The sequence below is a fragment of the Mustela putorius genome, unplaced genomic scaffold, assembly GCF_011764305.1.
Source record: "Mustela putorius furo isolate JIRA1106 unplaced genomic scaffold, ASM1176430v1.1 tig00003859_pilon_pilon_pilon, whole genome shotgun sequence".
Lineage (NCBI taxonomy): Eukaryota > Metazoa > Chordata > Mammalia > Carnivora > Mustelidae > Mustela > Mustela putorius.
This window is the reverse complement of record NW_025422011.1, coordinates 28997069-29141247: the sequence shown is the minus strand read 5'-3', so window position 1 is coordinate 29141247 and position 144179 is coordinate 28997069. Positions and strand designations below refer to the sequence as shown.

Below are 144179 nucleotides of genomic sequence, written 5' to 3'. Positions count from 1 at the left end.
ATTTAAAAAAAAGCAACCTGCCTGAAAACATGCTTTTCATATACAAACCAACAAATCCCAAGTTTATATCCCAGTCACCTCCTAGTTATCTAACTCCCCCACATCAATTCAATATTCTTCACCCAGGGCCAGGTACCACACAACAAGCGGCCACCCCTATAGCTCAGAGCCTACCAAATTATTCACACCAACCAGTCCTAAGCAGTTTCCCTTGTCCTGCCTTTGCCTTTCCCATGGAGAATAATAAAGACTCTGGGCCAGGCTTCCCTCTCACTGCTTTCTCCATGTTTCTCCAGGTAGCTCTATGAATTGTTGAAAACTTGTGGGGTATGGCATAGACTGTAGGATTTGTTATATCTTCACATCTGGGGAATACATAAGTAATAAAAACATTTCGATGGCATTAGCCTTCCCATGTTTTTACTTAGTCATCTCCATAACTTAAAATCCCATGAGTATAACTGAAATAGAAGCCATTCTAAGTATTTTGTATAGGCAATCTTTTTTTTTTTTTAAGATTTTATTTATTTATTTGACAGAGAGAGATCACAAGTAGGCAGAGAGGCAGGCAGAGAGAGAGGAGGAAGCAGGCTCCCTGCTGAGCAGAGAGCCTGATGTGGGACTTGATCCCAGGACCCTGAGATCATGACCTGAGCTGAAGGCAGCGGCTCAACCCACTGAGCCACCCAGGCGCCCTAGGCAATTTTATTTAATCCTTCATAAGGCTCTATATCTTCTCTAATGTATATACTACTATTATCCTCATCCTAACAAGGAGAACATCAGGGTAAGTAACTTGCTTAAGACTTGCTTAAAATTCTGCAAGTAAATGGCAGAGCTGGGACACCAACCCAGGCAGGCTCTTGTCAGCATTATGTTGCCTGAGGAAGTCAGGGTGTTCCACCTACTCAAGATAGAAATCCCTGGCATTCTCTTTATCACTGTAGTCCTCCTGCAAGGGCTGCCTTTCTTGTTTGACAACCTGCCTTAAATTAGTTATCAGAATGAGGAACAGACTTGGGGTGCCTGGGTGGCTCAGTGGGTTAAGCCACTGCCTTCAGCTCGGGTCATGATCTCAGGGTCCTGAGATCGAGCCCCACATCGGGCTCTCATCGGGCTCTCTGCTCAGCAGGGATCTTGCTTCCCCTTCTCTCTCTGCTTGTCTCTCTGCCTACTTGTGATCTCTCTGTCAAATAAGTGATTTTTTTTTAATGTGAAAAAAAAAAAAAAAGAATGAGGAACAGACTCATCTGAGGCCTGAAAAGCAACTGCTAGGTGGTTGACTTGGGGTGAATAGAAGAAAAAAAAACTAGTCAAAATTGTATAAAACTCAGATGCTACAAAAATGACAATCCATACTCTTTGTCTCTTGGATCTGTTTTTTGCTAAGAGTAAAACATCAGTACTGAACACATAAGCACACAATCTAGTGAACAATTCTAAGACATCCAAAGTTTTCAGGGCATAAAGTACAAAAGGGCATCAGTAGATGAGGCTAGAGAGATCCACAGGAACCAGGCCAGGAATGGCTCATATGATTTGCAAAAATGCAAGTAGGTGATAGAAAGCCAACATTTCTCCTTCGTTCATGCTTGAGAAACGGGACCCTCTGACTGATTCCCCCAGAGGCTACCACATAAATGGTTAGGCTGTGTGATATTGATATGTAGAGTAAAACTTCTATTAATGACACTATTAAAACTTAACATCAACATTTGACAAGCATTATGACTTCTTCTCTTCTTTTTTTTTTTTTTTTTTTTTCCAATTACTGCCTTGGGTAATTTCCCAAAGTAAAATTGAGTAAAAAAAAATAAAATAAAACAAAAACTACTGTTGTTCTCATTACTCTTATCTTTCAAACTTTCTTTCAAACTCCAGATTGCTTTTACTAGCTTCAAGCATTGTATATGTTGTACAAATACTTGGCCCGCATTCAATTATATCCTGTGTATTTACCTGAAGTCATCATCCTCCTTCACTCTCCAGAAATCTGTAATTTTCTTCTCCCTTCACATCTCAAATATCCTCTTCCCTTAATCCTCAACCAATAATCTTGTTTCTTTTAAAGACAATCAGAGGGCACTCTGGTGGTGCAGTTGGTTAAGACTCCAACTCTTTGTTTTGGCTCAGGTCATGATCTCAGTTGGCTAAGACTCCAACTCTTGGTTTCCATTCAGGTCTTGATCTCAAGGTTGTATCTCAGTCATGAGATGGAGCTCTGAGTTCTGCGCCATGCTCAATGTGGAATCTGCTTCCTCTCCCTTTCCCCTCCCCCTCTTCTCTCAAATAAATAAGTCTTTAAAAAAAAATTAAAAGAAAGAAATATAAATTAGCCTGGGGTGACTCTCAGTAGATAGCCCAGGAACAGAAGCATCAGTTGCTCCTTTGAGGCTAGGTGCAGGATGGAAATCAGGATGTCATTTAGTAAGTAGTTCAATACTAACCTCCATTCTATATCCCTTCTCATCCCGACCTTAGAAGATAAAATCATCATGAATCGTTGAAACCTTCTGGGGTGTGACATACACTGAAGGATCCAAATAGATCTGGAAAGTCATCTTCTCTTGGTGGTCTCTCATCCTTGGATATTGCTTTTGAACATTAAAGTTCCACCTTTGTGAAAACCTGAACCCCTCTGAGTCAGTTTGCTACATTAGGGATATGTGGGAGTGGGCCCTTGCATCACAATCAGGACTGATTGGAAGAACTGATTGAAAGAACTGTTGCTTACAGTATTTCATTTTTCTAAAGGTAACAGAGCTCTCCTAGTTGGATTGCTTACAAATATGACAAACTCCTACATAAATTCATATCTATAATGTCCCAGAGAGAATGAGTCTCTGGCTTTAAGTAGAGGTGTTAACTTTCATTTCTTCGTAAGTTAACCAAAACTTTGTAAGCACCTATTTCATGCCAGATATTGAGATTACAATGAACAAAACCAACACATTTTGTTTTGTTTTGCTTTACATTGTGCTGCGTATGGGCATTTAGCCCCTGAGAATATAGCCATAATCCCAGGAGAATAGACTCTTCCATGACCAACACTGAGGATTCAGTGAACTTTTCCCTGACTATAACCAGACACAAAGGGAAAACATTCTCAGTGGGTAAAGATCAGCTGCTTGGAATGGAGTCCATGACAAGCTCTACCTGGGCTTTCTAGTAGTATCTACCATCTTCAACACATTTAGTAGATGTCTGTAGGAAATACGGACAAGTGCTCAAGTGATTTTTTTTCTGAGTGTTTTTTTTTTTTTTTTTCATGGGAAATGTTAACAGATACAATGTTCATCAACAAAAGTTCTTTGGGATCCTTAACAGTTTTTAAGAGAATACTCAGATCCTGAGACCAAAAAGTTTGAGAACTGCTGTGCTAAGAAGCATAACTAGAAATAAGTGTGCCTGGGTGGCTCAGTTGGCTAAGCATCTGCCTTCAGCTTAGGTCATGAACCCAGAGTCCCTGGATCAAGACCTGAGTCTGATTCCCTGCTCAGTGGGGAGTCTGCTTCTCCCTCACTCTCTACCTCTCCCTTCCTGCTTGTGTTCTCTAACAGCTAAATAAAATCTTAAAAAAATAGCACCAAATTTCTGGCCCAATAGGGTATGATTTATATCATATAAGGTGTGATTTATATTTAATAGATGATGTCAGATTATTTTTCAAGGTACTTATACTAATTTATAATCTCATCAGCAATGAAGTGCTTTAGTTAAAGGATTTGGTAATTTCTGTAATTTCTGATTTTTATTTGATTTGTAAGAAGCTCCACACTATTGCAAAAGTAACTTAAATTTTCGGAAGGGAGTAGGGGTCTAGTAGTTTAGTCTCTACCATTTAGTAGCAGGGTGGTTTTGGATAAATTATTTAATGTCACTTTCCCCATAGTTTTTATGGTTTTTATGATCACATGAAATCATACACATAAAGTTTGAGAACTGGGCCTAGTACATAGTAGATGTTGTACATATTTGTGTTTAATAAATGTTGGCTATCATCATAGTCATTGTCATCATATTTATGGAAATATAGAGTGCCAACCTGGGAATGTGTGATCAGTGCTGTGATTGTAGCTATGCTAATGAAATAGGTATTCTGTTTATGTTTCAACTTACTTTTAGTGAGAGCAGGGAGCGGAGGGATGTCTGAGAACATGGAATATATGAATTTATAGAAATTAAAAAATCACACATCCTGGGGTGGGAGAATGGGGAGTTTGTGTTTTTAATTTAAGCGAGTGAAATTCTGTTGTGCCTGAGTTTTCGCATCCGAGAGACTACGAAGGAGCCAACACCGATGTAAACACATGAGGGTTTATTTAGCAAGCTTAAGCTTGGGCCCAAGTATACCTGACACTGCGGAGTAGGGACTTGGACCCCGAACCAGATTACAGTCAGAGTTTTTAAAGACAGATAGGGGTGGATTTGGCAGTAGGTGATTGGGCCATGATCTCATCCCTATGTTCTTGTGATCAGTGTTCAGCTATCCTATTTCTGACGTGATTTATTACAACATCAAGCTATTCTACTCCTGACATGACTTATTACCTCGTTAAGTTATCCTATTCCTAATTGGGTTTTGGTATGGTGTTTTGTTTTCAAAAGCTCTTCCTGTCTTCCTGGAGCCAGGGGTCATTTACCGGTTATGGAGGCCTAAGATGCCTGCCAGGGCCAAGGCTAGACTTGAGGTGGGTATGATGAAGTTCTAGAACCTAGGTGAGATTCGGTGGGCTGAGGTCCGGAGCTGATGACCAAGAAAGAATTCTTGAGACATTTTTGGTGCAAAATGGTGGTTTATTAAAGCATGGGGACAGGACCCGTGGGCAGGAAGAGCTGCTGCCCCGGGTTGTGAGGGTAGGCATGTTATATACCTTGCAGTTGGGGGAAGGTGAGAAGGGAGGTTTCAACGGGAGTTTTCATATGCTAAAGAGGGCCTACAAGGTGCCAGGATATTCGAGGCCTACCGGAGGCCTTGCCCTTGCAGCTTGATCAATGTTCTCTTGAGACCAGCCATTAACATTAAGATAGTTGGGAGACTTTTTGGTGGGATGTCACAATCCTGCTATGAATCATCTTTGTTAGTGAGATTTAGGACATTTGCAAGCCAAGGGAGACTCCTGTCTAGCAGGATTGTGAGCTCTGCAAGTTAACTATTTGCTTATTGTTCATGGCAGTCAGGGCTGCCTGAGGGATGCTACACATAGGACTGAGGGGGAGCGGATGGGGGGGGGTACAAGGTGCCATCTTTTGCTTTGTCCTCAGCCAGCCTCTTGCTCCCTCATCAGGTACAGCCTTGTTTTTCTTGGCCTCCACAAGCCCACACGCTGTTTTCATCCAATTGGGATGAGGACTTTCTTTAGTCTAGATCCAGAAAGGACTCATTTATGTTCCACATGAGTCAGGAAGGTAGAGGACTGATAAACAGCAAAAACCTGTCATATATTGAGTGCTTAATATGTGCTAGACACTACTCTAAGAAACTTTTTTTTTTCATTTTACTGCATAACAGTTCTATATATTAGGTATTTTTCATAACCCATTTTAATGAGACATAGAGAAAACGAGTAATTTTTCCAAGCCCACATATTTGTTAAGGTGTGGCGCTCAGCTTTAAGCCAAGGCAATCTGACCCTGGAACCCTCATCTTTATTCCAGTGTTGCCTCACTTGAATGCATGATTCTCAAAAACACACAGGTTGAGTGGATAGGAGAAACTAACGGATATTTTCGTTAAGTCAACAAATCTGTTAGATAGAAATGAAATGATGGAAATTATTTAGCTAGTAATTTTTTTAAAAAGATTTTATTTATTTATTGGACAGAGGGAAAAATCACAAGGAGGCAGAGAAGCAGGCAGAGAGAGAGAGGAGGAAGCAGGCTCCCCACTGAGCAGAAAGCCCTAGGCGGGGCTCGATTCCAGCACCCTGGGACCATGACCTGAGCCGAAGGCAGAGGCTTAACCCATTGAGCCACCCAGGCGCCCCTAGCTGGTAATTTAAGAGTATTTCCTGAAATGATGATGGGGAAACAGAGGCATAATATGAAGCCAATGTGTATTACTAGGCACAGGATAAAGAATAAAGATGTACTTGGGAAAGAGGACTCTCTCTGGCCAGTTTGTCCCAAGTCTTTTGGCAGCTCTTCATTCCCTAAGGATTTTACATTATTGAGTCTTTTGAACTTTTTTTACCTTGTTAGTACATCTCCTTTTACAATGCCTCAGCAACCCAGTGAGGTAAGCAGGTAGGTATTCTTACTCTCATTTTACAGATGCCTGCGGTCACACTAGATAGTGGGTGAGGTCTCAATTAGCCAAAGTTATTGTTTCCAGTTCAGAATCTTTACCTTCTGCCACAATCAGTGTTCTAGAATATCTTCCCCTCCTTTTTTTCTGCCATTTTTTGCTTTTCCATTTGTCTTTTTCTCCCCTCCAACAGTCAGTTGCACAGAATAAATACATGGAGGAACAATAGGCCTTTTTCAGTGTCCATGTCACTCTTATCAAGAGATCTTGATGACCCACTTCAAGTGTTTCTTGAGAGATGAGTTGGAGATACGGTTCCTTACTGATGAAGTCTCAGGTTTTAGATGTTTGAAAAATATTTTCTTTATATGTCTAAATAATTGATTCAAGTCATTTAAAAAATACCTAAAATTCGCCTGACTTTCATTTTGGCAGAGTAAAGTGAGAAGTTAGTCTGAAGGTTTTCCTTGCCCTCTTATAGTCTCCCCTAACCAGGGAAGACAAGGATAAAAATCAAAGCTTTCTTTCAACCAAGTCACATTGATGAGCTCAAAGGAGCGAGACCGATACAAAGAGAAGGTCAAGCAAAGCTTTATTTCGCACCAAGCATCAAGAATCAAACTGGCCGGCCAGGGCCGCACCTCTTACAGAGGGCGACCCCTCCCTGCTTTCCAGACTAACTTTTATAGAGCAAAGGCCACGTGGTTGGGCCTGGCCACACACAGGTCGCTAATTTAATTACAATTCACCCCACAGTAGCCATGGAAACTAGCCCATCACCTTGGTAGCTAGGAGACAGTATTCGCTCCCCATTGACCTGAAGTCTCCACCTGGCCTGACCCACTCTTGTGTTTGAGCTTTGTTACCTGAGGCTGGTTTCCGGGACTTGTTTTAAGTCAGTCTGCCAGGGTCGGGGAGCAGGGACAGTTTAAGGGTTAAACAACAAAGTTATTGTTTAACCTCAATGGAAGCCTTTGACTAAAATAAAAATATAAAATAGGTCCTTACAGGGACCATGCTCTGAGCCAAAGACAGGCACTTAACCAACTAAGCCACCCAGGCACCCCTTTCTTGTTTTATTATTAATATCATCCCTGCATGGAAAAATATTTTAGAAAAGGTTAAAATCCTTTTTTTTTTTTTTTTTTACTGCTTTCAACAATCTAGATCTATCTCCTTCCACTGTAGGTAACCACTGACAGCACTTTTGTTTTTGTCTTGCCAAAGTTTTTATTTCTCCACACCCACTGGCTTCTTATTTTTGCACTTAGAAACAATGCTGCAACAAATACCCTTGCTTCCTTGTACACCTCTACTGATTATTTCTTTAGGGTAAATATGCAGAAGTAGAATTGCTGAGTCACAGAGTGGGTATGTTTTAAAATTGTAATACTTTGTTGCCAAATTGCCTTCCAAAACAATTGCAATTTAAACTACTCTTAGCCTTGCATGAGATGATCTCTTTTTCCAACTCTTAGCCACCCTGGGTATTTTCAAACTCTTCTAATTTTGCAAATCCATTAAGTAAAAAAGCTAGCTCATTGTTATAATTAGCATTCGGGGGGGTGTTTTCTAGTGAGGTCCAGTGTCTTCACATATCTTTATAGCTGTTATTGTTTTTTTTTAAGATTTTATTTATTTAACAGAGAAACAGAGAGCACAAGCAGGGAGAGAGGCAGAGGGAGAGGGAGAAGCAGGCTCCCTACACAGCAGGGGAAGCCGCTAATGGGACTCAATCCCAGTGATGAGGGAACAGGAGGCTGGCAGAAGACAAAGCAAAAGCTGGCACCTTGCACACCCTCTCCACCCACTCCCCTCAGTAAAGTGTGTGACATTCCTCAGGCACCCCTGACTCTCATAAGCGAGAAGCAAATAGTTAACTTGCAGAGATCACAATCCTACGAGACAGGCGTCTCCCTCGGTTTACAAAAGTCCTAGAGATCTACAAACAAAGAATTTACCTTATCAATAGCACAATTTCCAGAGGCAAATAACTCAGTTCCTCAAACCCTAATGTCACCCTCCCCTCCATAAACAAAACTGAAGGAGGCTGAGGTAGAAGGAAATGTAAATATAGTTAAATCTCTTCTGAACCTAAATCTCACTAACAAAGACGCTTGATAGCAGGATTGTGACATCCTACCAAGAATCTCCCAACTATCTTGATGTTAATGGCCAAAAGACAACATTGATCTAGCCTCAAGGTCCGTGGTATCCCGGCACCTAGCAGACCCTCTTTAGCATATGAAAGTTCCGTTGAAACCTCCCTTCCCCTCACCTTCCAACAGCAAAGTATATAACCTGCCATCTCTCACAACCCGGGCAGCCCCTCTTTCTACCCACGGGTCCTGTTCCTATGCTTTAATATACTACCATTTTGCAACAAAGATGTCTCAAGAAATTCTTTCTTGGTCGTCAGCTCCGGACCTCAGCCCACCAAACCTCACCTAGGTTCTAAAACTTCATCATCAGGACTTCGGGATCATGACCCAAGCCAAAGGCAGTGGCTTAACCCACTGAGCCACCCAGGCATCTGCTGTTTTTCTATCTTGTGTGAGCTGTCTGTTTATATCATTTATGCTTTTTCTATAGAGGTGGTCTTTTTCTCACCATTAATGTTATTTTTGGTGAAAATAAGTTTTGTGTGTTTATGAAGCCAATTTATAACTTTTGATTTTTTTAAATTGAGGTGAAACACATTAACAGAAAAGTCACCATTTTAACTTTTAAAGTATACAATTCAGTTATTTTAGTACACTCACAGTGTGGTGCAATCATCACCACTCTCTAATTCTAAAACCCAGTACCCATTAGGGATTCATGCCACACACACCCTCCCTCACCAAGCCCCTGGTAAGCACTAAACAGCTTTACATCTCTATGAACATGCCTATGCTGAACATTTTATACAAATGGAATTGTGTAGTATGTGGTCTTTTGTATTCAGTTTCTCATTTAGTATGATGTTTTCATGGGTCATCTGTGTTGTCGTAATATGTCAGTACTAAATTTCTTTTTCTTGCCAAACAATGCAAATCATATAATTTCATTATATGAATGTATCACATTTTATTTTTTCATCCATAAGTCATGGTCATTTTGAGTTTATTTCATTTTTTGGCTCTTCTGAATAATTCCACTATGCACATACCTGTTTAAGTTTTTGCCTTATCAACTATTTTCAATTCTCTTGTGTATATACCGGAAGTAGCTGAGTCTTATGCTAAGTCTATCTTTAGTATTTCAAGGAATGGCTAAACTGTTTTCCAAAATAGCTGTAACATTTTACATTCCCACCAGCAATTTATGAGCATTTGAATTGTTCCATGCCCATGTCAACATTTGTTCTTTTCCTATTTTTAAATTATACCCACCCTAGTGGATATGAAGTGGTCCCTCATTGTGGTTCTGAATCGCATTTCCTTAATGATTAATGTTGAATATCTTTTCATATGCTTATTAGTCATTTGTATATCTTCTTTGGAGGAATATCTTTTGCCCATTTTTAAATTAGGGTGCTTGTCTTTTGTTGTAAGAGGATTGTTTTTGTTTTTATTATGGAGCTAGATCCTTATCAGATGTAAATATTTCCTCCCATTTTGTGGGTGGTCTTTTAACATTCTTGATTTCTTGATAGTGTCCTTTATTTTAATGAAGCCTAACATTTATTTTCTTTTTTATTTCTAACATAGTTTTTGCTTGTGGTTTGATGTGTCTAAAAATCTATTGCCAAATCCAAGAAATGGAATTTGCCTTTGTGTTTTTCTCTAATAGTTTGTCTTTAGCTCTTCTATTTGGATATTGATTTATTTTTTTTTTTAAGTATGATGTGAGATAAGGGTCCAAGTTCATTTTTAAAAATATATTATTTATCTATTTATTTTAAAGATTCAATTTATTTGAGAGACAGAGAACACATGTAGACAGAGAGGGGGAAGCAGGCTCCATGTGGAGCAGAGCCCAATGCGGGGGCTCATTCCAGGACCCTGAGATCATGACATGAGCCAAAGAAAGAGGCTTTAACACACTGAGCCACCCAGGTGCCCCTATTTATTTGATAGAGCATAAACATGGGGAGCAGTGGAGAGAGAGGGAGAAGCAGGCTCCCCACTGAGCAGGGAGTCCAATGTGGGGCTTGATCCCAGGACCCTGGGATCATGACCTGAGCTGAAGACAAACGCTTAAGCAAGTGAGCCACCCAGATGCTCCCCAACTTCATTCTTTTGCAAACAGATAACCAGTTGTCCTAGCACTATTTGTTGAAAAGACTGTTCTTGGCCTGTTGAATGGTTTTGGTACTCTTGTTAATCATCAATTGACCATGAATGTGAGGGCTTCATTCTGGAACCTCAATTCTATTCCATTTATTTATATGTCTATACTCATAATTTCACATTATTCTGATTACTGTGGCTTTGTAATAAGTTCTGAAGTTAAGAATTATAAATCCTCCAACTTTGTTCTTTTGTAAGATTGTGGTGGTTCTTCTGTGTCTCTTGCTAGTCCATATGAATTTTAGAACCAGCTTGCCCATTTCTGCAAAGCAGACAATGGAAAATTTGGTAAGGATGACAATGAGTCTGTAAAGCTGGGGAATATTGCCATCTTAATATTAAGTCTTACAATCCATGAACGCATAACACTTTCAATTTATTCCATTTTTCTTTTATTTCTTTCAGTAGTGTTTTATAGTGTATGAGTCTTGCATTTTCTGGGTTAAATTTATTCTTAAGTATTTTATTTTTAATATTAGAATTGGTTTTTTTTTAAGATTTTATTTATTTATTTGACAGAGATCACAATTAGGCAGAGAGGCAGGCAGCGAGAGAGAGGAGGAAGCAGGCTCCCTGCTGAGCAGAGAGCCCGATGCGGAACTCGATTCCAGGACCCTGAGATCATGACCTGAGCCGAGGGCAGCGGCTTAACCCACTGAGCCACCCAGGCGCCCTAGAATTGTTTTCTTAATTTCATTTTCAGATTGTTCATTGCTAGAGTATTAGGAATACAACTGATTTTTCTGTGTGATCTTGTGTCCTACAACTCTGCTGAAATCATTTTATCAGCCTTAATAGTTTTAATAGATTCTTTAGTGTTTTCTGTACATAAAATGTCATCTGTGAATCGAAATAGCTTTACTTCTTCCTTTACAATTTGGATAAATTTTTTTTTCTTGCCTAATTGCCCTGCCTAGGATGTCTTACACAATGTTGAATAGAAATGGTGAAAGCAGATATCCATGTCTTGTCCTAATTATAATAGAAAAACTTTTAAGTATAATACTAGCTGTGATTTATTATTTTTTTTCATAGATCCCTTTATCAGGTTGAGGAAGTTTCCTTCTGTTACTGGTTTGTAGAGTGTTTTCTTTCTTTTTTTTTTTTCTTTAATGTTTGTTTTTAAATTAAATTGTTTTAGAATTTGCCAAATGCTTTTCCTGCATCTATTGAGATAATCATGATTTTTCCCCCTTTCATTCTCATATGCTGCATTACACTGACTGATTTTCATATTTTGAACCACTCTTACATTGCTGAAATAAATCCCAAGTAGTTATGGTGTGTAATCCCTTTGATGTGTTACTGGATTCGGTTTGCTAGTATTTTGTTGAGGAATTTTACATTATTTTCATAAGAGACATTGGTCTGTATTTTTCTTTTATTGTGATTTTTTCCCCTGACTTTGGTATCAAGGTAATACCAGAAGATAAAAGTTTTATCTTCTCTTCCATTTTTGGGAGAGAATTTGAGAAGGTTTGGTCTTAAATATTCTTTAAATATTTGATAAAATTCAGTGGTGAAACCATCTGGTTCTGGACTTTTCTTTGTTGGAAGTTTTCAGATAACTGATTCAATTTCTTTCCTTGCTATGGATCTAGTCAATTTATCTATTTATATTTTAGTTAATTTTAGTAGTTTATTTCTAGAAATTTGTCCATTTCATCTACGTTATCCAATTTATTGGCATACAATTATTCATAATATTCTGTCATAAGCCTTTTTATTTATGTAAGATTGAAAGTAATGTCCCCATTTTCATACTGATTTTATTAGTTTGAGTCTTTTCTCTTTTTTGCTTAGTCATTCTAACCATAAATTTTCTTGATCTTCAGGCACCTGGGTGGCTCAGTGGGTTAAAGCCTCTGCCTTCGGCTCAGGTCTTGATCTCAGGTTCCTGGGATCAACCCCCCCATCGGGCTCTCTGCTCAGCAGGGAGCCTGCTTCCCACCCCTTCTTTCTCTCAAAAAAAAAAAATTTTTTTTTTTCTGGATCTTCTCAAAGGATGAGCTTTTGGTGTTATTGATTCTATTTCTTTGTATTTTCTATTTTGTTTATCTCTCCTCTAATCTTTATTGTCTCCTTCCTTCTAGTTGCTTTAGGTTTGGTTTACTATTTTTTTTTTCCTGGTTCCTTAATGCAGCATGTTGGGCTGTTGATTTAAGATCTTCTCTTTTTTAATGTAAATATTTACATCTATAAGTTCCCCTTGGAGCATGGTTTTGTTTCATAAGTTTTGGCATGTTGTGTTTTTGTTTTAAATCATCTCAAAGTACTCTCTAATTTCCCTTGTGATTTCTTCTTTGACCTATTGGTTATTTAAAAGTGTGCTGTTTAATTTCCACATGTTTGTGAATTTCCCAGATTTTCTCTTTTACTGACTTCTGATTCCACTCCATTGTTGTCAGAGAAGATAGTTTGTATGATTTCAATACTTTTAACTATATCAATTTTTGTTCAGTGGTCTAACATGTGTTCCACACTAAAGAATGTTCCATACGCACTTGAAAATAATGTGTGTTCTAAACTGATGGTTATCAGAGGGGAGGTGGGTGGGGGGGGTTGGGGATTAAGGAATTCACTTGTGAGGATCTCTGGGAGTTTAAGTGTAGAATTGATTATATTGTATATTTGAAAATAATATTACATTGCATGTTAACTGACTGGAATTTATTTTTTACGATTTTATTTATTTTTTGAGAAAGAGAGAGCACACAAGCTGGGGGAGCAGCAAGAAGAGACAGAGGGAGAAGAAGGCTCTCTGCTGAGCATGGATTCCAATGTAGCCTTGATTCCAGGACCCTGGGATCATGACCTGAGCCAAAGGCAGAAGTTTAACCAACTGAGCCACTAATGTATCCCAACTGACTGAAATTTAAATTAAAAAGAAAGAAAGAATGAATGAAATCTGCTTTCTGCCATTGTTGGCTGAAGCATTCTATATATGTCTGTCTGGTCTAGCTATTTTATAGTTTATTCAAGTCTTATATTTCTTGTTTATCTTTTCTCGGGTTGTTCTACACGTTTTGTTTAACTATTTCTCCCTTCAATTCTGTTTTTGCTTCATATGTTTTAAGGCTCTGTTATTTGCATATAAGTTTGTAATTGTTGTATCTTCCTGATAAATTAATTTTCTCACCATGTGATGTCTGTTTCATGTGACAATTTTTGTCTTAAAGTCTATTTTATCTGATATTAGAATAGCCATTCCAGGGGCACCTATGTGTCACAGTCATTAAGATCTGCTTTTGGCTCAGGTCATGATCCCAGGGTCCTGGGATCAAGCCCCACATTGTGCTCCCTGCTCTGTGGGAAGCCTGCTTCTCTCTCTCCCACTCCCTCTGATTGTGTTCCCTCTCTAACTGTGTCTATCTGCCAAATAAATAAGTAAATAAAATCTTTTTAAAAAAATAGAATAGCCATGCCAGTTCTCTTTTGGTTACCATTTGTTCTTTTTTGACTGTTGAAATACCTTTTTCCATTCTTTCATTCTCAATCTATTTGTGATTGGAGCTAAAGTGAGTCTCCTTCAAGCTCTATCATAAAGCTATTGTCATCAAGATAGTATAGTACTGGCACAGAAACAGACACAAAGATCAATGGAACAGAATAGAGAACCCAGAAATGGACCCTCAACTCTATAGTCAACTAATATTCAACAAAGCAGGAAAGAATGTCCAATGGAAAAACAAAACAACATAAAACAATTGGACAGCCACGTGCAGAAGAATAAAACTGGACCATTTCCTTACACCATACACAAAAACAGACTCAAAATGGATGAAAGACCTCAATGTGAGACAGGAATCTAATCAAAATCCTAGAGGAGAACACAGGCAGCAATCTCTTTGATCCTGGCCACAGCTCTTTCTTGCTAGATACATATCCAAAGACAAAAATGGAGTATTGAGACTTCATCAAGATTAAAACCTTTTGCATAGCAAAGGAAACAGTCAACAAAATCAAAAGACAACCGACAGAATGGGAGAAAGTATCAGCAAATGACATATCAGATCAAAGGGCTAGTATCTAAAATCTATAAAGAACTTATCAGACTCCACACCCAAAGAACAAATAATCCAGTCAAGAAATGGGCAGAAGACAGGAACAGACATTTTGGCAAAGAAGACATTCAAATGGCCAACAGACCCATGAAAACTTGGCATCATGGAAATATAAATCAAAACCACAATGAGATACCAGTTCACACCAGTCAGAAATTAACAAATCAGGAAATGACAGATGTTGGTGTGAATGCAGAGAAAGGGGAGCCCTCCTGCAGTGTTGGTGGGAATGCAAGCTGGTGCAGCCACTCTGGAAAACAGTATGGAGGTTCCTCAAAACATTGAAAATAGAGCTACCTATGACCCATCAATTGCGCTACTGGGTATTTACCCCAAAGATAACCAATGTAGTGATCTGAAGGGGCACCTGCACCCTAATATTTATAGTGGCAAAGTCCACAATAGCCAAACTATGGGAAGAGCCTAGATGTCCATCAACAGATGAATAGATAAAGAAGATGTGGTATATATATATACAACAGAGTATTACACAGCCATAAAAAATTAAATCTTGACATTTTCAATGACATGGATGGAACTAGAGAGGGTATTATGCTAAGGAAAGTAAGTCAATCAGAGAAAGACAATTATCATGTTTAGATTAAGTTATCCATTCTGTAATCTCTGCCTTAAATGTGAGTTTAATCCATTTATATTTAATACAGTAACTGATAGAGAAGGATTTACTTTTGTGATTTGTCTATTATCTATATGTTTTATGTCTTTTTTGTTCTTCAGTTACTCCATTGCTGTTTTCTCTTGTGTTATACTGATATTTACTAGGATACCATTTTTTCCTTTCTCAATTCTTTGACTATTTTTAAGTTTTTTTCTTAGTGATTGCCCTGGAGATTATAATTAACATATTAATTTATGACAAAATTGTTCAGATAATACCAGTCTAGCTTCAATAGTATGTGAAAACTTTTTCCTATATAGCTCCTATCCCTGCTATTATCTCAAATTACATTTTAAACATTTGTGCCCATTAACATGGATTTATAATTAATGTTTTATGTAGTTGCCTTTTAAATCAAATAGACTAAAAAGGGAAGTTACAATAAAAATACATTAGGATGGGACACCTGGGTGGCTCAGTTGGTTAAGCAGTTGCCTTTGGCTCAGGTCATGATCCCAGGGTCCTGGAACTGAGTCCCATATTGGACTCCTTTATCAGTAGGGAGCCTACCTCTCCATCTGTCTGCCTCTCCCCTGCTTGTGCATGTGCGCTCTGTCTGACAAATAAATAAAAATATTTTTTTAAAGATATTATTTATTTATTTGACAGACAGCAGTCACAAGTAGACAGAGACGCAGGCAGAGAGGGGAGGAAGCGGGCTCCCTGCTGAGTAGAGAGCCTGATGCGGGGCTCGATCCCAGGACCCTGAGATCATGACCTGAATCGAAGGCAGAGGCTTAACCCACTGAGCCACCCAGGCGACCCAATAAATAAAAATCTTTTTTAAAAAAATAAAAATACATTAGGAAGGCCTTTTATATTTATTTGTGTAGTTACCCTTACCAGTGTTCTTGATTTCTTTGTATGTGTTTGAGGTACTGTCTAATGTCCTTTTATTTCAGCCTGAAGGACTCCTTTTAGCATTTTTTGTGGGGATAGGTCTACTTGAAACAATCTTTCAGTTTTTATGTGGTAAAGTCTATATTTCTCTTTTTGGAGGGAGTTGTTTTTGGTTTTGGTTGTTAAAAAAAAACACATAATAGGGCACCTGGATGGCTCAGTTCATTGGGCATCTGCCTTAGGCTCAGGTCATGATCCCAGGGTCCCCGGGATTAAACTATGCATCTGCTTCTTTTTCTCCTCCCCACTCATGCTCTCTTTCACTAGCTCTGTGTGTGCGTATGTTTCTCTCTCAAATAAATGTATAAAATCTTCAAAAAGAAAGTTTAAAAACCCCACATAAAATAAATTTACCATCTTAACGTTTAATTGTACATTATAGTATTTTTAAGTATATGCACGTTGTTGCACAACAGCTCTCTAGAACTCTTTCATCTTGCATGACTAAAACTCTATACTCATTGAACACCAACTTCCCATGTTCTGCTCCCCTAGGTCCCTGGCAACTACTACTCTACTTTGTTTCTATGAATTTGATTAGATATCTTGTATAAGTGGAATCAGGCAGTATTTGTCTTTCTGTGATTGGCTTATTGTACTTAGCATAATGTTTTCAAGGTTCATCTATATTGTGTATAACAGAATTACCTTTTTTTAATTTAAGACTTTATTTATTTATTTATTTATTTATTTATTTGACAGAGATCACAAGTGAGAGGGAGGAGGAAGCAGACGCCCTGCTGAGCAGAGAGCCCGATGCGGTGCTCCATCCAAGGACCCCAGGATTACAACCAGAGCTGAATGCAGAGGCTTTAACCCACTGAGCCACCCAGGTGCCCCTGCCTTCTTTTTTAAGACTGAATAATATTCTATTGTAGCTACATTATAAATTTATTTTATCCATTCATCTGTTAATAGATATTTAGGTTACTTCCCCATCTTGGCTATTGTGAATAATACTACCAGTAAACATTTCTCCTTCATTTATGAAGGATTATTTTGCCAGATACAGAATTCTTGGTTGCCAGGTTTTTTTCTTTTAACATTTTTAATGTGTTGTCCTAAACCTTCTGATTTCTATAGTTTCTGATAAGCAATCAACAATTAATCTTACTGACGTTTACTTGTTCAGGACATCACTTCTCTTGCTGTTTTCAGGATTCCCTTTGTCTTTGATTTTTTACAATTTGATTATAATGTCTGATGTGTATCTTTTTAATTTTATCCTACTTGAAGTTAATTGAGTTTCTGGGATATGAAGACTTACATCTTATATCAAATATGGGAGGTATAGCTATTATTTTTCCAAACATTCTTTCTCTTTTCTTTTTCTAAGATTCCTATTAGGTGTGTGTTGGTACACTCACAATTCTTTGAGTCTCCTTATTTTTCTTTATTCTCACTTTTTTCATGATCCTCAGAGTAGGTAATCTCAAATCACCTATCTTCAAATTCACAGTTTCTTTCTTCAGGCTGCTTAAATACACTGTTGAACCTCTTAAGTATATATTCTTAATTTCAGTTATTGCATTTTTCAAATGTAGACTATTTAGTTTTTTTTCACACTTTGTGTCTCTTCATTGATACTCTCTCTTTGAAGAAACTTCATTCTCTTGGTTTCCTTTATTTCTATGTACAAAGAACATTTGAACATCACAAGGCAGCAACTCCAGAAATTATATTCTTCCCTCCCCGGGATTTGTTGTAGTTGTTGTTTGTTTATTGAGTTTTCTCAACTAATATTGTAAACTTTTGTTGTTGTTGCTATAGCTTAGGGCCACTGAAGTCTCTTTTCCATTAGTTTAGTGGTCAGCTAATGATTTGACAGAGCTTTCTTTAAATGCCCAAAGCAATGATAACGGAAAATCTTCCAATTTTCCAAGGGGCTCTGCATGCATGTTGGGCACACCTTCAACACTTAGGTGTTGAAAAACACTGAGTGTTGAACAACTTTGCCTTAGTCTTCTTCCCTGCTTGAGCAGAACCTGAAGGCCCACTAGAGGTGACAGTTCAGGGTCTTCTCAGGTCTTTTCTGAGCATACACTAGTCCTAAACATGTATCCAGTCTTCAAGAGACTCAGGAATATGTGGAAGCTTTCCAAAGGCTTTATTCTCCAAAGCAACTCGTTTCTCATCCTTTTCCTGCTAAGCTTTTCATTTTTCTATTGCTTCCCCTAACTGTTATCTTTTACCCCAGGCATCAGTAGCTGATTCATTTGCCTTTCAATACGTTTAATAAACACTCCTCCTTGCTCCGCTTCCCCACTCCCAAGTAGTAGCTTCAGACTTAGGAGAGATTTAAGGTGAAATAAAGGCAAGGCCTTTGGTCTGGTCTTTCAGGGAACCATTAGACAAGTCAACTAAACCACCACAATTCTTTTTTTTAAGATTTTATTTATTTATTGGACAGAGAGATAGAGAGCACAACTAGGCAGAGCAGCAGGCAGAGAGAGAGAGAAAAGCAGGCCCTCTGCTGAGCAGGGAGCCCAATGTGGGACTTGATTCCAGGATCCTGGTATCATGACCTGAGCTGAAAGCAGTCGCTTAACCAGCTGAGCCACCCAAGCACCCCTACACAATTCTTTGAGAATAAAATTTCTTCTGCTCCCTCTTGTACTAGAAACCTATACGTAGACTAGAAGCTGTTGTCTCACAGGGTACTGCTAAACCAGGTAGTAGGGGATGGAGGATAGGAAGCAAATAAGTTAAAATGCCACAAAACTTACTAAGATTTGGCTATTTTTAAATTTTGGGGTTTTTTCCTGATTAAGCTTTTGCGTGGTTGGTATAAAATTTTAATTAGTTTTGGGTGTTCTGATAAAGTTGGTATTGATAATTTTTACTAATTTACTTACTGCTTTTGTGGAGGGACAGAACTTTGGATCTCCATAATTTTCTATTTTACTGATTCACTCTGATTTTAAAAACCCATTTTAAGACTCTCTACTTCCAAAGTTATAAATATCTTCCCCTAAATTTTCTATTATTTTTTGAAAGATAATTTTTTTTTAACACATGGGTCTGTAACCCATCAAAATTTATTTCTGTGAACAATGTGAACAACAATTTTTGTGAAATTTTGTGAAAAATCAACATTTTTTGTGAAAAATCACAATTTTTGTGAACAAAAAAAGATTGGAGTCAGTTGAATAGTGTCCCCCCCAAAACTTGTTCATGCTACCTTATATGGCAGAAAGAACTTGGAAGATGTGATTAAAGGTTTGAAATGGGAAGATTATCTTGTATTATCTGGATGGGTCTGATATAATCACAAGATCCTTGTGAGGAGAAGGCAGGAGATTAGAGTGAGTAGTAGGAGGAAATAGGAAATGCAAGCAAGAGGTTAGTGTGTTACAAAAAATGGCCATGAGGCAAGAAATGTACGCAGCTTTTAGAGGCTTACAAATGCAAGGATTCGTCCCTGAAACCTTCCCAAAGAACACAGGCCTGCTGATAATATAATTTTAGAATTCTTTGACTTCCAGAATGATAAGAGAATAAATGATTGGTTTTTGTTTTTGCTTTTGTTTTTTTGTTTTTGTGAGTAAAGCGACAGAAGTTTATTAAGCAAGTATACAGAAAAAGCTCTCAGGAGTAAGAGGGGTCCTGACAGCATTGCCCATAAATTGTTGTTTTAAGGCACTGTTTTTTGTGTGGTTTTTTTTTTTTTTAGGATTTTATTTATTCATTTGAGAGAGAGAAAGAGAGAGAGCACAAACAGGGTGAGGGGCAGAGGGAGAAGCAGACTTTCCACTGAGTGGGAAGCCTGATCTGGGGCTTAATCCCAGATAAGGGATTAATGACCTGGGATCATGACCTGAGCTGAAGGCAAATGCTTAACTGATGGAGTCACCCTGTTGCCCCTTTAATAAAGCCACTGTTTGTGGTAAGTTGTTAAGCAGCAATAGGGAACTAATACAGTAATTTTGGTCTGAGTAACTGATAGAATGGAATTTCCATTTGTTTTATTTTTTAATGATTTTATTTATTTATTTTAGAGGTGGGAGGGGCAGAGAGACAGAGAGAGAGTCTTAAGAAGACTTCAGCCTGAGTGCAGAGCCAGTGTAGGGCTTGATTTCACTACCCTGAGATTATGACCTGAGCCAAAATCAAGAGTTGGTCACTTAACTGACTACATCACCCAGGCATCCCTGGAGTTTCCATTTAATAAAATAAGAAAAACTGCAGGAGAAGCAGGCTTAGGGAAGAAGATGACATTGGAAATTAACCTTTATACTCTCTAAGTGGAGTTAGAAAGAAGGAGTTGAAAAAGTTACTGACTTGTGAGTAGGGTCGAGGTTAGGACTAGATATAAGAATTTGGGGGGTGATTAGCATATAGATGCCATTTAAACCAATGAGCCTGGCTGAGATAACCTAGGGAAGGTAGATAGAAAAGAGGGCATTAAACCTTGGTGGACTCCAATAAATCCTTCTTCTGAGAAAGAAGGATCAACAATGGAGACCACATGAGTTATAATGGAAGACAATCAGAAATTTTTGTAGTGAAATGTCTAACCAATGGCATGGTAGTGCCAGAGACACTGAGTTAAATCTGCCACCTAAATTCTGAACAAGTGAAAAATGGCATAGTGGTATCATGCAGGAAAAAGTTGTTCCTTAAGGAAAGAAAGACAAATATTTGTGAAATGACAGAATTGCAAAGAAAACTGGAGTTTTTCAAGTATTTAACAAAAGAGTATGAGCATAAAGATAAAAAAAATTTTTGTCTAAGCAATGTATAACTGTTATCTAGTCATAATCTGAAATGATGCAAAAGAAAAATACAGTTAAGAACAAAATGGGTCAGGGGTGCCTGGGTGGCTCAGTGGGTTAAGCCGCTGCCCTCGGCTCAGGTCATGATCTCAGGGTCCTGGGATCGAGTCCCGCATCGGGCTCTCTGCTCAGCAGGGAGCCTGCTTCCCTCTCTCTCTCTCTGCCTGCCTCTCCATCTACTTGTGATTTCTGTCAAAAAAAAAAAAAATTAAAAAAAAAAAAAAGAACAAAATGGGTCAGAATTTGAATTTTACCTCTGCTTCCTATCCATTAGGTGACCTTAGACTATAGGCTACTCAACTTCCTCGAATTTCATTCTGTCTCATCTGTAGAAATAATGGCACTTAACAACAATGAGCTGTTGTGTGGATCAAATGACAAGTATTACATATACTTGCCTAGAACACAGTATATACTCAATAAATGGTAGGTTTTCTCATTCCATGCTCCCATGGGAATCTAAGCGTTGAATATAAACTACTTGATAAGATTTTCTGGGAGATCTGGTCCTGAACTTGCATTTTGAGCAGACCTGTCAGGCTTACCAAGTTCTGGACAAAGAAGTGAAGTGAGTTGGAGAGGTGATCCCCAGATTTTGTAAAACTACAGTCTTCACAAAGCCTTATACTATCTGTGGCAATATAAGACACAAGCCCCCTCCTCCCCATGCTCAAGGTAAAATTGGAAAATTTATAAAGGTCTTTTTAAAAAGTGGGAATTTCCCCCCAAAGCATAGCAGGAGACAGATAAGGAAGCCACTACTTCAGAGGAAAGAAAGTGGAAAAAAAAAAAACCAACCCAAACCCCCTCTCCCACAAAAAATCTTCCTGAAGGTAGAGGCAAAAGGAAAGGACGGCGAAATCCAGCCTCTGGCTCTTGTCTATTATTATCTATTCAAACTTAAAAACAAAACAAGTGAAATAAAATGTAAAATAATGTCCTGTTGAATGTGGTTCTAAGCTACAGGTGTCCGTAGAGCAATTGGTCCCACTTTCTTCTTCTTCTGCACAAAGGAAACTCCAAGAATCAAAGAAAGGGTTTTATTGTTAGCGCTAGCAAATCGGTCACCTCACTCCCACCAAATGAGGGAACATCTCAACAGCTCTCTCACTATTCAGGGAATTTCTTCTTTCACCTCCTCTGTCCTGCTCTTTGGACACTCACTCTTCCTTTAGCTACTCTGTAGAAGTAGAAACCCCAAAGAGGAACTTGGGCTGCTGCTTGTACCACTATTTATGGAGGGGTAGGGAGAAGTCCTTCCCCAACTCTTAGAACATGGTTATGCTCTGTATCTGCTCCACCAAGCTCCCTTATTGTGGCTGAAACTTACTTGTGAGGTTGAATACAAGAAATAGTATTTGAAATATTGCCATGATCTGAGCTTCATCCATGAGCCATGCTGACTGAGTAACCCTGTTTCCTATCATGTGTCCACTTCCCCCTGTACTCCATGGCCACCGCTGATTGGAGTCAGTTAGACCCCTAAATGACAACCAACCAACACATAGTCTGGCCCGTGACCTGTGTGGTGAAATGGTGTGAAATGCTTTGCCTTAACTAAGTATTTGCTGACTAAAGACTGAATCTTAAAAATATGTGTAGGAAAATTTTTATTTTGTATATTGCAAGTACTTCCTGCCATCCAGGATGGGAAAACAGCTTGCTTTTGGAAGCAGACCCTCTCTGATGTGCTGGGAAGTACTATTTTTGTATAATTTTGTAGTTTTATGGACAGACGTCAAATATCAACTTTCCTTGGGAGATTCAGTGAAAATACTCAAAAATAGAGGATGTAAGTTAAAAATGGAGTGTCTTATTTAGAGAAGTAAATTGGCATATATTTTTTAGCAGAACCCTGTCCTTGAAAACAATATTAAAAACATTTCCTCCCCTCATCTGGAATGAGAAAAGCCTATACCTAAAATTCACTATTTGAAGAAATAGATGTAAGTTTGTCCAAGTAATTAAAAGTAGAAGGTTAGAACTAGAGACAAACCACAATTATCCAGATGAACTCTAATGTTTGGTCATAAGACTATATGTAGTATTATAAAAAACAAGTTGTATATATTTTGGAAAATGTACTGCCTATTATTTTCAGAGGAACCTTCTAGCGAGAGCCTAAGTAAGGGGAGGACAGCGCCAAAGGCGAGGGTTGAAGAGAATGTGTGCTTCTGCCTTCAATCACCCTGGAAAAAAGTAAATTCTGGAGCATAAAATGAGGACTCTTTAAGAAACAAAAGCAACCCCCACCCCCAGCCTTGGGAATGTGAGGAGTGAAACTTTAGGGAGGAGAAATTTATTCAAGGGTACTTGAGCAAGAATTAGACTGCCCTTACGTCGGGGTAGGACAATGCATAGCTTCTAAACACTGTGCCAAGGCAGCCCAAAGCCATTACTAGAGTGAAGTAAGCAAGGCGACCAGGGAGCAACCTTTCAGGAGGTGCTCCCTCTCGGGGTTGTGCAAGTACCACAGGGCTGGTGTCACAGAGTTGAGCACCTTCTGAAATTTTATGTCCTTGGCACTCTGCTGGCTTCACCCTTGTCTTGGCTCTGTGTGGCACTCTGGGCTATTAGGTAATAAGCTGTGGCAAAGAGATTCACAGTTACAGGAGTTTAGTGGCAGAATATGGAAAGATTCAGCAAGTTAAAGATGAGAGCAGATGCTCAGAATTCTGACCTCTGAGGGGAGGGGATCAGAACAGGACAATCCCAAATACATCACTTTTGCATATTGATTATTTTTGAGCTGAAGGCACCAGAGAAAAGGCAGATTCAGGAAGGGCTCTCTGACCTCCCTCCTTCCTACCCAAAAGCAGATTATGAAATTTCCCTTTAGAAAGGAACTCTAGGGGCACCTGGGTGGCGCGATAGGTTAAGCCTCTGCCTTCGGCTCAGGTCATGATCTCTGGGTCCTGGGATCTAGTCCTGCATTGGGCTCCCTGCTCTGCAGGAGGCCTGTTTACCCCTCTCTCTCTGCCTACTAGTGATTTCTTGTTCTCTGTTTTCTTAAAAAAGAAAGAAAGAGAGAGAGAGAGAGAGAGAGAAAGAAAGAAAGAAAGAAAGAAAAGAACGAACTCTACTGGGAAGAGGAGTATCATCATCAGAGATAAGGATCAAGGACAAAATGGATCTGTACAAACCAGCCCACTAAAGTAACCTTTAGCTTCTATTAGTTCTTTCATATATCCTGGTCACTTCCTCACAATTTACCACTCATAAAAGCTTAAACTCTCTTTGCCTTGTCACTTCATAAATTTATCATTCTTTTATTGTTTGTTTTTAAAAATATATAAGGTCTTGGTCCTAAAACTGCTTCTTTGGGTATTTAGTTTTCCTATAAAGGCTCCAAGAGCACGTAAAAATACTTTTTTTTTTAACTTTTCTCCTATTAATCTATCTTATGTCAGTTTAATTCTCAGATCCAGATAAACAGCCTAAGAGGATGAATGAAAGGATCTTCTTTCCCTAGTAGGGGCCATGAGTATGTTGAAGAGAAAAATGAAAGTTTGAGTAACCAGGAAACACAAGCTGGAAAAAAGAGAAAGGGTGAGGAGGTCAATGGGTAGTAGAGATAGAAATAGATGCATGGCATAGTTAGTGATGTCACATTGTACAGATAACTCTTGAATTTCTACTGCTGAGAATCCTAGAGCTGTTTTGGATTGTGCATGAGCACCTAGTCCCAAGAAACCCCCCCTACCATGGCTTCTGCCATTCATGAGTGAATCTTTCTATGGCAAGCTGCAGAAAAGGCTCTAATTTAGGCATAAGGGAATTTATTCAAGAGACATTAGGGATATCACCAAATTGACAGGAGGTGGCAGATTCATGCCTGAGAAGAGGTGGGAACTCAGAAGCCTTGGAGACAACAGTGTCTCAGTGACAGGAAAGTTCTGGTTAGGATGTGTAATACCCAGTCAAATTTGATCACTGATATTTAGTCTGCTTTCCCCTGTGCTAGAGATTCAAATTCCAGGGTGGAGGAGAAAATGAAAAGCCCTAGCTTTGCTGAGGTCAAGGGCCTGCCCTCTACCCTTCTAGTTTATATCACAAGCCAAAATTGTCCTATCAAATTAGATGGAAGAGGCAATTGGGGGAAAAGGAAATTGGGGCACGTAGAAGGTGAAAAGATGACTATTGGGACACCAAAACAAGAACTGTCCACTGCCCAGCAACATGGCTTTTGTCCTTTCAGGAGCTCCCATAGACCTTCCCACATGCCTGAGATTCGTGTCTTTATTCCTGTGAATACCATTCTCTCGGGCATCCCATAAATGTTACTCGACTGATCTTTAGTCCTTTGCAATCAAAACAGCTCAGACCTATTGCTGAGGAAGACGGTGCTATTCTGTTTCTTGTCTGCCTCTTACAGCAATTATATTAAAACCTCTCAAAAGACTCTAAACTTCCTTCTGGGGGTGTTTGGTTCTGCTAGACGCTTTGGTAATTTCTGTCAGCTTTCTCTTGGGGCATTGTCCACATGGGAAGGTGTGATTTGTTTTTCTAAGTTGTTACCTAGACATTCTGGAGTAGGATAACCTTACTCACATTGAGTCTGAACATTTAGATAAGGACCCGAGTTTAGGATTCCCACCATAAATTCCCATTTGGTTGTTCCCAGGGTATTCTTTAAGAGAACTGCTTGGAGGGGCGCCTGGGTGGCTCAGTGGGTTGGGCCGCTGCCTTCGGCTCAGGTCATGGTCTCGGGGTCCTGGGATCGAGTCCCGCGTTGGGCTCTCTGCTCAGCAGGGAGCCTGCTTCCTCCTCTCCTCTCTCTGCCTGCCTCTCTGCCTACTTGTGATTTCTCTCTGTCAAATAAATAAATAAATAATCTTTAAAAAAAAAAAAAAAAAAGAGAACTGCTTGGAAAAAAATCAAATCAAATAACTACTTAGAATTCAGGTTGTGAAAAGTTAGTGACCTCTGCTCCAGCCACACTGAAGAATAGGTGCATGCTATCCTGTTCTCTGCTTCCTGATTCTTCATGACCTGGCCCAGAGGACTGCTCTTCCTCCAGCTCACTGCACACTCACTCCTCTTTCCAGGGTTTGTAAATAATGCATTTTAAGACCTCGTTAACGAGAGTGTACGGAAACTGCCCCTTCAATGAAAACTTCCTAGTTTTTACTTTCTCAAACTAGAAGCTGTAATGCTTGCAGGAGGTACATGCAGGCTTAACGTGGGTGGATGGTGCTCCCTCATTCAGCAGATCACTATCAACACATTCTTTATTCCATACGCCAACTCCAGTTTCCCAACACAGCAGGGAAAAGGGTCATAATGTGACAGCTTTCTCCTTTCTCAATTAATGCTTTACCCTGGTACAGCTCAGAGATCAGCCCAAACAGGGGCAATACATGCACCCTCACACTCCGTTATTCTTTTTTAAAATTGAGATACACATTCACATGTCATAAAAGTCACCCTTTGGGGCACCTGGGTGGCTTAGGCGTTAAGCATCTGCCTTCTCGTCTGCCTTTGGTTCAGGTCATGATCCCAGGGTCCTGGGATCAAGCCCCGCATTAGACTGCCTGCTCAGCAGACAGCCTGCTTCTCCCTCTCCCACTCCCCCTGCTTGTGTTTCTTCTCTAGCTGTCTCTCTGTGTCAAATAAATAAATAAAATCTTAAAAAAAAAAAAAAAGTCACCCTTTCAAGGAATATAGTTCTGTGGTTGTTTTATATTCACAAACTTGTGCAACTATCACTATTATATAATTCCAGAATATTTTCACCAGTTACTTCTCATTATCCCCTGGTCTCAACCCTTGGTATTTACTAATCTAACTTTCTATCTCTATGAATTTGCTTATTCTAGACATTTCATACAAATGGGACCATAGAATATGTGACATGGTGCGCCTGGCTTCTTTCACTTAGTATATATCTTTTTGAGGTTCATCCATGTTGTAACAGGTATCAATACCTGTTTCTTTTTATGGTTAAATAATGTATCATCATATGGATACATCAGTTTGTCCATTCATAATTGATAGATATTTGCACTGTTTCCACTTTTTGACTTATGAATATTGCTGCTATACAAATCATGTACCGGGACACCTGTCTGGCTCAGCTGGTAGATGTGCTACTCTAGATCTCAGGGTTGTGAGTTCAAGCCCCACAATGGGTGTGGAACCTACCTAAAAGAAAAGAAAAGAAAAGAAAAGGAAAGAAAAAATCATGTACAAATTTTTGCATCAGCATATTTTCAATTCCATTCTGTATCTAAGGCATATAATTACTGGGTCAAACAGTAATTCTATGGATAACATTTTGAGAAACTGACACAGTGTTTTCCAGAGTGGCTGTACCATCTGCAAAATATGAGGGTTCCATTCCACGTTCTCAACACTTGTCCATTATTTTTATTTTAACCATTCTAGTGAGTGTGAAATGGTATCTCATTGTCATTGCTGCATTTCCCTAATGGATGATGATGTTGAAATTCTTTTCATGTGCTTACTGGCCATTTGTGTAACTTCTCAGAAGAAATGTCTGTTCAAATCATTTGCCTGCATCTAATTGGATTATCTGTTTTTTGTTCAGTTGAAAGTCTTCTTTATGTATTTTCAGCTTTTACATTTATGTCTTTGATCCATTTTGAATTAAATTTTGTATGTGGTGTGAGGTGGAGGTCAAAATTCACTCTTTTTCATGAAGATATTTAGTTGTCCCAGCATCATTTGTAAAAAAGATTATTTTTTCTTCATTGCCTTGTTTTGGTAGCCTTGTTAAAAATCAAATAACACGGAGGACATGGGGAGGTGGAGAGGAGAAGGGAGTTGGGGGAAATTGGAGGAGGAGAAAAACCATGAAAGACTGTGGACTCTGAGGAACTAACTGAGAGTTTTGGAGAGGAGGGGTGTGGGAGGTTGGGTGAGCCTGGTGGATATGGTGGAGGGCACATACTGTGTAGAGCACTGGGTGTGGTGCATAAACAGTGAATTCTGGAACACTTAAATTAAAAAAATAAATAAAAATTTTAAAAATCAAATGACTAAATATAATGGTTTACTTTTGGACTCTCAATTCAATTTCATTAACACATATTGCTACCTTTATGCCAGATTTGTAGTGTTTGTCCTCCAACTTTGGCCTTTTTCAAAGTTGATTTTGCTGTTCTGGGTCTCTTGCCATTCACGTGCTATTCCATGCGAATTATAGGTTAAGTTGTCAAGTTCTACAAAAGAAAAGCTGCTGGGATTTTGATAGGGATTGCATTGAATCTGTAGATCAATTTGAGGAGTACTGTCATCTTAACAATATTAAATTTTCCAATCTGTGAACACATCTTTGCATTTATCAAGTCTTCTCTAGGTTCTTTCAAAAATTTAATAATTAACAAGTTATTTCTAAGTAATAGAATGCTATTGTAAACAAATTTTTCCTTAATTTTATTTTATTTTCTGACTATACTGATGTATAGAGTAGATTTGATATTTGTGCATTGATCAAATATTATGTAACTTTAGTGAACTAATTCATTTATTAGTTTTAATGGATTCCTTAGGATTTTCTATATATAGGATTATGTTCCCTGAAAATATAAGTAGTATTACTTCTTCCTTTCCAATCTGGATGCCTTTTTTAATTTTTATTTTTTTGCTTAATTGCCCTGACTAGATAGACTCTCCAGCACAATGTTGAGTAGAAGTGGCAAGAGCAAACAGCTTTGTCTTGTTCCTAATCTCAGGAGAAAGCTTTAAGTCTTTCACTATTAAGTACAATCTTGGTCTTATCGAATTGAGAAAATTTCCTTCTATTCTTAGTTTGTTGAATGTGTTATCAGAAATATAGAAATGATCATATCTTCTTTAACTTTATTCTATTAATGTGTTATATCACATGGATTTTTTTTTTTTAAAGATTTTATTTATTTGTCAGAGAGAGGGAGAGAGAGTGAACACAGGCAGACGCAGAGGGAGAAGCAGACTCCCTGCCGAGCAAGGAGCCCGATGTGGGACTCGATCCCAGAACGCTGGGATCATGACCTGCGCCAAAGGCAGCTGCTCAACCAACTGAGCCACCCAGGCGTCCCTCACATGGATTTTTATATGTTAAACCAACCTTGAATTTTTGAGATAAGTCCACTTGCTCATGGTATATAATCCTCTTTATATGCTACTGGATTTGCTTGCAAATGCACAAATATGTAGTTAATATTTTACTGAGGATTTTTGTGACTATATCCATGGGCTATTAGTCTGTTCTTTTTTTTTTTTCCCCCTTGTGATGTGTTTGGTTTTGGTATTAGAGCAATATTGGTCTCATAGAGTGAGTGGGGAAGTCTTCCTTCCTCTTCTATTTCTTCAAAGAGTTTGGAAAAACCCTAGTGATACAACGAAGGCCAAGAAAATGAAAGACTTCTTTGTGCTAAATAATTCTACCTTTCTGTGATGATAATATAAGATAATATGTACAAAGATGGACTCTAATGGATAAAGTAATAAATATTTAAAAGACAAAAATCAAGCCAACAAGTTTAGTCCCAGATGAAGTTTACCTACACATAAATTTTTTTTAGAAATAATTTACTTAAGCTATATCACAAATTTATTTTGGACTAGTGATTATCATGTTTCTAAAATGGAAATATAGCACATTCTTTGAAAAGCATTTAAGAAACAAAGCAACATTAATAAGGTAAAAAAATAAAATCCTATCACCTAGAAATAATCATTAGGATATTTTGTGAACACCATTTTAGATTATGTTAGATATCACAGCCATTTAATTCTGTATTTAAATATACTCATTGTTTACCTCCAGTCTCTTTATGTTACCTTTGCTAAAATTTAATGGATATATGAATTGTATTGAAAGTCATTTTGTTCTAGGATTCCTGGGTACTGTGCTTCCTAAGTTGTTTTATGCTTAAGAATATAAATGTGCTTCCTTATATGCAAACAACTTTACTGTGTAGTATTTTTTTTTTATTTCAATTTTCTAGATAGGGTTCTATCATCTAGCATTGAATATTGCTGTGAAGGAATGAGAGCACAATTCAATTTTACCCTGTTACAGGTGATCTTCTTTTTCTGTGTGGAGGCCTAAAGAACATTCTCTAATCCTTGAAATTGAACTTAATTTGACAAGTTTCATCTCAGGTCAATTACTCATATCACTTTTTCAAAAACAAGATGGCCCTTTAATTTGCAGATTCATTTTCTTTAAATCTTTTTTTTTTTTTTCCTGCTGCATTTTTAGGCTCACTGTTTTAGGAATATAAATTAGTCTTCTGGTGGACAATATCCTATACAATGACTAACCTCGCTCTAACCGCTTTAACATTTGTTTTCTTTTCCTCTAACATTGTAGTGATTAATTAGGCATTCTTTTGTGTTATAAATCTCATTTTTGTGTGTCTGTTCGGTTTCTTGCTATTTCATATTAATTTGTTAGATGAAAGTTGGTGTTATTTCAGCCCTTGAGTTGCTTTCTTAACTCTGCAATCTTCTTTTCCATCTCCTATTGTCATTTAATCTGGTGTTCAAGCTCTTGTTTTATTAAGTTAATTTTCTTATTAAATTTTTTCTTTTCTGTCTTTTTTCTTCTTTTATTTTCTTTTTAAAGATCTTGTTCATTCATTTGACAGAGAAAGAGAGAGAGCACAAGCACGGGGAGCAGCAGGCAGAGAGAGAAGGAGAAGCAGGCTCTTCAGGTAGGGAGCCTGACATGGGGCTCGATCCCAGGACTCTGGGATCGTGACCTGGGCCTAAGGTAGACACTTAACCAGCTGAGCCACCCAGGCATCCCTCTTACTAAGTTTTCTTTAGGTGCAGAGTATCATGAACATTTTTATTGTTCCTTAGTACTGAATATGCATAGTATTTTAAATAGTCATGGATGTTTCTTCTTAAACATTCCCCCTTCCCTCTAAACTTTTTGCTGGGACCAATGAAAGCAGGTGGCCTCTCAAAACCAGAAAAGGCAAGGAAATAGATTCTCCCCCAGAGCCTTCAGAAGTATCATAGTTCTTGTGACACCCACTTTAGACTTAATCTCCAGAACTATAAAATAATAAATGTGTGTTTATTTATTATTAATGCCACTAAGTTTGTCATTATTTGTTACGGTACCAATAGAACACCCAAGTGCAGATGGACATAAAATAAGAACATCATGAGACACTGCAAAGAAAATCTACAGGTTTTAGCAAATGCAAAAACAAGAGGAATCAGAACGGGATCAAAACAAGCAATAGTAACTAAATACTAAGTAAGTGGGGCGCCTGGGTGGCTCAGTGGGTTAAAGCCTCTGCCTTTGGCTCAGGTCATGATCCCAGGGTCCTGGGATGGAACCCCGCATTGGGCTCTCTGCTCAGTGGGAAGCCTGCTTCTCCCTCTCTCTGCCTGCCTCTCTGCCTACTTGTGATCCCTGTCTGTCAAATAAATAAACAAATCTTTTAAACAAAATTACTAAATAAGAGTTTTAATCATTTCTCATAGTAAGAAGGGAACTGGACATGTCTATGGAAATTCACTGTGTATTTGTTATACACTCGACTTTAAAGAAATGGGGAGGGTAGCTTTTTTTCAAAAGATTTTATTTATTTGAGAGAGAGAGAGAAATCGTAAGGGATCAGTGTAAAGGCAGAGGGAGAGGGAGAGAGAATCTCAAGCAGACTCTGCCCTGAGTGCAAGCCTGATGCAGGCTCCGTCTTACAACCTTGAGATCATGACCCTGAGATCATGACCCTGGGATCATGAACTGAGACAAAATCAAGAATCAGATGCTCGGGCGCCTGGGTGGCTCAGTGGGTTAAGCTGCTGCCTTCGGCTCAGGTCATGATCTCAGGGTCCTGGGATCGAGTCCCGCATCGGGCTCTCTGCTCAGCAGGGAGCCTGCTTCCTTCTCTCTCTCTCTCTGCCTGCCTCTCAGTGTACTTGTGATTTCTCTCTGTCAAATAAATAAATAAAATCTTTAAAAAAAAAAAAAAAAAAGAATCAGATGCTTAACTGATTAAGCCACCCAGATGCGGCACCTGGGTGGCTTAGTCCTTAAGTGTCTGCCTTCCTCTCAGGTCATGATCCCAGAAGCCTGGGATTGAGTCCCCCATTGGGCTCCTTGCTCAGCAGGGAGCCTACTTCTCCCTCTCCCACTCCCAGTGTTCCCTCTCTCACTTTGTCTCTGTCAAAAAAATAAGTAAAATCTTAAAAAAAAAAAAAAAGCTACCCAGGTGTCCCTAAAATTTTACTTATTTGAGAGAGAGTGTGTGCAGGGTGGGGGCGAGGCAGTAAGAAGGAAAGGGAGAGAGTGCCTTAAGGAGACTCCATGCTAAGTGGAGAACCCATCTCAGGACTTGACCTTACAACCCCAAGATCACGACCTAAGCTGAAACCAAGAGTCGGTGCTTAATCGACTGCACTACCCAGGCATCCTGGGAATGGTAATTTTTGACTGACAAAATTTTTGTCTTATTACTACAGATGATCCTGGATTTAGAAATGGCTCACTGTGTGTATTCTTTCCCAGGATCAGGTAGAGAGTGGGATAGTTCCTTCCCTTTACACTGTGGATGAGCAGTTAACCTCTCCTTGTTCTCCTCTTCTCTGGAAGCTGATCCTAGTGAGAGTTTCAAGGCCTCAACTTTCCCTTTCCATTCGGTCCTCATTTCTGTGCTGTACCCATAGTAGTGAGAGAATATTGGCTTGAATTTTGTTATTTGCAAAATTCATACTCTTTGCATCCTTTCAATATAATCATATATTTCCACCCAAAGACACTCAGTAGACAAAGTTCAGGGGAGAAGATGAGCCTGAATGTTTAAATTTGGGAGTTGTCAGCATACATATGACATCTGATATACACACTAAATGAAGGCGCCAGCTTCAATCCTTATACTAAATCAAAATGAGTAAAGCTCAATTTCTTTTTCATTTCTGTATAAATACATTAAAAAATACATGTAATTAGAAGCTCGCCTAGGGTGCTCTAATTTGCTTTATAAAGCACTGTGCAGGAACACAGAAATCCAAAGGCTGAGTTCTATGAAATATATATTTTCAATTTGATTATAACTGCCAATTGCTTTTCAAAATGCAATGTACTAATTTATGAGCAGCTGATGAAAGAGTTCCTGTTTCTTCACATCCTTTCCTAAACTTTATTATTATCAGACTTCATACCTGTCACTCAGTGAGCTGGCCTCTCCCTTCAGGGATCAGATTCCTGCTCTAACTGGCTAGATGAGAAAACCCTTACTCTCACTTTAGCATAAGACTTCCGACTGTTTTAAGGTCACTGAGAATAAGATATAGTTCCAGAGAAATAAAATTCATTAGTGCGGCAATACACATATGCGAGTTTAGTAAGTTATTCTTTTCTGATCCCTAGCAAATGTTTTAAACATAATCACATTGTAAGGACCTATATAGAAACTGTCCCTGCTCCCCTTCCCCAAGGGGATTTACTTGAAGACAAGTCCCGGAAACCAGCTTCAGGTAACAAAGCCCAGATACAAAGGTGGGTCAGGACAAGTGGAGACATCAATCAGTGGGGGGGTGGGGGTGGGGATGCATACTATCTCCCTAGTTACCAAGGAGTATGGGCCCCACCCTTTGGGAGCCTTTTTGGCGCCAATCCCGATCAAGGTGTAATAGGCTGGTTCAGATGTCTACTAGGGTGAATTGTAACTCAATTGGTCACCTGCAACACCTTGGAGTTTCCTGTGGATGTTATAATCTCATTGGCCACCTGTGCATGGCCAGGCCTGACCGCACGGCGTTTGCTCTTAAAAGCTAGTCTGTGGAACAGGGGCCGCTCTCTCTCTTGTAAGAGGTGCGGCTTCTAAGGTTTGGTTAGATTCTTGATGCTTGGCGCGAAATAAAGCTTTGATTGACCTTCGCTTTGTATCAGTCTCGCTCCTTTAATCACGGACCCATTATAGGGGCATAACATATGGGGGCTCTGTCCGGGATTAAATGACGAGAACTGAGCCAGCATCTGAATTTCTGGGAAAAGCCTCAAGGTAAGATCTCACAGATTTTACTCTGTGGGATCCGCCGATCTCTAGGTGCTCTGTGAGATCGGTTGGTCTGTCTGGGTGGAGCTCCAGGTATAGCCCACCGGGGTGAAGCCAAACGCGGCCATGCTCCCCAGGGCTGGAGAGGATGCGGGGATGCCCCTTCCCTCCACTGGTAGATGGCCAGGGGGTTCGAGTCCCCTGGACGTCCAGAAGATCAAAAAGTCCCCACCGGTGGCAGGTTCTGGGTAAGATCTGCTGGGCCTGCGGTTCTCTTTGTCTTGTCTTTTTGTTGTCTGCTGTGCTGTTTGTTGTGTTAGAAGGAATGGGGCAAACAGAGTAAGGGAACTCTTTCAAATGGCTATAACTGGAGCCAACTGGGGTTAGTCTAACTCGAGACAGAGAATTTAAAGAATGTTCCCAAGCAGCTGCTGAAACAACTTTGTTTCAGGGACATTCCTTGCCCTCTCTGGCCCGACGGAGACTGCCTAGCCCCTCCCCCTTGCTGGCGGGAAAGCATTTTGTGTGCTCCTCTCGGAGCTGATAAGCCCTAGTCTGTGAACCCTTTCTCTGCCTTCTGGTGGTACTTTGTTCTGTTCTTCACTGTCGGGGAAACAGGAGCGCCCCTGGACCTAACACCCCCACTCCGGATCTTCCCACCTGGGTCTCAGGTAAACGATCGAAGTGGAGTGGGCCCAGGTGGAATGTAAATCGGGATTTGAACTAAGTTAAGTTTGTTGAGTTAATTAGGATAAACATGTCTTTTGAGTTAACAGTAGTAAATGTGAAACTTCAGAGTTTTTACTTAAGGTCAAAAAATCTGTGTTAAAATCTGTTGAAATCTTATAGCAAAAAGATGACTAAACTGATGGTTGTCTGTCTCAGAGTTTCAATGGGTAATTGTTAAAGTAGCTTTCAAAGTCTTTGCTAACCTGAAACTTCAACCAAATGTTATAAAATGCTAGAGCGCCGGTTGCTGGAACTAGGTTTGTGCTTTTGAAATCTGTTGGTAAGCATGTTTTGTTCTTTAACTAATTGATAAATTTGCCATTTAAAGAATTCTGTTGTAACAGTTAACAATTGGTTTATATTTAATCTTCAGTAGAGGTTAAGGTATTTCTAAGAGTACAAAATTCTGCTAAGTGTAATTAAGACTGATAAGGGAAACAACTCTGTAGAAAAGTAGGAAATAGGTAAAAAAGAGAGAAAAATACCAGATGCCTGAACCTATTTGAGTAAGAAAGGAAAACAGGCCTGGGGCCACCGTTTGACCTAGATCCATTCCTACAGAATGGATGGGGAGACCTGGTGGGGGGAGGTATCCAACCTGTTTCAATCTAAAGAGTGCCTGACTGTGTAAATGTGTGTGGCTCCACCACTTCGGCTACGGAGTCTGAGTGGGCTGCACCCTGAGTCTCGCGGGGCGTCATACGGCATAACGGTCATCTACTCCACGGAGTAGCCTGGTCCGGGGTTTCCACAGACAGACCTTAGCTAAGACACTCCTAAGTTCCCGAGAGGGATGCGAGCAGGACAGCATCTGAAAAATCCCCCTCCCTTTGTCTGCAGCAACATTCATAATGGAAGGGAAACCCAGAAAACTCAGATCTTAAGGATGCGCACTTAAAAAAAAAAAAAGGAAAGACACTGGCATAGAAAAGCTGGTTTTCTCTCTGCTTAAAAAGGCAAAGTTTTCTTCAGTTAATTGAAACGTAAATGGTTTTCCCTTTGCCTGCCCAGAGTTGTAAATGAGATCTCTTTGGCTCAGAAGGCTTCCTTGATATGCTAAGTTATTGATAAACCTTGGGTTGCATTTGGGTAAATGCTTTAATTATTCTAAAGGTTCTATACATTTCCTAAAATTTTAATGTTTTGATAAGGGTCATCACTTGATATTTAACTATATCTGTTCTGAGTTTTTTAATTTGTAATTGTTTTAGTTCTCTTGTAAGATGAGTCCCGCCTTAAAGGAAATTCATACTTGAAGACTCTCGGGACAAACACAGGTCTTTGATATGTTAAAATCCTGGGAACCGAAAGGGTTAAAGATTTACTGAAGTAAGGGCTTCATTCAGACTAAACCAGAATTAGTAACATGGACTAGATAAACTGAAAGGTGGTAATGTTGTGTCTCTTCATGTTTTAGAAACCTTACTAGTTCTGTAATGTTTGCTCCTCTAGACCAGGAAAACTTTTTCTTTTTTTTTTTTTTTTAAAGATTTTATTTATTTATTTGACAGAGATCACAAGTAGGCAGAGAGGCAAGCAGAGAGAGAGAGAGGAGGAAGCAGGCTCCCAGCAGGGAGCCTGATGCGGGACTCGATCCCAGGACCCTGAGATCACGACCTGAGCCTAAGGCAGCGGCTTAACCCACTGAGCCACCCAGGCGCCCAGGAAAACTTTTTCTTAAGTTACCTGTAACTTAAAGAGATGTAAACGTGTTCATTTGTAAATGAATCAAGGCATTCAACTTTTCTCTATCTGAACCCTCTGAAAACAAAAGGGCTCAATAAGTTCCTCCTTGGCAGTCAGTCATTTGCATAAGTTCAGTAAGAATCTGTTCTAGTAACAGGACAGCTTTGGACACTGGTTATTTTACCAAGGCTTTGACTGGAACGTCCTATTTGAAAAGACTCAGATATGGCCAGCTTAAAGGAACTAAGGTTAACTTTGTAAAACCTGGAGCTGTAAAGCCCTTTGGAACTGTTGGCCTGATACCTTCCTTAGAGAGTTCCCAGCAGCCTCACCAGGTGAGTAAAGGTCACTCCCTGGTAGGAGCAGGGCCCTCAAGATACCTTGGGTACCTCAGGTGTTTGCTCAAGTTGACAGGTATTGCAGGCATGTCTGATGGCAAGTACGTCATGGCTTGGCTTCTGGCCCGGAGAGGCTACTAAAAGTTCAACCTAGAGATTCTTCATAAAAAGTTCCAGCAAAGCAGATTCTGAAAGATCTATGTGATTACTTACTGTTCTTGCTGAGCTTATGTAAACAATTAGGCCAAGTTTGTTAAAACTGGACTTGTTTTTCAAACGAGTTAGTCCTGATTTGGCTATCTCTGGAAATGGTTATTTTAGAGAGAAAAATTATATTTTAATAACATGGCTTTATGGGTGTTAAGTTCTAGATTAGATTGTTAATAAATGTTTGCTTACCTGAGCTAGACAACTTAAGGTAAACTTCAGAGAAGTTGGATGATAATTCGTGTACGCGATCTTGCCTTTGCCAGTTAGTCAGCCCCAGCTATAAGGGAGAAACTTCAGAAAATTGAGGAATTTGAAAAGAAGAATCTGACTTGAGTTAGTGGGAATAGTAGAAATAGCTGCTGAGGACTATGGGTCTTGCTTGCAGGGGATGAGAGCTCTCTTACAGATTCTGCAGGTAAAAGGTATTGGGTGTCAGCAATGAAAACACAGCTTTGTAAGAGCCACACCACTTACTTAGGCTTTGGTCTCCATGAGGGAGTTTCTTGGGACGTTGGGCTGTGGATACCGTGGTTGGTGGAGATGGCGCGACCTCTATGAACTGACTAAGGGAGGACTCACTATGGTAGATGGACTAAATTAGACTATAAAGTAGATGGGACTAAGACTAGAAGAAAATTAGTAAGCCAAATACATCAGGGCACGCATTTGGGGACACGCAAGTTTAAAGAGCTTATGGGCAAGCAGTTATAGGTTTCTAAATTAGGGCATATGGCTCAAGATCATGGTTGATAGATGTGTTCAATGTCAGGCGGTAAATGCGGAAAGAACTAGAATGGGAAGAGGGAAAAGAGAAAGAGGTTGCTATAGCAGAAATGACTGCTCAGTCTGTACTCCAGTCACTGCAGGCATTACACTCTGTCTCAAAAGAGCCCATACAGGGATCTGGACTGCCCACACTGGGACAGAATCGGAGGTGGAGCCACATCCTCACCAACGCAGGGACTTAGTTTGGATGCGCTGCTGCCAAGCGGGAGGCTTGGAGCCTCGCTGGAAGGGACCGCTGGAAGGGACCGTTTACTGTCATCCTGACCACACCCCCATGCAATAAAAGTAGATGACGTCAGGACCTGGATTCATGTGGGTCACGTCAAACGAGAACACTGCCCAGAGGTGGATGCCGCTGCCAATGGACCCTGCCAATCATGGACTAAAACTAAGACTCAGAAAAACCAATGAGTTCATTAAATTCATTGTTGGCCCTGTTGTTAAGATATAGGCGGGAGGTATAAGCAATTATGAATAAAAAAGGGGGGCTTAACCTACTGTTTCTGATAAAAGGAGGAGGGGGGCTCTGCATAACCTTAGTAGAGAAATACTGCTTTTGGGTAAATCACACTGGAGTCATTAAAACAGTCAAGCAGCTCTTAAAAGGAGGGTATAGAACTAGCTAAAAAGTTTTGATTTGACTAGTCTCCAAAGAAAAGGGGGGCATGTAAGGACCTATTTAGAAACTGTTCTTGTTCCCCTTCCCCCAGAGGATTTACTTGGAGACAAGTCCTGGAAACCAGCTTCAGGTAACAAAGCCCAGATACAAAGGTAGGTCAGGACAAGTGGAGACATCAGTGGGGTGGGGGGGGGGGAGATGCATACTGTCTCCCTGGTAACCAAGGAGTATGGGCCCCGCCCTTTGGGAGCCTTTTTGGTGCCAATCCCGATCAAGGTGTAATAGGCTGGTTCAGATGTCTACTAGGGTGAATTGTAACTCAATTGGTCACCTAGCATCACTGTGGAGTTTCCTGTGTGTGTTAACAATCTCATTGGCCTTTGCTGACCGCATGGCCTTTGCTCTTAAAACCTAGTCTGTGAAACAGAGAGGGGTCGCTCTCTTGTAAGAGGTGCAGCCCCGAACGTTTGGTTAGATTCTTGATGCTTGGGGCGAAATAAAGCTTTGTTTGACCTTTGCTTTGTATCAGTCTCTCTCCTTTAATCACGGACCCATTATTGGGGCATAACACACACAAAAGTTCAGACATTGTCACCAGGAACCCATTAAGCTCTACTACCTATTATCTGGCACATAAGTAGCATTTCAATTATTTGTTGAATGAGCAGAAGGAAATGCCATTCTATAGCCATGAACAAACCCAACCGGGTGCCTCTCATGATCCCTATTTTCTTTGCTTCCCTGACGTATTAGGTCTCATCAGTTCTGAGATGGCCCTGTCCACCTTTTGCGACCCTGCTCTACTTGAAATTCCTACTACCATTGCTCAGATTATCACCACCAAAATCTATTTTTCATTTCCTATGTTCCCTATTTCAAGTGCTTTTCCTACTTTGGGCCAACTTCCATGTGGCCATGAGAGTTCTCTTTCTACGCTCAAATAAAATCCTATCAGTCGTCTTCATCAAAAATTTCAATAGTGGGGGCAACAGGGTCCTGGGATCAAGCCCTGCATCAGGCTCCCTGCTCTTCAGGAAACCTGCTTCTACCTTCCTTCTGCCTGCCACTCCTCCTGCCTGTGTGTTCTGTGTGTGTGTCAAATAAGTAAAATATTTTTAAGAAATTTCAGTAGTGTATGGCATGCAAGGCTTTTCATAATCTTTCTTTAATCTATCTTCCGACTGCATCTCCTACTACTTCTCATCAAGCACTCCTACCCTCAATCCCACACTTGAGAAAAGTCAAGCTGTTTATCATATTTCAACTTGTTGGTTACTCTGACCTGTTTATGCGACATTCTGCATGCTCATCTTCTTCCTGGAAAACACTCATCTGGCAGTAATCCTTACTCACCCTTTGGAATTCAAGCCAAATGTTACCTCCTCTGTAAAGCTGCCTTTGAATCCCTAAGCCAGGTTCTCCTCTGTGCTCTCATAGAATATTTTGTTGACTCTTCTCATAGCATTTATATTTTATCGTGTTTATCTTTTTTGTCATCTTGACCAACGCTGTTCAGTTAAAACCTAACACAAACCACATGTAATTTTAACTTTTCTAGTAGCCACATTAAAAAGCGTAAAAATAGTGATGCCTGGGCAGCTCAGTTGGTTAAGTGTCTGCCTTTGGCTTAGGTCATGATCCCAGGGTCCTGGGATGGAATCCTGTGTTGGGCTCCTTGCTCAGCAGGGAGCCTGCTTTGCTCTCTGCCTCTGCCTGCCGGTCCCCCTGCTTGTGCACACTCTCTGACAAATAAATGAATAAAATCTTTAAAACGTAAAGTGTGAACAAAAAAAATGACCAGAGAAGACACTTTGCATATTTTTATTATACCCAGTATATCCCAGATACTTTCATTTCAACATGTAACTGATATAAAATTTATTGAGATGTTTTAGCTTATTTTTTGGTACTAAATCTTCAAAATCCTGTATGTTTTTTTAACTTAACAGCATATTGCAATCCAGACTGGCCACATTTGAAATGCTCCATAGCCACATATATCTAGTGGCTCCCAGATGGGACAGCTAGTGTGAACTTCAAAAAGGATCTGATCTTGTTCATTTTTTTTACTCCAAGGTGCTTGATTTGTATGAAATGCCTAATAAATACTTGTTAAAGGAATGAATGAATAGATGGACAATGGTAAAAATAGCTAAGGTCGACTGCTTACTATGTGAAAAGGCACCGCCATAAGCAATGTACATCACTCTCATCAGCAAATGTTTGGTTGGCGTTTGGTTGGCATTTGATGGCTATTTTACAGCCATTAAATAATTACAGTCTTGCGAAGGCACTTAACTTCTTAGTCTCAATTTACCTATTTGTGAAAGGACAGAGTATGGGCAAAGTGACTCAGGAGACCAGATAGGATATAAACATGTAGGGAATGGGTAAGAAGTTGTAAAGAACAATGCTGCACCATAGAAGGGCAAATGATTTGGAGTTAGACACACTGGGTTAGAATTCCCAGCTCCACTGCCCTTAATCTTTTCCTTACCTGTAAAATGGAGACAGTAACACCCACCTTGTTAACGAGGTTTGCAAATAGCATCTTCAAAATGTTGGACTAGAAGATAGGCATCATTATTGGTTCTAGGAGGTCTTTCACACTTTCCCCCCCCCCCCCCCCCCCCCCGCCTTTTTTTTTTTAAGAGACTGAGCAGTTTTGGCCCGCGGGCCGCTGGGGTCTTGAGTCGCTGCATCTGTTGCGCCTCCGTCCGCGGGAGCCAGTGGCAGATCCGGGTCTCGTGGCTTAGAGCGACCGGGTCAGTGGAATCAAAACCGAGGATGGGAGGAAGCCAGCGGCCAGGAGCCACTGCGGCCGCGCGCCCGAAGCGCCAGAAGTGCCAGACGGTCTTTCTTTCGAGCCTTGCTCCCGGCCCCCATCCTCTCCGCCTGGTCTGTTGTCTGGACGGCTTCAAACAGTCCAGTTAAATCAAGCTGGGCAATCATGGCAGAAGGAGGATTCGATCCCTGGGAATGTGTTTCCTCTCATGAACATGCAGTGAGAAGGCTGATCAATCTGTTGAGACAGTCCCAGTCCTACTGCACAGACACAGAATGTCTTCAGGAATTACCAGGCCTCTCTGGTGATAATGGTATCAGTATCATCTTGATCTTCATGGCCTGGATGGTTATTGCAGTGATCTCGGGTTCCTACTGAGACCTACTCACCTAAGAGGATCCAACCTAACTGGCAAGCCAACCAGTCCTCATAATGGACAAGATCCACCAGCCCCTCCTGTGGACTAACTTTGTGATATGGGAAGTGAAAATAGTTAACACCTTGCACGACCAGAGCACTCTTAACCCCATTAGACTGTTTCTCCTTTTGAATCTGCAATCTGGGATGGTATTGTTTTCATGAGCTTCTGGAAATTTCACTCGCGAGCTTATTTTTGCTTCCTGTGTTATCATCATTCCTTTTTACAGTATATTTGAGTAAATGATTATATTGAAAAAGTTACATGGGCTTTTTGGTTGTCCTAAGCTTAAACATTCCACTCATTCTATTTGTAACTGTGATCAGAATTTTTTTGTGATGATTTCTGGCCTGATGGAAGGAAATTTGAGATCCTGCCTTTAAGTATTTTTTAAAGTTTTGATAGGTTTTTAAAATGGCCTTTTTCCCCCGTAAGGTATTTATAAAGTTACCTGGTGTTCTCCAAGATTGTATGAAAAAGAATTAGAACCACACTGTATTTACATTTACCTTAATAGTTTATTAGTGGGTGGCAGTTTTTTCTAGTTCTTGGGACTGTGGCAGCCTTTGGAATATTTTCCAGATCTGTGCCCTCCACTGCAACTGGCTTATGTGGCTAGAAAAAGAGGGGAGAAGAAATGAAATAGTTGTTTACTAAGTTTTTCATTCCTACAAAAATGTCTATCTAATATTATGAGAACTTTAAATAAGCATTATTTAATATGGTGGGTGATTTACAGTCCATTATAGCCTTATAAGACTCATGAAAGGAGGAAAAAGATTAACGCTTTCTGCCTTTGCCAGGTCTATTCTATACAGTAATAATTAAAGCTATAATTTATTTGTTAAATGGGTGCCTCTCAGGAACCTTTCCGGTTCTAACACTTCCCTGTTAATGGAACTCTCTTAAAGCTGTATTGGGGACCTATTTGGTTACCGACATTTGAATGTTGTTTACTTATTTAGCCTATTTTTTTCTGTGAAGAAAAAATTGAGTCTTTTGTTTGCCATCTGACTTCAGAAATACTTGATGGTTTACTCCAAGGGAAAAAGAGGAAAATGAAAAAGCAATCAAGGATCTTTTTCTCATCCCTTATTTCATTCTTTTTTAGTGATAAGATAGATTGGGGTGGGGAGGAACATTATTATTATAAGTAGAATTTTGAAATGTATGAAAAGTAAAAGTTTGCATTGTTTTGCTCAGTTTGAAAGAAAAAAAAGAATACAAATGGCACAAAAACAAGTCTGTGTGACCTATGTGGTTATGGAATTTTTTTCTTAGCAAGTGATTACAGATGGCTTATGGGGGTTAGAAGATATTTTGCTATCGATGTAAGGACTGTATCGATCTGAGAAATTACTTGTATGAATTAATAAACTTCTATATTATTGTACTGTTTAATAGAGTCTCTGATACAATTGTGTGACGCTCCTAGGGTATTTTTCCCCCCTTTATTATGATTACATTTTAGGCCATAAACTTTTTTTTTTTTTTTTTTAATTTATTTGACAGAGATCACAAGTAGGCAGAGAGGCAGGCAGAGAGAGAGGAAGGAAAGCAGGATGCGGGACTCGATTCCAGGACCCTGGGATCATGACCTGAGCCGAAAACAGAGGCTTTAACCCACTAAGCCACCTGGGCGCCCCTAGGCCATAAACTTTTTAAGGGCTTCATTTCATTGTATAATCCAATATTGACTGCTTGCATTCCTTCTGTGGATCTTAGCTTTGAGCTCAACTTCTTGACATAGTTTCATCTACTCTTAATTACTTGTGCTAATTGAGGGGCATCATAACAGGTTAAGTCAAATCTTGCATAAGTGAGCACCATAGATTTCAATCTTCCTCTTGCTGTGGCCTACTGGAAGCATTCCCAGCTTTACAGCTGTTAAAGTATTCATTGTGGAAAGGGCAGGGGTGGCATAGAATGGAGTTAAATCTCTATAAACATTCCTTTTTCTGCCCTTGGCCCCTGGACTTTGAAGGCTTGCACATACATCCTAGCAGTCTGTTCTCTAAGCTGCTGGAAAGCCAACCTCTGGCAGAGATGCTGATGCATTCACTCAATCTGTGGCTCACAAATAATTGAGAATTGGCTTTGGTTGAAGCCAGTTGGCCTTGATGTGGAAATAGAATGTCCAGTGTTAGTTAGCTAGAGACCTACAAATCTAGATTCTTATTCCTGGTTCTTCATTTCTGTCACATACATTTAACTTGACAATACATCTAGTATATTACACTTTTCTATATGGACCGTCTATTTAATTAGCAACAAAAGTTCTTAGAGAAATACTTAAGGTTTTGTTGTTGTTGTTGTTGTTTTTTCTTGTAAAATTTCTCTGCATTCCTGAGAAGGGCCACATACCCTGCTTATACTTATAAAGTATTCCTGTTAACCTAACTAGCAATTTATATTACGCTATTTAATCTTTTTTTTTTTTTTTTTAAAGATTTTATTTATTTATTTGTCAGAGAGAGCGAGCGAGCACAGGCAGAGTCAGAGGGAGAAGCAGGCTCCTTGCGGAGCAAGGAGCCTGATGTGGGATTTGATCCCAGGACGCCGGGACCATGACCTGAGCTGAAGGCAGCTGCTTAACCAACAGAGCCACCCAGGCATCCCTACTCTATTTAATCTTGAAGTTTCTACATGTGGCCTTTATAGTTGAGTACAATCTTACTCATTACTTGGCTTACAAACATTCACTGGAACGGTGGCTTCATTCATTTTTAAATAATCCAGAAAAAGGAAAGATAGAGGTTCATATTTTAATCACTTTTGGCTCTTAAATATTCCACAAATAACATTAAGTTTATTTTGTTTTAGAGTCATGTAATGTCCCTTAAGCAAAATAATGTTTTCTTGCTTTCCCTATGGAAAATGTTAATATTGGAACTGTGTATAGTAAAAGATTTTGTCATGTATCCATCCAAGCACTATCCCTTGACCAGCAAGTCACATTTTAAATAAACTTGCAGAGGGGCGCCTGGGTGGCTCAGTGGGTTAAGCCGCTGCCTTCGGCTCAGGTCATGATCTCAGAGTCCTGGGATCGAGTCCCGCATCGGGCTCTCTGCTCAGCGGAGAGCCTGCTTCCCTCTCTCTCTCTCTGCCTGCCTCTCCATCTACTTGTGATTTCTCTCTGTCAAATAAATAAATAAAATCTTAAATAAATAAATAAATAAATAAATAAATAAATAAACTTGCAGAGATTTTCTAAGGTAACTATTAGGTTCAGTTATTCCATGGTTACTTTTAGTGTCACTGTGGTATGTGATGTGATAGTGTTTGTAGAATGACTGAATTCTTTTATTTTTCAAGGAACCTTGGAAGTGTATCACTCTGAATTAAAGCCTCTCACTCTAAATAAACCTGCTAAAATTTGACCGGCTCATCAGCTTAAGACACAAAACAGCAACGTGAAGGAGAAACGAAGAGTTTACACATAAATTTTTGTTGTTGCAATAGTAGAGTTAGTCTTAACATAATATTTCTTTTTTTTTTTTTTTTTTTTTTTTTTTTTTTTTTTTTTTTTATTCATTTGACAGAGAGAGATCACAAGTAGGCAGAGAGGCAGGCAGAGAGTGAGAGAGGGAAGCAGGCTCCCCGCTGAGCAGAGAGCCTGATGCGGGACTCGATCCCAGGACCCTGAGATCATGACCTGAGCCGAAGGCAGCGGCTTAATCCACTGAGCCACCCAGGTGCCCCTTAACATAATATTTCTAAATAAAAAAGCATATGTATTTGTTACCATGTCTGATGATTACTTTGTTAAAGCAAAAGTGGTCATGTGATGTACTAAACATGAACTACTGTTTTTCAATGTTTAAATCATGCCAAAGAAATCATGTCTGTGCCATCCAGGGTTTAATGTAATCTTTTACTGAGTACTTGGACTGGGATAAAGGGCTTGTACTATACACTTTTTAATTAACAAATAAATTGAAAACAGTAAAAAAAAAAGGCTTAACAATTTTAAAGATTGTACTTAATCATTTTAGAAAGAGAGAGAACTTGTGTGCAAGTGGGGGTGGGGAGGATTAGAGGGGAAGGGAGAGGGAGGGGGAAAATCTCCAGCAGACCCCACACTGAGCACATAGTCCAATGCAGGACTCGATCTCACCACCCTGAGGTCATAACCTCAGCCAAAACCAACAGGCGCTTAATGGACTGAGCCACCCAGGTGTCCCAAGTTTTAACAATTTTAAAGGTAAGCATTTAGATAAGGCTTACCATGTGTCAGAAACTGTGCTAAGTGCTTTAAAGTATTAACGCATTCAGCTTCATAACACCCCCAATGAGACAGATGCTATTATTGTCATTTCCACTTTACCCCTGGGAAACTGAGGCACAGAGGGGCAATCATTTACCCAAGGTCACTTAATAAGTGGTGACACTAGGATTCTACACCTAGAAGTTCAGTTCTGGTTTCAGGACTCTTAATCACTATGGTTTCTTATTCTCAAGCCCACCATTGCCTAATTCATGAGACACACACACACACACACACACATACACATACACCCCTGCAATTGTCTGCTCTAACAAAGTGGTTTTGTTCATAGAGAAACTAATCTGTGCACTCTGCTCTGGAGAATAAGAGATTAGAGACTATGTCAAATGTAAGTCTTATTTTCTTAAGAGGCACACCTTTGTATTTATTGACAAATTTTTACACATAGGTGTGGTTTGCTGCATGAGGTTCTTCCCAGCTTGGAGCTTTTGTTTGCAAGTATTTCTGGGAATAGGCCCCTCCCTAGAAGCTCAAAGATGTACAAGTACTGATCTTAGAGACTTTATGCAGAGTTCTCAAAAAACACCACCCACAAAGCAGGAAATAGGTGAGTCAGAGTCTATAGCTTTCCCCTTGGACACACAGTGATGTTCGAACACAGATGATGATCTAGTGATCCCCATTTCTAGGCAGCTGTAGCAGCTCTGCTCTGGTGTACGTACAAAGGGAAGTAAATCTCCAAAAATGAAAGAAAAAGGTTAAAAGAGAGAGGGGGTAGAAAAAGTAAAGAGTAGTCTTCAGGTCTCAGGGTTCTATTGATTTACTACTGCCCCAAAATAAGGTCTAAACATTGACAATGCCACTGACCAAAAAAAGGGCAAAATGACCACCTAATCAGATGAGAGGAAAGAAACTGGCCAGCAAGATGGTTTCTTTTCTTTTTTTTTCCCCACAATGATGCTTAGAAAACAGACAAGATGATATTTTAAGAAATATTACAAATACTGTTTCTCTTCTTCCCAACACTTGTGAGCCAGGACCCTTTTAATCAATAGGGGAGATAGTGAGAATGTAGGGGAGGCAAAATATTACCTCTACTTTCTTAGGGTTTTTGAGCCAGGCCTGAGAATCAAACTGCTATAAAACAGATTAATAGGAGAAAAGTATACAAACCTTTCAGTTTTATATAACATGGGAGCTCTCACAACAAAAGAAAGATCCAAAGAAATGGTAAACCTACCAGCTTTTACATTAGGTTGGACAAAAAGGCAATTGTCGAAAAGTAAATGAGCTATATGGGGAAGCTACAGGAAGATAAGTATTATTTTAACATGGTCTATTTATACAGGATTCTCTTGGCTTTCATTCCCCATTGAAGAATGTTCTTTTTCCCCTGATACAGGGAGGGCATCATTCACAAGGGAGTGTTCATCGCCTGTTTTCAGGAAGAACAGGGAGATTAGAATGCCCTTCTATGCATCTGCTGTTTAAGTGCCTCTTGCTCAAAATAGAACTTATGTCAAAGTGGCGTATTATACATCCTTTCATTCTTCCTCTTCGAAGATTCCCCCAAAAGATCCATGGTCCAGAATCTGAGTTGGCAGATTATTCTGTTTCTCAGTGAATTACTCTCTTAGTCTTGAGAACAGGTCCATTCATTTAAATAGCTCTGTCTCAGCTCAGGATATGGTGATGGAGGTGAGGGTAGTTCTAAGTTAGGCCACCAAATGATATGAGCAATGAGGCATTTACTGACGAGTACTTTTTATAGAGGTTAAAGAGAAATGAATATTAATAGTTGGAAACTTGATTTCTGAGTTCAGAGGATAGCCAGTTGAGAAGAGGTCTAGATTTTTCAAAAAGATTTCTTTATTTTTAGAGGGAGAGAGAGAGCACACATGTGCATGTGCCTGAATAGGGGGGTGGGAAGAAGGAGAGGGAAAACAAATCCTCAAGCCGACTCCACGCTGAGCACAGGGCACACACGGGGCTTGATTCCAGAACCATGAGGTCATGACCTCAGTCAAAACCAAGAGTGTGATACTTAAGAGACTGACCCACCCAGGCGCCCCACGATTTCTAGATTTAAGAAGAAGCTTCGTCATGTGGTAGAGTAAGGATGGAAGTTGTAATCTGACAAATTTCCTTATTTGTAGTTTGAAGGTCTCTCATTGCACCAGGTGTTCCAAGTGAATTTTCTGAGTGGCCTACACAAGCAGCCATGAAGTTCATTTATCTCTGATCCATTGTGGTGATTTTCTGGTTTATCTCAGGTCGTCCAATCATCACATATAGGACCTCAGGAAAATGAGAGTTTTGATTCTTTGTGAGTGAAGGTTGGAAGGAAAATAGGAGATGTTAGTTTGGAGAGTTGTGGCCATATACTGGAGGAAACTAGAAGAATTCAGGATCTAGACTAGTTTCTAGGTAGATAACAAAACCTCAAAGACAATGAAAAGGGCTGGAATCTTAATTATAAACCCCTGTTACAGGTTTTCACTGAAATGCAATTTTCTCTCCCCATATTTCTTAAATATAATTATAGTAAGACTATTTAAAAAAACATATCTTATTTACTTATTTGAGAAAGAGAGAAACAGAGAGATAGCAAGGGACGGTACAAGCTGGGAGCAAAGGGAGAAGCAGGCTCCTGCTGAGCGAGGAGCCAGACACGGGGCTCCATCCCAGAACCCTGGGATCATGACCTGAGCCAAAGGCAGATGCTTAACCAACTGAGCCACCCAGGTGCCCTTACAGTAAGACTATTTTGTTTGTAAAATAAGTTTAGTCTCATTAAACTTGACCTGATTATTTACATAAGTGAGCAACAATAGAGATGTAACACATGGGCTCTTTGTAAGTCTGTTTTGTTGGAACTTTTAATAAGGAATCCTAGCTTGAACCTTTTTTTTTTTTAAGATTTTATTTATTTATCTGACAGAAAGATCACAAGTAGGCAGAGGCAGGCAGAGAGAGAGGGGTAAGCAGGCTCCCTGCCAAGCAGAGAGCCTAATGTGGGGCTAGATTCCAGGACCCTGAGATCAAGACCTGAGCCGAAGGCAGAGGCTTAACCCACTGAGCCACCCAGGCACCCCCTAGATTGAACCTTGAAAGCCATTTGAGGCTAAGAAATCAAGCCAAGAATTTGCCATCAAACTTTGCCTGTAGCATCCATATATTTGGGTGAATTCCTCTATTTTCAAGGTCAAGACTTGAGCCTGCTGGGGCGCCTGGATGGCTCAGTGGGTTAAAGCCTCTGCCTTTGGTCATGATCCCAGGGTCTTGGGATCGAGCCCCGCATCGGGCTGTCTGCTCCGCAGAAAAGCCTGCTTCCTCCTCTCTCTCTTTCTGCCTGCCTCTCTGCCTACTTGTGATCTCTGTCTGTCAAATAAATAAATAAATAAAATCTTTAAAAAAAAAAAAAAAAGACCTGAGCCTGCTAAGAAGTAATCTTGCTTAGTCACCTGTAGGGCTGGGAATCCTGTAAGCAAAATTAATTGGACTGGTATTTCAAGAAGTGTTAGAAATATTGGCTCCGTATAGTCAAACTTAGTTCCTTAAATGCATCTGGTCACATTATTTTTTTAAGATTTTATTTATTTACTTATTTATTTGAGAGAGAAAGAAAGAGAGAGAGAAAAGGAGGAGGTGCAGTGGGGGAAAGAATCCCAAGCGGACTCTGCACTGAGTGTGGAGCCCAACTCCAGCTCGATCCCATGACCCCAAGACCATGACCTGAGCAAAAACCCAGAGCTGGATGTCCAAACGACAGAGCCACCCAGGTATCCCTCCGTCTGGTCACATTTAAGTCTATGTACTGCATTGTCAAATATGACATTACAGTCAAAGTCTTGATAATATACCCAATGTTTCCAATTGTAAAGAGAACAGAGTCTTACTGAACCTATGTAAACAACTATATTATCATGAATAAGAATGTTTATTAAGAACTTCCAAATTCGGGGCGGGGTGGGGGGAACTTGGATGGTTCAGGCAGTTAAGCGCCTGCCTTCAGCTCAGGTCATGATCCCCAGGGTCCTGGAATCAAGCGCCGTGTCAGGTTCCCTCCTCAGCAGGGTAGTCTGCATCTCCCCCCTCCTCTGCCCCTGTTGTGTGCTTTCTCTCTCTCTTGCTCTCTCTCTTTCAAATAAATACATAAAATCTTTAAAAAAAAAAGTTTGCAAATTCTGGAGGCATCAGGTAGGAAGAAAAAGATAAATATTTTAATTTTTTAAAAAAGATTTTATTTATTTGAGAAAGAGAGAGAGAGAAGGAGAACATAGAGGGAGAAGCAGATTCACCATTGAGCCCAGGACCCGAGATCACGACCTAAGCTGAAGGCAGCAGACATCCAACTGACTGAGACAGCACCCCGATAAATATTTTAATTTTTGCTTACAAAGTATAGTCTATCAAATCAAGATAATTTATAGATAGCTTAAGAAAAAGAGAAAAAGGGCTTTCTTTCTTTAAAAAGATTTTGTTTATTTATTTACAGAAAACCTGTGCCAGCAGGGGAGGAGCGGGGCAGGTGGGGGGTAGAATCCCAAGCAGACTGACTCCATGCTGAACATGGAGCCTGATGCGGGGCTCGATCCTACAATCCCAACATCATGACCTGAGCTGAAATCAAGAGTTGGATGCTTGACCAACTGAGCCCCCCAAGCACCCCACAAAAAGGGTTTTCTCAAATCTCAAAAATAAAACATTAAAGATCTAACAATGTTTTAAACAAAAAGCCGTAAAATTATAACCATCCTTATCAATTCATTCAATCTCATGTACTTGCTTTTTCTTTGCTTGAGCTTGGGTTAGCAGTTTTATGAATCAATCAGTTTTTCCATTAGAATTCTAGGAATTCTTAAAGTTTTTTTCTTTTTTTAAGATTCTATTTATTTATTTGAAAAAGAGAGTGAGCACAGGGTGGGGGGTGGCAGGGCAGAGGGAGGAGAAACAGACTCCCTGCTGAGCACAGAGCCTAATGTGGGGCTCAATCCCAGGACACTGAGATCACAACTTGAACCAAAGGCAGCCACTCTACCAACCGAGGTATCCAGGTGCCCCCCCCCCTTTTTTTTGAGAAAGAGAGAGGGAATGTGGCACACCAGAGGGGATGAGAGAAGGAATCTTAAGCAGGCTCCAGGCTTAGCATAGAGCTCAACCTGGACTCTATCTCACAACCCTGAGATCACGACCTGAGCTGAGATCAAAAGTCGGACACAGGGGTGCCTGGGTGGCTCAGTGGGTTGGGGCCTCTGCCTTCGGCTCAGGTCATGATCTCATGGTCCTGGGATTGAGCCCTACATCGGGCTCTCTGCTAAGCAGGAAGTCTGCTTCCCCCTGCCTCTCTGCCTACTTGTGATCTCTCTCTCTCTGTCAAATAAATAAATAAAATCTTAAAAAAAAAAAAAAAGTCGGACACAAGTGACTGAGCCACCTAGGTGCCCCAGAATTCTAGAAATTCTTATCTAGCTTAATATTATGATCTGCAGTTATCAGAAACCTGTATTCTAGAGTGCTTGTCAGGGTCTTTTCAACAGATCTCCTTAGAGATGAAGCATATTTGCCTGCAGTTGATGGAAAATGCTCTTAGAGAATAATTAAGAGTAAGAAAATGGTTTATGAGTGACAAAAAAAACCCTTAAAAATAGCCATGGTTACAGATCTGGTGAGAGGTCACTATTAAAAATATGATACAATTTATAAGAACATTTGGTTATTTTTGTAAAATGAAATGTTTTCAAGTAATAATTGGAATTCTGACTGATTATATAGGTGGTAAGGGCAGTGACAGATTTCTAGGAATTCTGTACAATTTTAAAAATTGGTAACATCTAGTCATACAAATATAACCTAAAGAAAGTTAATTATCACTTTTATTTGACAACGTTTCCCATGTAATTTCACATCTCAAACAAGCTATTAGTGTAATCTTTTTGTAAGGACAGAGAACAAATCTTTAAGATCATTTAGGGACTCTCTGAGAAATTCCAAAGTTAGCTGAAGGTCAAGAGACTCATTTTGAATTTGATTTTGGGAAATTTGTCAAAAATGTCTAAAGGTTTGGATCTCCCCTTGACATGGCACTGAGGTGGCAGCCAGCGCTCTGGGTCTGTGGCCAGTTCTTGAGCTCTGTGCTCGGCTGCCCTACTTCTTCCTGTTACTGCTTTCCAGGGATAAGAAAACTAAGACCTAAGTCAAATCTCCTTTCCAAGATTGCATTCCAAATTTATTTGTTTATTTTTATTTATTTTTTCTTTTTTTTCTATTGTGTTATGTTAGTCACCATATAGTACACCATTACTTTTTGATGTAGTGTTCCATGATTCATTGTTCACCTATAACACCCAGTGCTCCAAGGAATCCATGCCCTTCTTAATACCCATTACCAGGCTCACCCATCCCTCAACCCCCTTCCCTCTAAAACCCTCAGTTTGTTTCCCGGAGTGCATAGTCTCTCATGGTTGGTCTCCCACTCTGATTTCCTCCCCTTCATTTTTACCTTTCTTAATGTCCTCCATGTATTTCTTTATGTTCCACAAATAAGTGAAACCATATGATAATTGTCTTTCTCTGTTTGACTTGTTTCACTCAGCATCATCTCCTCTAGTCCCACCCATGTTGATATAAAAGTTGGGTATTCATCTTTTCTGATGGCTGAGTAATATTCAATTGTGTATCTGGACCACATCTTCTTTATCCAGTCTGCTGAAGGGCATTTTGGCTCTTTCCACATTTTGGCTATTGTGGACATTGGTGCTATGAACACTGGGGTGCATATGGCCCTTCTTTTCACTGTATCTGCATCTGTTTATTTTTAGAGACAAAGTGCAAGTCGGGGAGGGGTGAGGGAGAAGTAGTGGAAGAGAATCTCAAGTAGGCTCCCCGCTGAGTGCAGAGTCCAAGGTGGGACTCAATCTCTCCACACTGAGATCATGACCTGGGCTGAAATCAAGAGTCAGAGGCATAACTGACTGAGCCACCCAGATGCCCTGAAGGAAAGTCTTAGTTACCATTGTTATTTTTATAGACAATATTACAAATTTAGGGCGCCTGGGTGGCTCAGTTGGTTGAGCAACTGCCTTCAGCTCAGGTCACGGTCCTGGAGTCCCGGGATCGAGTCCCGCATCGGGCTCCCAGCTCCATGGGGAGTCTGCTTCTCCCTCTGACCTTCTCGCCTCTCATGTTCTCTCTCACTGTCTCTCTCAAATAAATAAATAAAATCTTTAAAAAAAAATATTACAAATTTATTGGCATATAATGAGGTCATCCAAAACCCTAAGATGCAGGAATAATTGTAAAGTACTAAGGAGTTAATGAAAATTTTGTTATATGTTTAGATTTTGTGATATTTATGTGGCCATCTTTTAAAATTTATAATTTTTTTGTGATTTTTATTCTCATTTTTAATAAATAGTCACTTATTACCTAAAAAAACAAAAAGCCTAAAGGTTTAATATACTTGATTAAGAACTATCCCAGTGACAAAATACTTAGTTATCCATCTAATTAAAGTGACCATTAAAAGGTTTTAAAGGTAAATATAGAAAGTCACATAACTGTAAACAAACAAACAAACAAACAAAAACTCCTCAGCTTCTTTAAGATTGAAGACTCAGTTTTCCTAAGTAATCAAAGATCTAATAAAGACAATGTGAAGCACAGGAAATTACTTTGATAAGACATAGAATCTTTATCTCCTTGGCAGATGATATAAAAGGTAAAGAAAAACCTTTTATAATCTCTTATTAAAAGCAGACCAATAATCTAAGAAATTTTCATTTTAATGGAGAGAAAATTAAACTTATTTTGTATTAGTATATTATTGAGCTCACTTTTTTTTTTTTTTTTTTTTAAAGATTTTATTTGTTTATTTGACAGAGAGAAATCACAAGTAGATGGAGAGGCAGGCAGAGAGAGAGAGGGAAGCAGGCTCCCTGCTGAGCAGAGAGCCCGATGCGGGACTCGATCCCAGGACTCTGAGATCATGACCTGAGCCGAAGGCAGCGGCTTAACCCACTGAGCCACCCAGGCGCCCCTTGAGCTCACTTTTTAAAACTCTGATAAATTATCCATTTAATTTTGGCCAGCTTTGACCTTGCAACATAAAATTTCTTTTCCACAAACCTGCAATTTTCTACACCCGTTTGATTTCGTATTATTCCTTTCCTCTTTCTTATTCTGGAACATTTAATCATTTTGCTGAAGGACAAAATTACTTCCTTTTTGCTTAACAAAAACACATCATCGTATACTCTTTATATAATAACACATCCCATTCTTCTTTTATACTTCATACACAGTTTCTTTTTCTAGACCATTTTTAAGTTTTATTTTCATACATAGATTGTAAATATTATTATTATTCTAAATATTTTATTTATTTATTTGACAGACAGAGATCACGAGTAGGCAGAGAGGCAGGCAGAGAGAAGGGAAGCAGGCTCCCTACTGAGCAGAGAGCCCCATGCAGGGCTTGATGTGGGACTTGATCCTGGGACCCTGGGATCATGACCTGAGCCTGACCTGAGCCAAAGGCAGAGAGGCTTAACCCATTGAGCCACTCAGGTGTCCCTGTTATTGATTATAAATTTTAACCACTTAGTAATCTCTATTTTCTAGTGAAAATTAGGAAGCAGGCAATTGTGAACTATTATATATGTTAGCATCTTCTACTAGGTTAGTGAATTTCTGACTACATAATTATAAATGTTTATAATTTTTGAAGACTTAGACTTTTTCATAGTACAGTTTCTTCTTCCTCTTTTTTTTTTTTTTTAAAGATTTTATTTATTTATTCGACAGGCAGAGATCACAAGTAGGTAGAGAGGCAGGCAGAGAGAGAGAGAGAGGAGGAAGCAGGCTCCCCGCCGAGCAGAGATTCGGGGCTCGATCCCAGGACCCTGGGATCATGTCCTGAGCCGAAGGCAGAGGCCCCAACCCACTGAGCCACCCAGGAGCCCCCATAGTACAGTTTCTTAATGTGGTAAAAGATATGCTTACTAACAGAACCAAATATCTTTTTTCTCTCTATAAGAATTGAAAGTCCAAAAGCAGATAAATTTATAGTTAGCAATTAATGTTTTAGTGTATTATCTTATTTAAATATTCAGTGAATATCCATCATTTAATTTAACTTAATATAACTTTAAGGTTTCAAGTTTCCTAAAAGATTTTGGAAACTATTTTTAAGTAGACATAATACTTTGTTTAATGAAACAAAGGTAGCATAATCTTAAGTTACTCTTCTTTAGATAATCACAGGGGGGAAAACATATGGCTCTCTCCAACTTTTATTTTTATATTGCTGTATTTTACATACATGAGGCAATTTATTTTTATTGTACATCTTGTTTTTAAACTGAATTTTATTTAAACTCAGTAATAGTCTTAAGCATCTAGTTGAGATAAACTCATTTAATTAGTAAACCTAAGAAGAAAAAGTTGTATCTCTTCATTATGTTTAATGTTTACAACTCTGAAGACATGATTGTTTTTATTAAACCAACAAACTTTAAGCTAGCTTTAATTTACCAAAGATTGTCCTAGATCTTGTGAACTTGAAAAACATTTAGGTTAACTTCTACACTTCTGAGAGTTTTAGGAATACTTAATTTATGTAAGTGCTTATTTTTTTAAACTGGTTAAATAGAGCTCTTTTGCAAAGTAATTATGGCAATATCATATGAAAGTAGAAAGATAACACATTACAAAATATGTATACCTAGATGTATACAGACATACAAAAAGGGAACTTAGAGTTTTCATTTTAAATCTCATTTATGAGTTAGATATAAATTCAGAAACACAAAATTTACTAACTTATGTAAGAATGATCTTTGCCTTATTATTTTTCATTATAATTTGATCTTCTTACAGGTAACGATAGGACATTTGTTTAAGATGAGAACTCTCTAAAAAAATCCTTTTAAATAGGGGTGCCTGGGTGGTTCAGTTGGTTAAGCATCCAACTCTTCATTTCAGCTTAGGTCATGATCTCAGGGTCCTGGGATCAAGCTCTGCAAGTGAGGCTCTGCTGGGCATGGAGCCTCCTTGGGATTCTGTTTCCCTCTCCCTCCAGCCACCCACCCCCACAGCTTGCACATGCAAGCACTCTCTCTCTCTCAAAAAGAAATCCTTTTAATTATAAAGTCCAAATATTCAAAAGTATACCTTCTTTTTAAAATGAAAATGAACATATAATGTTATATTAGTTACATTGATTCAACAATTCTACACATTATGCAGTACTCCCCATGATATATGTAGTTACCATCTGTCATATAATGTTATTACAAAATCCCCTATGCTGAGCAGAGAGCCCGATGCGGGACTCGATCCCAGCATCCCGAGATCATGACCTGAGCCGAAGGCAGCGGCTCAACCCACTGAGCCACCCAGGCGCCCCATAGGAGTTATTTTAACATGGTCTACTTATACAGGATTCTCTTGGTTTTGATTCCCCATTGAAGAATGTTCCTTTTCCCCTGGTACAGGAGGGGCATCTTTCACAAGGGAGTGTTTGTTTCCTGTTTTCAGTAAGATTAAGGGAGATTAGAATACCTTTTTTTTTTTTTTTTTAAGATTTTATTTATTTATTTGACAGGCAGAGAGGCAGGCAGAGGGTTGGAGGAGGCAGGTTCCCCGCCGAGCAGAGAGCTGGATGCGGGGCCCGATCCAAAGACCCTGAGATCACGACCTGAGCCGAAAGCAGAGGCTTTAACCCACTGAGCCACCCAGGCGCCCCTAGAATACCCTTTTTTTGCATCGGCGGTTTTTTAAGTGCTTTTCACTCAAAAATAGTCCTAATGACAAAGTGGCATGTTTGGGGCTGGCGTATCCTGTCGCCCTTCAAGAATCAAAAAGTCGGGCGCCTGGGTGGCTCAGTGGTTAAGCCGCTGCCTTCGGCTCAGGTCATGATCTCAGGGTCCTGGGATCCAGTCCCGCATCGGGCTCTCTGCTCAGCAGGGAGCCTGCTTCCTCCTCTCTCTCTGCCTGCCTCTCTGCCTACTTGTGATTTCTCTCTGTCAAATAAATAAATAAATGAATCTTTAAAAAAAAAAAAAAAAGAATCAAAAAGTCAAGAGTAGGATACGGGAATGATTTAGAAGGGCCATGAACATATCAGCTACATTTTTGTTTCACCTAGATTGAAGTTGTTGAATAACTGAGGGTAGGATGATTCACTTCCATGTAAAAACCAAACTTATCTCACAGATTTCTTAAAGACTCAGAACAAACACTTAGCATTGTTTCAAACACCTTTTATAGATGGGGAAATGAAGCTACAAGGACCTGTGTGTACTTGTTCAGACTGGCAATAGAGGAATAGTGGAAATGTTAGAAAACCTGGTAAAATTGTCCCTCCCCCCTTAATAACAGGCTTTAAAAATATGTTTAAAGTAGACGGATTCTGGATGTCATAATGGAGTACAGGCCAAGGTAGAGATGACCAAATGATTTGCAGAGAATAACTGCCCTCACTAGAAATTTGTCTCTCTTGAGAACAGGGGCCTAAAACTCTTTCCAGGCTATGCAAGTGAGCATCTCTGATGCATTCTAGATGGCTGTGATGGGTTCTCCACCTTAAATAGAAAGGAAGTTGTGTTCAACTTTAGTTTTGTCAACATCAGTATTTTTAATGCGAAAGAGTTACTACTCTTAAATAGTTCACATTCTCCCTTGTCATGAAATCTGTAAAGATAAAGCATGGTAAAAATAATTACTAATTCTAGGAGTCCCATGAGAGATGTATGTAAGATTCCATGCTACTCATTGTGGGGGACACAAAGATGATTAAGGACAAGGTAGAATGACTTGATCTTATTTTGGAGATGGCAAATGTTGGCTTGGTAAAAAGACTATAAGGTTTGCCATCAAACAGATTTAGATTTCTATCCCACTTTTGTCACCTAACAGCTGTGTGAAATATATACTTGTCTCACAGAGCTTCAATTTTCCCATCTATGAAATTCAGATGAATAGATGAATACTTGCACAGGGTTGTTGGGAAGATGAGAGTGAAGAATGTCATCAGAACCATTTAATAATGGGATGCCTGCGTGGCTCAGTTGGTTAAGCATCTGCCTTTGGTTCAGGTCATGATCCCAGGCTCCTGGGATCGAGTACCACATCAGGCTCCTTGCTTGGCAGAAGGCTGTTTCTCCCTCTGCCTGCTGCTCCCCTGCTTATGCCCCCGACCCCATAAATAAATAAATAAAACCGTAAAAAAAAAAAAAAAACCTGTTTATTTAGTAAGACATTGGCAGAAAAGCATGTAAGTTAAAAAATGACACGCGCCTTAATATAAACGTTTCCTCAGAGCAGGAAGAAGGAGTGTGTACATAAAAAAATTGATGCTTGACCTTGTTTTTTGTTTTTAAAATAGTTACAAAATTCCAAGGGGTTCATAATAGCTATAACAACATTATGTATAGCCTATGTGTTTCTGGTATTTATTCCTATATATGTTTTCTTAGAAATATGTGGTATTTCTCTAAGTTGTCAACTATCTATGAATAGATGCAAATTATTTTTGCTTGGTGGAGTTTACCTTCATTTACAGAACTGTGTTCTATAGCAAGGATCAAAAGCACATGCAGGTATATCATATTTGATTACAATGCAGTTGATATGCAGCCCAATTTTCAGGGCTCTTGCTGCAAGATGTAGAAAGCATTTGAATGAATGCTTTCTTTGGTATTGTAACACTACTATGTATAGGTTTTTTAGACTCTGGGCAAAATCCTTCATTGCCTTTTAAGGAGACTATTATTCACTTTTTGTAGATATAGGAATTCTTTGAATTCACTTAAGAATGATGGTACACTAAGCCTGGGTGGCTCAGTGGATTAAGCCTCTGCCTTGGGCTCAGGTCATGGTCTCAGGGTCCTGCGATCGAGCCCCTGCATTGGGCTCTGCTCAGCAGGGAGCCTTCTTCCCCCTCTCTCTCTGCCTGCCTGACTACTTGTGATCTCTCTCTCTCTCTCTGTCAAATAAATAAGATCTTAAAAAAAAAAAAAAAAGAATGATGGTACACTGAGGGACACTGGTCAATAAAACAGCATGCCTTCCCCATGAGTTTTTACCATCTTGGAGAGTGAACCACTGTTTTAATTTTAGGTCCTCCTCCAGAAAGCCCATCTTAGTCGGAGCAGGGAGCAGGGGGTGGGGGGTGGGTTATGGAGAGGTGTCTCTGCTGGAGGTGCATGTTACATACACATTGACTTAAATCAAATGAGATGTCTTTATGCTCTCAATCCTAACGTTGTTTTAGAAAATCATAACATACTCATTAAGCAATTACTTAATTTTTTCATGTGGTTTCCTAAGAACTAAGTAATAGTATATTTTTTATATAACTATTTGAAAAAAATAATGTTTGCAGAAAAATGTAAAAATCTGCAATGGAAGTATTCTCCAGAAATAATGTCTAATTGTGCATGCTGATAAATTTCAGCAGTGGTTTACTTAGTTCTGGTCTCCTGAGAATATGCCTCTAAATTACCTAAGCATTTAGGTCATTATATAGCTGGAATTTAAATCATTATTGTTTTTATATGTATTTCCTCATCCTGAATTACATTGGAATGATCCATTTATGTTTGTCTTCCTATTACACCTTATGCTCTTTGGAAAAAATACTCTTACCTAGTTATATGCCTCGTTCAGGACAAGTACTTTAAACAAAGGCATTTATCTGAACTGAACAACTTAATGACTAAATTAACAAATATGAATCATGTAGTCTACATTTTTATGAAATTTTTTTATTTTTTAAAGATTTTATTTATTTGACAGAGAGAGCACAAGTAGGCAAATCGGCAGACAGAGGGAGAGGGAGAAGCAAGTTCTTCACTGAGCAGGAAGCCCCATGCAGGGCTGGATCCCAGGATCCTGGGATCATGACCTGAGTCAAAGGCTTAAGGGACTGAGCCACCCAGATGCCCCTGAATTATGTAATTGTCAATTCTTTTGCTGCTGGTGCTCTTTCACAGGCTAGAATTTGACGCAGAGTTCTTATGTTTGTTTTGCAAAGGTTACGACTGACCCATTAATAACAAGTGTTTCACCTGGCCTTGGCTATTTCAGAATTCTGCTTTTGGACTGGATTCCAAGCAGGAATGACTGTGCATGGTGCTGGACTGTCAGCTCCACCAGGGCAGAAGCTATGATATATCTATATATATCTCTCTATTTATCTTTATCTATATATTTATTATTTATATATTATTATTTTATGCTATTATATCACATTTATATTTTATTATATTTATATGTATTATTTATTTATTTATTATTTTTAGAAGCTATGGTATTTAAATTAAAGTTTCCTGGGTTCAGAACTTAGGAGAACTTAGGTCAGCCACGAGGTAGGCAGCTCACTAGATTTCTGTAGTTTCCAAATGGGTGCAGTGCCACTAAGAGGGCCAGGCACTGAAACAAGCTCTAAATCCTCAAAAAAAAAAAAAAAAAAAAAAAAATCGGTCTGAATTATCTTAGCTGGTCTTTGAATATCAACCCCTGTGCGCTAATCAGTGTGCCAAGAGCTTTCACTGGGTTCAATTCTCACAATCTTTTCCTTTTTCTTCCTATGCTTTGCAGTTTTTGAATGACAGGTAGCTAAATCCTAGTGAGAGTGTTTGTACCACGGGAGTCTCACAGAGCCTAAGGTTACAGTAATGTTATTACAAAGTTATTCTTACAATCCTTTTAGTTTAAAAACTGAGATACTATTCAATATCATATATTAAAGTGCCTTGAGTGCACTAATTTTGACTGTATGCTTGATAAATTTTTACAGATGGATACCAACCAGATCAAGAGACAGAGCTTTTCCAGCTCCCAGTAGGTTCCCTCGTGCCCCTTCTTGCATCCCCGAGGTAACCATTATTCTAACTTTTGTCACCATCGGTAAGTTTTGTTCGAAATTATTGTGGCACGACTGGTCCGCGGCGGTGGACGAGGCGCACGCTCGGCTTCCTTCCTAAAAAGCATCCCGCCGCGGTCCTGGAGTACAGAGCCCGGGATCCCCTCTCACCGACCCAGCGCCGGACTCCACGTAGGCGCTGCAGGAGCACGCCACAATGGCTGCCCGCGCTCGCCCGCGCCGCCTCGCCGCATTCTCCCACCTTTCCAGTGGGTACCCCTCCCGCGCGACGAGCCAGCCGGGTGTGGCCCTGGGCGCCACCCGCCGGAACCCCAATGGCCAAGCCGGCGCTCCTGAGCCCGGGATGTGGGGCGCGCGCCCATTGGTTGAACTTGCCCCCGTGAACCGGCCGGCCGCAGAGCCCGCCTCCCAGCCCTCTCTCGGCGCTCCCATTGGCAGTTCGCGTTCCCCCCTCCCGCCCCCTGCGCCTGCTCCCGCCCCCAGCCAGCCGCGATGGAAACGGGGTTGGGGAGGGTGGGAGGCCGAAGCGAGGAGGAGGGGGTGAGCTTTCCTCCCGGTAAGGGGGCGCGAGAGACAAGACAGGCCAATCAGGACAGGACGTGGAAAAGAGGCGCCGCGCCAGCCAGTCACATCGCGAGGTCCGGGTCGGGAAGGCTGACGCGAGTGGCACAGCCAATGGGCGTGCCACTACCCGTCCGCTCTTCAGCAGCCGGTCGGGGGTGGTGGAAGAGCGAGTGAGGAGAGCGCGACGGCGGCGGCGGAGCCATCGCTGGACGGCCAGGGGGAAAGCGAGGCCCGAGCCTCTGCGTCTCGGTGAGAGGCGGCGACTGCCGGGCGAAGGGAGGCCGGGATGCGGGCCGCTTCTCGCCTGGTCCCGGCCGCGGCTGCGGGAGCTGGGGCGGCAGGCCGCCCGAGGCGGAGGCGACACCCGCCGCCCCGCCCCCGCCCCCACCCTGGGCCGCCCGGACCCGGGGGCGCCTGCCTCTGCCCGGGTGGTCTGTGCGCCGCTGGGCTCGGGCCGCCGCCCTCCGGAGTGCCGGGCGGGCGAGCGGGGACGCAGGGAGGGGCCTGGTTTGCAGCCGCGGAGCCTTGGGGGCTCCGCCTGGTGTGGGGAGGCCGCGGGGAGGTGGTGAAGGTGGGGCGGGGTACTTAACGGAGGAGCGGGCTCGTGTGCCCCGGGGCGGCTGTCGGAGGGGGCGTGTGATTGAAAGAATTTCTGGTCTTTCTGAGGGAGAAGAAAGTGATGGGGGAAAGGGTGATGCTCTGAAAAGGGTGCCCGGGGTGAAGGTGCGGAGCCGGGGAATGTGGCTGGCCTTTGGGAAGTAGGCACTGAGGGAGTGGAGGGGCAGATCAGCCGGGAGGGTTTTGAAGGTTAAGATCCCTGGACGAATGAGGACGAGTGGATTTGGAGTGAGAGGGACCTACTCCCGGAAGGTGACAGAGAGAAGATTTAGATGAGGTGTGGCTGGAAGCTGGCTGACTAGAAGGCGTTAGGAGACCAGTTAGGAGAAAGTGTGCAAGTTGCTGACCGTCGGCTGCAGAAGGGTGTGGATCTTTTATGACTAAGTGAGCAAGAATAACTGTTCCTTTTGGGAGAGGCTGGAGAGCCGAGTGTTGCAGGTAGGAAGGACTCAGTCAGCCAGGTTCATAGGTTCGTACACTACTCATGAGGGCCAAGCCCTCAAAGTTAACTCTCTCTACTGAGGCTGGCTGTGTCTCCCTTCTCCACCCCGTTAGTTCATCTAATTGTTTTGCCACAGCAGCACGCACACCCTCTCAAAAAGCAGATATTGTTTGTTTTTTCATGGATGGCAATGAGGAATCCCTTAATTCTTTGTCTTAAAAAAATTAGAATCTGTTGGTTTAAAGGCAGCATCAGAAGGTAGGTTCAGAAAATCTGCGCTGTAGGGGAATGTCTCACCTATTTTGTTGGACATAGCATAAAAATGATGCAAGATCTCTGAGAGTAACACAGTGAAAATTAACGTGGAAGTACAGTTCTGTTACTGTAAGATCGACCACTTTGATGCAGTGGAATTTGATTATGTATCCTATTGTTGGGAAGTTTTTTAGCCTTGGGAAGAGCGTTATAGCTAAATAGGTTCAAGGTTCTTTTCACTTAGAGGAATCAAAGACATAATGTGTGTATTATCTCTGCTGTTACTTCTCTGTTTAAATCTTTAGGAGTTCTTAGGAAGGAGGAGAGGGTCTGGACTGGGAGTGTGTGGCATAAGGAGGAACTGTTTGTGGAGACCATTGCAAAAGATGCAAAAAAAAAAAGTTTTTATTTGTGGGGTGTGGGCAGAGGTTGAGAACAGAGAAGTAGTAGTAGAAACAAAAGTGGCCCACTATACATTTTCAGTGGATTTAAATTGGAGGTGCTGATAGGCGTCGAGATGTAATTTTTGCTTGACTGTAGTACAAAGGGCTTGTGAAGAGTTAAACACTTCTTGACAAATATAAAGTGTCAAAGACAGAAAGCAAAGAGGGCATATGTTGTATAGGATATTTCCTTACCCAGATCACAAAGCATTGTAGTTAATGGACCATTCTTTTCTAGGAGGTAGAAATAATTTCGTGGAAGTAATTTCTTGGCACTGCTATTCACTGATCACATTTTACCCTTAGTATAACAGTACCCAAGTGCTGCGGTGACTCAGAGCAGAGAACAACTAATCCAAGTGGTGTGGAGTTAATCAGGGAAGGTTTCCAGGAAGAGGTTAATTTTGAGACATCTTTAGAACTAGGAGTTTGGGTATGTGTTATTGGAAGACATGAAGATGACATTCCAGTAGTTTGGACATGCTATCAGCAACTTTGGATAAGAATGACACATTAAAAATGGTTTTAAGGAGGATGGAATATTTGAATGAAGATATAAGAGTGTGGAGATCAATTGAGTCTGTGGTTGTAGTTTAGTTGAAAAACAATGGTTCTGTCTTGTGGCTAGGAGAGAAGAATTAGAATAGTTAATGATGGATTGGAGACAGTAAGGGAAAGAGTACAAAAATATTTTTTGATATTTGTGATAAGAAAATATGTTGACAATAAGTTGGGTTATTGAGAGGTAGATTTGGTGTTCAACCATAAAACAATCAGAAACATTTTTGAGTCCTGTACTAGATTATATTGATAACAGTAGCAAAATTTATTGGGTTCCACTTTGTGCCAGACACAGTTTTGAGCTATTCTAGCCTCATCTTTCTTTGATTATCGCTGTTTTATAGATGAGGGAACTGAGATTCAGAGAGATTATTTTGCCCAACGTCACACAACTAATAGGTGGCAGGTCAGGATTGACAAAGTCAGTAAATACTAATTGACCCTAAGCTTCCTGCCAGGCACTGTGTTAAATGCTGGAGGTTCAAAGTGGACAAGCAAATCCAAAGGTCAGGTTGGAGCCATTTTTTTTGGAGGTTGTCAGGAATTAATAGAAGAGAGCCAGTGAAGGAAGAGAAAAAGATGAGCTGGAGAGACTCTTGTAGATACTGAGGAATATATTGTTTTGGAAAACTTAGAATAGAAATAGTTTTAAGAAAGAGGAAGTAGTTAGCAACAAAATACGTAGCTGAGAGACTCGGAAGAACAGATTGAGAAGAATGAGTTAAGTCAGGAAAAAAACTTGTGTGAATTTAGTCTCAAAAACCAGAATTAAGATAATAAGGTATAGGCAGATAGTTACTCATGTTTAGTGGCAAGTGCTCTATACATAGTTAAAATATGATGGCAGTTGCGGTCAAATTCATAGGAAAGAGTTGGTATGTCCCTTTCTAAAATTTTAATCTTTGGCTGCTGAGATCGTGGGTGTTTTAAAAATGCTCATGCACTTTGTATTTTCCAAGTTCAATAAAACAAGCATTACTTTTATAGTTAGTTGGGGAGAAAATCATTCTACTGAAACGAGCTAATAGGGAATATGTGGGTGGGCTTCTCTGCATTATGTTTGGGGAAGGGGAAAAGATGGTCTTATTTCAGTGTATATTGCTACCTATGAGATACTTGGGTAGGTACATTCCTGTCTTAGAAATGACCAGACACATCCTGAAACTGTATATACTGAAAGATGGCATTTGCTTAATCTGAGGGATGAGATTACTAACTCACCTTGAAGCATGGAGATATTATGGTCTTGATTTTTCTGAACGTTGTTTTTTTAGGGTTTAATAAATGAATTTAAGGTTAAACAAATGCATACTTCTCATTCAATTGAGTCATTTTAACTGTGTCTTTTGGATTTTATACCCTTCTTTCTTCCTACACATTTGTTCTGTAGTTCCTCTCTTACTGGGTTTGTAATGGGCTTACAGTTTCAGTTCAGTAAGACAATATGAAAGTGCTGAATTTACATATAACTAATTTAACTTAAAATTTGTCATTGTTTTCAGTTCCCAATTTGAAGAAGAAAAGAGACAAATTTCAAGACAATGAAATAAGCTTCTCTAATCAAATAATTATTCAAGAGCTAACTAGTAGGATTTGCCTCAGGATCAGTACAGTTTAATTTCAGTCTCTAAAATGGAGATGGCCATCTTGTAAGTCAAGAATAGGATCTAATTTTTAGTTTAATTTGGCCCATAGGGATTGTGGGAGGAAGCTTAATGTTTCATCTAGGTACTGTACTATGTTCCTTAAATAAATTATTACATTTAGTTCTCATACAGTTCTCCAAGGTGGAGAACCTCTTATAGATGAGAGAATGAGGCTCAGAGAAATTAGTAACTTAACAAATGTTGGAGAGGTAGAACAGAGCTGAGATTGAAACCTTGTTTAAGCCAAAATTCATGCATATGAGATAAAAGGCAAGAAAGAGTTGTTTATGTTAATATTTGCAATTTAAAAAAAATGCCACATAGCCTTAGGTGTTTAGTAACTTTGTTACCTTAGAAGATGGCACTGTTGCTCTGTGTATTTGCTTTATGACACTGGCTCTTAAATGATGGTGATTATTATGTGTCTTTTAAGGGTGCATTATATTACCTTTAGAGGGGTATGTTTTCACATTTTAGTATTTTTTAAAATGAAGATGTAATTTACAGTGTCTTTGAAAATGCTTATGAAATGGGTACTTTGTCTTTTTTTTTTAATTTGAAGATCTAATTCTCTTTATTAAATGATTCATGAATTGGACAACACCCCATCTAGTAAGTAGAGAGGCACTCCCAAATGGCTACTATGTCTTAAAGTCAAATGTGTGTCTCAGAGTTGAGAAGTGTGGTATATGCATATAGTCTGCATGTACAGTGCCTTAGGAGTTTGTTGTGTGCATTTTCTTCCCAGCTCCTTTCTTTACTTAGTCTATTACATTTTGTGTGTGTGTGTGTGTGTGTGTGTGTGGTATAATATAGAACTGAAGCATATATTAATAATAAAATACTCATTCTCTTTAGTTAGTGAATATTACAGTGTAGAAGAAAGTACTTTGATGTGGAAAATTAACATTGCACTGTGAATCAGCAGATCTGAGTTTTAATTTTGGTTTTGCTAGTAACTTGATGTGTAGCTTGAGGCGAGTCACTTCCCCTCTCTGAGCTTTAGTTTTCTCATTTCTAAAGTGGAGTTGGGAGAGGAACTTAGAGACTTGTCCAGCTTGAACAAACTATGCTCTCTCTTTAAAAATGTAGATGCCTTAAATCCTTCTTAAAAACTGGATTTAGGGGCGCCTGGGTGGCTCAGTGGGTTAAGCCGCTGCCTTCGGCTCAGGTCATGATCCCAGGGTCCTGGGATCGAGCCCCGCATCGGGCTCTCTGCTCAGCAGGGAGTCTGCTTCCTCCTCTCTCTCTGCCTGCCTCTCTGCCTGCTTGTCATCTCTCTCTGTCAAATAAATAAATAAAATCTTTAAAAAAAAAAAACCTGGATTTATTAGCTTTCTGCTATTTTTTTCTTTGTCTTCATGTCTTTGCCTTCTCTCCTTGCCTTTTTTCTGTGGATGCTTGAGATACTATCAGATCCAATGTATTAGAGAGGATGTTTTATTTTTGATAGCCTGCATTTACTAAGATAGGATATTTGAGAAAGTAGGTACTTAGTAAATAGTTAACAAATGAATATATGTTTTATTTGAGTTTTATAAAAGGACCATTTAAATAATATACCATACAGAAGCTGTTAAAGTATTTTTGAAAGGTAGTCCTGCCTAAATAATGAAATGTGTTTAGTGAAGTAAATTTATCTGCTCTCTATGGGGCAGGTTTCTACAGAAGAAGACTATTGGACCTGTCTTTTGAGAAATTCTCTCTGTTCTAGTAGGAGAAGGAATCTTCTTTGAACTTTGTATTATGGAAAGTTGCTGACATAAAATGACACACTAACTTTAGCAGTTACAAACCTGTGGTTAATCTTGTTTCATCTCTACTTCCACCCACTTGCCCCTTTTTTATTTTGAAGCAAATCCCTAAACAGTTTTACCAGGTACTACCATACAGAATGATGAATGTGATAATAGACACTAAGCTAAGTGAAGTAGAAATCGTTCATTTAAATATTTTTGAGACATGTGTTATACTGTGCTAGGCAAGAGAAATTAGATATAATAATCTACTGTTGGATGGGTTTAATGTAATTGGATATACTTAATATACATATATAAAACAATATAGCAACATGAGATTATATACCAAAACAATATAGCAACATGAGATTATATACCAAAGTATTTTAAATGAGAGATGACATTATTTCTGAATGAAAGGATTTAGATGGGGAAAAAGAATATTAAAGGGTGCAATGAGGTTGATCATATGGAGAAAACATATAGTTAGAAAAAATCTAACTTGAGGGGCACCTGGGTGGCTCAGTTGTTAAGCGGCTGCCTTTGGCTCAGGTAATGATCCCGGGGTCCCGGGATTGAGCCCTGCATCAGGCTCCCTGCTCATGGGAAGCCTGCTTCTCCCTTTCCCACTCCCCCTGCTTGTGTTCCCTCTCTGTCACTGTCTTTCTCTCTCTCTGTCAAATAAATAAGTAATCTTTAAAAAAAGAAAAATCTGGGGCACCTGGGTGGTTCACTGGGTTAAGCCTCTGCCTTCCGCACAGGTCATGGTCTCACAGTCCTGGAATCCAGTGAGCCCTGCATCATCAGGCTCTCTGCTCAGCAGGATGCCTGCCCGCCCCCCCCCCCGCCCCCCCCCCCCCCCCCCCCCCCCCCCCCGTCTGTCTGCCTACTTGTAATCTCTTTCTGTCAAATAAATAAATCAAAATCTTAAAAAAAAAAAAAAAGAGAAAAAGAAAAATCTAACTTTAGCTTCATAGAAAGTTTTATCTAAATCTGTTATCTCTGTCTTTTAGACCCGTACAGCATATTATTGACATACTTTGATCTTAAATCAATATTTGAAAAAAGCCAGTTTCTGTGTTACAAGTTAAGACACACTTCTTTATGACTGTTACTGTCTCTGGTGAATTATTTGGCACATTTCATTAAAAAGCCTTCTAAATATCTTAGTACCACATGTATTAATGGATCCATTTTGTCTAGAATGTTTGTGTGTGTGCCACCAGTTTTCAAATATAAATCATTTTGAGATCTTAAATGGTGGTGCGTATGTGTTAGTTTAAATGTTAACTGTTAGAAAATTAAAAAAAAATTTTTTTTATTTTATTTATTTATTTAACACAGAGAGAGAGAGAGAGATCACAAGTAGACAGAGAGGCAGGCAGAGAGAGAGAGGGAAGCAGGCTCCCCACTGAGCAGAGAGCCCGATGTGGGGCTCGATCCCAGGACCATGGAATCATGACCTGAGCCTAAGGCAGAGGCCCAACCCACTGAGCCAGTCAGGCGCCCCACTGTTAGACAATTTTAAGATTACTTTGAAATACCTAGATTAGGGGCGCCTGGGTGGCTCAGTGGGTTGAGCCGCTGCCTTCAGCTCGGGTCATGATCTCAGGGTCCTGGGATCGAGCCCTGCATCGGGCTCTCTGCTCAGCGGGGAGCCTGCTTCCTCCTCTCTCTCTGTCAAATAAATAAATAAAATCTTAAAAAAAAAAAAAAAGAAATACCTAGTTTACATCAATCTTGTCTTTTATGGAAATCTTGCCAGAAACGTTGGCTTGACTTAAGTTTTCTCACATGAGAAATCCTTGTTGAATTTAAGGAATTCTTAAAATTATATATTATTATTTTGGAGTATTAAATACTTTAAATTATTAATTGAGAGTAAAATCTTAATATATGTTCCATAATGCAGAGATTTTTAGTCAAGGGTCATGATCTCTTTTGAGCATCTCCCCAAAGCTTTGTGCTCTCTCCTTAGAAAAATAAACAGGAATCCCTCCTTGTTTGTAGTTTTGCTTTATGTGTTTTTAGTTACCCATGGTCAGTCTGGGTCTGGAAGTAGGTGATCCTTCTTCTGACATGTTAGAAAGTTGTAGTAGACTAATAGTAAGTCACAATTCCTACATCATTTACCCTCCTTCATCTCATCTCGTAGGTATTTTATCATCTCACATCATTATCAGAAGAAGGGTGAGTACAGTATAATTAAGATACTTTGGGAGGGAGAAAGACCACATTCACATAACTTTTGTTACAGTATATTGTTATAATTGTTCTATTTTATTATTATTATTATTAATCTCTTACCATGCCAAATTTATAAATTAAACTTACCATAGGTATGTACATATAGGAAAAATCAGTATGTATAGGGTTTGGTACTATTTGCAGTCTCAGGCATCCATTGGGGGTCTAGGAATGTATCCACTGTAGGTTAGGGGGAATTACTGTACTTGCACACTTTGTTTTTCATATAATTTAAGGGGGTTAATAAGGTTGAAAGAACCCAGGGTGCCTGGGTGGCTCAGTCTGTTACGCATATGCCTTCGACTTAGGTCATGATCCCAGGGTCCTGGAATGGAGACTGCATTGGGCTCCCTGCTCAGTGGAGAGTCTACTTCTCCTTTTCCCTCTGCCCCTCCCCCGCTTGTGCTCTTTCTCTCTCTCTCTCTCTCTCAAATAAATAAATAAAATATTAAAGATAAAGAGACTCTCAGAACCCATTGTGGGTCTATGGATTCTAGTTAAATAAACCAATCTTTAGTGTATGGGCAGAAAACATACTGCTAAAACTAAACTCAAATTTATTTTGTTGTGTACTGCTCACCTTTTATAAACAAGTGTTTCATTATTGAGTAATTAAAAATTATAAAACTAGGGGTGCCTGGGTGGCTCAGTGGGTTAAGCCGCTGCCTTCGGCTCAGGTCATGATCTCAGAGTCCTGGGATCGAGCCCCGCATCCCTCTCTCTCTCTGCCTGCCTCTCCATCTACTTGTGATTTCTCTCTGTCAAATAAATAAATAAAATCTTTAAAAAAAAAAAAATAAAAATAAAAATTATAAAACTCATTATGCATATACCTTACTTAAAAAAATAAACCAATTCTTTTTAAAGATTTATTTTGTTTTTATTTATTTATTTTTTAACCATCTATTTTAGAGAGAGAGAGAATAAGAGAGTATGAGCAGAGGGAGGGTGACAGGAAGAGGAAGAGACAGAATCCTCAAGCTGACTTCCTGCCAAGCGCAGAGCCCGACATGGGGCTCTATCCAGGACACTGAGATCATGACCTGAGTCAAAATCAAGAGTTGGCTGCACAACTGACTGAGTCACCCAGGCGCCCCTTAAACATTTTATTTATTTATTTATAAATAAAAAGGTTTTATTTAATTATTTGTCAGAGATCTCACATAAGCAGGGGAGAGGCAGAAGGAGAAGCAGGCTCCCTGCTGAGCAAGCCCCCCCCGCCCCCCCCCCGCAGGACTCGATATCAGGACCCTGGGATCATGACCTGAGCTTAAGGCAGATGCTTAACCGACTGCGCCACCCAGGGACTCATACTTATGATCCTGAGATCAAGAGTAGCATGCTCTATCAACTGAGCCAGCCAGGCACCCCCAAACAATAGAACAATTCTTAATTGGATTCTTAGGAAAAAATAAGCTATAGCTAGCTTAATAAATATATTGAATGATTTTTTTTTTTTTAAAGATTTTATTTATTTATTTGTCAGAGAGAGAGCGAGCGAGAGCGAGCATAGGCAGACAGAGTGAAAGGCAGAGTCAGAGGGAGAAGCAGGCTCCCTGCGGAGCAAGGAGCCCGATGTGGGACTCGATCCCAGGACGCTGGGATCATGACCTGAGCTGAAGGCAGCTGCTTAACCAACTGAGCCACCCAGGCGTCCCTATATTGAATGATTTTATCAAAGATTTTGGAGTGTCTGATCTTTCATATAATGACTGCTATCCATCCTGAATTAAGAGGAAGTAAATATAACTAAGAATGAGTAAAATGTATACATACCATTTTTTTTCCAAAGGTAAAGGAAAAAGCTACTTTGGCCTTAGCTGCCCTTATATAGTTGAGACCTGTGGAGAAAAGGGTCTGTTAAAGTATTTAGAGTTGTACATTTGTGTTAAAATCATTCCTGTATGTGATAACAGGGCTTAGAAATGTGTTTGGACTGAAAGGATTGATTCTCTTTAGAGCCCTGAAATTGTGTTTATCATCCATCTAGTTCGAAGGATGGTCCTAAATAAGTTTCTTAGAAATATGTGGTTTTAAAAGGTTGTGGGTTACACCTAAAATGTAATAATAATAGTAGTTTTTAGCATAAGCAGAATCTGCAGGAGATAGGAACAGTTGAATTAGCTGCTATTGAGACATTTGACTGTTTGAAGATCAGTGAATTTTAGGTGTATTGCTTTAATGTGATAACCTTCATGACCTGTTAGAGTTAATAATTCTCTGAGTAATGTTCTACTAGGAAATAGCTTATTCTAATACACAGTATTGACATATAGACTTTGAGAGCTAGGAGAAGGAGGATTTCACCATCAGTGATTTGGGCTCCTTTTCAATGAATTCTGTGAATGAGGAGAGCATTTAATTGACTGGCCCAAGGTCAGGTGGTTACTGGCAGTGCCAACAGTATAGTTATTCATTACTGATTTTTAAAAAAAGTTTTTAACTTATTTAAATTCAGTTAGTTGACATATAGTGTATCATTAGTTTCAGATGTAGAGTTCAGTAATTCATCAGTTGCATATAATACCCAGTGTTCATTACCTCACATGCCCTCCTTATTGCCCATCACCCAGTTACCCCATCCCTCCACCCACCTCCCCTTCCTCAGTTTGTTTCCTATAGTTAAGAGTCTCTTGTGGTTTGTCTACTTCTTTGATTTCATCTTATTTTATTTTTCCCTCCCTTTCTCCATGATCCTCTGTTTTGTTTCTTAAATTCCACGTATGGGTGAAACCGTATAATAATTTTCTTTCTCTAATTGACTTATTACGCTCAGCCTGATACCTCCAGTTCCTTCCATGTCAATGTAAATGGTGAAATCTCATCCTTTTTGATGTAATGATGAGTAATATATGTTGTGTATATATGTATATATATCACATCTTTTTTTTTTTTTTTAAAGATTTTATTTATTTATTTGACAGAGAGAGATCACAAGTAGGCAGAGAGGCAAGAAGAGAGAGAGAGAGGAGGAAACAGGCTCCCCGTTGAGCAGAGAGCCCAGTGCGGGACTCGATCTCAGGACCCTGAGATCATGACCTGAGCCGAAGGCAGCTGCTTAACCCACTGAGCCACCCAGGCGCCCACATCTTTTTTTTTTAAATAAAGATTTTATTTGGCAGAGAGAGTGATCACAAGTAGGCAGAGAGGCAGGCAGAGAGAGAGAGGGGGAAGCAGGCTCCCTGCTGAGCAGAGAACCCGATGTGGGGCTCTATCCCAGGACCCTGAGATCAGGCTCGATCAGGACCCTTGAGCCCAAGGCAGGGCTTAACTGACTGAGCCACCCAGGTGCCCCTATATATCACATCTTTATCCATTCATTTGTCGATGGACATTTGGGCTCTTTTTGTAGTGTATCTATTGTGGATATTGCTGCTATAAACATTGGGGTGCAGGCACACCTTCAGATCATAGTGTTTGTATCCTTTGGGGTAAATACCTAGTAGTGCAATTGCTGGGTCATAGTATAGCTCTGTTTTTAACTTCCTGAGATTTCTCTTTAAGGTTCTTGAGGAGCCTCCATACTGTTTTCCAGAGTGTCTGTACCAGCCTAGGCATTCCCACCAGCAGTGTAGAGGGTTCCCCTTTCTCTGCATCCTCACCATTTGTTTTTTCCTGACTTGTTAATTTTAGCGGTTCTGACTCAGGTAAGGTGGTGTCTTCTTATAGTTTTTTTTTTTTTTTTAAAGATTTTATTTATTTATTTGACAGAGAGAAATCACAAGCAGGCAGAGAGGCAGGCAGAGAGAGAGAGAGGAGGAAGCAGGCTCCCTGCTGAGCAGAGAGCCCGATGCGGGACTCGATCCCAGGACCCTGAGATCATGACCTGAGCCGAAGGCAGCGGCTTAACCACTGAGCCACCCAGGCGCCCTTATTATAGTTTTATGTTTATATTTTCCTGATGCTGAGTGATGTTGGGCATTTTTCCATGTGTCTCTTGGCCTTTGTACGTCTTTGGAGAAATGTTTATTCATGTCTTCTGCCCATTTCTTGACTGGATTACTCATTACTGATGTTTGATAGGTCTGTTGTGCTTACTGATTTTGGGCTGTCTTCTTTCTGATCTGTTTCTGGAGAAGGAAGTATCTTTACACTAGCGTTTTTGTGGCTTTGATTCTCAGTTGATAAATTGACTAAGAATTACCTGGATTTTTATTCTCTTTACTGTTTTTACTTTGCTGTATATGTTCTTAACCCATTTTTAGCACAATAACCGGTAGTTACAATGCTTATTCAGGTAAGGTTCTTAGGAGCTTAAATACAGTTTCACATCTGGAAACAGATACTAAGAATCCATGAAGTCATTAAGCACTCCCCTTATGCTTTCTATACCTTTCTGGACTGATCCCTGCTTGACGGTATTTAATTGCAAGCTTTATCTATGAACCTGGGAAAGTTTTAAAGGTAAACCAGGAAAGGATTTCTGAGAACAGGGTTTGATATGGAATTTAGCCCTTTTTAAGGCATTTCTAGATGGTTCCCAGAACTAGATACTAGAGGGATCGTTCACATTCAAGTTCAGAGAAGTTATTATTACTTCTTAGAAGGGCCTGATTCCAAGTCCTTATGTCATTTGGTTGGTATGGACCTACTGGGCAGGGAGAAGACCTGCCCCCATTTTGGTGACCCTATATCGAGGGCAAGGACACTTTAAACAGTGACTCTCAAAGCTGTTTTAATCCCAGCCTTTAGCTGGGCCATTCTTTAGCTCAATAAATTCCTGCTTTCTGGTGGAAAAATAATTATAAATGTAAAGGTACAAGCATTTGGGGGGGGTGGGGGATTTTTTTCAGCAGTTAGAGGTATCGTTCTTTCCTAATTGAATCATGAAAAAACATACTTGTCTTTAAGTCTAGACTTGCTAGAAAACTGTAGGTCTCAAATCCAAGTGATGCATTTGTATAATACATTCTGTAGGTTTAATAAAACAACTAAAATGATATGTATGAAGCTCAACTAATGCTAATTTTTAATTAAGTAAAAATAATGATTGTTGAAAACCATGGTCAGCTTAAGACAACACAACCTCACTGACAGTGAGTGCTTGTCTTGAAAATTTCAGAATTCCAGCTTTTGAGTGCGCATGTGTGGTAGGAGCTTTGTAGCATTGGGAGTTGTAGCAGCCAGAGGTATTAACTGTATACAGATTGCAGTCTTTGGTACATTCTAATAACGTGTTCATTTTTGCAGCTCTTAATTAATGGCTTAATAGCTTATTCATAAGTAGTCTTATGCATCAAAGGAAGACCATGCTTTCTAAATCATTTGTAGTCCATGGGAGGTTTGGTCCATTTTTGGATAATCATTAACCTTAGAAGGTAATCTGTGAGCTTCTCCGGGGCATTGTTTCTCTAGCTGTGTTGGGAAATTTGTGAAAGCCTAAGTTGAACTAGAGTTCAGTGGGCTTCTTCACCTCAGGACCTTGTTAGTCTTGATATGCTAATATACTTTGTTGTTCACTGGTTGTGGGTAAAGTGTACAGTTTCCTAGCCTCATTTACCATGATTTGGAAAATGCTGTCTTGGAGGACGTACCAGTTTTTAGGTTCAGCCTTGAGAACAGATTCAAAAGGTATGTAAGAAGGTGACGCAAAAGAAACAGGAAGCGCAGTGTACAACATAAAGCAGGAACTTCAAAGCACTTTTCTGCTGTTATGGGTTGGCATTTGCTGTAATAATGGGAACTGAGTCTGAACTGCTTCTAAACTGAATCTAAACTGCTTCTATAAGCAGTGAAATACCTGAATTCTACCAGCTTGTTCTGAATGATCTTAATCTTCGTGAGTAGACTTTGGTAGTTTTAAATTACACCACATAAGATACATAATTAGTAATCTGCCTGAGTCAGTTTTTGGGTAAACCTGTAGGTAGTCATCTACATGTAATGTTCATGGTAAACATGATACATTTTCCTGTTAACATCAGTTTTGGTTAACTTGAAATATTTTTACATTAACCCTTAGCTATATTACAGAGTCAGATGTACAACTTCCATGAATTCCTAAGCCAAATGGGGTATTTCCCTTTCTTTAGTTGTGTTCAAGAACCCTGATTTTTGGTAATACACTTAAAGTATTAGTATAGTGATGTATATTGGAATCTTGTATCTCACTTTCTGAGTCTAAAAGTATTAGTATGAAAATTTCATGTCTTGGGGCACCTGGGTGGCTCAGTGGGTTGAGCCTCTGCCTTTGGCTTGGGTCATGGTCTCAGGGTCCTGGGATTGAGCCCTGCATTGGGCTCTCAGCTCAGTGGGGAGCCTGCTTCCTCCTCTCTCTCTCTGCCTGCCTCTCTGCCTACTTGTGATCTCTCTATCTAATAAATAAAATATTTAAAAAATTTTCTTGTCTTAATATGAAAATAATTTTATTTTATTTATATATATATATATTTAAAGATTTTATTTATTTATTTGTCAGAGAGAGAGCGAGTGCGAGCGAGCACAGGCAGACAGAGTGTCAGGCAGAGTCAGAGGGAGAAGCAGGCTCCGTGCGGAGCAAAGAGCCCAATGTGGGACTCGATCCCATGACGCTGGGATCATGACCTGAGCTGAAGGCAGCTGCTTAACCAACTGAGCCACCCAGGCGTCCCTGAAAATAATTTTATTAAGGTGAGGAGAGAATATAGAATAACAGAATGGAATTGGACACATGCTTTTACAAGCAATGGAACCATATATTACCAAACCGAGTTAATAGGAGCTCAACCCTTCTTCGGTAGACTTTACAGTAGAGAAGGTACCCCACTGGTACAGGCCTTGAGAGCAAAAAGAGAAACAAAGGAGAATGGATATTGATGAAAAATTGAAGTTTTCTTGTCAGCAGATAATTTTAATGCTGTAGAATTGGTATTTACTTTCTGTTGGAAGAAAACTTGACTTTTTAAAGATGCCTTTGTGTTTTTTATATCACTCAAAGGAATTTGGAGTCTGATTTTTGTTAATGTCTAATATTTTCCAGGGTAATGAAACCTAAGAGACATTTAATGCTGGCCAGAGTACCATGCTTATGGAGCAACCACAGTGTATAAAATAGTCGTGTAGTGCCCCTGAGAGAACTAATGAACCTATTGGGATTCCTAACCAGCAAGAAGTATCTTAGACAGGGGCGCCTGGGTGGCTCAGTGGGTTAAGCCTCTGCCTTCAGGTCAGGTCATGATCTTGGGGTCCTGGGATTGAGTCCCGCATCAGGCTCTCTGCTCAGCAGGGAGCCTGCTTCCTCCTCTCTCTCTGCCTGCCTCTCTGCCTACTTGTGATCTATCTCTCTGTGTCAAATGAATAAATAAAATATTTTAAAAAAAAAGTATCTTAGACATTGAGGAAGATAGGATTCAGAGAGTTCAGTATTCTTATGCCAGTGTCTGTGTAGGCAAACAGAGTGCCCATTATATCTACTTCAATGGGTGCTTACAACAGGGTTAGACACTAGCATCTTTTATTGAAAAAAGAAATGTTAACCAAGATGCTACAGCTATTCTTTTGTTTGTGGAAAAATGCCTTATAAGCCTTAATTTTTGAAAAAGGAAAAAGGAACCCACTATCTTTATCAGCTTGAGTACAGAAAATAGTTTGTCCATTTTGAATTTGCATTTTGGCCCTTTATTTGTTGCTTACAGCTTACTTTCAGAGATGGTTTTCTTTTATGTTGAGTCTTAAAACATTAAACAATGATTGCAGTTATTAAAATATAGTAGAAAAGACACACGATCAGTGGTTCCCAATATGCCCCCCAATGGAAGACGATCAAAAATCTTGAAGTATATATACCATGTACAAGGTGAAGCCTCTTCATAATTGAACTAAAATGAGTTGGCTTGCTTTTGGCTAGAAGTGTGTCAACTCCAAGTGGTAACTTATTGGCTAGTGTGGTTCACAAGTAAATAGTAATATTTTTGGTAGGCAAAATAATTTGAACTATGAGGCCCATGGGGCCATATTTTTATTTTTATTTATTTATTTTTAAATATTTAATTTATTTATTTGACAGAGATCACAAGCAGGCAGAGAGAGGAGGAAGCAGGCCCCCTGCTGAGCAGAGCGCCAGATGTGGGGCTGGATCCCAGGACCCTGGGATCATGACCCGAGCCAAAGGCAGAGGCTTTAATCCACTGAGCCACCCAGGCGCCCCAGGGCCATATTTTTTCTTTTTAAAGATTTTATTTATTTATTTATTTGATAGAGAGAAATCACAAGTAAGCAGAGAGGCAGGCAGAGAGAGGAGGAAGCGGGCTCCTGGCTGAGCAGAGAGCCCGACGCGGGGCTCGATCCCAGGACGCTGGGATCATGACCTGAGCCAAAGGCAGAGGCATTAACCCACTGAGCCACCCAGGCGCCCCCCAGGGCCATATTTTTAAAAGCAGTTTGGGTGACTAAAAATATGTAACAAGGAACAATTCTTTATTGTTCCCTTGCCCAAGAAATAGGTCCAACATGGATTAAATAGTTGATAGTCTCAAAAGTATTAGCAGTTATCTCTCCATGCTTTTGGTGGCAGATGGTATTTCCTAAAGATGGTTTTAACGATATCTCCCATCTCACATATTCTTTAAGCGTGATCTTGACTCCTCTTTTCCTGAGTTGGGGTTTATGTCCCCTCCCGTTGAATTTGGGGTTCTTGTGAATCATTTGTAAGCAACAGAGTGCAAGAGAAGTTAAACTGTGATTCCAAGGCGAAGTTGGAAAAGCTGAGAGAGCTTCTACCTAACTTACTAGAATTCTGGTCTTGAAGACCTTAATCAGCTTTATAAGCAATCTAGCCTGAGATTGCCATGCTGCAAAGAAGCCCAGACTTCTTTATGTGGAGAGATACGAAGGATTTAAGATCAGAAGCTAAAACTTTTCAGCTAGAACTGTTTAGTTTAACCCTTTCCAAATTCCTAACTTAACAGATAATTGTGAGAGAGATGAAAATGATTATTGCTGTTTTTTTCTTTAAAGATTTTATTTATTTATTTGACAGAGAGATCACAAGTAGATAGAGACAAGAGGCAGGCAGAGAGAGAGAGAGAGAGGGAAGCAGGCTCCCTGCTGAGCAGAGAGCCCGATGCAGGACTCGATCCCAGGACCCTGAGATCTTGACCTGAGCCGAAGGCAGCGGCTCAACCCACTGAGCCACCCGGGCGCCCCCAGTCTCTGGTTTTGTTTTCACCTGGAGTTCTCCCTCTTGTGTCTTCACAGGGCCCTCTTATAAGAACAGTGATAATTGGATTTGCAATCTACTCTCCTCCAGTGTGATATCATTTACCTTAAATAATTACATCTCCAACTGTCCCATTTCCAAATAAGGTCACATTCTGAGGTACTGAGGGTTAGGAATTCAGCATAATCTCTTTTGAAGCGGGGCGCCTGGGTGGCTCAGTGGGTTAAGCCGCTGCCTTCGGCTCAGGTCATGATCTCAGGGTCCTGGGATCGAGTCCCGCATCGGGCTCTCTGCTCAGCAGGGAGCCTGCTTCCCTCTCTCTCTCTGCCTGCCTCTCCATCTACTTGTGATTTCTCTCTGTCAAATAAATAAATAAAATCTTTAAAAAAAAAAAAAATCTCTTTTGAAGGAACACAGCTCAAACTAAACAAGGCCTCAAGGCAGATTGGTTTAATTATGTTTTAACCATTTATAAATTTTTATTCCAGAGTAGATGTGAATGAGGTTTTTCATCAGTACCCATGAAGTCTGTTCTCTGTGTATTAAGACCCCTTTCCTTCCACATGCATAGATAACACACATAGATAATAAAATTTGAGGGTAGTTTTTAACTGTTTAGGCTCATTGACCCCCCCCTTGAGAATCTGATAAAAAAGGAGTGGATTCTTTCCCTAGAAAAATGTGCAGATGTATGTGTGGGACTGTGTATGTGCACACATACATAAACATACAGCGGTATTTTGCTTGAAACTTTAACTCCTGCCACCTGCAAAGCCTGTTCATGAACTTCTGGATTAGAGTTCACTGATTTCTATTGGTGAAAGATACCTAATCCTCATATCCCTTTTAGTGGAAAAACAAGGAAAAAGGGAGGAGGCAGAGGTGTTGGGGTGGGGGGTTGTATAGGCTCCCCTCATGGTCATTGCAGCTGTGGCTGCATGTGACTTTCTGGGGGATTTTTATGTTTATGTGTGATATTTATCATAGGCTTAGTCTCTTTTCTTCTCGCTCCTGCTGCCCACCCCCATAACCTTTAGCTAAATAAAATTGTAAATCGTATACTTTTGAGTAGAGAAGAATAATCTAAGTCCTTTTAGATGTGCATCAGTATATATAAACAGACTTTTATTTATTTTTTTTTACCTTTTTTTTTTTATAAACGGACTTTTATGTCTTGCTACTGGATTAGCTCATGACCTTTTTTTTTTTTAAAGATTATTTATTTATTTATTTGACAGACAGAGATCCCAAGTAGGCAGGGAGGCAGGCAGAGAGAAAGAGAGTCAGGGAAAGCAGGCTCCCTGTAGGGCTCAATTCCAGGATCCTGAGATCATGACCTGAGCTGAAGGCAGAGGCTTAACCCACTGAGCTACCCAGGTGCTCCAGCTCATGACTTTTTAAAATTCTGTTATTTAAAAAAAATTTTTTTAAAGATTTATTTATTTGAGATAGAGAGATTGAGTGTGAGAGCACAGAGTGGGGAGAGGCAGAGGGAGAGAGGAACTCATGCAGACTCTGCACTGAGCATGGAGCTTGACACTGGGTTCTGGTCTCACTACCCTGAGATCATGATCTGAGTCAAAACCAAGAGTCACCTGGGCGGAAACCAAGAGTGAGACGCCCAAGCAGCTGCAACACTCAGGTGCCCCAATTCTGTGTTATTTTTTTGACTATTTTATCAAAGTTATTTTGAAAAAGCTAGTTGTCTAGGGTTCTGAGTCTGCAACAGGAGTGTATTTTGTGCTCTTCACATGTTGCCTTTTCTCCAAAATAATATTGCCCAAATGTCACCCCAGGACATCTTATGGGCTTTCCTTTTAAAAATACAGATTTTTTTCTTTTACATGCCTTACAATAGGCTATAGGTTATGTTTCGATTTTACATTTAGCCACTGGCATATTTTTATTTCTGAAGGCTGGCATTCATGTATATCAAACAAGTATTTACTATTTTACAGTGATACACGTGGTAAGTCTAGACGTAGTGAAATCACAGGTGATGAATTTTCAGACCAGACTGGTGTCCTATTGATTTGTGTTCATTTTTCTGAATATGAAATGTTGGAAATAATTATTTAGAATAGGGGTTAGCAAACTATGGTTTTCACTCTGCCTTCCTCCTTTTGTGAATGAAGTTTTATTGGAACACATCTATACCCATTCGTTTACTTATGGCTGATTTTGTGCCCCAAATGGCAGAATTGAGTAGGTGATATAAAGATTGTTTTTTTTTTTTGTTTTGTTTTTGTTTTTTTTTTTTTTTAAAGATTTTATTTATTTATCTGACAGAGGGAGATCACAAGTAGGCATTGAGGCAGGCAGAGAGGCAGGCAGAGAGAGAGAGGAGGAAGCAGGCTCCCTGCTGAGCAGAGAGCCCGATGCGGGACTCGATCTCAGGACCCTGAGATCATGACCTGAGCTGAAGGCAGCAGCCCAACCCACTGAGCCACCCAGGCACCCAGGTGATATAAAGATTGTATGGCCCACAGAATTGAAAATAATTACCTAACCCTTTACAGAAAACCTTTGCTAACTGTTGATATAAAATATTGTTAAGTCCCCGGATTCTTTTTTTTTTTTTTCTTACTTTCTTACTTTTTAAGGGTTCTTTAATTTTTTTTTTCTTACTTTCCAGTGATGGAATCTGAAGGATATTAAAAGACCATCTGTAGAGCTCTACTTTTTATCTGGCGCCTGAATTTCTTTAGCTATTCCTTCCAGGTGGTTGTCTAGCTTAGTGGCCTAGTACTGTGAGACAAACAGCATTGAATGTGCTGTGTTAAACGCAGAAGAATGACCTCTGAATGGGAGTCAGTCATTAACTCTGAATGAAAAGATAGATGAAATATCTTAATCTTTGTCTGTTAGGTCTCCCTTCTGTCTCTTGGTAGGTTTTTTTGTTTTGTTTTGTTTTTAAAAGATTTTATTTATTTATTTGACAGAGAGAAATCACAAGTAGACGGAGAGGCAGGCAGAGAGAGAGAGGGAAGCAGGCTCCCCGCTGAGCAGAGAGCCCGATGTGGGACTCGATCCCAGGACCCCGAGATCATGACCTGAGCCGAAGGCAGCGGCTCAACCCAGTGAGCCACCCAGGTGCCCCTCTTGGTAGGTTTTGACTTTGGCTTTGTTTACATGGTAAAGGTACAGAGGAACCAGATTTTAAGAGGAAGACAACTAAGTGGGCCCTACTTCAAGGTACATCTGTTAATTTGTAGAAGTTTATAGGAAAGTAGATTGAGTGGTTAGACATTAACTTGAGACTTTCGTATTCAGTGCTTAATTGCCCTAAATAAATTTGTAACTGCTGAAATAGAACTTAGTCCTTTTTTTTTTTTTTTTAAGGATTTTATTTATTTGATAGAGAGAGAGCGCAAGTAGGGAGAGAGGCAGGCAGAGAGAGCAGGCTCCCCACCGAGCAGAGAGCCCGATGTGGGGCTTGATCCCAGTACCCCGAGATCAAGACCTGAGCCGAATTCAGAGGCTTAACCCACTGAGCCACCCAGGTGCCCCGAACTTAGTCCTTACAAATAAAGAAAGATTTGTCAGATTTTATAATTTGTGTTAAAATTGCTGATACAGAAAGAAACACGTACAGGTAGAACAAGTCTAGACTTCACTGCAGAGCTGTATTTGGTAGTTATATATACTTGACTACTTAGTGAACGTGGTGGACATAGGGGATCTCTCAGGAGATGGAAGAGAGGGGTATTTGATCTCAACATTATCTGGAGGGGGAATGAATTTCTCTCATTCCATTCTTGAAATCCAGCCTGTTAAGAGTCTTGTTCTTCAACAGTTTCATAGTTATCATCTGGTTTTTAATCTAATGGGTTTTCCCATCTAATAAAGAAGTGGATGAAAATGTAAGTAATAAAGATTAGCAGAAGAAAGATAATACCTTTTTTCCCCTTCACAACACTACCTACCCTTTTATTTTCACTTTTAAATTTATCAGGTGTGACTCACTGTTTCTCTGTCTCTGTCTCCCTGTCTCTTGCCACTCTAATATCTTGAGAGTGTACTTTTTGCTTAAATAAACCTTCCTGCTTGTGTCGCTCAAAAAAAAAATTGTCAAACTTTTTTCTAACAGATGAACATGAGTTTGTAAATAGTTAGAAGACAAAATATAGTGGAGACTGGCTAATTGAGAGGAAAATTTGTGCTTTCAAATTTTTTTTGGTACCCTCTGACTTTTCTCTTTTATAAAAAATGTTTTAAAAATATATAACCCATGTACATAGTACATAATTTAAAAATGCATAGAAGAATATGTGGTGAAAAGTAAATGCTCATCATCTCTATTCCTCACTTGTTGAGTTCTCCCTCCCAGTAACCATCATTACCAGTTTTGGGGAGGGTGGTTGCCAGAAGTAATCTGTGTATTTATAAGTATGTACATACTTTTTTCCATTCCTTTCTTCATAAAAATTGGTGTATCATATGGTGTTTTACTTCTTGACTTTTAAAATTTATCGGGAGTGCTATTGCATATCAACATATAGATGTTGAACCGTCTCATTCTTTTTTTAGATGCAGAGTATGCCATTATAGTAATATACCACTTGGTTTGCTCAATCACCTGTTGGTGAACGTTTAGGTTTTCAGCCTTTTGGAATTAGTACAGGGTTGGGAGGGGTGGGCATTGGCCCATGAACTTGGTTCTAAATTGGACTGGTAACAGTATTTGAGGTGTGAAATTTTATGCCTTAAGGAACTGGAGTAGGTGTCTTTGGATACAGCTTTTATCACTATAATGTTTCATTTCCATAGGGTCCAGAGGTCCAGAACTTATTAGGATTGAAATAGAATTTCCAAATAGAGGCTCTAGGTTTAGGGACAGATTCTGGGGAGGGGGAACTGGGAAGCGCTAGGCAGACTATGAGGAGTTCACCCAGGAGGAACAGTCAGCTTTATGGCTTAGTGGGAACACAGTGTGACTCAGGAACTGGAACAGAAACTCAGGATCTTGGTCTATGCCAGGGGTCTACAAATTTTCTGTTTAAGGGCTACACAGTAAATATTTTAGGCTTTGTGGGCTGTAAAATCTCCGTTGTAAGTACTCAGCTCCGTTGTTGAAGTATAAAAGCAAGCATGAGTAATTCACAAGGCTGGGTGTTGCTGTGTTCCAACAAAATTTTATTTAAAAAAAAACAAAATTAGGAGAGATTTGGCTCTGGGGCAATTGTTTGCCACCCTCTCATAGACTCAACTATGAGAATAGGGAATTAACTGCAGCTTTTTGAAAGGTGGGTGTCTCAGAAGCTCATGTACCAAATAATAGAAGGCCAGATTTAAGGCAGCAGATACTCTCTACATCCCATTTTGCTGGTAAAATCAGATTTCTGAAAGTTCTGCAGGGTTTTTCTCCCTAACAGTGCAGTACCTTGGATGGGGCCTTTAGGCTGAAGTTCTTTATTCCCTGAGGTGGGCAGGTATAAGGTTCTAAAGGTTAGGATTAAGAATTTTTTTAAATCCCTGCCTGTTACTACTTCCCTTTAAACTTGAAAATGGACTAGGCAGTTTTTCTCAAAGTTTGGATTCTAGTCAGCCTGCCTTAAATCAATTGTGGTTCCTGAATTTGGAAAGGGCTCTTGTGGAACTGTTTACAACTATAAAAGATGTAATTATGTGTCCAGTCTTTTGCATATTACATTTAATCTACACAAATACTGTGAAGTGAAGAGGAGGTTGGGTATGTACGCTATCTGTATTGCAGAGATGAGAAAACCAAAGAACCGAATAGGTAAGTGACTTCACCCCCAAGATAAATAGGTGTACCTGGATTTCAGCCCAGCCCTGCTAGACCCAGAGCCAAGGATTCCTGCTATATCATGGCATCAGGTTATATGAAAGGCGTGTTCCCACAAAGGGCCTACGTTATTTAGCAGGAAACAGTTTATAGCAGAGACTGATTTCAAACAGTACTGAAAATGGGTTCACTAGAGATTTAGTTTCCTGCTTATGTAGTAGAGGAAATGTTTTTCTTCTGCCCTCTTTGATTCTATGACTGTTGCCTGCTAATTAAACTGACAAAAGACAGATTAACAGGAGGAAGGGTGTGTGTGTATGTGTGTGTATATTTTATATATATGTGTGTGTGTGTATATATATATACATATATACACACATATACTTTTTTTTAATGTGCACAAGGGTTTTCATGTCACAGAAAAGACAAGAAAACCCAAAGAGAGGTGGTAAGCTTTGAAAGTTATATACCATATTAACAAAGGGTAGAAAATTATGAAGTGATGGGTGGGAGAATGGGTGAAATAGGTGATGGGAATTAAAGAGTACACTTAAAAATGAACACTCAGCAATGTATAGAATTTTTGAATCACTGTGTTGTACATGAGAAACTAGTATAACACTGTATGTCAACTATACTGGAATTAAAATAAAAACAATTAAAAAAATAAAGTTAATTAAAAATGCAAAATAATTATGGAGAAGTGGCTAGACAAAGGAAAAGGAGTTCAGGCTTCTAGAAGCAGCAAATTGTAGGAAGGTAAATATATGGGAAAAGTAATAGAAGAGGGGTTATTTTAGTAAGGTTTGTTGTGCACACTCAGCTCAGTGCTACATTTATTTACATCATCTTCTTGGCCATAAAACTCCCCCAGAGTCCTCATTATGGCAGTCCTCATTTCTCAAAAGTTCCTGCTTTTAGTGAGGTAGGGGGAAGCTCAGGAAAGACTTATTTCTGCATCTGTTAAATCTCTATTGCCTATAGCTCAAAGTAATGTATATGCCAAAGTGACATACTTTAAGGTATATATTCTGATCTGCCATGCTCCCTCACACAGCATTTCTATTTTTCACAGCTACATACCATACATGTTTTCCAAATTCAATGATGCTTAGGATAACTTTGGTATAGGTATTTGTAGAAACATGTTTGAATTTGTTATTTAGTTTAAGCAAGACCCCAGAACTTCTTGTCGCCCACCCTTAAACTACCTCTCCTGACCTGTGTTTTTTAGTGCTAATACTCCAATGAATGATTCTGTCTAAGTAAGGTCTTTCAGTAGTTTGGGTGGAGCAGAGTTGGAAATAAATCCACTAACCTTTGATAACCTGTGGATAATGTCTTTTTTATTCAGACTGATATTGACAACAATTAAGCCCAACTAAATGGTCTTTGAGACAAGTTCTGTTTGACAGTTGACCTCTTCTGCTCTCTTTGTTGACTGCCTCTGGAAATCTTGGGGAAGTACTGGTAAACTCTAATTGCCTTTACATTTTAATTAAGGGTCTACCTGAACCAGTTAATATTTACATTTCTATTCTGTGTTATTAGTTAGGCCCATTGACTCCTGTTGTGGAATAATGTGGAATTTTCAGGATTCTTCAGCCAGAATTTGCCTTATTTCATATGTTAAAATTTCTGTGAAGCATATTTATGTCTGTTATATGCCAGGAAGGCTCTGTAGTGAGGAGTGATGTTCTGTTTTCTCCTGTCGGGAATTGTACAAACTGAAATGGACCCTCAAGAACATCTTTTCCAGCCTCTTTGCTTTCTCTGAACTTCTCTTCCAGGGCTCACACTCAGTCCTTACCCATGAGTTGATGCATTTGGCTCACCTCACAGGACAAGTAGAAACTTTATCTGCCTTGCCCCCCACTCCCACCCCTGCCCCGAAAATGTGGGATTTAGGTGGAAGATACTGGTTTAGTTTGGCTCTGCCCATAGGTGTGCTGAGCAACCTAAGGCAGGAGGATTATTAAAGACACTTGCGGGAGATTTGTGCTGAATAGTTGGTTCCTTTTCCTTTCTTCCCTTTGTTCGCATCACTGGTGAGTCTTTTTTTTTTTTTTTTTTTAAGATTTTATTTATTTATTGGACAGAGAGAGAGATCACAAGTAAGCAGAGAGGGAGGCAGAGAGAGAGAGGAGGAAGTAGGCTCCCTGCTGAGCGGAAAGCCCGATTCGGGGATTCGGGGCTCGGGGCTTGATCCCAGGACTCTGGGATCATGACCCGAGCCGAAGGCAGAGGCTTAACCCACTGAGCCACCCAGGCGCCCCATCACTGGTGAGTCTTCTGTAAAACTTGGCTTCAAGCCTTTGGAATTGTTGCTTATTCCTTCCTCCCACCATGCCCTCTCTCTACTTCATTGTTCACATTTGTTTTTCTGTTTAGCAAGTGTCTGAAACAACTAGTTGACAGAGTATTAAGAGTTTTAATTACACAGTTGTTTTTACCTCTAATACAGAGAAAGGAATCCCCATTTCTTGATACCGAAGAGCTGCCTTTTTCTTCTTTGCTAGATTTCTTGTGGTTTTCTGGTTATTTGAATACCCCAGTTTCTCACTTTTTTTTTTTTTTTTAAAGATTTTATTTATTAATTTGACAGAGAGAAATCACAAGTAGACGGAGAGGCAGCCAGAGAGAGAGAGAGGGAAGCAGGCTCTCTGCTGAGCAGAGAGCCCGATGCGGGACTCGATCCCAGGACCCTGAGATCATGACCTGAGCCGAAGGCAGTGGCTTAACCCACTGAGCCACCCAGGCGCCCCAGTTTCTCACTTTTTAGTAGCTTTATCTTTTGAAAGATCTCTTAAAAAAAAAATAAAGAAGTTGAAATGGGAGAGAGAGGACCTGGTCTTTACTCAGTTTATCTTAACTAAGTTTCTTTCTTTCTTTTTTTTTAAAATATTTTATTTATTATATGACAGAGAGACACAGTGAGAGAGGGAACACAAGCAGGGGGAGTAGGAGAGGGAGAAGCAGGCTTCCCACTGAGCAGGGATCCCAACTCAGGGCTCAATCCCAGGACCCTGGGATCATGACCTGAGCCGAAGGCAGATGCTTAATGACTGAGCCACCCAGGTGTCCCTTAACTAAGTTTCTAAAACTAATCAAGACAAGATGATTAGCCTTCCACTAATATTAGGGCATTATGAGTAAACTCTCATAATAATAGTTGTGTTACAAAGGTGCAGTTTATATTGACCGAATGAGTGCTATTTAGGAAGTTCTCTGTGGTTTCTCCCTTTGTGGCCATTTCAGGCTTTTTTGTCTTTAAGACCCATTGCATGTTCTCTATTTACAGATAAGGAAACAGGTTCAGAGTAGTAATTTTATCTTAGGATCTGTGGCCAAAGTGGCAGCATCTGGACTTGAAGTGAGTGAATGTAGGAAGTATATATATCTCCATTTTTTAAGTACTTTCATAATATGTTTTCTTAATATAAATATAAATACATAATGTATAACCACTGGGGGAACCCACTCTAGCAAGAAAACCTTGAAAGTAATAGTGATACTTGGTACCCAGCATTTTTACTGGTCTTTGAAAAGACCAGTATGGTTCTTACGTTTCTTTGGAACCATAAGAGAGGGGTTTTTTTTGGCTTTTTGTTTTTGTTTTTTTGTAATTGGAAATATAATTGACATACAATATTACATTAGTGTGAGGTGTACAACATACTAATGCAACAAGTATATGTGTTATACTATGCTTACCACAAGTATAGCCACCAATTGTCACCATACAACTCTGTTAAAATACCATTGACTGAATTCTTTATGCTGTGACTTAATCACTCCGTGACTGGAAACCTCTACCTCTCACTCTCCTTCACCCATTTTTGCTTATTCCCCTGGCCCTCTGCTCTGACAGCCATTAGTCTTTTTCTGTATTTTTGGGTCTGTTTCTACTCTTTGTTTATTCATTTGTTTTGTTTGTTAGATTTCACATACGAGATGAAATCATATGGTATTTGTCCTTCTCTGTCAGACTCATTTCACTGAGCATAATACTCTCTAGTCCATCCTTGTTGTCCCAGTGCCAAGATCTCGTTCTTTTTTAGGTTGAGTAATGTTCCATGGTGTGTATATATATATGTGTGTACGTGTGTGTGTGTATGCATGCACACGTGTGTGTGTACTCACCACATCATCTTTACTGATTCATCTGTGGAGACTTATGTTGCTTCAGTATCTTGGCTATTGTGAGTACTGCTGCAGTGAACGCAGGAGTGCAGATCTTTCTGAATTAGTGTTTTTGTTTTCTTTGGGTAAACAAACAGTAGTAGGATTATTGATTCATAGGGTAACTGTGTTCTTAATTTTTCAAGGACTCTCCAAACTCTTTTCCATAGTTGTAGCAAATTACATTCTCCTCAATTGTGCAGGAGGAGGGTTCCTCTTTTTCTTCACATTCTCACCAACATTGTTTTTTTTTTTTTTTTTTTTTTGTCTTTTTGATACTAATTGTTCTGACAGTTATGAGGCAATAGCTCATTGTGGCTTTGATTTGCATTTCCCTGATAATTTGTGTTATTGGGCATCTTTCTCACCTGCCTGTTGGTCATCTACATGTTTGTTGGTCCTCTGCCCATTTTGAATTGGACTTTTTGTGGTTTTTAGTGTTGAGTTGTAGAAGTTCTTTATGTATTTTGGGTATATCATTTGCAAGTGTCTTCTCTCATTTAGTACGTTTCCTTTTCATTTTATTGATGGTTTCTTTGCTGTGTGAAAGCTTTTTATTTTGGCATTGTCTCAGTAGTTTATTTTTGCTTTTGTTGCTCTTGTCTGAGGATACAGAAGAATACTGCTAAGGCTGACGTCAGAGAGATTACTGCCTGCCTTTTTTTTCTAGGAGTTTTATGGTTTCAGGTTTCACATTTTAAGTCGTTAATCTGTTTTGAGTTTAGTTTTGTGTATGGATTAAGAAAGTGGTCCAGTTTCTTTCGCATTTAGGTGCCCACTTTCTCAATACCATTTGTTGAAGAAACTTTTACCCATTGTATATTCTTGCTTTCTTTGTCATAGATTAATAGACTATATAAGCATGCGTTTATTTCTGAGCCCTCTTTTGTTGCATTAATTTATGGGTCTCTTTTTGTGCCAGTACCATACTCTTTTGATTACTACAGCTTTATAGTGTGTCCTACAATCTATGATTGTGATACACCCAACTTTGTTCTTCTTTCTCAAGATTGCTTTGGCTTATTCAGGGTCTTTTGTGGTTCCATACAAAAGTTTTTTTCTAGTATTTGTTCTAGTTCTGTGAGGATAAGGTATTTTTTTGAAGAAAATACTCAGCTGCCACTGTTAAGTGATGTTTTCTATAAGGCAGCTCAAGAACAGTAAAAATAAATATGAATCACATTTCATAGCCCTTCCGCCCCAGCACACAGGAATGATATCACTGTTCTTCCTCAGGACTGAAAGCTGCAGCTACTTTTCAGCATATGACAGGAGCTTTAGAGATCTTGCTATGTAGTAGAATCACACAGTCAGAATTAAAACAGCATGCTCTAGAACGATGGGCAGCATTTTCTTTCCTGGCTTCTGCCTTTCTAGTAGCTTCTGGCTACGTTGGCAGGACTATGTGGAAGATGTGACAAGTCTGGACTTGCCTTGGAAGAATTCTCATTTGTGCTGGCTTTGCCGTTAGATTAGTATAAGGGTGAAATAAATGTATTGATAGATGGGGGAACTCAAGAATACCTAGACATAGAGTTTAAAAATACTTAGTGCCTTTAAAGTTTTTGGTAGCATTATGATAAACCGGGAGGCTTGTGGGAATTCTGTTCGTTCTTCTGTGAAGAAAATCATGTAAGTCACATGTTAAATAGCTTTGGGCTAGTTACTGAAACTGGTAAGAAGCAGTTTCATTCTTCAGCCTTCTTAGCAAACAGCCTTTATATTACTAAGCTTGAGGAGAAAGAATTAAGTTTGGTAAAAATTTTCTGCTATTTGGTGTTAACAGATTTGTTACTTAGACCTCAGAGGAAGTTGTCTTTGTAGATGAGCGAAGAAAGTATGCAGTTTGTTAGTTTAGGCTTGAGACAATCACATATTCAGGCTGTAAATCCTAATTATAAAAGGGAAAACTGCCTGATACCTTTTTTTGTTTTAAATGCATATGTATACCTGTGGCAAACTTTCTTGTGGCTGGTGTCTTGTAGATGCTTAATAAATACTTACTGAATAAATTCTTACGTGTAAAAAAAATGAAGCTTAAGAGAATCAGATGACTTGTTCTAGGTCATATTCTCAGTACACTGTGGTTAACATTTAATTAGTGTATAATTGTTACTAATCTCTACCAGATTTGTTAGGTATGTTGATGCGCAGTTTTCTTCATATCTTTCCTATGAGGTTATTAACATTTTAACTTTAATATGCTGTTGTTTTAATTAGGCTTTTGGTCACTGAAATTTTGAAACACTCTTATTTAGACCTGAAGCTGGTTATAACCGTATAATTTATTGTGCAAACTGAAACAATTCAGAGGGCTCTACTCAAAGTCAAGTTGGGACAGCGTGTGTAACCAGTTTGTTCCAGGCAAACGAGGATGTGACATATGGTTACATGCTGTTTTTATTTTTAGAGTGTGTAGCATACTTTCAGAAAGTCTTACCAGTATCTCAGAGGCCTCCCTCATACCACCTTCTGGTCACTACTGGTCGTTCTGACCTTTAACTGATGAGTTTTACCTGTTTTTGAACTTTCTGTAAATGACCCCATATAGTGTACACTTTGTGCACCTGGCTTCTTTGACTCAGTGTTCTCTTTGTGAGCCGCACGTATGCTGTATGTAGTGATTGTTACTTTATTTCATTGTTTTTTAAATATTCCATTGTATGAATTTACTATAATGTATACAGAATATTGTTGACAGACATTTGGGTTGTTTTAATTTGGGGCTATTAAGAACAGTGCTCCTATAAACATATTTGTTTATGAGTCTTTTGGTGAGCATATGTACTTATTTCTGTTTGGGTGTATAGTTAGGAGTGGAATTGCTAAGTCATATGGTATGTTAAGTGTTCAGCCCCAGTAGATAATACCACTTTTGCTAAGTGTTAAACCCTGTCTGTGCTTCCTTAGCAGTAGGTGAGAGTTCCAGTTTCTCTGTGTCCTAACTAATACTACGTATTGTCTTTTTCATTTCAACAGTGTAGTGGGATCACATTATGATTTTATCTTGAAAACGAATGAAGGGGAGCCCCTTTTCATATGCTAATAGGTTATTTGGATTTTCTTTGGTAATGCCATTTTGATGCTCTCCCTTGTGGTCCTTGAAGCGTTTCCCATTTTTCTATTGGTTTATCTCGTGTCCTTATTGAGTTGTAGTTCTTTATATATTCTGGATATGTCATTGTACAAACTACAAGTATCTTACACTAATTTGCCTTTTCTCTTTATTAATAGTATCATGGGATGAACTCAGTTTTAGTGTCTTCCAGTTTATCAATATTTTTCTTTTCTGGTTAGCAATTCTTGTGTCCGTTTAATAAGTGTTTGCCTATTCCAAGATCATGGAGATGTCCTCTGTCATCCTCTAGATATGTAATTATTTTACTTTTCACATTTAGGTGTATAGTCTATCTAGAATTTATGTTTGTGTATATGTGTGTGATATGAGATAGAAGTCAGGATTCATTTTATATAGGGATAGTGAATTGACTGCACTATTCTTTGTTCCAAAAACACATTCCTGTAGCTCTATACATCTTGTTGTTTTTATTTTATTTATTTATAACAGAGATAGTGAGAGAGAGAACACAAGCACAGGGGAGAGGGAGAGGGAGAAGCAAGCTTCCTGTTGAGCAGGGAGCCCGATGTGGGGCTCGATCCCAGGATTCTGGGATCATGACCTGAGCTGAAGGCAGTTGCTTAATGATTGAGCCACCCAGGCGCTCCATACATCTTCGTGACATGGTAACGAATTTCTCCAGCTTTGCTCTTCTTAGTGCTTGTCTTGGCTATTCTGGTTCTTTTCTAGTTCCATAGCATTTTAGAATCTTAAGTTTCCATCCACTTGTAAAACAACTTAGAGTTTAATTGGGACTGTATTGAATCTAAGGATGGTGAACTGACATTGTATAAAGATGTCTTCTAATCCAGGAATATACATTGCATATCTATTTATTTAGGTATTTATTTAATTTCTCTGTGTTTTGTAGTTTTCAGAAGAAGAATCTCAAATATCTTTCAGATTTATTTCTAACTTTTGGTATTTTAAAAAACAATTTATTGAGATAAAATTTATACACTATATTAATCATTTTATTTTTGAATTTTTTATTTTTTTAAAGATCTTATTTATTTGTCAGAGAGAGAGAGAGAGAGCAGAGGCAGAGGGAGAAGCAGGCTCCCCGATGAGCAAGGAGCTTGTTGGGGAACTCTATCCCAGGACCCTGGGATCATGACCTGAGTTGTAGGCAGACACTTAAATGACTGAGCCACCCAGGTGTCCCTATATTAACCTTTTATTTTATTTTATTTTTAAAGATTTTATTTATTTATTTGAGAGAGAGTGTGAGAGAGAGCATGCAAATGGGATGAGGGGCAAAGGGAGAAACAGACTCCTCACTGAGCAGGGAGTACGATGTGGGGCTCCATCTGATGTGGGACTCCACCCAGGGACTCCGGGATCATGACCTGAGCCCAAGGCAGAGGCTTAACCACCTGAGCCACCCAGGTGCCACTAGCCATTTTAAAGTGAAGCAGTGTTGAACAACCACCACCTCTGTCTAGGTCCAAAACATTTTCATCACTGTAGAGTAAAACTTCATTAGCAGGAGTAGTGTAGTATGTGTACATGAAATCAGTGTAGTATGTGATGTTTTGTATCTGGATTATTTCACTTAGTATGTTTTTAAAGTTCATTTCCCTAGTGCAGTGTGTGCCAGTTCGTCATTCCTTTTTATGGCTGAAGAGTATTTCATTGCAGGTGTATGCCGTTATTTGTTTATCTGTTTAGCTGTTAATGGACATTTTGAGCTATTTGTACTTTCTGGCTGTTGCAGACAGTGCTGCTATAAAAATAGGCATGTACGTGGACTTGTTTGAGTACCTGTTGTCAGTTTTTTAGGAGTGGAATTGCAAGGTCATACAATTCTGTGTTTAACTTTTTAAGGCACCACTAGCCTTTCCCACAGCAGCCGAACCATTTTACATTCCCACAAGCAGTGTACATGGGTTTTCTCTTTACTCATCAGTATTGGCTATTTTCCATAGTATTTTGGATGGTGTGATAAGTGGTATAGTTTTTTTGTTGTTGTTACTTCATTTTCTGTGTTGCCGATGTATAGAAATACCTTTGCTTTTTTTTTCATGTAAAACTTAAATTTTGTGACCTTTTAAATTAACTTAATTTAAATAGTTTATGTGTTTATTGTATTTTCTCTGTTCATCTGAATTTCTGATTTTCACAGGCTTTCTTACTCTTCTGTTCCTTTTCCATAGTAGTTCGTTTATTTTATGGATGCAGTATTCTTGTGAATGGCTTGAAAAATTTCTGTTAGAATTTAAATTCTCTTTAAAATTTTCATTCCTTTAGTTTCCTTTGTGATTGATTCTGTTGCTTTTCATTTTGATCCTTAATTTTGTTAGGCATTTCTTTAAATATCTGGTGATCCTTGGTTATCTATTCATATTTATAAAGGACCAGGATGACTGGTTTTGGTGATTCATATTGGCTTCCTCTCAGTTATTTGAGGTCTCTTTTTCCAAAAGAGATTTTTCTCTAGAGATTATTGATTGAGAATTCTGTGTGAGTTTGTCTTAAAGGCTAACAGGAGTCAGGTAGGTTTAGGACCTAAAATTTATTCTGAGGCTCAAGTGCTGTGAGACTTTTTTCCTTTTGGTTGGTTTAATTTCCTCTCTCCTGATTCTCCACCTCCCCCACCAAAATTTGTGGATGTTAGGAGCGAGGCCAGGCTCAGCCCTACTTCTCTTTTGTTTTTAGAACCCATGCTGGATGTTCTTCTCAGCAGAACTGAATACTAAGCCTTGGGAGCTCAAGTTTATATAGGAAGTAAGACTGTCATGAGTGCCTCTGCTGTTGTGTGAAGCAGTCCTTCAATTACCTTGATTTCCCTATGCTTTAATACACCTGCTTGATCCCGAGCTTGGTCTTCTCTGTTCAGCGGGGTGGGATATCCCTTGGCTCCATGCAAGTCCTTTTCTATGCTTGCTTTGCTTTAGTTGGTGTTTCTTCTGCTTTGGCTTCTCTGTCAGTTTAGTCTTGGCGGTTTCTTCTAGAAATAATTTCCTTCTTTTCTTCCATCTCTCCCTCCTTTCTGCTTGTTAATGGGTCTGTTTCTTCAGATTGTTATGAATTTATTGTTTTATCATTATGAAAAATTTGGACATAACATAAATGTGTCTACTCCCTAGCATAAAGAAAATGTAAATACAGTTGATGTTGAAAGCTCTTCTCTGATTGTATTGCACTCCCTCCTATGCATCTATTAATATTATCCTGTGTGTGCATTTCTAAACAATAAAGAACATTGTTTTGAATGTGTTTGAGCTTTGAATAGTGACATACTGCATGAATCCTTCTGCATCTTGTTTTTTTCCCGTCCATCATGGTTCTTTTATTTGTTCTCTTAGTATACTATCTTTTCTGCTGTTAGTAGAATTTGAACAGGGAAGATAAGTCAGCCAATGTATTTCTTTCTGTGACTTATTTAAAAGGGAGAGTTAAGCACCTTTTGGATATTTTGTCACTACAGACATGGAAGAGAAAGGACTTGGTGTTACCTCTTCTTATTCCAACTGGTGATGATAGGTGAATATGATACTTCACCATGTTATACAAGCTAGGCTATTGAGTCTTGCTGCTGACCTCTATTTGGTGTTATAAATCCTTTTGGAAACAGAGAAATAGGATTCATTTGTGTGTAGGGTTTAGCAGAGGTTTAAATGACGATTTGGGTTCTTACTGCTGGAAGGAATTTTTAGAGGTCATTTAGTACAAACTGTACTAAAGAAGCCCAAGCCCAGAGAAGGTGAGTGATTTGTCTGGGATGATACAGGGGGGAAAACAGGGATCAGAAGCCAATTTTGCTGTTCATTATTCCTGCCACCTTACTACCGTGAACCAAAGATTAAAGTCCCCTTTTGTTAACATTCGACTTTAATTTTTGCCTGTCCTTTAAAATATTTTTAGTGGTGCCTGGGTGGCTCAGTGGGTTAAGGTCTCTGCCTTCGGCTTAGGTTGTGATCCCAGGGTCCTGGGATCGAGCCTCACATCAGGCTCTCTGCTCGGCAGGGACCCTCCTTCCTCTTCTCTCTCTGCCTGCCTCTCTGTCTACTTGTGATGTCTGTCAAATAAATAAATAAATAAATCTTCAAAAAAATCAAATAAAATATTTTGATACCAAGAGATTTTTAGTACATAAGAATTAACATAAATCTTTGAACTAATGTTTATTTGCTGTGTTTTCCTTAGGATCAGAATGGTTTCAATCCCAGAATACTATGAAGGCAAGAATGTCCTCCTCACTGGAGCTACCGGTTTCCTAGGGAAGGTACTTCTGGAAAAGTTGCTGAGGTCTTGTCCTAAGGTGAATTCAGTGTATGTTTTGGTGAGGCAGAAAGCTGGACAGACACCCAAAGAACGAGTAGAAGAAATTATTAGTGGCAAGGTAAGTGGGGGAAAATGATCATTTGGAGGAAAGAAAAGAATGTGTTTGTATGTATAATTATTGTAATCATTGTAAACAGCTCAGTTTATTTCTTTAGTATTCTGAAAAAAATTATTGAAAAAAAAATCCTACAGAATGTCAATATACTAGATACGACTTATGATCAGTAGGAGAAAAATAGCTTTCCTGTATGGGCAAAGTTGTATGACAAGTTCTAAAATACCTGTATGTTAGATATTTAATGTGTTTTTAGAATATTTGAAACCTATTACTTGTAATTACTAGGTATTTTAGATAGTATTCAGAATAATAATTAAGAGGTGGTTCTAACTAGTACCTACTATGCTGTTAAGCACTGTCCTTTTATAACACTTAAAAATTTGTAAGCACTGACTGCTCCCCACAACCATGTTAAGAAGTAGCAAAGTCACATATTCCTATTTGAGAAATAAGAACATGATGACAGAGGGGTCATTTAGGATACAAGAATAGGTCATACATTTTGAAACTTTTTAGAGAAATATATTGTTAAGAAAAAATGGAAATGAGCTGGTGTAAAATTATCTCACAGTTTTGAATTCTCTCCGAATGAATGAATTTATCTGACATTCATTGGCAGTAAGTTTAGTGTAGTAGCTATGTAATTTTTTAGTTAGTTGGTAGTATCTAGTATCTTTTAATCACTTGTAATTAGTATGTTTTAATCCCCCCTCCTAACAACTCCCTCCCCTAGTAAGAGGTTATTTATTGTTACTCATTTCTTATATTTCAGAAAACATTTACTGTACATACTCAGTGTTGGGCACCTGATTTATTGTAGGGGGTTGAATTCAGGGATAAATAAGATAGAATCATTGCCTAAATGGGCAAGAGAATTTTTAAGAGGGAAAAGGAAGCAAGATGGAGTATAGAAGTGTCAAGGAAGACTTGATAGGAGCGATTACTGATGTTAAAGTCTTGACTGGAATTGAGAGCCTGAGTAAAATGTCAGAGGTTTGGCCATCTCCTATGGGGTCTCTAGGGCAGTGGATCTAAAAACTTTCCTCCACAGTAAGTCTGAGTTTTAGAGGAAAAGAATACCTTATACTTAAAGCCTGAAATTTTATTGAACTTTAGTAATTTACCTAATAATAAACTATATGGAGTTTGGATGTCAGAAGCTCCTCCCTCCTGGCCTGGCCTCCCAGTTGTGACAACCAAAAATGTCTCCAGACATCACCAGATGTTCCCTTGGGGGAAACATTTCCCCAAGGTGAGAACCACTGATGAATGTCTCTGAGAAAAGAAACTCCATTAATATGGTGGTAGGTTGAACTAAAATAATTGACCACGGGATAAATTCTGGAAGGGGAACAAAGTATATTAAAGAGGCCATTAGTGAACATTAAATAAAGTAGGAACTGGTTGGGATGCCCGTGGATTAAACACACTGGAAGAGAAAGTGTTGAATAAAGAGATGGAGGCTAGAGAAGGGAAAAGTATCAGGTCTGAGATTAACTTACGAAGCAGCATGAGCCTGTCTATCTTGTTTGTTTGAGATATCTGATATGAACAGGAGTTAAAGGTCATTGGCAGTGTGGGAGAATGAAAAGTGTAAATTCAAGGTATTAAAAGTACTTTTCTGGTCATTGCTCAGGTTGCTTTTTTTTCAGCCTGCCCCTTAAGCATTGATGTTCTTCAGAGTTCTATCGTAGGCCTTGATCTCTTCTTACTAGACCCAGTTAGGTGATTACTCAGCATCCTTTATTTTACATGAGATGGATGGTTGTATTTTAATAGATTTGGAAAAAGCTTTATCTAGTCTGGACCAAGGGTGCTCATCACTGCTGCTATCTGGGTGATCTTCTCTTCCCAGGGGTCCCTGTATATGATTAGTAAAATCCATGTATAGTCTGGCTCTTCTCTTTCCTGAACTCCAGACCTGCAGACGCAGTTGCTTCTACTAGACCTGTGTTCTGGGTGTCCCACAGACCCTTTACACCCAACATTCAAAAACTGAACTTGTGTCTCCATAACTGTACTTTGTTCTCTTCCCAGGTCTTCCACTTAATTAGTTTATTCACTTAAAGTAATGTTTAAGTGAAAATTTACCATGTTTACATCTTGCCAGGCACTCAGCTAATTGGGACCTTAGTGCTGAACAAAATAGATGTGATCCCTGTCCTTGTGGAGTTCACATTTCCTTATCCCTCATATTTAGTCACTGGCTAAGTCTTATTGAATTATTTTAACTCCCCAAATGTTAATTGTCTGTCACGTCTAGGTAGTTACGTATGCTGCTTTCTCTGCCTGGAACACTGTCGTTCTATTTTATAATTTCTGGTCCTTCCCCAGCTGGGTGGGTTTTTCCTCCTGTACAGTCTCATAACACTATAATATTACCCCTATTTTATTACCTTTAACATAGTATTTTAATTGTGTTTACGTGTCTGGCTTTTCCTGTCAGATTCTAAACAGACTGCGGGAGAGATTGTTGGTTTGTTTTCTCAGTGTCTAGGAGGTGCCTGGCTCATCTGAAATGCTTTGTAGATGCTTGATAACTAATACAAGAGCACATAAATGTTGAAATCACTAAATAACAGTAGTGGAAGGGAACAGTTATATACATTAAGGGAGTGAAAGTGAGCACTATATATGCTGTATTGATTTTCTTCCCAGATTGAGAATCTCTGCTCAAACTACAAATATGAACTTTAAATGAAGTAGAGACTCAAAGTATAATAGAGCAGTGATCTGGAGGGTAGCATCTGTATTTCTTTATAAAATCTGAGATGAAAAATTAAATTTGACTCACAGTTGAATGTGCCTTTACCCTATAATCACCTTAGGATCTAACTGTTTCTTTAGTTGATTTATTTCTTCTAGTATTCTTTTTTTTTTTTTAAAGATTTTATTTATTTATTTGACAGAGAGAAATCACAAGTAGATGGAGAGGCAGGCAGAGAGAGGGAGAGAGGGAAGCAGGCTCCCTGCTGAGCAGAGAGCCCGATGCGGGACTCGATCCCAGGACCCTGAGATCATGACCTGAGCCGAAGGCAGTGGCTTAACCCACTGAGCCACCCAGGCGCCCCTTCTTCTAGTATTCTTAAGGAATATTGTATATATGATATTTCTCAAGTTTGTCCAGATTCTAATCTGCATATTTGCTTACCAACCTTTGTTTTCTTCAACATACTTACTTTTCTTCCCTTCTAAAAATGTTGTAGGTTTTACAGATTTAATATAGATCATGAATCATGGCATTTTACTGTAATCTACTGTAACAGAATAAAACCAAAATAAAATGAAGTGATAAATTAAGATCTGGATTTTAGAAATCTGAATGATCATTTTAAACATTGTCCGGATGTCAAAAACAAAAAAAACAAAAAAAACATTGTCCTGATGTGTATACTGCTTAAATCTATTCTGCGGGACAGTACAATATAATCTAGTCAGCAAAGGCATGGGCAATTCAAATTTAATTGCAAACTACCAACCAGCTCTGTGTCTCTGAGTCCTCATCTGTAAAATGGGGATAATAATGTGGGTTTCATGGGGTATTTTCTTTACATAATGGAAGCAGTTAGGAATAGAAGTTTTAGGATTAACATAGTTGGAAGTTTTCAGAATAGCAATCCTTGGTGGGGTGCTGGTGGGCTTTATAGAAAGTTGAAAAATACTGCCCTAACATTTTATCCCCTTGGATAGCTCTTTGACAGATTGAGAGATGAAAATCCAGAATTTAGAGAGAAGGTTATAGCGATCAACAGTGAACTCACCCAACCAAAACTGGCTCTTAGTGAAGAAGATAAAGAGATCATCATAGATTCTATCAATATTATATTCCACTGTGCAGCTACAGTAAGGTTTAATGAAAATTTAAGGTAAGTAAACATATGTATATGACATTTGAGCTTCAGCATCGTTTAAAAAATTTGAATTCTTTTTAGTGAAATCGTTCTGAAAGTGATATAAAACTGTTTGCTGGCCCTATGTTAATTGTGACTTTCAGTGTCCTAAAGAGTGTTAAGAGAATTTTCTTCTTGTTACCAGTTTAGAAACATTGGGCAACTAGTCTCTATATTAGAAGAAGTTGCCTTGAATTTAACTGTAAGGCAGGGAAGTATGGAGTAGGAGAAAGAAATTTTCCTTTAGTAGGTATGTTGGTCTTAACAGCTAAATAGTGTTTGTTTCCTAAATAGTGTTTGTTTCCTCTTTGTTTCAGAAGCCTATATCTCAGTGGCTTTATTTTTTTATTCTGCGCATATCCATCTGAAAATTAGAAAAAAAGAACTCAGGTTTTGCAGAGTAAGGTAAAATGGCTTATAAATTTAAGTCATACCTTCTTTTTTTTTTAAACATGGTAGCATTATTAGGGATAGGCATTAGTGGACAGAAGTTTAATTAGAAAAATAATTTAAAAAAAGAAAAATAATTTGGACTTCTGTCAGGATGCCTGTTTCAAGAAAAAATTAACATTGTACATGTTGACGGTTTTAAAAAAATCTCACAGATCTGCATTTTAAATAATGGTTCTTAATTTAGAGGATTCTTTTTGATGATATGTTCAAAAATACTGCTTTTAATGTTTATCTAATTGTATAGACTTATGCCAGTTAAAATAGGACAGACTTTTTTAGGATTTAAAATTACTTGAAGCCCTTCTTAAAATGTTTTTAAATTAAATTTTGTTTATAAAGAGTTTTTAGGGGCGCTTTGGTGGCTCAGTGGATTAAAACCTCTGCCTTCGGATCATTTCACGATCCGAGAGTCCTGGGATCGAGCCCCACCGCCCCGCATCAGTCTGTCTGCTCCGCAGGGAGCCTGCTTCTTCTTGCGCGCTCTCTCTCTCTCTCTGCCTGCCTCTTTGCCTGCTTGTGATCTCTGCCTGTCAAATAAACAAATAAAATCTTAAAAATAAAAAAAGAGAGAGTTTTTAGATTATTTCCTGTAAAGTCTTTAATGTAGAAGTATAAATCTTTTTTTTTTTTTTTAAAGATTTTATTTATTTATTTGACAGAGATCACAAGTAGGCAGAGATCACAAGTAGGCAGAGAGGCAGGCAGAGAGAGAGGAGGAAGCAGGCTCCCCGCTGAGCAGAGAGCCCGATGCGGGACTCGATCCCAGGACCCTGAGATCATGACCTGAGCCGAAGGCAGCGGCTTAACCCACTGAGCCACCCAGGCGCCCTAGAAGTATAAATCTTAATTGACATTTTATAATGTGACAGTTCAGCACCAAAGCATTACAGTAAGTTTTGCCTATGTCCCAGGTGAGGGCACTGTGATAGTCACTTACATTTCTTTAATAGTACTTTATAGTTTTCAGGGTAAATTTTTTCATTCATTATTTTATGCCATGCTAAGGTTACCACTGTAATATTGTGGGCAAGTCCATTTTATACTTGAAGAAGTTGATACAGCACTGTGTCCTGGATAGGACATAAGTCTTGGAATTATATACCTTAGCTCTAACTTTGAGTTTATTGTTTATTATCTGGTGATAATTATTTATTTACTTTCTAGTTGTTTTAATACAGCCATTATGTATTCATGATTCAAGAGTGACAAAAGAATCTCAGTAGAGCTATAGTAATATTTCACTTTCACAAAAGGTATGTGTACATATATGTGTATTTATATACATTTTTGATACTTGCCACTTACTGTCCTTGGACAGTATGATAACAGGTAGGTTTTTAGTATTAAATCATAATCTAACATAGTTCCCTCCATAGTTCTAGCTTTCATTGTTTTTCATAACCAAAAGAAAATTCACACAGCCTTATGAAACTGTTTTAAAGAAAAAAAGGTATATATTTAAAAAAGGTATAAATTTATATATATATATTTATATATAATTGTGGTATAATCCCCATTAACTTAAAGGGGGAAGTTGATTTGCAAACAGAACATTAGGATGAAACTCCTCAAAGGAACCTTTACGGAGAACAAACAAAGTACAGTCCTTTCAGGGAATCTTATCTCTTTTTTCCCCTTAGAGTAAGCAAGTCTACCATTGAGGAAAGGGTAATCTTTTCATTATTCTTTCATCTTTACTATAGATCTCATAGTGCAAGGAGGATATATAGAGGAATAATAAAATTTATTGCCTTGTTAAGGCATCTATATTTACTGACCTAATCTTAGTCATTACATTGAAATTACTATTTTCTTTGAAGCAGTTTTAATGTATATTAATGTATAAGCGTTGATATTGCAACATTAGATTTGGGCCAGACATTTTAAAATAGTGTAGGTTGGTGTATAATAACTGCTTAAAAACACTCTTCATAGTCATTTTTAACTTTAGCACCACAAATAAAAAATGGCACAGAGACTTTATTGCCAAGGCAAAAAATAATCCAGATTTTACTCCCAACATTATAACCCAATATTTTGGAAGAAGCCAAGAAAAATTGTACACAGATTCTTTTCGCAAAGTCCTTATAGTCTAAAAAGGGAAATAGATTTGCTTAAATAATTGTAAAGTAGGATAGAAAGTAAGGGGTCACTGAAGAGCATACATTAATTTCTGTGAGAATTGAGAGGTGGTAGAGCTCATTGATTTTCAGATCTGATGGTTTATAAATCTTGAGGTGGGAAAAAGTGGGTCGATTAGGAATTGTAAAGTAATACTGACAAAAGATGAGAGAGTGATAGTGAGAATAATGAAGGGAACTTCTTAGTTGATTCTGGGGTCTGGTGTTTCTAAGGTAATAAAGAAAGTAAAGGTAGGACAGTGGAGTTGAGAATAAAGGAGTGTCAAGAAACTAGAGACCATGATGAGGACAGAAAACAGGCTTACAGGGAGAAATGGAAGGGCAGATGGTATGGTCTGGGGGAAATTCTTAGTATGAGATTTCAGAGATGCAGCAATTTAAATGTGAGAACATGCGAATATGAACATATGCATATGGGAGTAGGTATTTTGAAAGGCCTGGAAGTAAAGATGGATGATGAGAAAGGAATTAAGAAGCTATTAAGTCTAAAGGGCACCAACTATCCCACTTCAGAATGCATTATATGATTCTTAGGGATTTCTGGAAAGTGTGTTAAAAATGCAGAATTTTAGACTCTATTTGCAAAATTCAGAATCTCTGGTTTGGGATAATACCCAGGAATCTTTATCTGTAATGAGACTCCTGAGTATGATTTTAAATTATAGATGTCTGGGTCCCCTACCATAAGATTGATTAATTGGTCCCTAGATGTCTGTATCTATGTCTTCATGGAATTAAAAAAAAAAAAATTTTAGCAATACTGATGAGATCTCATCTAGGAAGTATTTTCTTTGAAGTGGGGAAGGGGAAAGAGATATCAAAATGGTTTGGGGAACTTATTTAAAATATGATTTTTCAGGGGCACCTGGTTGGCTCAATCGGTAGAGCATCTGATTCTTGATCTTGGGGTCATGAGTTTGAGCTGCATACTGAGGGTAGAGGTTACATAAAAAAAAAAAAATCTTAAATATGAATATATATGTTCATATATATAATTTAATATATAAAACTATATAAATAAATATATACGTAATATATATAGTTTTCCAGGCTTCAATTCAGATATTACAAAGTGTCTGAGGATGAGGTCCAGCAATCTACATTTTTAATAAGCTCTCAGGTGTTCATCATGCCAAGCTGAGATCTCTGGTTTAAAGTCTTACAAGTATTACCAACACAGATTTTGAACCATCCAGGATATATATCTGCACAAGGCAGATGAAGAAGATTTACTGGCAGTTCAAATAGAGTTCTTTCTTATTTATTTATTTATTTTTGAAGTGACTTCTATGTCTACATTAATGACGGACCATAATTAACAAAGATGTGTTCATTTTGCCCCTCTTCCAAAAGCTAATGTTATTTGAGATGATTTATGGCTCCATATAATCAAACGATGGGAATATTATTTTTTTTTGGCTTTCTGATCTAACATGTCAGGGTCTCAGCCTAAAGTTCGTTGGAGTAGAAATTGAATGGTGGTAAAACAGAGTGAGATTATTAGCCTTGCAGAGATACTGAGAGTTACTTATATAGGTATGTAATGTGCTTTCAGGTTTGTGCTCTCAGGTACAGGGGTAGCAGACAAGGTACAGGAATGTTCTCTCTGAAATTATTCCTTATTTTCAGTGACCCAGAAATTCTGTCACTGTCCTCAGGAACCTGTAACAGAATATCCTTTGTGTACTGCTCCCAAAACATTACTCTCCCTTGCTTCATTGTTTTACAAATGCAAAAGAAAATAGCATATTGCCTTACAGTCTAGTGGACTGTATCCTCTCTGTGACACGTCTTTTTTGCTGAATTTCCATTTGAGCAGATTTTCCCCCCTTAGTTAAGATAAAGAAGCAAAAAGATACATTTGTGATCTAAGACCTCAAACCAATTACTTCATTAAAAAAAAAAATACCTTCCAGTATGTTTTCATGAACCCTTGGATACTATTAAATTAAAGGAAAAAATAATGCACAGGACTTTTTCTCTCTTAAATTATTTCTTGTTCTTGGTGACCCAGAACTTGTTGTCCTGTCCTCAGGAACCTGTAACAGAATATTTTCTGTATAGTTCTTCTCACAACAGTACCCTCCCCATCTCCATTGTTTTCCAAATGTGAATAGATATCAAAGGACTGCTTTATAGTCAAGTGGACCAGATTCTATCAGTGACATATCCTGGCCTTTTAAAAGAATAGTTGGATTTTTTCTTCTTAAATACTGAAAATGTAAGAACTTGGGGAAGTTCTTAAAAACTATTATAATTTTAAAAACATTCCCTCGTGGTCTGTCTTTGAACATACATTGTTTTACATAAAATGTAAAGAAAGAGCTTCTGATTTTACTTAGGGAAACAGTTTCCACATTTCTAATTCTTTTCATGGTTAAAATTTTTGTGATGTGATGGTATTCCACTATGTTGATACATCATAATATGTGTATAATATTCACTAGGTATAGCAAATTTAGGAAATTTTCATTTCTTTCTTTGAAAAATTACAGTTAGACCAAGTTTTTCCTTTGAGTTAATTTCAGTAGGTTAACTAGATTAGTAATTATATCATTTCTGTACTTCCCGGTACTTTGTGTTAATCTCTTTTTTTTTAAAGATTATTTATTTATTTATTTATTTATTTGACAGACAGAGATCACAAGTAGGCAGAGAAGCAGGCAGAGAGAGAGAGAGAGAGAGAGGGAAGCAGGCTCCCTGCTGAGCAGAGAGCCCGACGCGGGGCTAGATCCCAGGACCCTGAGATCATGACCTGAGCCGAAGGCAGCGGCTTAACCCACTGAGCCACCCAGGCGCCCCTGTTAATCTCTTTTGAATCAGTTATATCAATGTGGTCACCAACAATGTATGACTTGGCCAGTTTTATTACAGTATTATTGGGGTTGAGTATAACAACCTTTTTTTCGTTCAAATAACAAGTAAAAACTACCCACCAGCTCATTACCATTAGTTATATTTACTGAATGCCTGTTTTAGTGCCTGTTTAGGAATGAGTAATGCTAAATATTTGCAAGCTATTTATTTCATTTAATTTTATACAAATCCTAGTAGGTAGACTGTTCCCATTTATAGGTGAGGAAATTGAGGCCTGAGTGCTTGACTAACTATATAAGGTCCCTGAGTGCTAGCTCATGAGGAGCCCAAGTCAGAATTTGAACCCAGGTCTTATTCCAGAGTCTTGTTCTTAATCCTGCTTTACTTTACAATATATATATTTTTAAAATATTCATGCAGATTTCCCATGTTTTCATACTTACCATATAATTATTTTAAATGACTCTATTCTTTCGTTATGATAAAATATCTGCTATGTTAAAGTTTATTCATTTCATTCATAGTAAACATTTATGTTCTCTAGGCTTTTGCTATTACTGGATGAGGCTTCATTATTTTTCTGCATATATATTTTTGCATTTGTGAAATTATTTACTTTGGATAAATTTCAATGAGAGAATACTATATAGATCATTTTTGTGTCTTGCATGTGCCTCTTGTGACAAAATATACCCATTTTATTATAATACACCTTTGAAATTGTAAGCTGGTCTTTAAAAAGTATTTGGATTAATTGCTACACAGGGAAATAGACATATTATTACTTGATTATATGTTAATATGACTTAATGTTTCTGAGTTTTCTTTGACTGTTTTACCTTTATTAGTGACTCTGCCTTAGCATTTTAAAATTACTTCACCATCCTGATTACTTATTTGTAATTCCATATCATGAAACAGTGTGTTTTTAAAAACCAAGAGAAGTGTAACAGGACTTCAAAATGTATGTATAAAATCCAAAGACTGAAGTTACTTGTGTTTATTTCTGGGTAATTTAAAAATTTTAATTTTTTAAAAAATCCTAGTGTGAGGCTTCTTTTATAAAATCGGAATATCTTTCTTTTTAACCTCAACTGATAGAATAGATGTACTTTATAGTGAAATAAGATACAAGACCAGACCTAAGGGATCAGTTGTAAAGAAACAAAAAAGTCTCTGTCTACTGGAAATAAAAATATTTTAGCAGGTGAAATAAATGACTTTCTAAGTTTTCACTGGGAAAGCTTCCTAATTTTTCATTGTCACTTTTTCTTTTATAGAGATGCTGTTCAGTTAAATGTGATTGCTACACGCCAGCTTATTCTCCTTGCACAACAAATGAAGAATCTGGAAGTATTCATGCATGTATCAACAGCATATGCCTACTGCAATCGAAAGCATATTGATGAAGTAGTCTACCCGCCTCCTGTGGATCCCAAGAAGCTGATTGATTCTTTAGAGTATGTTTGTTTTAAATTGATACATATTTGATTTGATCCCCAAACCTTGGACCCATGTTTATCTATTTGTGTGTATTTCTTGGTCTATTTCAGTTTCTCTCTCTTTCTCTCTCTCTCTCTCTACCTATGCGTATCTTTACATTTATCTCTTCCTTATTCAACCAATTATTACATATCTACTATGTTCTTACTGTGCAGATTTATTTCTGATGAGATCGGGCGCGTTCAGGGTGGTATGGCCGTAGACCAGATTTATTTCTGAATGACTGTTGCTGAAGTCAGGGTGGATCTTTCACATTTGACCAGGTGTGAAGGTTGGAGGAAGGTCTCTGAACAACCCATCCATGATATTAGGGCCTCTGTTTTTCAGGGAGTTAATCTAGCAACTATAAGAAGTGCCTGATACCCATGGAGACTAATGACTTGGCTGTTCAATGGCAAGGTTCTAATTGATTCTTTTTTCCCCTAAGTGGAGAGTATCTGTGTAGAGGCCTTAAATTATTAGATGGTCCAGTCCCATTCCTTTAAATGACACTCCTAGTGTTGTTGTTTATTATCTTTCTAAGGATTAGGATCATATCAGCAATTATTTGAGAAATACTTGTGAATATTTGATAGATATGGCATAAGTGAAGTCAGCAGGGTCAAGATTTCATTTACTTCGGGCTGCACTTTCTCATCAAGTGAACCAAACAAATAGGATCAGAGCAAAAACAAAAAGAAAGGTCTTTTCTTCTTTAGTGGACTAGAGTTATGGAAAATTCTTGGTCCATCATATCTGAACATACTCATTAATCAACTCCAATAACAGCCCTGTGGACTTTGTCCTTTTGTTCTTCTCTGTTTCCCTTAGGTTTCCTTTCTTCTTAGAGATACTATCTACTTTCAGCTCTGTCTACTGTCCCTGCTTTCTCAAATTATTTTTTTCCTAAGGATGCTAGAGAGTGTTCATTGTTTTCCCAAGTTTTTTCCTAGAATAAGCACATATAAGTTTTTTTCTTTAAGGCTTTCCTGCTGATCAGTCTGAGGAAGAAGACAGGTTATAAGAAAATAAGTAAGAATAGGAGTTTACCAAGACATTCTTACAGTTCCCTGTTTCTGTTTTCTGACTCCATTTCTCAGATGGTCCCAAATACTTACCTCCTTGTCCCCGCAGGTCAGTAGTCAGAAGCGTTTACTATCTCAGGGAAAAGTTGAATGCAGAAACTAAAGAATCTTTTTACTTTTTCTCTTTTTAGTGGTTGGTATATCTAAACATCTAAGTTGCTGAGAAAGCACTTGTAATTCTGTATTTCTTTTCTTTGCGCACAAAGAAATCTAGCTAATAGATCATTTTAGGGCAGCTCATAGATTGGCTCTGTAAACTCACTCCCAGTGATGAGGCTTCCTGGCTAACATCTCTCCTTGGTTTAGCCAGTTCATACTTTATGCTATTGTTCTAGTGCAGCAACTGTTCCATTTTTTAAGACTCATTTCCACTGTGGAATTTTTCCCAAGTTGAGTAGCAACCTCCCTTCAGTTTCCCTAGATTCTTTTTCTTCCACACACAAAAAGTACTTCTACACACAGAAGGAAACTTATCTTGATAATCTGTTTTATGCTTCCTCGTCAGTTAGTATGGGTAGTTTTAGAGTGTGACATTATACTGAATGTACAACTCTGTATATAACATTATAGACAAGAAGAATATCTGAAAATAGGTACATAACATAGTGGAATTGGAAATGTAGAATTGGAAAGATCATGGATATCACCTAGCATATCACCCTCCTTTTACAGATGATCAGAGTAGAGCTTTTCTTCAGAGACACTACGAGAATTAGAGGAATTTTGTGACTACATAGTAGGTTGCTAATTGAATTTTTATAGCATGGTTCAGTGCATTTTATCATTTACCTTAGTATTTGTTAGTCTTGCTGGTGAGAACATAACAGTTTTAAGGGCTTTACATGAACTACTTAGATCCTTAGACCTTTTATATTAATTATAAATGTGTGTTCACTGCAAGAAATTAACATATGGTGCTGTTTTGGTGGTTGTATGGTGGATCTGTAATTCCTAATCTGAAACCTTTGCGGCCAGATATATTTTGGAATTTCTCTGGACGTCAGTAAGGAAATGTAATCTATGTACTCTGTAATATGAAGTAACTTCAGCTAGATCCGGGATAGCACCCCTAATCAAAAGCATATGAAGTATATGAATATTTACCCTAAGTGGTACTTTTTAAAAGGCCATAAATCAGTTCAGATCAGTTATTACCACCACCATATTATTTATGAAAGAACTCTGTTGGCTTTCAGAGCTTTTCGGATATAGAAATTACATATAAGAGCTGTGGACTTGTAGTTGATGTTTAATGAAAGTAAGATTCAATTCCCTTTTTTTTTTTTTAAAGTAAAAGTTGTCAAATCATTTGAGTCAGCAACAGATATGTTGTATATGCAACGTTAAGTGGTTCTGATTTTATAGTAAAACATCTGAAAATATTTTTGCATGCAATTTCTTTGCTAACCAGGTGGATGGATGATGGCCTAGTAAATGATATCACACCAAAGTTGATAGGAGACAGACCTAACACATACATATACACAAAAGCATTGGCAGAATATGTTGTACAGCAAGAAGGAGCAAAGCTAAATGTGGCGATTGTAAGGCCATCGATTGTTGGTGCCAGTTGGAAAGAACCTTTTCCAGTAAGTTGTGAGAAATCTTTGTGAATAATGGAATTGAGAATTTTAAGTCTTATCTTTGTATAAAAAGAGTTTGTTGTTTAAAAAGAGCAGTTGTTTGAGCAGGTGTTATTTACTGTACCTGGCTTACTATGGCAAAATTGTTCTCATTCATAGAAAGAGACACTTATTGGTACTTTTTTGTAATATGATGCTGTGTATATAGAAATACAGATAAACATTTAAAAAATCTTAACTGATAATTAAATGAAAGGCTGCCATGTTGTCTGGAGTCAAAGTAGACCTTGCATTTTATGTTTTCTCTTTAACTGGCAAGATATTGGACTCTGACACATCAGCATTTGTTTTTAAAATTATTTACTTGGGTTTTTTTTTTTTAATTTTGCACCATAGTTTCCCTTGTGGAGATGAAAGAAATAGAGATAAGATTATTCAGGAACTGACTTTATTTTGTTTGTTTTGGGGTACCAAAAAGAGGCAAGCCTTCCAAGCCTTCCCTGTAAAGATCATAAGCTTAGAAAAGCATAAGAGATTTCTATGATAATTTGCTATAGAAAAGCAGGCTATTAATGGTATTGGTGAATCCCTGGAATAAGAGAAAATAGATAAAAACTAAGAGATAAATTGATGTACAAAACACCTAGGTCTCTGTAATGATAGTAAGTAAGAGCATCTCTTTTGTTGTTTTTTTTTTTTTTTTTTAATCTTTTTTTTTTTTTTTTTTTAAGATTTTTTATTTATTTATTTGACAGAGAGAAATCACAAGTAGATGGAGAGGCAGGCAGAGAGAGAGAGGGAGGAGGAAGCAGGCTCCCTGCTGAGCAGAGAGCCCGATGCGGGACTCGATCCCAGGACCCTGAGATCATGACCCGAGCCGAAGGCAGCGGCTTAACCCACTGAGCCACCCAGGCTCCCTCTTTTGTTGTTTTGACAGTGTTGTCTTTTCCTCTGTTTTATTCAGTAATTTTGAGGAGGATTTCCCATTTTCGCCTAATCTCAGGATGCTGCTTCAGTAAATAGAACAAAATCAAAGTTGAGTAGGTGTAATTTAGCTAAAATATTTGACAGATATAAAATCCTTTTTATTGAATTCTCTTTGTAGTGAGTTAATGGAAGAGTAGATAACCCTTTGAAAATGACTTAATTTCACCATTTGCAGTATCAGGAGAACACTGCTTCTGTTATAGAAGGAGAGAAATACTCTGATCTGAATGCTGTCTTTTTTAGTTTTTAGAAGACAACTAAGTATATACATGGGGTTATATATTTCAAATAATAAATCTCTATAGTATTTCTAAGCTCCCCCTATTTTTAATTTTTGTATTAGGGATGGATTGATAACTTTAATGGACCAAGTGGTCTCTTTATTGCGGTAAGTAAAACTTATGACTTACTTAACATTCTGCATATTTTTCTGTTTTCTGTGTGCGTGCGTGCGTGTGTGTGTGTGTGTGTATGTATGTATGTATGGATGCTCTCTGGCTTATAAATCTTAAGGTGTTGTTTTTAATTTCAACAAAGGCAGGGAAAGGAATTCTTCGAACAATGCGTGCCTCCAACAATGCCCTTGCAGATCTTGTTCCTGTAGATGTAGTTGTCAACACGAGTCTTGCGGCAGCCTGGTATTCCGGAGTTAATAGGTATATGAGGTGACAATGTCGCTTGTTAAATACATAGTAACTGTGAAGGGAAAACGGAGTTAATGGCTAATGTTATTAGTCCCTCAGTACTGGTAATTTCCATATCAGTAGGTACAGGTATTATCACTTCCAGGTATTATCAGTTGCAGGAATTGATTTAATCATAGGGAGTATTATAGCAAGTAGTCCCATCAGTTGTCATTAAGAATTAACATTAATTTCCATATACTATCTTTAGGATAGACAAGTTCATTTGGGATTAAGAATGAGAAAAACCCAAAACCCTGCGAACCCCCCAGGGCTTTTACAATCCAAAGTAAAACTTGGTATAGTCATATAAAAACCTGAAATTCTCAGAGAATGGCTTACATATATCAAACATGGCATACTAGAGCAACTTTAAAGTTTATCTATTTATTTGTTTGTTTGTTTGAGAGACAGAGAGCCCACAAGCAGGGAGGAGGGGCCGGGGGGGGCGGGAGGAAACCCCCCCATTGAGCAGGGAGCCTGATATGGGGCTTGATCCCAGGACCCTGGGATCATGACCTGAGCTGAAGGTAGACACGTAGCTGACTGAGCCACCCATTTGCCCCACTAGAGCAAATTTAAGTAACTCAGGTCTCTTTAAAAGGGAGTAGTATCATTTACAGGTAACTCTTAAATTTTAAGCTTTTCAACATTTTTTTCTCTAGTCCATAAACTGCCCTTATTTTTTAAATCAGAATTTTATATCCTAAAAAAGGAGGGATATGATCATACGAGTATATTGTTTCTGGTAAAAGGGAACTCAGTCCGTAAGTTTTAAACTAAAACCTCTGGGAATGCGAAGGAGATAGGAAGAGCTGAGGTTGTTTGTCATTTTTGTTTTCCTTACATTTAAAAACAGATACTGCTGCTATTATAAGGAAGAAAAATATGAGAAGAGAAAAATACTGAATTATTTTATAATAATTTTTTTGGTGGGGGGAAGGGTGGTTGTAAATAGTCCTTCAGACACAAAGATTAATTGTTTAAGGATGGTTTTTGAAATAATCAGTGTAGAAAAGGTACCCATTATCCTTATTTCTTCCTATTTGAATATTATATAAGATTCAGATTGGGTAAGTTTGGCCTCTTTTTATGTTTCATTGCTTTGATCTTTGTCTTTGCAGACCAAGAAACATCATGGTGTATAATTGCACAACAGGCAGCACTAATCCTTTCCACTGGGGTGAAGTTGGTATGATTTTACCTGTGTTTTTGAATGTTAGAGTAAATCTTTATTTAAAATATTCGCTGAGTTTTTATGTTAGAATATACCCACAAAGCATTAAAAAGCCACTGAGTTACCAATTTATTTTTATTTTAATTGCCATGTTAGAGTATCTATACCTATACTGCTTTGTGGTCCTTAGTAGTGTTCCATAAATTAAAAAATATCCTGCAGTATATTCCCTCCTTGGCCCACCCTTTTCTGACTGTTACTGTTTTCTTGCTGCCATCTGCAGCATCCCTCACAGACAAATGCCCCTGGCAAGGAAACAGTGGTTTTTTCCGTCCCTCGTGGGTACTTTGAGTCCTGATGTTGTCTATCCATAGGCAGTATGACTTCCAGCTCTAAGAGTTGTTTTATCACAGGAGCCAACTAGCTCCTGGCTTCCTACGTAGCCAACTACCCCAAGAGTATTAAATTAAGGAGTCAGCAAGTAGGATATGATTTGCCAGAGTATTCTCTATTACATTTACTAATTTATTGAAATTCACAAATTAGCAGGAATATGTGTTTGTGCTATATTGCCTGTTCTAAAGTAGGCTTAATAGAACATAAAGCCTACTGAAATTGAATAATTTTTAAGTTGTTTATGTTTTCAAACTTTAAAGTAAGAGATATTGATGCCATTGATTTAGTAAGGGTCTTATTTTACCTCTCATTGGACAATTTTTGTTGCCCTTACAGAACAGTTTTGATTTTAAAGTAAATATGTCATTTGTCCTGGGGTTTTTCTGTGCCATTTTTATTTCAGTTTAAAGATTGGCCCTTATAAGAAAACCATCCAGTCTAGGGTGATTTAAATTTTTTGATAGTTATTTAAATAGTATTTTTCTAAGGATTTTGAAACACTGAAATGAGTTAGGTTTTTGTAGTCTCCCATTGTGTTGTAAAGTTTAGTAAAAATCAAGTTGAGCATTATTTTTAAGTGAATTTCTCAATATATGTTTTCATTGAAGTATTAACATAGCTAATAGGTTTGATTTTGTTGATATTGTATTATCTAAATAAATTACAGCAGAAATTAATTTTGGGTTGTTTTAAGCTTGTTGATGTATGTTAATTTGAGCATTGTGCAGCTTAATTATTTATAAGCAAAGGATGATGATTTTCCTTTTCTTTTTTAAGTAAGTATACAGTAATAAGAATCTGGAAAGAGGAACAGAAAGAAAGAAGCTATCGTGAGAGGTGAATTATAGAAAGTGACATTGTAAAATGACATCGGTAAAACATTAAAAGGATTTTTAAGAGTGAATTGTAGCAAAAATTCATTTATCTAATTAAAATTCATAGTGACAGTTCTAAAACCACTCGAGTTCAGCAGTCTAATACCCATATTCTCTTAGCTACTATCGAGAGTAGAAAAGTTTGTTTTTTAATTGAGCGAACTCTGACATCTTTGGTAAAATATTTTGCTTTGTAAAAACATGATTTTTTTTCAAAACTTCATTACATGGTTATTATCAAAGCTGTTACACAACTTTTCTTCCTCAGAATACCATGTAATTTCCACTTTCAAGAGGAATCCTCTCGAACAGGCCTTCAGACGGCCCAATGTAAATCTAACCTCCAATCACCTTTTATATCATTACTGGATTGCTGTAAGCCATAAGGCCCCAGCATTCCTGTATGATATCTACCTCAGGATGACTGGAAGAAGCCCAAGGTAATGGTGACTAGCTCTGTCTTATCTGTTCCTCTGACTGTTAAACAACCCATGCTTACACTAAAATGCATATTCATTAACTCTGTATTTGTTTATGCTTATGATAAGGCTTAATGGCCTTTTGTGAATGAGAAGACTCTTGAAATTAAGACTTTGTCAGAAAAGCAAAGGTAGTGTTGTCACTTACTCTGATTTATTTTGAAGTTCGGATGATAAATTATTGTCGTGTGCTGAATTCTAGGTCTGACTTTAGGTATATTTTCTGAATAACAAATAACATTCAAAATGCTCTGACGCTTATTTTTCCTACAGGATATTATCTAAATCATTCCTTCAAGATGAATCCTTTAAACCAAGTGTTCAGGCGCCCCAATATTAAGTTGTATTCCAACAACTTATTGCTTCATTATTGGAAGGGTGTCAGACATACAGTGCCTGCATTATTGCTCGATCTTGCACTCAGGTTGACAGGTCAGAAACCGTGGTAAGAAGAATAGCAGTAAATACACCTATGTATTGGTAAGGTGGTGGAAGCTTGCTGGAGAGACAAAGAAGTCCGCTAGCATGAGCTTTACCTTTAGAATTACTAACCCAATTAATCACAATCACAATCAGGATGCTAGGACATTTCTTAGAAATTGAGGATATTTGGGGAGGCTAATTGTGGATCTCATTCTTATTGGGGAGTTGATCCTCCAAAATCCCATATTAGAGGAAATGTCCAGCATCGAGGTTGTCATTGTTATTATAAGCTGAAATTGAGCCCCTCTCCCCCACCTTAAAAACTTAGAGGTGAGTCTATAGGGGATTGAGGGTAAAATGTTTGCTATGAGTGGATTGTGCAGTTATATGTGGAAAAACATAGAATGCTTCTAGAAAATTAATGGTCTGAAATATCTCAGCTGCCCATTCAGCTTATAATACAGTAATTACATTTTTGACTAATTTTCCAGGTTGAGAATGTCATAGTTTAAAACAAAAGTTAACAAGTGGGAAGCTTTCCATTTTCTTATGGTTGTTATATATCCTTTCATTCTTTTTTCTTCCTTATTGAAACGCCACAAACTTAAAGTCCTCCTACTGTCTTTACCAGAATTATAGTGCAATGTACCATAAATATATTTATTTTTTTAACTACATTGGCATTACAGTGGAACCTTTGATTGGAGAGTTCAGGATTTGAGTATTAATATATAAAGAAGATGCTGATTCCAGAACTTCCATCAATTGTTCAAAAAATAAAAGTGAGGTATCTGCCAGTTATAGTGTATCAGGATCTGAGTTTCTTACAGGGATTTTCTGTGGATTCAGTTGTCCATTATGTTCCTAACCCAATGTGTTAAATACTGAAACACGGGAGAGGTGTCAAATTGAACAACTTTAGTTTAGGTAAAGAATACTTAATGGAAAAAAGATCCAAAGTTTATCAAAATTAGTTTCAAGTTTTTTGGAGAGATCTGCAAAATGGAGTATTTATGATGGGCAGTATCTTCCATGCTAAAAAGCAAATGTAAATTTGTGAGTGATGGCATTACATGCTTTCCTGATACTAATAAGGTTGTTACATATTAGAACTGAAAAGTCAAAACTAGGTCAAAAAAGGAAAAGAGAATAAACAGTATCACAAAGCCTTATATAGAAAGGAGGGCTTAATAAACTTAATGAACAAATAGCCAAAGTTTATTGAATAATTTATAGTAGGTGTTGCTATATAACAAATTATCTCCAACTTAGTGGCTCTTAGAAAAGCAGAAATTACTTTATTATTATTTTTTCAGTTTATTGTTTCTCTCAGGATCAGGACTTCAGGAGGAATCAGCTTGGCGGTTTTGGCTTGGGGTCTTTGTTGTGATGGAGTTGAAAGGGGGGCTTGGGGTCTTTGTTGTGATGGAGTTGAAAGGGGGGCATGCAGTGGAAACACCTTGTGTCGCTGTCTCTTCATGAAGTGTCAGGATCTCCTCCTATAGTCTCTTTTCAAGGCCTAGTGGTAGCCTTAGGGGAAATGAACTGCTTACCCAGTGACTGAAGGCTTCAAGGAGAGGTCTTAGAGCAGGCAAGTGGAAGCTGTGTGCACCTCCTGACCTATCCATAGAAACCATGCAGCACTACTGCCACCTCATTCTTTGAGTCACATGCAAGTCACACAAGTCCTCCAAAATTCAAGGAAAGGGAATGTAGAGAATGTTCAAGATCATGTAAAACTTGAGCAAGTTAGTTGAAAGGTATTGTTGAAGCCATTTTGGAAAGTGCAATTGGCTCTAGTCAGCCTTCTGGCCACAACAGTTCTTACTCCTCCCCCATGGAAAATACACTTACTCTTTCCCCCAACCAGGACCTTTCTGGCACCTGCTTGAAGCCACCATTAGGTCAACTGAATCTGGCGCAATTATAGTTGAGGCTTTTTAGGAGTGGTTTTGCAAGTGTAGGCAACAAGAGCCAGAAAGGTTTTTTATTTAGGCAGTTTTATTAATGTTAATTACAAAGTCTTATCATTTATATTCTTTAATTTGTTCAGATATTTACTGAACAAGGTACTGGGCTTTATATCTTATATTGGAGCCTTAATATAATGCCTCCTTCTACATTAAAGTAATGTTAATTGTGTCATTCGTGGTGTCCACTTTATACATTTACATTCTGTGTGTCAGCTAGATAAAAATCCAACTTCCTCTGTTTCTTGACATAATGATAAAAAGTGCCACTCAAACATGTGTCATAAGGAATCCTGGGTAACAGTCATTGGGGACTAGGATGTGTGCTATTATTACAAGTGGAGGCAGTGTAAATTATTGACTCTTACTCTTGGAGTACAGTAGATAGTTCATCACTCTTAAAAATGACATTAGAAAAATGGTTCCATAGTCCAGTTATTTAGCCTCATTCTTTCTAGCTTAACTTCTCTGAATCTGATATTTTTTATCTTTCTGGTTGTTAGTGGAGGACAGTTTTGGCCTCCATCAAGGAACATTTGAAAGTATTCGGGGATGTTTTTAGTTACTACAACTGGGGAAGGTTATGCTGCTAGCATCTAATGGATAGAGCCGGGGTGCTGAACATCTTACAAGTATAAGATAGCACCCACTCGCCCTGCCACCACAAAGAAGTATTTGGCTCAGAATGTCTGTAGTGTTGAGGTTGAGAATTCTGGGCCAGATCTTGCCCTACTCTAAAGGATTGTGATGATTTTTTTGCAGGTTCCCATAATAAAGAATAAATACATACTCAGAACATACATAGTCATGTGGTCTCAGGGGGGATCTGCTCATAGGGCATTTGAACGAAAGAGTGATTATGCAAAATTTGAAGTTTTTTAAATCTCCATAATATTCAATCTGATACTTTTATAGCTTGATAAATATTCTGTGAAGGTCACCTGGATGTGGCTTTTCAGATTTCCTTTTTTCCCTCCCAATTTTTTATATTTTTGAATGCCTGAATCAGTGATTGGTTGCAGGGTAATTCTGTTACTTGAGTGAATCTGAAGATAAGATTCTGAAGATGAGAATTGTCAGTGAAAAAGAAATTAGGAAGAGGAACTTGTTAAGATGTATGTTGGAAAATGATGTTAAGCGAATACATGTATGTTGTAATTCAAGTGTACTATACTGGTTGTAATAGAAGATATTGATTTAATTACAGACCTGTTATATCTTTTTTGTTTTTGTAATAGGAAGAAAATGGTCTAATCTCTTTTCTAAAAGGAGCATGTCTTGGTTCCCCCCGCCCCCATGTGCTTTCTATGTGTCTGAACTATTCCTGTCCAAATACAGCTTCAGTGCTCCATCATTCTTCTCATGTTTGACAGAAGTTTTATTTTGAGATTATTTTCTTGCATGAACCACAGTTTTTCTTTGCATAGTCCATGTTGCCTCATTTTCTTGTAGTATTCTGGATTCAGGATTTCTTTCTAAACGTATTGAATGTGTCCTCAGAATTGGTGAGCTAATATTACTGCTTTGACTTTTCCCCATTTCTGATGTTCTAATTTTCTCCCATTTTCCTCATTTCTAAAACCCCTGATTGGGGGACTTTCTAAACTGTGTAAATGCTAATCCTTATTGTGGAAATACATAAATAGAATTCTTTTAAACTATTTTTCCACAAATTATTTTTCTGTTTATCAGAGGCCAGGAATTTTGGGTGTGTGTTTTGTTTCAGAAAGTTCTTTCTTCCCTTTTCCTACTTATCATAGGTAATTTTTATATATAGATATTACTACTCTGGTTAGTGTTATGATATCAATGACTTACAGTGAGCCATGACATTATAAAATGATAGATTTAAAAATTAAGGCCCCTTGTCCTTTTTAAAAAAGAACAAATAACAAATACCAAACTTTCTTATTTCTATAAGGATGGATGATGGGGTCTGGGGTGTTAATTGAATATCTTGAATATCTATCTCAGAAAGTTTCAAGCTGGAGTCATTGATTTCACAGCACATTCAGACAACCAAGAGTGGTACCTTTCTGTGTTAAAGAGAAAATTACTTTAAAAGATATATGTGGAGAGAGTTGATTAAATGGCAAATATTTCTGTATACTTGGCCTCCATGATGCTAAAGAGTTGAGCATATAATGTAACACCATATGTTATGAATTCACAGGAAATCTTAGTAATTGTAGCTGAACTAAAATGTGACTGAAAAACAAAGAGCAAGGGAATACCAATTGAATCCATTTATTTGCTTAGGATTATAGTAGAAAATTTGGCCTCAAAGTATTGTATTTCCTTTGAAAATTAATTTCATATATCAACAGAACTTTCCTTAAGCAGCATTAAATTCATTTGCTGCTGCTAAAAATTTTTTTCCATATTGGATTTATAAAATGTTCTTTAAAGATACAGAAATATTCTTACTCTCTGGTAATTTGGTATGCTTACTGAATTATGTATTATAATTTTACTGTTTCTATATCAGTATAGAAACTGGTACCCTGGGTGGTAGTGAGATTTTTCTAATCTATGCAAATTATGAATCTGCCCATTTTTCTTACAATGCAGGATGATGAAAACAATAACTCGTCTTCATAAAGCTATGGTGTTTCTTGAATATTTCACAAGTAATTCTTGGGTTTGGAATACTGACAATGTCAATATGTTGATGAATCAACTAAACCCTGAAGATAAAAAGGCAAGTATTTTCTGTTCCATATTAGAAAATATGTAGTATACTAATTGGAGAACCATTAGCAACCTGAGAAATAATTGGATATTTTCCACAATCAGTATGCAACAAGAAAGACATTTGACCTATTTATAGTGTCTCATTAAAGCTTCAGTTGTATTTGGTGGCGGTAAAATAAAATTGCTTGATCTTAAAATTTATAGTGTAAGTATTCGCGAGTGGCAGAGGTGCTTCCAAAGTATGATTGAAACGTTGATTCTTTTTTGCCCTTTAGTCAAATTTATAGAAAACTTGGACTTTATGCATTTTTCCTTCACTTTGTTTTTTTCAAATTTCAAGGAAAAAAAGTCATCTCCAAAATTGTTTACTCATATATTCTTACATTTCTTACCACTCCTTGTTTTGTCCTCTGTTAGTTTGAGACTTAAACTCTTCATGTGTGTGTTTTTTTGAGGTTACCTTAGATTTTTTAACATGAATACCTAACAAAGTCTAATTAAAGTTCTCTGGCAGTCCTTTAGCTGTGCCTGAGCCATCCCACTGAATTTTTGATTTCAGGTAATTTCATTTTTAGGGGTTTGGTGTATCTTTCAAATCTTACATTTCTTAAATAATCTTTAGAATTTTTTTGACACATGGTAGATATAATTGATTTAAATTCTATTTCTGATAATCCATACTCCTAAAAGCTGTGCAGCTTAGCATTAGCCACTTCATCTGCCCTTTAAGCTAGGTCTCACTCATGGCACCTTGTTTCTTGTTCCTTACTGTTTGACTATAAATTCACATTCTTTGAGGATTTCTGTGGGAATTTTTTGGAGCCTGTGTTGAAATTGCAGTTTACCAAAAAGGATTTGCCCTTGCTTCTGCCAGAAGCCTAGGGACTGTTCGTGTTAACTAGCCAGGTGACATTAACGGGTCCGGACCCCTTTGAAATATCTGATGAAGTTTTTAGCACAACTCAGGTGAATATGGGCCTTCAGTAGGCTGGTTCATGATTGCAGTTTCTCAAAGGAGATTTTGTTTTTTACCTTCCCAGTTGCAACTTCCTTTCTCGTTCTACTTCTTTCCTTAAAAATGTTAATGTTTTATTTAATATATCCAAAATAGTATCATGCAATCTATTTATCTATCTATTTATTTATTTATTTATTAGATTTTATTTATTTATTTGACAGAGAGACATCGCAAGTAGGCAGAGAGGCAGGCAGAGAGAAGGGGAAGCAGGCTTCCTCGCTGAGCAGAGAGCCCGATGTGGGACTTGATCCCAGGACCCTGAGATCATGACCTGAACCGAAGGCAGCTAGTTAACCCACTGAGCCACCCAGGTGCCTGTATCATGTAATTTAAACAAAAACTTAAAAATTACTTAAAATTTAAAGAACTATTTAAAGGCTATTATACTTTCAATTTTTTTATATTGAGCCTTTGAAACCCAGTGTGCATTTTATACTCTCCGGCACATCTCAGTTCAGACCACTTTTAAATTCCCAGAGATGTGTGTGGCTTGTGGTGGCTACCATATCAGATAATGAAGATTTAGTCTCATTGTACTGGTTGTGCATGACAAAGGCATCAAGAGTGCAGTTTTTCTGTCCACATCTGTGTGTGGTGGGTTTACTTTTTTTTCTTGCCTTTGCTCTGAGGCTACAGCTTTGGGGTTTTTATCTTTTTGCCGAAGTGTTCCATAAGACTCCTTAACTTATTGGGCCATAGGCTTTATAAGCCAGTCTTCCTCCTTGCTTACAGCCTTCAAAGCAGAAGGTGTAAGGTATCAGGGTCCTGCAGATAATCTCAGGTGAGAAGATTTGTGGCTTCTCCTGATCCTTATTTTCTCCCTTCCCATCTTCCCTCCCCCCATCCCAGTGCACAACACATGCTGCCCAGTGGATTTTCAGAAAGTGAGCACCCAGGTGAAGAAATAGAACATTATTATCCCCAGAAGATCCCCTCGTGGCCCCTCGTAATCACTTTCTCCCAAAAGTAACAACTATCTTGAATTCTAACACTAAATGGTAGTTCTACGCATTGTTGGCTTTGGGCAAATGTTACCATACAGTATTTTTTCTTTGTTTGTGGCTATTAGGAATAATTCTTTGAACCATGTGCACATATTTGTTACAGGATATATTCTAGAAATAGAATAGTAGCTAAGTCAAAGCATATTTGTATGCTCAATGTAGCTGATAATGCTATACAGTTTTCCAAAGTAGTTGCACCAATTTACATTTTAAGTGGCAATTTATGAGAGTTCCTGTTAATATATATCCTCTGAACAGTTGGCCTTTTCATCTTAGTTTTTAATTTTAGCCACTTTGGTGGGTGTATAGTGGTATCTTAACGTAATGTTACTATGCACTTCATATTACATAAAAAGTTTTGTGTAGGAATGGCAAAAGTTATCAATAATCCTGCTGAAAATGGGCTAGAGATGAACAGTTCACAGCAAATAAATGCAAATGATTCTTAACCATTCAAAAATATACTCATCCTCACTCATAAAAATGGAAATGTAAATTGAAACTAGACTGAGATATTTACTACTTAACAGTTTGCAAAAATGCAGGCCTTGCCAGCAATACTTCTGGAAAGTCTCTGGCCAGTGGGAGCTCTCATACGTTGTTGGTACAAAGGTATATCTTTCTCTCACCTTGTATTTTCAACTTTTCTGTATCTTTATCTTTTAGATATTTCTCTTATAAGCAGAATAGAGGTTTATTTTCAGTCTGACAATTTTGGACCCTTACTTGGAAAACTTAATCCATAATGTAATTTCTGATAATATTTGATTTAAATCTAACTCTTAGTGCTTTCTATTTGTGTTATTTTAAGTTCTTTCTTTTTTCTTTCTTTGAGGTTATTTTTTACAGTTTTCTATTTTCCCATCTGTATCAGTTACATAGAAGTATATTAGTTGTATTGGTGGATTACTCTAGAGATTACAGCAGCCTTCCTTACTTTATCAAGGACTAATATGATACTGGTACTACTGCCCTTTTATGGATAGTGCAGAGACCAATACGTATTTTAATTCTGCATGTGCGTTATAGGTCTCACAATCATTATTCTTACTGCAGTCTGTGCAGTAAGTATTCTCATAGATTTATCAGCATCATTGCTCTTCATTTCTTCTTCCATCTATAGACTTCAATCTGGAATCATATGCATTCTGCATAAAGAATACCCTTTAGTGTATTTTCTCTGGTGTGAGTCATCTGCTCATGTCACATGGTCTCAGTTTTTATTCTTCTGGAAACATCTTTATTTGTCAAAGATATTTATACTGGTATAGAATTGTATGGTAACAGTTTTCTTCGAGCTCTGGAAGACATCCTCTCAGGCTTTTGCCTTCCATTGCTTCTTTTGAGAAGTCACTATCAGGTTTAATACTTGTGTCTTTGGAGATAATCCATTAACACCTTTTTCTGTTGTCTTTGAAATTTTCATCTTTGATTTTCAACAGTTGCTCTCATGTGCTTAGATACATGTGTGTATGTGGTGTGTGTGTGTTTTGAGTCTTTGGCTTATGTATCGTTGTTTTGGGGAAATTTCTGACTGTTGTCTTCTCGGATAGTACTTCTGTTCCACTCTTTTTCACTTTTCCTGTGAGGATCCAATTACACATATGTAATGACTTCTCATAATATCTGAAGTCAAATCTCCATTTTAGTGCAATGTTACTTTAATAGTTTATTTATGGTAGCTTTTTTTTTGGTCTACAACTTGATATTTTCAGATAAGTGATGGTAAATACTGAATAATCTGTTTATTAATCCAAAAAAAGTAATCTGATTCTGTATGGAGAAGCACTGAGTAGTACACAGCCCTCTTATTCGGTCATGAAGTAGCATTTTTGTAAAGTTTTCTTTTCTAGGTTTGTTCATCCTTTTTATTAAATGGATGTTACCTAAACTCCTAAGACAGTTTTCACAATATACTCTTTCTCTTGATGTCATCACGGTTCTATAGGAAAAGTAGTCTGAGTGGTATGCAGGGTGTTAAAGAAGAGTTACTGGTGTTAAAGAAGAGTAATCTAAGTTACTTAGATAAAAGAAACTGGAAATAAATGTATTAATACATGTGTAAAGTGGTGAGTAAAACAGATTATTTGGACAATGGAATTTTACCTTTTTTTTTTTTAATGGTACAGGTTTCTTTCTTCTTACACTTCATATACTTCTCTTTAAATGCTGACATGAGTTTTTAGATTATCTTCTGAAATGTTTCTGTGTTTAGTGGAAGATATAAAATAGGGATAAGAATTTCTTTGTGAATAGCAGTAAGATTTTAAAAGTTAATATAAACATTTTGTAATCTTGTCATGGTCAATTAGCTTTTGAAAAAGTATGAATTTGGAACACCTGAATGGCTCAGTTGATTATGCTTCTGACCACTGATTTCAGCCCAGATCATGGATCTCATGCGTCCTGAGATCAAGCCTTGTGTCAGGGCTCTGTGCTCAGCGGGGAATCCACTTGGGTTCTCTCTCTCGCTCGCTCTCTCTGTCCCTCTCTATATGCCTCTCTCTAAAATAAATAAGTCTTTAAAAAAATTTTTTTAAAATGTGAATTTTTGACTAGTTATGAAAAAATTATTCAAGAAATTAACCAGTAGGGGTTTTTTTTTTGTTTGTTTCTGTAGACCTTTAATATTGATGTACGGCAGTTACATTGGGCAGAATATATAGAGAACTACTGCATGGGAACTAAAAAATATGTACTAAATGAAGAAATGTCTGGCCTCCCTGCAGCTAGAAAACATTTGAACAAGTAAGTTTTTTACATCAGCTTGATTTCAGCTTGTCTTTCTTATGAAACATTACAAAAAAATTTTTTTGTAAGCTGGTATATTGAATGAAAGATACTGCTAGTGTAATATATTGCATTTAGGAAAAGTGCTTACCTTTCGACTGAAACTATGGGAGTTTTAATTTAGCTCATGATTATTGAAACTTACTGTCAATTTATACTGTTCCTAAGCACTAATTTCAGGTGAAATTTAGTTTTGAAAATCAGTATAATCTTTCCTTATATTGCTACTGAAGAAGTAAATATATTAGGAGAAAATAAAGATGTATTTTAAACTAGAGGTAATTTAAGAAAACAAGCTAGAGGTAATTTGTTTGAAGGGGTTTTCGTTGGTTTGGATTTTTTTTTTTCCCTAGTCAAATACATCTTTGGAAGGGAAAAAGAGATAAAATAATACATCATTCAGAATAGATTTTTCTTTATTTATAAAACCAGAGTTGTAATTATTCCTTTAGTCTCATTATAAACATAATATGTACTTATTGTTCTAAAACTTCAGACGACACAGGAAAAATCATTGCTGTCCCATAATTCAGAGATGCAGTTAATTTCAATAGTAACCTCTTTTCATTTGTAGTGTTTTTGTAATACAATTTTTATAATAGTTTTTAAGACCTTCAAATCATTCTTCCTTTACCTCCAACTTGTATGGGCTCTGCAGGACAATTCGTTGCATGGCTGAGGAAAGTGAAGCTTAGGAAAGTAGTGTTTGCCTAGGTCATTTGTGTTAGGTGGCAGAGGAAACTGGAATGCTAATCTTTGACTCTTAATTCAAAGGTCTTGTTTTTTATATCCATGTATATTGTAGTCCTATCTTGGAATGCCTTGAAGTTAATGGAATTTATGTAGCACTGTTACATACCTGAATGTTTGTGTTCTTTTCTAACACCATTAAAATTATAAAAAAGTGTTTTGAAACATGAGCACAGTAACATTAAGATTACTCTTTGAGAATGGGAAGTTTCTCCTCTGTAGACTAGTGCCATGGTTCATTCATGGATGAGGATTTGTCCAGTTGGCTTTTGATCATGTGACTGTCACCTACCTATAACTAAAGAAGTTCACTTGTCTGACAACTTGGAAGTTGTTAAAGATGTTTAAAATGTCTATTTTATCTAGAAGCTGATGTATATAATGAGCAAATCTTTTTAGATTAGATGGAAAGCTCCAGAAGTACAGGGGCATATCTGTTTTACCTACAATATACTTAGTACTGGTCACATAGAAAGATGTCCAGATATACTTGTTGAATGAATAATTTGCATCCCAGATATACTGTTTTAAAAAACCTTTGTGTTATTCATTGTTAATAGAGGTACTGCATTTGATGGACTACATGGTCAGGTCTGACTTTCGCTAACTTTCTAACTTAAGGGCTTCTAATTAATTTTTAAATAGGTTTCAAATTAATAATGGATTTGAAAACTGAGCATCGAGTAATCTGCCATGCAACAATATTTTATTCTAGAAAACATTGTCTGATATGTCTCTTGATTTGCTTTCCAGGTTGAGAAATATACGGTATGGTTTCAATACTATCCTTGTGATCCTGATTTGGCGCATTTTTATTGCAAGATCACAAATGGCAAGAAACATCTGGTACTTTGTGGTTAGTCTGTGTTACAAGTTTCTGTCATACTTCCGAGCGTCCAGCACTATGAGATACTGAAGACAAGAATTTAGCATTAGAACATCTATGCATATGGTGGTCTGAATGCACAAAATGTAAAATGTACTTAAGTCATCTCACCTTTTGTCAAGACATTAAACCATCTTAGATCAGAGTGTGGAGTAAAGTATGGTACATTTTATGTAACATTTTAATGTTTATGCTTATAAAAATGTAGTGAACACACTGTGGTCATGCCAGCTCAAATCTACAATAGCCACCAAAACCATGACTTTAACATTTTGATCCCTGGGGACAAGGGGTAGGGTGAGGGTAGGAGTGGGGAAATAGGAACACTGACCAGTATAACTGTGCAATTTTGGAACATATTAATTAAAATATGCCTTAACATTTAGTGACTTTCTAACTCAAATATATAGTGCAGTGGAAAGCATTTATTTGGACAGGAATACTTAGGTAAGTTGGTAGATATTTCATTCTTCAGTGTTTGATTTTTTTCTTCAGTTGAAATAGGTTTTAGTTTTGTTAAAACTGTAGCCAAAACTATTTTCACATCATTCTGTAAGTTATTGAGTGGTCTCCAATATGAAAGACATGTTCTCACTTTCCTTTTTCTGATTAGTGGTCTGATGCATATCATTTTTGTATAAGCAATCAGTTGCTTCCATAATCAGAAGGCTATAATTATTCTAAAGACCCTATTGGATCTAAACAGGTTTGAGAATCCATATCAATATATGCTATGTATTTTTTGAAGGAAAATGAGAATGGATTCATTAAGACTATTACTATCAAAAAGAATAGGAATACATTTTTCTTGTCCATATTATGACCAAATAAAAATTAGTCCTATAAGGTTTTGTTCATGTTTTGAAGTTGGAGGATTTCTCAAGACTTTGGCAAAGTGCGGTGCAGGTGGGGAGGGATTCATCGTATTTGTGCTCTCTTCCCCTTAGACATTTTATTAACAGGACTTTTAAAAGGCTAAGTACAGTCTTTCCAATGAAAACTGAAAGTGCTTTATTATGGAAGAATGTATTTGCAGGTAGTCATAATATTAAGAGAATGTTCTCACGTGTGTAAACACATACTAAACTTTTGACCTTGAGAGCGGAATTCCTTCAAGAAAAATAGTGCATAAAATAACGTGTATAAAATTAAATACAGGACTTTATTTACATACCACATAAAGTAGCAAACTGTTGAATGAGTTTCAAGATACCATTTATTTTTTCTGCATGTAGTTTTAGCTTTAGAAAGAAATGCATTATAGAAACAAGTAATAGCAAGAAAATTAATGTATATTTTAATGATGATTATTCCCTTTAAAGCTTAATAGTAGTTAACTCTCCTTACTGTTTTAACAGACTGATCAGCATAACTGTTCTAATTTAGCTGATCAAGTTGTACTATATTTAAATCATCAACAGCATATCTTAAATGTGTTTAATGAGGTCAGTTCACAATACAAAAAGTTACATAGAACTTTACACCTTAATTTTCTCTGTCAATTTAAATGCAATGTGTAAGAAGTTTATTTTGTTATTGTGAAAAAAACTAAATGTAAAGGAAACCACCTTCTTCCATGCAGGTGGGTAATCTTGAAAAGGAAAAATGCTTCCATGTTGAAGCCAGATTTTCTGCAGTAAAACTTATAAACATTATTTTAAAAGAAATATGTATATAAATATATAAATATTCTTTGAAATGATACTAAGTCTCTGGTCCAGGACCATACCTTGCGTAAGGTGTGAGAGACCATGACAGTGTCTGAAAATGGAGTAAATGATGATGCCTTTAATTTAAAGTGGCCCACTAATTAACTCTAGATGCTCTATACATTGAGTACTCCATCACTCCAAATACATTTCCATAATATGTTGAAAACATGCTAATAACGTTTGTATGATGTGAATACTTCTGCCAAATACACTTAGAATCAGATGAATTGTCTTTGTATCTTGCAGAAGAATCAGGTACAATTTTGACAGGCATGTGAAGTACAGACGGCGGGGGTATGTCTTCTGACCTATGTCATTGTTCTTGTAATCCAACATAAAGAAATGCTAGCTGGGACGGGTGCTGAGGCCACTGCATTAATGTTATGTGTTTGTTTAGAATTCCATTGTCAGAAGAAACTAATGAATAAATTAATAAATTAATATGACATTTTAGAACTTAGTTCTAAAATTAGTATGAAGAGTATATAGGTTGTTAATCCCTACCAACTAGACTTTAAGCTTAACTCAAAGATTTTGGAAATCATTTTTGTTTGTGTCATTTGCTAGACATGGTTTTTAGTTACGTTTGATTATATTTTCTACATGAACTCGATTTTACCTAATTAAATTTAATATTTAATTCATTTGATAAAGCTTTATTGTGAAACATTTGGTGTTTTCCCCACTATTCACTCTTGAGTCTCTGCATTTGTCAATTGTGGCATCATTTGTGGCTATATTGCAGTTTGACTTGGCAACATTAATATATTTTAAAATTCAACAAAGCAGCATGGCAATACGTTCTTTGACTTAAGAATGGTATAAACATGGTATAAAAATAGTAATAAAGCTTGGAAGCAGGGAGGAAAAAAATCTTATTTCTCCCCTTTTTGTGTGTGTGTCTGTAGGAGCTGGTTCAGGGTTTTTTGCTTTTTGTTGTAAATGTAAATTGGTAATCTTTTATAAGAAGTAAATAGAAGCATTATTGGGTGCCTTGTTTGTAAACCAAAAAGTAATAAATGAATCCCTATATTTCCATTATAGTATTTATTGTATTTTTACAATAATTATTCTGAAAACTATACTGAAAATATTACCTGTCAGATAATTTGGTTAGAATTACAGGAAGCAGGCCTCACGTATACTACTTACCTTTTTTTAGGTACTCATTATCTCTTGTATTCTAATGTTACTTAGTTGAGTCTCTTAGAAGCATTTTAGGGGAAGCAGACAGGATGAATACCTTTCATTAAAGTATTTTTATGTATTGTCTGGAATGAGGTGGTTTTTCTGTTTTCTGAAAACAGTACCAGGAGACTGCCAGAATCTCATTTAGGTGCCAGCTACTGTCCTCCATGTTGATTGATACCATTTTAATTTATAGGTACATTTGTAGCAGTTTATCTATTGAGTAAGGATAGGGGAATCACTCATTAGTAATAAAGATTAATTATAAAAAAGAAGGTATTGGGCTCGTTCACGTGAGTGTAAATGGCCTTCCAAGAATGCTTTCCAGGTTGCTTCTAAGCCCTAACTTGAAACAATTAGCACTAATTTGCTGTACTTTGAGAAAAACTCTCTGAAATTTTGCATGAGAAACTAGAGACTGGAAGGTATGCTGCATAACTTGATATAGAAGTAAGTAAACTTATAGTCTCTGTGATAAAAGAAATAAAACTATTTTCTTATTGAATTAATGTTTTTATCTTGAAGCATTTTCTAGTCATAGAATGAATTTACCTTTCTTTTTTTCTTTTGGTGGTACGCTCTTCCATTTCTGTTACTCTTAAAATTCCTAAGCTAATTGTCTTTGTCAATTGAGCATAGTTGTGCATAATTGTGAAATAATTTCTTTGATTTTTCTTTATTAAAGAAAAGTTTGAGTAACATTAAGTTTGACGTGCTCCTTTTGCAAGTTGATGGCTCTAAAATACATTTATGTAGAAAAACTTAAAGTGATAAGTGTGAGTTCAATATCTTTACTGTGGGCCTGAACTCAGGGGAATAAGACTATACCTGTCTTTCTCTTTTTCTTTTTCTTCTTTTTTTGGTAGGGGGGACAGTCACAAATCATAGACACTAACTATGATTTTATACAAGAAGAGAGGCAGTGGAGTGGAGATTTTTCTAGTTATTCTCTTTGAAATGTTTACCTTAATATTCTCAACTTGGCATAACTTCATTTTCATGCTCCAGTATAATGGGAGTTGAATTAGGCACAGAATTCCATTATTTTCTGCTGGTTGTACAGAAAACCTAATACACTCTCGCTCTCTATCTCTCATGCGTGAATCTATGGAGAACCTTTGAGATTCTCAAGGAATAACTAGAAAGGAATAACTAGGAAGTATTAGGTTGAGCCATATAAAAATGCTAATATTTGATCGTCTTAGACCTGTAAGGTCCAAAACTTTAATGGGACTCATTCTAGTATTAGAGCTCTTTTTTTTTTTTTTTTTAAACAAACATCGGAACCTAAATAAATAGTTGAGTGTGGTCCTATTTAAAATAATCATCCTAGGAGATTGTATATTTCATCAGTAGTCAAGTTTTTAACATTAAACACCTTTCTGCTTTGTGTTGTATTTTTCACAGGTTCTTGTCATTTCTCCCAACTTGAGTCTTGATTTCTTTAAAGGAAAACCAGCCTTGCACCTTCCGTGTTGTAGAAATAACACCAGTGAACGTTTGTTGAGCACTTGCTGTGTCAGGAAATACTCACATATGCGCTCATTTATGCCTTTCAGCAATTCTTTGAGGAGGGTTTATCAACTTTTATAGGGTTTTTATAGGTGAAAAAAGCATATGATGGTAATAATTTACCCATGTTACACTGGTAGTGACTGAGCCAAGGCTTGAACTCAGGTAGTCTTGCTCCAAAGCCCCACTACACAGTGCTCACCACACTATACTTTCACTGTAGGAACACAGATGTTTCTGGACTATTCAGATAAGTTGTCTGACATGCACTTGTACTAAGTGTCTTTATTCGCTTTCTTATTTTGGAACCCAGCAGTTATCAGAATATTTAGAACTTATTATGTGTTCATCCTGTGTTTTATATTGCAATTATCTATTTATCTGTTCATATCACTCACCACGGTGCAAGCTCCTCAGTGGTCTAGACCTGCGTATAACACACTACCTACCTTTTAGGATTTTGTGATTTAACATAGGAAAGTAAACAGAGTTTTCATATAACATATGAAGAAAGAGAAGGACGAAATCCTAAAAGCACTGCTTAGTATTTCAGGGAAGAGCTCATTTAAACATGACATTGAAGTTGTGGTTGTAAGTCTGATTGGGAGGGGGTGCATTCCAGGTATAGAAAAGAGATTTGTAAACCCTGGGAAGTGTGGAGCAGTGAGGAAATATTCTGATGCTATCGGGATAAGATGATAAAGGAATAATGAGGCAGTTGGAGGTCAACTGAGGGCCTTCAACATGGTTAGAATCAGCTATATAGGCTGTGAAATACTTCTGGTCTAAAATAAACAGTTTCCCTGGCCGAAGCATAAACAGTCCTATTAACTATCAATAGACTTTGGACTTGAACTGACCCATTATATTTCTTTTCTAAATGAAATCAGTTTGAGAGAGAGAAAAAAAAAGTCTACTCATACAGTGTTACTAAGTATTTTTGAGAATACAAACCACAAGAGAATTGAAACAACTGGTCTCTGGTTTTCAGTTATTTGAGTTATCCAGGTGGGATCCCTAGACCTAGATGCAGATGCTGCATCTCCTGGGACCTCAAATAGAAATGCAGCTTTCTGAACCCATCCTAGACTCAATCAGAAATGGGTGGGACCAGCAATCTGATTGGACAAGCCCCGCCTCCCCAGGTCGTTGGTTGGTGCGACTGCTGGAGGTGGAGAAGCTCTGGGCTCTGCAGTCTGTCTTTGTGAGGAATCAACATGGTCCATGCACAGTGCTGTCTTAGGATCCAGGACAAGGCCTGGAAATTGCCACTTGGAACTGAAAATCAGTATATAAAACACCACACAGAACACATAATAGATGGAAAAGGGTCTGGCCTGGCAAGAATAATGCCGAAATTTTTGAGAAGTCGGCTTTGTGTGGTGGAGTTATGGTTGGTCTCGCTTTTTGTCCCTATTCTCTTAGTTTTGAAGTTTTCTGCAGTGAGTCTGAGGGGTTTTTTTGTCTTTTTGTTTTTTAACCAAAGTTTTTATTTTAAAGTGACTTGACAGTGCATGGAATCTGGAAACATAATAAAAATGTAAAAATAAGTCTTTTCTCCAGTAAAAGTCAAGATCCGGTTTTTCTGGATTTTAAACTCCGGATCTTGAGGTGGAATTCTGTTTTACAATTAAGTAATGGCCAGATCTTTGTTAAATTTTTAGTACTGGTAGGTTTATTTTTTGCGCTTCTTAGTTTCTTACTCGGTCTTTCTCTGATGTCCTTGCCATCTGTGATTATATGTCGTCTTTGTACGGCCAACTACAAGCCCTCCAGCTAGTTTAGTTTCCCGGGGTAATTCTCATTAACTGGTTAGTTGTGAGTTCGCAGAGAATCAGTTCCCAGAGAGGCTGTTCAGAACTTGGTCGATTGAGAAGGTATTTCTGTTCTTAAAGCTGAGTTCTAGAACCTGTGCCATTGGAGACTCTCTTGACTACTATAGTGTGGTGCAGGCAGTTGAAAGTACTGCTAGTTTTATAGTGTCTTATTTGAGGAAATTGGAAGTAATCAGGGTTCTGTTGCCTTACGCTTTATGAAAACAGGACCTGCCCTCATAAAATTGAAAAATACATACTTTGTTTTCTGCATTTGATTGTGGGCTCTCCCGTAGAACAGGGCCTGCTTTTTACGTTACCTGGCACATAGAAATTACTCAGTAAACCTTTCAGTTTACTGATAAGGTGAAGTTTGTCTTTCCTTCTTTTAGTCACAGGATTGTAAAGCTTCCTGCTCATGTACAAGATTTTGCAATCAAAGAGACTTTCCTGAAAAGGATGTGAAAGTTGTTTACACCAATAACTGTTTGTTTATTATTTATATACATCCTAGAGATGCTAACAAAACAGTGCAAATGCCCCAAGTTAGAAACTACACAGTTGACAAATTTTACTAAGTTTTTTTTTTTTTTTAAGATTTTATTTATTTGACAGACAGAGATCACAAGTAGGCAGAGAGGAGGCAGGCAGAGAGAGAGGAGGAAGCAGGCTCCCTGTTGAGCAGAGAGCCCAATGCGGGGCTGGATCCCAGGACCCCGGGATCATGACCTGAGCCAAAGGCAGAGGCTTTTTAACCCACTGAGCCACCCAGGCACCCCGACTGTCTTTATTCAGCAAGACTTTTTGTCCACTACTGCAAAATCATGCTTAAACACTATCTTCTAAACCCTCAGCCAGTCATAATCAAAGTAGTAACTCTGAGGACTATATTACCTCCAGAGTCTGTCTTTATCAAGATATTTATTCAAGGAAACCTAGTTGTCTAGATAGACGGAAGGGCAAGTTGATACTTGGTGTGTGATGATTCCTAATGGTGAGCTTTAGATTAGAAAAGCTCTGGGTAAGCTTCACGAATGCTTAGCTCACTAGTGCTAAAGCCACAGGGAGGGTGGGCTGTGTGTACCATCTCCCAGCACTGTAGCATGGCTGAATAAAACGTTTTGACCTGGCTATATCCTCTGCCTTCTTCCCCACTGTGCCAGAATGCATCATACAGGCCTGGACCAACTTTTGAGTTGTCTTCCTCTGACATAAGAGGTGTGATCAATGTGCTGCAAGAACTGCCCACCCTGTTCTGATGTCTTCAGCCCTCAATTCCTTCATTGTAGAATTTCAGTTTTGTTCTAACTTATCATGTTAAGAGCACCCTCCTACCTTTCCTATATTGTCAGATGCACTTTGCCTGCAAGCACACTGGTACTCTGTTAGCTTAACAAACCATCAAGCTCTAGGTCATTACAGAGCAAATGGACTGTTTCTTGAAGAAATATCAGTACTGAGGTCCTCTATAGGATTTAGCTTGATTTTTACCCAGGGATCCTCCCTGGTACTAGGGCAGGCATATTAGCATCATCTCAAAAAGATACAAAGCCATCTGCCTTGGAGGAAAATAAGACAAAGGCAGATAGCAGAAACATGCAAAACTGTGATTCTTTCACATTTTTCGGCAGATTCCATTGCCATTTCTGTACAAATATACTGTTTTGTTAATGAATACTCATTAACAAATGTGTCAGCATTTCTGACATACTATTCCATGGTAACTAGAATACACAGTACAAGTATACAGTTACTTCTAAAATGTAGAAAATACTGTTACTACTTTTACATAAAGACAGAGAAGCAAGGTCATATAGTGGGAAAAGCATTAGTTGAATTAATTTTGCAGTGAGACGAGGTAGGATGACTGCCACCTCCCAATTGTGTGTGGCCATGAGTGTGTCATTTAGCCTTTCAGCCCCACCTTCCAAATCTATAAAATACCGACCTGGGAGTATAGTAATATAGTGAATATAAAATATATGATTCATATGAAGTGTTCAGTAACTACTCCCTCAAAAATCACCATAAATGTCCAAAGAATAAAACTGAAATATTTATAAAATGCATTCTCTTCATGCAGCCCAACTTATATCCTTTGATTCTACACTGCAATTTTCCCATTTCTGGTTTTTCTGTCACATTTGTTTTATCATTAACAAATAGATTCTGCACTTCTTTTACAAAAATATAAGAAACCAGCTCCCTTTTCCCCTGCAACGTTAATATCACTTTCATTGAGCACCCTTCTCCACTGTGGCTCTTCTGCCACCAATAGTTCTAGCTCATGGGATGGAAGGAGGATCCTTCAAAATTTCCTCATCCGGGACGCCTGGGTGGCTCAGTTGGTTAAGCAGCTGCCTTCGGCTCAGGTCATGATCCCAGCGTCCTGGGATCGAGTCCCACATCGGGCTCCTTGCTCCACAGGGAGCCTGCTTCTCCCTGACTCTGCCTTCCACTCTGTCTGCCTGTGCTCGCTCGCTCTCTCTCTGACAAATAAATAAATTAAAAAAAAAAAAATTTCCTCATCCAAGGACAAAATTCCCATAGTCATTTCACTGAGGGCAAAATTCTTTGAAGATGGACAGTTCCCAAATCATCCATTTCCATAGAGTTTTTGTTAGCCACATGCCTTGAGACAACTCACTCTTTCTCTACCCCAGTGATCTGTAGGCTCCTGGTTGTCAAGCAGTTTGTCTTCCTCCTAGGGTGAGAGATTAGAGCATGTGACCTGAGCCTAATTTGTGTTCCAAGTACATTTTGGGAATTCCCCTCCTCTTGCTCGTATTTGAGAGAGAAAACCTGAAAAGCAAAACTGTCTGTTTTTTTTTTCTAATTATATAGCGTGCCTCCTAAAGTAACTCACATTCCATTAGCTCTGTAGAACGCACTAAAAAGTGAAAAGACAAAGGAAGATCGGTGGCCTGTAATTAGAAAAAAACCTTAAAACTATTGTGAAACAAGCTCTGGAAATCATCCCACCCTCACATATGTGCATTTATAATCTTCCTGTTTGAGCCTCCATCCTTGGGAAAATCTTTGGAAAAGTCTTGCAACTAGAAATTGCAGGATACATGTGTTTGCAAATTGTTAAATCACGGGTTCCTAGCTCTAGATGTGGGTCTGTGCTTCACCAGGCATTCCATACAGCTTTCTCACCCTTTTTCTTTTTCGAAGGAGAATGTACAGTGTTTCTACTTCTAGTGGTGGAGGATTTTGTTTTTGGCCTAATTTTTTTTTTCTTCCCATTGCAGTTTAAGCCAGTACATACACAAAATAAACCTAGTTACCTTCTACCCTTTTTTCCTTGGCTAGAACTTCATAGTTACTCCATTTGAGTTAAGTTTCTAATTCTCACAGTCCTCACTTTGGAGTCCCCCTCCCCCACCTTTGCTCCCAAGAGAATGTTCCTGTGCATGGTGTTTTTTCACCCCTGTAGACCTACTCTCTTGTTTTGCAGCTGCTTTTTGCCACTGATTTCAGTGCCTACAGTCTGGTTCCTTTCCAAAGTACGCTCTTACAGCATCTGAATTGTTTCCTTAAATCATAAGTCTGTTCATGTTCACCACTAAATGTAAAACCCTATGTGACTCCCCTTTTGTAAACTGCCCCCAGGATTAAGTCCATACTTCATAGCACAATTTTGACAGCTCATTATGATCTGGACAACTTCACATCTCTTACTTTCTTCCTAGTCCTCATGCCCAAACCATTTGCTGTTCTACCAAAATTCTAATCTCTTTCTTTCCTTGATCATGATATATCCTTCTACCTACAAAATTTTGTCTGTTCTCACCATCTTTCATGTTTCACTTTAGGCATCAAGTCTGGATCAGGAATGCTTTCAACTGCAAATATCCAAAAACCCAGATTGCAGCTAATTTTTCTAATTTTTTGCTACCATTGATTTATTGTCACCATCATCATTGCTGCTATTATAATAGTAAGATCAGTCTTCTAACCTGTGTTCTTAATTGATCAGTAGTTCTGATAAAACTCCTTTCCACATTCTCATTTCCCTCGTTCAAACCAGGGATCACAAACATATTACCTTAGCTATTACTGCCAACTGGTTAATAACTGATTATCTGTGTTGGATTTTGAGACTCGAGATGCTCAGCAGAAGAGAATGCCTTTCATGATCATTTAGTGATGTCTCTCATGGCTGTAGAAAGCAAGTATGGCATGTGTGAAATATATTTGCCTTCTTTTTGCCAAATTTCTACATCTCTAAGTGGGTTGGTGTTAAAAGTTCCAGTTAGCTTGTCAGGATGGAAAAGCACAATTCTAGAATAGGAAAGCATTATGATTATTTTTCTTAACATTAATAAAATACATTATCCCACTTTATTTTTTTATTTTAAAGATTTTATATATTTATTTGACAGCACAAGCAGGGGTTGCAGCAGGCAAAGGGAGAGGGAGAAGAGCTCCTCGCAGAGCAGGAAGCCCGACACGGGGCTTGAACCTAGGACCCTGCAATCATGACTTGAGCTGAAAGCAGATGCTTAACCTACTGAACTACCCAGGCGCCCCAACATTATTCCACTTTAAATGATAAAACAGCCTCACTTTTTTGGGATTAAACCCAATTTAGTTGTGTATTATCTTGTTTTTATATACTATTGAATTCAGCGTTCTAGTGGCTCCACTTATCAGTCTACTTTGAATTGTTGTTACCCCACTTAGCATGTACGAACCTTACAAGAATATTTCCATTTACCTTCCTCCATTTCTTCCTGCCTTTGTCGAACTTTTTTAAAAACTTCCAAATGATACACACTGCAGTACCTTGTTAATATTTTTGTTTCAAATAGTCAATGATGTTTCTTAAAAATGAACTTAAGAAAACAAAATGTATTGAACATTCTTCATGTAGACTCATATTTCCAACCTAACATTTACCCTAGGTCTGAAAACGTGAACATTTCTGGTAGTGTAGGTCTGCTGGTGGTGAATTCTTTAGCTTTTGTTTATCTGGAAATGTCTTTAGTTCATCTTTCTTTCAAAGGATATTTTCCCTGGAAAAAGAATTCTAGTTAAACCCACCTAGTAAACCCATGTAGTTAAATTTCATTCAGATATTATAACTTTTAGTTTTTGAATATGCATTTAGTTCTTTTTGTTATAGTTTTTATAGTTTTCATTTCTGCTAAGATTTCTTCCATCTTTTCCTTTAAATCTTCCATATATTTATAATAGCTCTTTTGAAGTCCTTGGGTATTAATTCCATTGCGTATGTCTTCTTGAGTCTGTAGGATTTTTGTTGTTGCTGCTGTTTCTGGTTGTAGGTCACATTTTCCTGCCCCTCCTCATGTCTAAAATAATTTTTACTGCTTGCTGAACCATGTGGATATGATGTCATTGAGAGTCTGGGTTTTGTTTTCTTCCTATAAAGAACATTGATTTTTGTTCTTTGAGGAAGTTAATTTATTGGCAGATTAGCTTAATCCATTTGGGTCTTGGTGTAGCCCTTATTCGAAGGCAGACCTACTCCTGTGTACAGCCCGTCTGAGCTCTTCACTCAGCTCCTGGGTGCCATTTTATTCTGGGTAGTCAGAACACACATACCATGGGTTGTACAAACTTCAGAAGCTCCATTTAGCTTACACAGACCCCGATGGATAACTCTTTTCTGACAGACCTGACATACTAGTATTAGGCCAAAAACTCAATTGGGTCCATATGCAAATTTCAGGAGCTACTCCCCTGAGGTGCTTCATCCTTTCCTTGTATTCTGAATTTCAGTTTCCAAGCACCTTAACAGCTCCAAACTCTGATCTTTGCTTCTTTCACCTAGCACCCTCAATCCTAGGCTTTCCAAGGCTCTTGAGGTCCCTCCTGAGAGAGCCAGGTGATCTTGGTACTGTTTCTGGCCCTGTAACTGATAAACAGGAAGAAACCTGCACGTCCCTTTGTCCCTTTAGACCCAGCTGAGGCAACCAGCTCCCTGTCCCCAACATGCCCCTTGCTAAGACTATCTCCATACTTGTGTCCTCCCCGACACACCCCTTGCTAACTAAGACCATCTCCAAACAAGTTCTCTTGTCTTCCAAACAAGAGAACTCCACCAGAGGTGTCAGTGGAAAGGGTGGGATTGGAGGGGCCTTAGTTCCTCCATCATCTCCACTAACACTCCCTAGCTATTGCTTTGGTATTCTTTGATAGAGATTAATTTTTCTCAAATGTATGAAAAGCTTGAATATAAGAATGCTTAAAAATAGTGCCATCTTTATAAATTTAAAAATTTAGCATGGTCAGTTGGGTTCTTGGGAGCAGGCTCTGGGTTAGGGTTTCAGGATCAGGTTGTTTACTAGGGATCAAGACCCTTGCAAAGGAGGGAGTGGCAGCAGGATTGGCAGAGGAGGAAATTGAACTGTGTTGGAGGCCTGATAAGGCTTCAGACTGAAGTTTAGTTGGGAGTTTGGGACTCACTGCTACCTGTCAGGTGTCTTGTATCAAGCCAGTGTGACTGAGCCTAGACGGCCCACCCCCCTCACTCAGTCACCAGATACGGGCTGCCCCAGTTAGGGCAGAACTTTGGACATGGCAATTCTTGAGCCAAAGCAGACCTTGTAGGAGCTGACCTCAGAGGCTGTCTGCTGACTACACTGCATTTGAGCAGCACATCCTCCCTTGAAGGGGGATATAGTGGTACATCTCCATGTCTACCACAAAAAAAGAAGAAAAAAAGTGCTTGCGATAGACATGCAACTTTAAGACAAATACCTTTACTGATCTTCCTATCCTGATTGTTACTCCTAAGCCCCATCTAGTTAGAAATCCTAGAGCCAGCTAGACTCATCTTTTGAAATACCAGGAAGTAGTGAGGACAAGACTATCATGGAGCCTAACTAGGGAAAGTTGGGGTGGGGCCACCTGGCAGTCTCCAATATGCCTACATCCATACATCCATCCATCTGTCTGTCTCTCCATGTGTCCACCCACAAATGTTCCCTGTGCTAGGCTCTTGGTCAAGTTTTGGGAAGGTACCTGTGGCTACAACTCCTCTGTCCTCAGGTAACTCAGAGGCAGTGGGGATGACATCACAGAGAGCACAGCAGCCCTCCCTGTGACCCAAGCAGATGACTGGACCTATGGCAAGAGGGCCTCAGCTAGTCAGTCGTTCCCACTGCTTCTAGGTGCAGAAAGCAGTGTCAAGCAATTAGGAGGCATTGAGAAGTCAGCCCATTGGGAGAAGTACCAGCATGAAGCCACGGGCAGGGCTGAGCTGGCAGTAGCTGCCAAAGGAAGAGTCAGGCCTGGGTATGGGATGCATACCCATGGGCTCTAGGGGAGTCCCGGAGGCATGTGGGCATAGGATGCTCCTGAGCTTTGAGGGACCAGTGAAAGTGCAGTGAATCCAGATATGAAAACATGAGTAAACAGGCTGGGCAAATGTAGGTGTGGAGTGGGGTGAGGCACCAGTGGTGTCTGTGACCAGCAGGAGTGGCAGATTGAAGTGCAGAGAAAAGGTCCACTTCCTCTGGGGTGGGAGGGTACTGTTGCTCAATGTTCTTTCTCAGATGTGCTTACTTGGTGAGTCCTTACTCTGTCCCTTATGCTCTATTGTCTTCCTACTGACCTAAGGCTGACCTTGGAGACTGGGTTAAGGGGCTGTCTGGGAAGCCTGCCTATTAGCATCTCCAAAGAGAAAGTCACAGTGAATGAGAATGAAAGAAAGGAAGATCAGCCTTGAATTGGGCACCTGCCAGGAGACTCTCACTTGGGGGCCAGGGCTCTTCCCTGAGGGATTGGGCCAGCAGGAGGACACAGAACAATGACTACCACCGCTTTCCCTCCCTCTCTGCCCAGTGCAGGGAGATGTCCCACATCTATCTTAGGCTGCAGTCATTTCTCATTTTCCCTTCCTGCTTCTCCTCCTCCTGTACCTCTACTCAGCTCTGGTCCTCACCACCTCTTACCCCAAAGACTTCAGTGCTCCCATGTCCTGGTAGATCCACTTCCTCCTCTCTGGCACTCCTTAGATTCATGTAGGTAACCAGAACAATCTTTCTAAAGCCCACAACTGATCAGTTCTCTCATCTGCTAGATGAGATGTCTTCCCACTGCCTTAAAGTACGATCTTTTCAATACAGTCTATAAAAGCTGGCTACTGTTGGCTCCTCTGCCTTCTTTCTCCCTGCCTTGCATTTTATACTCTGGTAACAACAAACTGCAGCCTCTGCTGCTTTGCGCCTGCTGCTCCTTCCATCTAGAATGTCATCCCTAACTTTAACTTTCCCTAATCATTGTTTAAAGCTCAATCCAGGTGTTCTTCTTAAAGATACACTTGTCTGATCTACCTGCCCCTACTCTAGGATAGCTTTTGGCACAATTGCATTGTAGTTACTTATGCAAAAAGAGTGTTCTAGCTGAGGCTAGAATGGGAGTCAGAATTGGTGGACTGAGTACCTTTTTGGATTCTATTCACATGAGCTGATAAGCTTGAGGGTAGTTTGGGGGAAAGCACTGAGTGTGAGACTGGAAAACAGAGAAAGGTGGGAGATAGGAACACGGTGGGGCTGTTTACAAGAGGCATTTATTCTCTGCCAAACCCCTTGAAATGATGGTGAGTCTTGGTGGAGAGGTGAATCACACACTCTGGGCTCATACAATGCAAATTCGGGGTCTTCTGGTGACAAAGTCCAATGCAAATGTTAAGTGAGGCCATTTTCTCCTCCTTGACATGGAATCCAGTATCACTCTGGCAGCCTGAGGCCTGGAGGTTTAGGAGGCATCCTTGGCATCCAGCCCTACCATGTATGGGTTGCACGGGTTGTGACTTGCACATGGGCACCCAGAACAAAGGGCTGGTAGTAGGGCTCAAGTCCACCCAAAGCCAGGTGGAGCTTCCTCTGTTTTGTGTAGAAGGCTTTGTGGTCTTGTGGCAACCATATTGGAATAGCTATGGGTTTGTCATTTATTGGTGTGCGGAAGCTCCCTTTTGCAGCTGTAAGGATAGAGGATGTTGACGAGGAAGAACCTGGGTGAGTAAGTGTTGATGAAACTGATGGATTGGTCCAGGATTATATGTCAAACACTCTGGGAATTTCAAGAAATATTTGAGGGACACTGTGGGGAATTGAAGTCTCTGAGTGAGTTAGTTAAATTCATGGGCCCCCATTTATATTCACAAGCTACTAAGGATGGGGAGCATTGAGTTAATATTTTCAGTTTCCTGGATGATTCTTGTCCCTTTTTTGCTCCCTGCCCAAGTTCTGTTCCCCTTCCTGCTTCCATCCCGTAGCTCTCCTGGGCCCCATTCTGAATTGAGTGAGGACCAAGAGAGTTGTGGGTTTAGAAACCTCATCCCGTCCCTGCGGCCTTCTGCAGACCGTGTCCTGCCAGGTTGCTGAAAGAAGATGCCTGTATTCATTGCCTGTGAACCGCCTGGCTTTGGGTCCCTTTCCATTTTCTCAGGACAGAGGAAAAGGGTATACTGGGGAAAGAACAAAGTCCTTTAGAGTCAGAGAAATCTAGGTTCAAGGTCTTACTCTGTCACTTGAGCCCCTTAGGCAGCTCATTTAACTTCTCTGAGTCTGTTTTCTCCCCTGTAAAATAAGTCACTGTGAAGATGAAATGTGATCGGGTATGTAATGTAGCCAGGACCATGCCTAACTCAAAGTTAACTTGCTTAATAAGTGCAAGCTAGCTCTTAGAATCAGTAACAGGCAAGCCTGGGAGCACAAGCTCTGGTCTGCTCCTGCTCCTGGGGTGCAGACCTTCCTATGGGCTCAGAACAGAGTTTCTGACAATCTCATGGTGCCACCTTTACTTAACCCAAATATACATGAGCCACACAGAACACAGATTTTCTCTCCTGAGCTGCTACACTGGGTCTGGGACATGAAAGCAGTTGGGCGAATGATTTGAAGTGCCTGTTGGTGTCAATATTTAGTCTGGAGTTTGAAAGGGAGGATGGCATTCTGGGGCCGGGAAAGGTCTCCTGGGAATCTGACCAAGAGGCCATGGTGAGGGGTGGGTGGAAGCATCAGGAGCACAGGGAGGCACAGTCTGAGCACACCCACCGCAGCTTCTCCCTCCCATAGCCCTGCAGGGAGGCCTATCCCTGTAGATGGGAAGACATTCAGTGGCTCTCTGTCACCTGCAAGCAGGCCCCAAACCCAAAGTCTAGCCATGAGACCCTTTTCAGCTTGGCCCTATCTTTCCACTACCTCCCTTAGCCAAGCTTCCCTTTACCAGTCCCCACGATCAATGATCATTTTCTCAATGGAGCTGCTGGTCCCATCTCAGGCAGCACAACCTCACTGGCTTCCCCTCACCGAATGCCTGTGGCCCACACCCTGTACCATTCATTGTCAAATGCCTCCCCGCTTTCCCAAGTACACCAGGCACTGTTTGTACTTGCTTGTTCCTCTGCCTGGAACATCCTTCCTCACCACCACCTTGCCACCAATCCCCTCAGGAACACCAACCTCAAAGGTCACATCTCTGGAAGCTTCTCCTAATTCCCCAGAGGCTCAGTCACAGCTGTGGTTCCTCCCTGTGAGCCAGCAGTGATCACCACTATTGCATGGCTGTTTCAAGGTCGATTTCCTTCTTTACACTGCAGCTCCTGAACGGCTGGACCATACCTTAGAAGCTTTTGTGTACTTCTCCCAGTCCCTAGCATTGCGCTTGAGATGCAAGAGGGGCTTCACATTGGGGTCCTCAGGGAAAGCCTGCATCTTCTTCGGCAGGGGGCAGGGCCCGCCTCAGAGCTATGGAAAGAACCACTGGGCGGGCGGCCAGAGCCCTGGGCTCCTGAGGCCTCCCGACAGTGCTCCGGCAGGAGCCTGGGCCGCACAGCAGCTGTCATGATCACCATCACTGTGACAACCACTGTTAAGCAGCTATTTACAGTTTAAGGAGCTTGCATTTCACACATACTGTCTCACCCAGACCACACAGCAACCTTGTGAAGTCGGTGGAGCAAAAGATCTTAGTCGTATTTTACGGATGGATAAAGGAAGGTGAATAATATCAATAACAACATTAGCTGCTACTACAAAAACAACATCCCTTCTCCCACGGCCTGTCTTTTCCCAAGCCTAAAGACTGAGTAGCTCACAGGTGCCAGGCAAAGTCCTGAGGGATTTACCGGCTTTGCATCACAGACCCCGAATGGGGCTTTTCCTGTCCCTGTGTGCAGGCAAGGCCCTAAAGGCAGGGGCCCGCACATTTCAAAGCAGCGCTGTCAATAGAAATGTAATGTGGGTTACATATGTAATTTAAATTTTCTAGTAGCCCCATTAAAAAAAAAAGGGGAAAGAAATGAAACAAATTTTAATGGGATATTTCACTCCCCCATATATCAAAAATATTATTCCAATGTCTAATTGCTATAGAAAACATGAGATTTTAAAAAAAGATTTTATTTATTTATTTTAACAGATCACAAGTAGGCAGAGAGGCAGGCAGAAAGAGAGAGGGAAGCAGGCTTCCTGCTGAGCAGAGAGCCTGATGTAGGACTCGATCCCAGGACCCTGAGATCACGACCTAAGCAGAAGGCAGAGGCTTAACCCACTGAGCCACCCAGGCGCCCCTATAATGAGATATTTGATATTCCTTTATTTGTACTGAGTTCTTAAAAGCTTGGGTGTGGGTTATATTTCCAGTTTGGACCAGCCATACTTCCAAGTTCTCATACTTCCAAGTTCTCAGTCGTCATATGTGGCCAGTGGCTGCCATATTGGATACTGTGGTTCTAAAGAAAAGAATTTGGCTATCTAGGAAAGCCTTTGCTGACTGGAAGTCTCTAACCAGCTTGTGATCCTTTTAATCCTTAGCCTACCATCAATGTCTGGACCATTTATAAGAGGAGGCACGGGATTGGAGGGTAGGTAGAACTGGGGAGTGGGACTTTCTTTGAGAATTGTTGGCATGCTCTGTGACTCCCTTCCTGTAGCCTTGGAGGAGAGGCGGTTGGACCCCTTCCTCCAATCTGAGCCACGTCGTGGAAGTTTCTGAACAGCACACAAGCTGAAGCTGAAGAGTGAGCCTCCCTGGCATTGATGCTGGCGTCAGAGCAAGGAGTGAGAGCTGCAGAGTGAATAAGGTGGGTTGTGTGTATGGCAAGACAAAGGGCATGCTCTCCATGGGACGTTTGTCAGCTTAAGGGAGCCACTGCATTGTACTCATGCTGGTACAGAGATGCTGCATGGAATGTACCAAAGGAGCAGGGACTGAGGGGCCAGTTGTGAGTGACCAGCCAGAGCTTGCAGCACTCACAGCACAGCGTGGTGCAACAAGAAGTGTAATAGAAGTACTCCATGAGAGTAAGAGCCCGTAACCTGGCACCTGCCACCCAGGGGTTCCTAAGGCTACGTTACAACATTATCTATGGAAGTCTTGCCCTTTTCCTCAAATCTTCTCATCCCTGCATATGATCTGGGAGATGCCCCCAAACGGCAGCTTCATATAGTGGAAAACAGTGGAGTAAAGGAGAGGGAAGAAACTGACCTTGAGCTTCTTTTCCTTCTGTGGCTTCTCCAGTAGTTCAGATGCTATGGGGGCTATGGCAGGCAGGAACTGAAATTCCGAGAGGACACAAGATTAGGTGGCCTCAGCTGGGCCCTCATGCCCTGCTTTTTAACAAGGCTTTTACTTACTTCAGTGACAGTCATTCAAGCATGAATATTTACTGCACACTCAACAATGGTAGTTGCTAAGGGCACTTGGGTGGCTCAGTGGGTTAAGCATCTGCCTTCTGCTCAGGTCATGATC

At 38.9% G+C, this 144179-nt stretch overlaps 1 protein-coding gene, 1 long non-coding RNA gene and 1 pseudogene across 7 annotated transcripts; 2 read left to right on the top strand and 1 right to left on the bottom strand.

The window, feature by feature from the left end:
- Positions 1–34489: 34489 nt before the first annotated feature.
- On the top strand, positions 34490–42000 carry LOC123387729 (annotated as a pseudogene).
- FAR1 (fatty acyl-CoA reductase 1) lies at positions 34492–128235 on the top strand. Of its 6 annotated transcripts, XM_004752021.3 has the most exons (13): positions 60904–61409; positions 93955–94023; positions 95446–95641; positions 99332–99507; positions 106223–106402; positions 108921–109098; positions 110423–110467; positions 110617–110735; positions 111887–111954; positions 113479–113650; positions 118654–118783; positions 123419–123546; positions 125092–128235. In XM_004752021.3, the coding sequence occupies exons 3-13, from the start codon at positions 95453–95455 to the stop codon at positions 125252–125254; spliced, it is 1548 nt and encodes a 515-aa protein (XP_004752078.1). In that variant the 5' UTR covers positions 60904–61409; positions 93955–94023; positions 95446–95452; the 3' UTR covers positions 125255–128235. The 6 variants fall into 6 exon arrangements, with proteins under 6 accessions (XP_012911305.1, XP_044921716.1, XP_004752078.1 ...); XM_013055851.2 differs by lacking the exons at positions 60904–61409; positions 93955–94023 and adding an exon at positions 34492–34578; XM_045065781.1 differs by lacking the exons at positions 60904–61409; positions 93955–94023 and adding an exon at positions 60516–60588.
- LOC123387730 lies at positions 41908–60610 on the bottom strand. The gene is made up of 2 exons (XR_006602224.1): positions 60522–60610; positions 41908–42093 (listed from the first exon to the last, which is right to left on the bottom strand). It is a non-coding gene; the product is annotated as an uncharacterized LOC123387730 (long non-coding RNA).
- Positions 128236–144179: the final 15944 nt, after the last annotated feature.

Bases quoted from the DNA above. Each gene is read 5' to 3' on its own strand.
- FAR1 (XM_013055851.2), top strand. From the start codon at position 95,453: ATGGTTTCAATCCCAGAATACTATGAAGGCAAGAATGTCCTCCTCACT. The intron at 99,508-106,222 runs GTAAGTAAACAT...TTTCTTTTATAG, and splicing joins AGGTTTAATGAAAATTTAAG to AGATGCTGTTCAGTTAAATG. The intron at 111,955-113,478 runs GTATGATTTTAC...TTTCTTCCTCAG, and splicing joins TTTCCACTGGGGTGAAGTTG to AATACCATGTAATTTCCACT.